Genomic DNA, 144,179 nt, shown 5'->3' with positions numbered 1-144,179 from the left:
ACGCGCGCGCTCGCTCTCTTTCCTCACCGGGCCCGCTGGTCGGTGGCACATTGGATTCACACTCTCGCCCGCCTGCCACGTCGCCGATGCCGCCGGCCATTTTTTCAGATAAAAATGGATACATAGATAATTCTAGCGTACATAGGTAAAAAGAAAAGACCACTACTCGTCGATTTCTGACTCCGACTCGGTAATGTCCTCCTCCGATGTCTGAATGTAGGCATCAGCATACGCCTCGTCTTCAAAGTCTCAACCCGCCGTTTCTCGTAGCTTCAATTTCAATTGAGCTGCCTGCTTCCGCGAACGCTTGTCCTCCCGATAGGCGGCTCACTCCCTCCTCCTCGCGTCCCTCTTCGATCTCAATTGCTTGTAGAACTGGCACTCGTCGACGATGTCCTGTGGGTAGCCTCCACGCCACAGCACCAAGGCTTCCGTGTCCTTCTCTGCGATGGCGAGGCGACGCTGTCGCCTCCGGTGGACACGACGATCCTCATCGGTGAAAAGCCGCGGGAGAGGCGCCAGATCATGCGCCCGCTGGCTCGACACGTTGGGAAAATTCATATCCCGACGAGGCCTCAGGAGACGCCATGCCGCCGCGTCTTGCACGCGGGCCGCCTCCTCTGCGGTGTTGAAGGTGCCGAGGGCGAGACGTTTCTCGTGAAACCAGATCTCGGCGGAGAAGGCGCCGGAGCGGCGCTCGCGGACTCCGCGAAAATCCGAAGCACGTAGACGGCGGATCGACATGGTGGCGCAGAGGCGGCGAGAGTGGGCGGCCGACAGAGTGTGGAGAGAGCGCCTTCTTTTATAGCGAGCGCCGGCCGTGGCGCGTGCGAACCTTTCCCGCGCGCTGGAGCGCCAAAACCAGCGTGCGCGAACCTTTCCCGCGTGCTGGAGCATCAAAATCAGGGCGACGGCACGATGTTAAACGCGCGCGGTCATGAAAATGGGTCGGTCCGTTGGGCGCACTGTCGACCCAAAATTAAAAGAGGGCGGACGGCGGGGACAAAAAGTGGACAAAAACATCGTTCGTTTGGGTCAGCCCATTAGAGTTGCTCTAAGCGGCGAGGGAGGGAGGGTCGAAAAAGAAGACTTGGCGCCCATGAGTTTGAAATTTGAATCCATCAAATTTGGGATCTCTGTGTACATGGGCGGGGCGGGGCGTAGTGTAGTCGTAGCCAGCCAGCCAGCCAGCCGGTCGTGTTGCTTTTGCTTGCGTAGCCTGCCTGCTGTTGCGCAGAGAGAGGAGAGTTTGCATTGGCTCGCAGGGCCGTGCACCCGGATGAAAAGACAGAGACCGAGACCGACCGATGACCGCTCCCTCCCTCCCTCCTTTTTCCCAGCCAGAGCCAGTGCACGCCCGGCCCCGGTGGAATTAGCAGAGATAAATCGTCTCCCCAGTTGAGCTAATTGCTACCCCGAATCCGGGTACGTACAGTGCACACAGACAGGGGACAGAGCGGTAGAAGCAGCAGATAGCAGCACCCTGAATTGGCCATCTTTTACCCTCCCAAAAGCAAAGAAGCAAGGAAAGATGACTAGGCTTTCAACAACGAACGCAGCTCGCTACACTGCTGCACCCGCCTCAAGACTCCCTCCATCCTTTGGCTGGGTAGTGATCCATATCTTCCCAAAACCCCAATCCAGGATCCAAAACCTTGCAAACTCCACTTGCTAGCACGCCCCGTCCATGTGGCGGCCGCCGCTCTGGCAGGCCAGCTCCATGCCGCCGCCGCGCCAGCCACACCTCCCGTATGATAATCCTCCTCCCGGCTTCCCGGCCCCGGGCTTCCAGCACGCTCAGGACCCTGGCCTCGCGCCGCTTCCCCAACCGCCCATCCTCCAGCACGCTCAGGACCGTGGCCTCGCGCCGGCGCCGCCGCTTCCCCAACCGCCCATCCTCCAGCACTATCAGGACCGTGGCCTCGCGCCGGCGCCGCCGCTTCCCCAACCGCCCATCCTCCAGCACTATCAGGACCATGGCCTCGCGCCGGCACCGCCGCTTCCCCAACCGCCCATCCTCCAGCACTATCAGGACCGTGGCCTCGCGCCGGCGCCGCCGCTTCCCCAACCGCCCATCCTCCAACACTATCAGGACCGTGGCCTCGCGCCGGCGCCGCCGCTTCCCCAACCGCCCATCCTCCAACACTATCAGTACGCCCCGCCGCCGCAGATTCGCTACCATCCTCATGCCCAGCCGCATCGTCCACCCAACTATCCGCTGCTTTCCACCAATTTCCTCCAGCATCTCCACCATGACCATGGCCAGATGGGCCAACCGTGGCAGCCTCAACACCATGGTCAGACGGTCCCAGCTCCTCTGCATGGCCATCATGAGCCTCGCTACGGCATGCCGTCGCCGTCGGCCTACAGCACGCCGCCGCACAATCCAAACCATCCTGCACCGCTCCTGCGCGCCCTGGGCCCTCCTCCGCCCGTCCAGCCGCCGCCACCTTCGCCTGTTGAGCTTGAGCCGCCACCCCCTCCGCCCGTTGAGCCGCCGCCACCTCCGCCCGTTGAGCCGCCGCCACCTCCGCCTGGTCAGCTGCAGCCACCCCCTCCCGCATCAACTTCGCCGCTGCTTGCGGGAGCTGGACAGGCGCGCGCTCTGGGCCTCCCGCTGACTCCGCGACTCGCCCCAATCCCGTCCTTGAACCGGGCCGGCGCATCCCTCGCCGCTGGAGCCACTCCACAGGTGCCACACGGGAGTGCTGTGCCGACAGTCTCGGCGCCACCTCCATTGCTCTCGGGGGAATATCTTGGGTTTGCCTCGCCGCTACTCAAGGATTTGTCACAGAAAAAAACCTTCATTGAGTTTGCGTCTGGCACGAAGATGGGCAATGTTGGAGAGGGGTCTACGAACAAGGAGGTGGTGGAAGCCCAAGCCTGGAATGAATTGGTTAGCTAGCGCATCTCCTCTTGGTCCTATTGCAACACCAACACCGATGTATAATCGAGTACTACAAGAAGAAATTGACATGCTTTCTTTGGCATCAACTCTTTTGTTTGCAGATAGATATTGCACGGCAGTCCGTGGAGATCCTGGAAGCACTGAACCCGCTACCATTTCCAGATTATGTGGAGACGATCAGGCCACTCCAAATCCCATGTGATTTCGTAGGTGCCATCCTGGCAGACATCCCTCCAGGCACCCAGTCCACAAAGATGACAGAAACCTTCCGTGCTCTGCTCGATTCCCTGGTCTTCAAGATGATCACTACCTTGGAGGAGGGCAAGTCATGGGGCGGGAAATTGTCGTTTCACGACATTCTGGTGTTGGAAGGCAGATGTGTCATCAAGATGAGTGCTAACCTCCAGGGCATCCGGAAGAATGCCCAGGAGGACCTCCGCCTCCTTCATTCGCTCATCACACAGTGCATCAACGCACCCTACCCTCCGCACCTGGAGCGTTTGCTAAAGCTGCTGCTATACGTGCCTCTTGATTTCGACACCAACAACATGGCCAAGCAAGAGTACCTCACGTCCATCAAGGAGCACGCAAGCCTGGCATCGATGGCAAGGATAGTGACGCTGTTGCTCAATTTTGGACAATCAAAAAACTGCTTGCCCAAGAATGTTTCAAAAGATTTCAGACAAATCCTTCGACAGGTTGCCCACTGGGACATGAGCAAAAAGAGAAAGAGAGGAGAGGAGGAAGAGGTGAGGAAGGATTGGCGCAAGACGGTGGGGAGGTACACGCTGTTGCAGAAGGTGCGCAAGCCGCCGCCAAAGAAGAAAGACAGGAAGAAGAAGAAGAAGAAGAAGAAGAAGCGAGCGCGGGGGAAGAACCAGGACAAGGATGATCTATACGACCTCGCCTACTTCATGAGGAAATTCGCGGTTCACGCGCCGGACCACATGCTGGACAGGAACGACGAGGTCCGGCTTGAGGACTACTCCGAGCTGTACCATATCATGGTGTATCACTTCGGGGATGCGGTGGCGGACCTCGTCGACGGCGTGTTCAAGGCGGCGGAGCAGCAGCTTTCACCCTCTGTAAGTGCATCTCCTCCTAGCTAGGTTGTAGGTTCATCTATCTATACATCCATGTATGCTGTGTTGTGTTCACTGCTGTATGTTACGTTGCAATGTACGTACGTACGTATTATTATACCTGATCTGACTCTGGCCTTGTGACCAACATACCATAGGCTCGAGAGCACCTGGAGGACGTACACCACCCGGTGATGGATGGATGGCCTAATCGATGCAAGAAGCAACACACAGCAGCTAACAGCCAATCATCGTCTTGCTCTGTTCTCTTGTTTTGTCTCTTCTGCAACCATCTTCTCTCTCTCTCTCCCTCTCTCTCTCTGGGAGGAACAAGGGAGAATCCACCCGTCCATTGTGCTCTGCTCTCTGCGAGGAAGGGAGCGAGAACCATTTTTGTTCCTGTGCCTTTGAGCTTAATTTGTGCTCTTCTTTTCTCTCGAGATGAGAATTACCATCGATGCAGACAAACCATTTCTTGGATGACTGTAATTGTGTTCAGCTACTCCTACCTTTGATCAACAGCTGCTCTTTCTGTCTGTCTAGAATGGAAGAGATATTACGCCTACTTCTCTATCGATCTACTAGTGCATGTAGAGGCATACTGCTCTATCTCTCTATCTGTGTAGCACAGTCAAAAATTAGGACGATATGCGTATCCATCTATGCAGCAACCAGCAGGCAGGCAGGCAAAAATTACGACATCACGACGATATGCATGCAAACATCTACACGTGTAACTTAATTAAAACCGTTGTAAACCATACGTACATACATACATACATACATACATACATGAAGTGGTGGTGGCAGTTGCCAGTAACATAGTTTGTATAACTAATCAAACACGGAATGATTCAACATGAAAGACAAAAACTCCACACAGACAATATCTTAGATTGACTTTTTCTTTTGTTTTTACAGGAACCATAGATGAAACTTGTGTGCAACCAAAATTATCCAGCATTTGCCACTTGGGCAGAAGAGATTCATCTAATTCTAACCTACTCTAGTCTAGTTAACAATAACAAGTATATTCTTCATGCACTAAACTGTTGCAACTCTCACATCACTCTTCATTGTAAAAATCACCAAAACTCGACCACCTTCCAGCATCCTATCCTGCAATTTCAACACCAAACTCATTCAGAATTTACTCAATACAAAGAAACAAGAAAGGGCAAAAAAAACCCAACTATAGTTTGCCTTGGAACAAAACACTGCATGTCATCCCTCTCCTTGTATATCCACCTACTGTTTGTACATGCTCCATCTCTCCCCTCCTTCTGCTCTACATATCTTCCATGTACTTCGCTGTCTTATTTATTTATTTTTAATAAATTCACCAAGACATGCATATGTTTTTGCTCTCACAAAGAAAAGCATGCTAAAAGCCTACAACTAAAGGTGATGCACAAATGCAGGTGCCAGGCACATGACAAGAACTCAAGTTAGTATGATATGCTTCCCTGATTATCCAAACAGATGGTCATGGCCAAATCCAGGTCTACCACTTACCCGAAAGCGACAAGTGTGAGGATAGTTTCAGAAATTAACTATCGGACAAAATCCAGATGTACTGACGCTCTGTTTACTTGTACACATTATACATCAATTAAGTGTGAGACGGACCAAAACAAACCACCAAGCAAGTACCAAGAAAATTGTTCAAGATTAGTAGGGCAATGCGTCATGTACTCATAACTAGTTCAAAAAGAAAAAGGAGCAATAGAAGTATAACTACTGATCGATGATCTCACTGGATACAATGGAAAGCTTATAATTCAACTAAAAATTCAGTTCACAAGGAGAACATGTGTGCATCCCTCATATCCATTGTTTTCTTTTGGATAACTACAGAGCTTGGATGGTCAAACAAGTGCAAGCCACACAAGCAAAGATTCTTGAGTTTATCATCTTAATTTACATTAACCACTGTCATTAACAGACATGCAGAAATGTCAGGGAAACCGGGCAGCAAGGTATCATGCATACCAACACACTAAAACTACACCTATGTTAGACCAAATGAGGCAAAAGACGGAACAACACACTAACACTGCACCTACTTCAGAACTTTCCCAAATTAACATGATTTTATGAAAAAAGTTATATCCAAGCTAATACAAAGCATCTGGCCCGTCTCTTGGGAAGCAGTTATCCAAGCTAAAGCACATAAACTTGTGCCCACCAACAACAATACATAGATAGCATCTCAGTGTGTACATAGATAGCTACGTCGAAACCGGGAGAAAGGGAAAATGTTAGGAAAGAACATAACATCTTCTTACTGCAATCGTCAAGGGGAAACGATTGACAGCAGATAAAAATATCATTTATCTACTACAGTTATTCCATACCAATCAGTCAGTCAACTAAAAATGGTTTTTTTGGGAGCAATGTAAGTAAAAGCACTCATAAGCTATTCCAAAAAACATTGCACTATGAAAATTTCATTACCAACAAAAGCAAAATAGACACCACATGTTCATCACCTCTGTAACACATGCTTCGGCCCTATGAGGCAAATGTGCAACACAAACTGAAGGCCGAGGTAACCCCAGCAGTTAAAATCGTCCAACAGTAAAATCATCAAACGGCCAAGCTGCATTAGCAATCGCAGGTGCTCTGGTTAGCCGAGTAACACAGCCTCTTCTATAAGAGTAATGATGAATCATATCCATTGTTAACTAGCATGGATATCCATGGAGAGTAGCAAACACTAGTAAAGATCTAATCCCTGTCCTCAACCTTCTCTCCCTCTCATCCCCAGCACCATGGCTGGCCAACCTTTTTCGCTCCTCGGAGCTGTACGGCTGTACCCCAACCGTGTCATGTTCATCGGTCTTAGAACTGGTACCAATCCTAGCACGTGACAGTATGCAGTGTATCAGAAAGGGGAATGCAGCTGAAACGACTTGCCATCCAATTTTTCCAAATGGGATAATCCGAATACCAAAAGAAGATTTCTTATATTAGGCAAGAAAATGTATCTACTAACGCATGTAGGCAGATCATTTACTGGATCGGATTCATGTGAATCTGAAGTTCGATTAACTTGGATTTGGGGAAAAGTATCCATATGCATACATTGTCTGATCTGATGACATAATCTGGCTGTTCAGCATGGTTAAACTTGTTTCAGGGCATTGTTTATATAAGCAACTTAAAAACACATGCTCCACAGATGGTAGTTCTACTCAACTCAAGGACAATATAGTAAAGTCACTCAAGAAACTCCTCAACGTTTATTATTTGCTTTCTGAAATCAATATTCCATTTAATTACAGAATTATGCAAGCCTGTTAATCCATCCATCATCCATGTGTAATTCCTGATTAACTTTGCACACAAAAACATGTCTGATGTGGGGGCATGCATCTAAAAAAAGGAGATAATAACCTACATAGTCCAATATCTCTCCATAGAAAAGCATGAAACTGAGGTGTCATGCGTGCAATGTGTGCTATTGTCACCACCTGCAACACAATCACAATCATAAATTAGTTTTATCACTTGGGCATTTCATCGAGTGCCAATAATGCACATGTAAAAGGCAGTGCATCGGTTGAATTGCCATGCACAGTTGGAAGAGGAGCAGTTAAAGTGTTCTGATTCTAGAGAGCAGTCCAATGTAATTCCAACCCAATTCAATAAAAATGCTTTAACCAAACAAAGAGAACTAAACTGGTCTAGCCAGAGGGGAAGAAAGGCGACATGTCTGGTCCAGCTACAGGGAGAGAGAGCCAACACGGTGTCTGCGATCAAGTTCTGCAGAACTGGTTCCATCTCGAGGGATGCCACTAGGCTCTAGTACTGTAGGCATGGTTACTGCTGCAATGAACTAAAGAGGAGGGCATGCAGAAAAAGAGGAGAAACGGGTAGTAAAGAGAGACGGGTCGCAGTGGTTAGAGCCTAAGAGGAGCTTGGTTTGTGGTGACATACCGAAGATCCCAAGCGAACAGAGCAGCGGCGGAGCTACGTGCATGCCTGCAGGGGCCGTGGCCCCCCCAGCCTGAACAAATTTAGTGAAGAAAATTCATACAGGAAGTTTTATATTAGAAAAAATAGAGCTTTTGCTCCCCTTAGAAACTGTATTTTCTCACTGGTCCCCCCAATCAATCTTGTCTAGCTCCGCCACTGGAACAGAGCCCACCACACTGACCAAGCAAAGGATGAACCTTCAACCCACATGACAGAACAGCAAGCACAACCCACCACTGAATGCCGACAAAAATGGAAACGCATTCTAAAAAAATCCCCCACGCCCAAACACCCCAGATGCATCGAATCCCTTCTCCGCGAGAAAAAACAAATCCATCGAATCCTAGAAACCCCTCCCGGCCCTTACTACAATGGCCTAAGCCCCTAATCAAAATGAAAGCATGAGGGGCAGCACAAGAAAAATCAAGGGAAGAGAAGCACACCAGTGTAGAGAAGCGGAGAGCAGACGTCATCCAAAGCAGCACCACCCCACAACTCAGCCCGATGCCTAAACCCTCAACCGCAGGCAGCGGCACAAGCGAGCGTACAGGACACACCATGCCCGCCGCCCACTGCAGTGAACTTCTCCTCTCCCTCTCTACCCCGATTTGTAACTCAGCAAACCCAACATGCAATCAGGACACCCAAAATAAGCGACATGACATACAGGTGGGCCCAGGTGACAAACAATGTTACGCACTGGATGACATACAGGGCCCAAAGTGAACCCAGATCCCAGAGCTCCCTATTCTAGGGAGCTTATAGGCTGAAGGGATAAATCCGACACATGGCCATATCAAAGGTGAAGTCTCGTCAGAAAGTAACAATGGCACATAAATTATTAAGTTTTCTGCCTAATAATCGTCGTCTTGCTCTGTTCTCTTGTTTTGTCTCTGCTGCAACCATCTTCTTCTCTCTCTCTCTCTCTCTGGGAGGAACAAGGGAGAATCCACCCGTCCGTTGTGCTCTGCTCTCTGCGAGGAAGGGAGCGAGAACCTTTTTTGTTCCTGTGCCTTTGAGCTTAATTTGTGCTCTTCTTTTCTCTCGAGATGAGAATTACCATCGATGCAGACAAACCATTTCTTGGATGACTGTAATTGTGTTCAGCTACTCCTACCTTTGATCAACAGCTGCTCTTTCTGTCTGTCTGGAATGGAAGAGATATTACGCCTACTTCTCTATCGATCTACTAGTGCATGTAGGGGCATACTGCTCTATCTCTCTATCTGTGTAGCACAGTCAAAAATTAGGACGATATGCGTATCCATCTATGCAGCAGCCAGCAGGCAGGCAGGCAAAAATTACGACATCACGACGATATGCATGCAAACATCTACACGTGTAACTTAATTAAAACCGTTGTAAACCATACGTACATACATACATACATGAAGTGGTGGTGGCAGTTGCCAGTAACATAGTTTGTATAACTAATCAAACACGGAATGATTCAACATGAAAGACAAAAACTCCACACAGACAATATCTTAGATTGACCTTTTCTTTTGTTTTTACAGGAACCATAGATGAAACTTGTGTGCAACCAAAATTATCCAGCATTTTCCACTTGGGCAGAAGAGATTCATCTAATTCTAACCTACTCTAGTCTAGTTAACAATAACAAGTATATTCTTCATGCGCCAAACTGTTGCAACTCTCACATCACATCACTCCCGGCCCTTACTACAATGGCCTAAGCCCCTAATCAAAATGAAAGCATGAGGGGCAGCACAAGAAAACTCAAGGGAAGAGAAGAACACCAGTGTAGAGAAGCGGAGAGCGGACGTCATCCAAAGCAGCACCACCCCACAACTCAGCCCGATGCCTAAACCCTCAACCACAGGCAGCGGCACAAGCGAGCGTACAGGACACACCATGCCCGCCGCCCACTGCAGTGAACTTCTCCTCTCTCTCTCTCTACCCCGATTTGTAACTCAGCAAACCCAACATGCAATCAGGACACCCAGAATAAGCGACATGACATACAGGTGGGCTCAGGTGACAAACAATGTTACGCACTGGATGACATACAGAGCCCAAAGTGAACCCAGATCCCAGAGCTCCCTATTCTAGGGAGCTTATAGGCTGAAGGGATAAATCCGACACATGGCCATATCAAAGGTGAAGTCTCGTCAGAAAGTAACAATGGCACATAAATTATTAAGTTTTCTGCCTAATATCCTCGAAAAGAAATGAGAACCACCCAGACAAAATGAATTGAAATGTCGCAGAGCCACGTGTATTAAAACACATACGCATACAGATTATTAAAGCAAGACAAGAAAAAACAATCCTCAAGATCATCATATGATATAAAGAGTGATAGTATTTACCTGATTTAGTGTCAAGATGTGGGTTGGATCATACAGTGAAGACCTCTCTGCAAAAAAAAGGCATAGGCTCTGCCCCTGACTTGCTCTTGGTGTCAACATCGGCAATCCATGTAGTTTGGTCATGCTTATCCAGCGTGGACATGAGGCAAAGACCATTGTTACTAGTTACCACGCCAAGTAGGAGAAGATGTTTTCAGTTCCTTCAATGACAAATTTACAGCACAAAGCACAAAGAAGGGGACAGGTCCAAGGCCATTGGAACTAACCGTGTTTCCCCCTTAAAAGGTCAAATGAGACACTCCCATGTCAACGCCCTAAATCATGTGACGAGCCGCCAACCAATGAGTTAATATTCATCCTCCTCCTCCCGGGGTGGAACCATGGTTGATTCTGAATCGTAGAGTAGACCCATGCCAAAGTGATCATGCCGAACTAGTGAGAGGTTTCAGGTCTGAGTCTTACTGATTACTCCAACTTGACACACTTGATGTAATGTAACCATGAGTCCATGACTGAAGGCGGCATCGTGCAGCGGGTGTGCCAACCGTTTCTGGGAAGTAGAGCTCTTGGTTGCTGCACAACGGCTTCGACATCAGGATGAAACGTGCCACCATCAGGCATGCCTTTGACCATGGCGAGCACATCGCAGATCACAATTCACTCACGGAGATCCACACATCCTAGCAATCCATCTGAGACTGGGAGCTGTCACCTTTGACATTGTGGGATCAATAAGTTCCAGCTTCTTGGCCCATGATCCACCTGTAGCAGCTTCATGGTCCAAGTGGACAACTAGATATGGAGATCATATTGCCCTGCCGTGTAACTTAAGAGGGAGCGGCGAGACTTGGTGCTTGCCGTCGCCATGGGACATGAGATGCTCCTTCTGAGAATACGGACGGGATGTCCGGGAGAAGCTCAAGCGTCGGCCGACCCCGGTGCCCTCTGCCCCTCTGAGCGACTCTGAACCTAGACGAACAAGTGCCGGCCGTGAAGTGGACTTGGATGAGGGCGAGGCCCTCCACCGAGGAAAGGATTATGGGCATGCAGGCGAAGAGGTTCCCGTCGCGGTTGAAGGACTGGACGGAGGAGTAGGAGAGGCGCAGTGGGTCGGCGAAGACGAACCGATTTGGTGAAGTTTCCGGCGGTTGTCTCGTTGTGGAGATCTGGCCAGCGAGTTGAGGATGACGAAGCCGGGGAGGACGGAGCGGCGGAAGCCGGCGGACGGTGGTGGGCCGGGAGGGAGAGCTAAGGAGGCGGAAGATTCTGGATCTGGGGGCCGCGGGTTGGAGGAATTTCTCGTCGGTGGGGTGGTAGCTCTCTGGGAGTCTTGATCGGCTCGGGTTCGTCGCCTCCGACCCACCACCGCTCCTCCGCTGCAGCCTGGCGGCGGGGGGCGGGCCGCACCTCGCCGAGAAGATGCTGGCCGGTGGGGCCTCGTCAGGGAACGATCGGGGGACGAGTTTCCACGTTTTTTTTCTTTTTATGAAAATTTTTGTTTTTGCCACTCTAGATTTTGATTATTTTGCTTTTGCCACTATAATTTTACATTTCACTTTTGTCACTCTTAGTTTTGACAATACATCATGGCAAAAGTGAAATAAAAAATTATTGCTTTTGTCATGAAATGGCATTTGTAATGTATTGTCAAAAACTAAACATAACAAAAGTGATATGTCAAATTCTAGAGTGGCATAAGCAAAGTGGGCAAAAGTTAGAGTGGTAAAAACAACGTTTCCCTTTTTTTTCATTTCGAGGCAAGGGTGAGTTTTCACGCAAAATGAACAAAACTGACCCAAGTTGAAACAAATTCAAACAATAAACTCTCGGCAAATGTATTTCGCAGAAATAACCCTTTCGGGTAGCGTCCAACACCTAGGTGCTATGCTACATGAGGTAGCGCCGTTCTGACAGACGCTACACTTCCTGCTAACATGGCTTGATGCGGCCACGTCAGGGGCCACCCTTGGTTGTGTGAAGCCTTTCGTCTATGCGCTATGCTCGCCTTTGTCTTGGGCGCTACATGCTAACTTAGAGAATTTTCAGCTCGCCCCAGCCCTCATATGCTCTTTGTTGCTATCTGGCACCGGCAACGGGGCAAACACTAAGTGCTAGAGCAGTGCATGTGCATTAGGTGCTATCCAACACATTATAGGGTCTTCCCCTTAGGCGCTATGATAACACATGCACACGCTGATTCGACTTTATTAAATACCAGGGATCAATCGGTCTACGATTTATAACCACAACAAGATTTTGGCTAACTTGTGTCTTTATTTTTTTTGTCTTTCTCCTCGTCTCCTTTCACGACGGCGCCAACTCCCTAGTATGCCCGATCTAGGAGTGCTCCTCCATGCCGTCCCTGGCCACAAGCAAAGCTTCAGCGCGGCGGCCGAGCACCTACAAAGGAACAACTCACCTACATTATAAATAACCATGGCCACCGGTCGACCATCACCAATTCCAATGATTCGTTGTGTCTCTGACCACACCATCATGCCAGTAGAAGAAGGAAGAGGCAAAGAACCCATTCAAACAAAGAAGTTTCAAACCGTGGCTCATGGAGGACAAATTTCGTCTACATTTTTTACTCTTTCGTTGCACGTGTATATCGCACTCAGTAAGCCTCTATCAAATTATTTTTGTGGATCATGGACATCATGTAGTGTCGAGCAACCCGCGTTCGCCATGTGGAAGGAAGAAAAAATAAGAAAGAAGGGAGAAGGGAGATGAAGAAGATGAGTGACTTCCATGTGGGGGCGAGTTGGTTTGAAGGATTAAGTTTACCGGATGTGCTAGGCTGAGAAAAAGTTTAATCTCTTTTTTTTTGCCTTTTTGGGATAGGGAGAAGCTTTTGGACTTTTAGGATGGGGGGTTTGCTAGAGATATTTTCTTACTGTTTTAACAGTGCCATGATGTCTATTGGAACCCACTAAACCATCGGGTTGTATACAATGGCTCTATCTTAACGATCTCACATAGCATAACTGGTGAAGCTGTTGGCTAAGAGATGATCTATTGGAAAGAAAGACAAAATACTTACCTCATTGTATAACATGTCTTCTCCTATTCATGTGTTTTCTACTTTTTATTTTAACCACCCTAGAATTTTAGAGTTATGTAACATTAAATGCTATCGATAACACCAAGAGATAATTTATTATATAACAAGTTTCATTGTTTTCTCTAAATGATGTCGAATACATATAAAAAGACCGCTTATCAATCCTATACATGTCTTCATACACCATTCGGACCAAGTGGATATCTGGCCTTATGTCAACACAAATGATGAAATGGGTGCACATAGTTGACGTAAATGAATACTAGCAAATATGCACGTGTGTTGTAATGGGAGAAAAACTATTAGATTATTCATGTGTGATAGATATAAAAGAAGTCTAAATCAAATGCCAGGATGAGATAAGGACTTTTAAAATGTCATTTCAGAAACTACGCCCGAGTGATGTCATGACGAGATAAGGGACTATTAAAAAGTTATTTCAAAAACAAAAAATGTGATGATCTCATCACGACTTGATTTTCTAAAGCATCGCAACGGAAAAAATGTCGCTGAGCAGACTACATTGATGGACCCTGCCTGAGCTAGACTGATGAATGAGTGTCTCGCATTAACATAGCATAGCTGGGTTTATCATAATCAATAATGTGGCACCAGAATAAACGTAACTGTGTATGGAGGCAAAATAGAAATTTAGTCATTTTTATATAGCTTACAAAAATCAACCCATAGAAAGTTGTCTCGACTTTTTGGGGCTCAGCGTTGTACAAGACATGAAAACCTTTTTTTATCCAAAGCGAGGGACTAAATGAAATCATAAAAAAAACGACCTCTACAGATCCCCTAGTAAAACATGTACGTAAGCGACGATTCATTATGTTAATTATTTACGGATATATTTTAACTTTTTGTGAAAAATATTCTAAAATTTCATGGACATTTTTATAAAATTCCCAAATATTTTTTGAATACTGGATCTTTTTAAGAAAATCATGAACATTTATTTGAAATTGTGATATATTTTTTATAATATGTGAACAATTTTTCGAAATCATGATCATTTTATGATTTTTCTAATGTGTTTTGAATTCACAAAAAATTTATGATTTCTCAATATTTTTTTTTAGAAAACTCACAACCTTTTGAAGTTTGGTTCTTCTGGAAATCATGAATTAATTTAAAGAAGAAGAAACTAAAACATAATTTTTTTTTGAGGGGTAAAGCAAATTTTATTGCTCAAAACCACAGATAGTGGGATACAAGACCGGTCATGGGGATCGCCTAGCCATACATGGTGCCCCGGACCCCTTCTAATGGAGTATTTTGCTAGACTGTGTGCTTCATAATTTACAGCACGACTCTCGAAAGAAAAAGAACATTGAAAAAGAGTAGACCTAAGGTTGATTTCAGCCACAATAGCTCTGTACTTTCCTCTGCTACCTGAATTGATGTCAGCAACAACTTGCTTACAATCAGATGCAACTATGAAGTTGTTTATGAGTAAATCCTCTACAAGACATATTGCTTCTCTGCAGGCCACCGCTTCCAATGACTAAAACATAAATAAGAACGTAAAAAGCAAAAAATGAAATAGAAAACAGGGGCGCTGCAACCTGCAAATGGGTTGGCCTATTGCCATGTGCGGGAGGAGTAGGCACGCTTGCGAGAGAGAAAAGGAGAGAAAAGAAGTGTCGTAATGTTTTTGGTCCCTCAAGTTTACTAGAAGTCTATATCTGTTCCCTCAAAAAAAATTGGGTGACATTTAGTCCCTCATCTCTCAAGACCGGGTGCCTTTAGTCCAAAACCAGAAATGTGAGAAAAAATGTTCACGTGTCATCAGTTTTCTCTCTCCTTCTTCCACTGCTCTCTCATATAGAAACAACCATTTTATCGAACACCTTATGTGCATTCACCCTACACACCAACTGAAAGATCGTGGATGTCGCCTAGAGGGGGGGGGGTGAATAGGGGTGAATAGGCGTCTCAACCCGCCGTTTCTCGTAGCTTCAATTTCAATTGAGTTGCCTGCTTCCGCGAACGCTTGTCCTCCCGATAGGCGGCTCGCTCCCTCCTCCTCGCGTCCCTCTTCGATCTCAATTGCTTGTAGAACTGACACTCGTCGACGATGTCCTGTGGGTAGCCTCCACGCCACAGCACCAAGACTTCCGTGTCCTTCTCTGCGATGGCGAGGCGACGGTGCCGCCTCCGGTGGACATGACGATCCTCGTCGGTGAAAATCCGCGGGAGAGGCGCCAGATCATGCGCCCGCTGGCTCGACACGTTGGGAAAATTCATATCCCGACGAGGCCTCAGGAGGCGCCACGCCGCCGCTCTTGCACGCGGGCCGCCTCCTCTGCGGTGTCGAAGGTGCCGAGGGCGAGACGTTTCTCCGCGTGCCTCCACCACTCTCTCATATAGAAACAACCATTTTATCGAACACCTTATGTGCATTCACCCTACACACCAACTGAAAGATCATGGATGTCACCTAGAGGGGGGGGTGAATAGGCGTTTCAAAATAATTACGGTTTAGGCTTGAACAAATACGGAATAAACCTAGCGGTTAATTTGTCAAGCACAAAACCTAAAACAATTAGGCTCACCTATGTGCACCAACAATTTAAGCTAAGCAAGATAAGCAACTATGTGATAGCAAGATATATGACAAGAAACAATATGGTTATCACAAAGTAAAGTGCATAAGTAAAAGGCCTCGGGTAAGAGATAACCGAGGCACGCGGAGACGATGATGTATCCCGAAGTTCACACCCTTGCGGATGCTAATCTCCGTTTGGAGCGGTGTGAAGGCACAATGCTCCCCAAGAAGCCACTAGGGCCACTATAATCTCCTCACGCCCTCGCACAATGCAAGATGCCGTGATTCCACTAAGGGACCCTTGAGGACGGTCACCGAACCCGTACAAATGGCAACCATTGGGGGCAGTCACCGAACCCGTACACTTTGGCAACCCTTGGGGGCGGTCACCGGAACTCGTCAAATTGCTCGGGGCGATCTCCACAACCTAATTGGAGACCCCGACGCTTGCTTGGAGCTTTACACCATAATGATTGAGCTCCGAACACCACCAGCCGTCTAGGGCGCCCAAGCACCCAAGAGGAACAAGCTCAAGGGTACCAAGCACCCAAGAGTAATAAGCATCTCAACTTGTAACTTCCACGTATCACTGTGGAGAACTCAAATCGATGTACCAAATGCAATGGCAAGCGCACACGGAGTGCCCAAGTCCTTCTCTCTCAAATCCCACCGAAGCAACTAATGCTAGGGAGGAAAATGAGAGGAAGAACAAGAAAGAGAACACCAAGAACTCCAAGATCTAGATCCAAGGGGTAACCTCACATAGAGGAGAAAGTGATTGGTGGAAATGTGGATCTAGATCTCCTCTCTCTTTTCCCTCAAAAACTAGCAAGAATCCATGGAGGGATTGAGAGTTAGCAAGCTCGAAGAAGATCAACAATGGGGAAGAACACGAGCTCAAAGGATAAGGTTCATTGGGGAAGAAGACCCCCTTTTATAGGAGGGGAAAATCCAACCGTTAAGTGCTCAGCCCGCACAGGAGCGGTACTACCGCTCGGGCGGAAGAAGCAGGGAAAAGGAGCAACAAAACATGAACCTTGGGGCGGTAGTACCGCTTATAAGCGGTACTACCGCTGGAGGAGCAAAACACGGGACCAAAAGAGGCAGGGCAGAGCAGAGTACGGCGGCAGTAATGCAGTAGCGGTACTACCGCCCGACCGGAGCGGTACTACCGCTTATAGGCGGTAGGCGGAGCTACCGTGCCTTACTGCCGTGCAACTACTGCTAAACCCGACACAAAAAGTGCAGGACCCAAAATCGAGGCGGTAGTAGAGCGGTACTGGAGCGGTACTACTGCTTGACGCTACAAGCGGTACTACCGCTGCCGACCGCGGTACTACCGCAAGGAGAAAACCAGAACTGCCATAACTTCTTCATAAGAGCTCTGAATTGAGCAAACTCAAGCTTGTTGGATACAAGACGACGAGTAGCATCAAAACAGCGACTAGTTATAGTAAGAAGAGGTAGGGGAGGTATGCCTAACAAATAAAGGAGTGAAACCTCCAACCGAGAAGAACCGGCAAAACCTCCAACATCGAAAACATCATAGAAAATGCATGTGAACTCCGTTTTCGATGAACTCAAGCTTGTCATCAAGATGACCATAAGCTCTAAGACTCACAAAGCGAACCAAACAAGAACCAATAAGGATGTGCATACAATGTGCATACAATGTGCTCTCGAGTGTGCATACAATGTGCTCTTGCTGCTTGTAATTCTCTTATGTCAGACGAATAACATAGCAAATGCATGAATCCAATTCCCACTGAGCCCTTTGTGGTTCCACTTAGGTAACTCTCTTTCTCCCTCTCTTATGTGTACAGTTGTGAGATGGTGCCAACAACGAGCTGTCCTAAGGGTCGATGAGGAGATCCTAAATGCCTTTGAGGGCTCCTAAGGAGATTAGGGTAGGACGAAAGGAGAGGACAGGATATATGTGTACCCATGCCTGTATGTTTTCACACATTGGAAAATAATCGCAATCATATTGCATATAATTTAGATGTGTGCGTCACCATGGCTGAAGGAAGTGTTAGTAAAAGGGGATAAATTAGAATGGAAACAGGCAAATCGATAAATAATATCTTCAGATCACATATTAGGATGTGGTTTATATGTGTCTTCCATGCGAATCGGCCTCTGAATGCTATACATCATCAATAACAGCAAGTGGCGAGGAAATTATAAACGATAATGTAATAATGACAAACAACGATATCTAGGATATTGAAGTTGTAAGATAATTGACGCATGGTAAGAATATGGACATAAGTGACGTCATAAGCACAATAAAGCATCTGTATTGGTATAGCAGTCCTTCATTCAACCTCCATCAGAATGAGCTTCCAAAAAGCCTGCTTCCTCTACACCATTCTGCAATCAGGACCCAAAGACAAACCGAGGGCAAAATGGTGAATGCCAGAACTAGCTAGGAAGATGACGATTTCCTTCTTAGAACATGCATTCATTTCTTATTTGCAAAGCATACATTGTGTTACCATCCTACATGTTCGAGGATAAGCATGGATTAGCTAATATATCCTAAACGTGTGACATTCCCAGATTAGTAGTAGTAATTAGGAATTGATTGTGCACCATAAGCATCTCATTACATTTGTCTATTTGTGAATTGAGGATAAAACTAAACCGTTGTCCTTTTTAAAGGGATAAAACCCTAAATCTTGCCAACGGTCCAACACACCCTTTAAAGCACTAACAATTTGGCAACAGGCTCTCCCCAAAGCTTTTAAGGATCAAAAGGGAATTAAACTCTGGATTTTGGTTTAAACCCTAAACCATAGCTAGTTGAGTATATATATTTGAAATAGAAATATACACCCGAAAATGGTGAAATAATTTATGTGGCTTTGACTTGGACCAGTGAGGCTACATAAAAAAGTTTCAGGATTTTTTGATGCGTTTTGAACCCTCCTGTAAATCAATAAAGGAGTTTTTAAATAAGAAAACAGTTGAGAGAGAGAGAGAGAGAAAGGGCCATGTTCCCATGGGCCGGCAAATCGCCTCCTACCTCCGACCTCTCTCTTGCATGGAGGTTAAATCTTGTAGGATCGGGGAAGATAGGTCTAGAGGGGGGAGGGTGTGAATAGACTCTTAACCAACCAAAGGTGCAGTTTTTAGTTCTCTTGAAAATTAGCCAGATTTTGGCACTAGTTAAGATATCACCGAGACTTCCTACACATGCATATCTAGAGATAGGGAAGCAAAAATAGTAAAGCATGCAATTGTGCGGAAAGTAAAGGGTAGAAATGGAAGATCAAACGCAATGAAGACACGGTGATTTTTGTCGTGTTTCCGATAGGTGGTGCTATTGTACATCCATGTTGATGAAGACTTCAACCCACGGGGAGTAATGGCTGCGCGAGTCCACGAAGGATCCATGAAGAAGCGACCTTGTCTATTCCATCATGGCTTACGTCCATGAAGGACTAGCCTCACTCGGGTAGATCTTCACAAAGTAGGTGATCTCCTTGCCCTTATAAACTCTTCGGTTCAACTCCACAATCTCTTGGAGGCTCCCAAGTGACCCCTAACCAAATCTAGAAGACATCACTCTCCAAAAGGTAATAGATGCATAGTTGATGATGAACTCCTTGCTCTTGTGCTTCAAATGATAGTCTCCCCAATACTCAATCACTCTCTCACAGATTTGGCTATGGTAGGAGAAGGATTTGAGTGAAAAGGAACTTGGGGAAGGCTAGAAATCAAGGTTCAAATGGTAGGATTGGAATCTCTTGATCTCAACACATGAGTAGGTGGTTTTCTCTCAGAAAATGAATGATGGAAATTATGTTTCGTCCTGATGGCTCCCTTAGAGAGTAAGTGGGGGTGGAGGTGTATATATAGGCTTCAACCAAAAATCCAGCTGTTACAACCTTTTGACCCAACTCGGTGACACCGGACCAAAATATCGGTGAGATCGGTCTGTGCAAAAGATTCAAATGTTGGAGGCCTCAGTGAGACCGAAGCGGAACACCTCGGAGCGACCGAAGTGCAATTGCTAGGGCAAGACCTCATTTCGGTAGTTCCGATCGTTTCATCTCGGTAATTCCAAAATGAAGCAACTTCTTCACAGAAACTTGGTCACACCATCTTGGTGATACCGAGATCCATATTGGTAGAACCGAAATGTTAGGGTTTGGCTCTTGCAGTGTATGTGATCAACTCGGTGAGTCCGAGATAGAGATTTTTGGTGGGACCGAGATGATACTTTAGAGGTTGGACAGATGTGATGTGGAGAATGTGGTGGAGGGTTTTGGAGCAATACCACTAAGCACTTGAGCAACAAAATCATCAACAGTACCTCATCCCCTTTTAATAGTATTGGCTTCCCTATAGGACTCAATGTGATCTGGATCACTTAACCAAAAATAAAGAGTCTTGGAGCTTTGCCGATTTCATGTCCTTGGTATTTTGAAGGGGTCCACATCCTCATGTCCTTGCAATGCCATTGTTGAACTTATTTGAAATATACTAGGTAGAAGTGTTAGTCCAACAATATGTATGTTGACATGAATTACCAAACCCACCAAGGGAGCAAGTGTGCTTTCAAATCTTTAACGATTTGTAGATTGTTGCTTGATCATAGACAAAGTTAGCGATTACTTTAAAATTGCCAAGATAAGTGAGAGTTTCATGGATTGCTTCCTCCTGGGTGAGTTGAGGTGGGGATTCATGGTGTGTATTGTTGTTGTTGTCCCGGATAGATGGTACTCAAAGTCACGCCCCCTCATCTACTTCTGCTTAGTGTATTGTATTTGAGTATATCTGGCTTTATGGGGTGATTGTCCTATGGAGTGTGGTTTGGACGATATGGGTTTCATTGGCCGGCGATCCTTTTACATGGAGAAGAGGCGAGATCGAGGAACGGCTTGACCGGGTGGGGTTGTGGCGATGAGTTGGCCTTCTACTTGTGCGATGCCGGACGCCGACGCTGCGATCCTCAGATGGTGGAGGTGATTTAGATCTGGTTATTAGCCGGATGGTGGTGTCTGTAGATCGTTCTGCAGCGACTTCCTATGGATCCACGATAGCGGGGGCCATTGAAATTATCTCTTGATTCGATGGATGACTTTAGTGGTGTGTTACAAATTATGAATGATGACTTGATGCGGAGGGACGTTTGTGGAGTAGCAGTGGTCCAATTGTAGCTGTAGCTGCTAGGATGGCGGGAAAGCGGTGGTGACATGTTGCGTGCACCCGGTCTCGAGCTCCGGGTCGAAAGCCTATGACAAACCCGAGTGGTTTTTCCTGGAAATGGCGATGTTTTTTACGTCGTCACCTTGTTAGAGGCATTTCTCGGTCATGTTGGGACTGATTCTTTAGGGTGAAGACTTTGATACTCGCCTTTGTGGTTGGACCAGGTGACGGCGTACGTGAAAGTGCAACTATCCCTAGGTGGTTTTGGTAATTCATAACAACATATAGCTCATTGAGCTAATACTATTCCAAGATGATTATTTCAGGAAAGCTCAATGACTGGCATGGCGTGGATGTGAAAGTGGAACCCTCAAAATGTTAAGGACAAAGGATTGGCTCAAGCTCAAAAGCTCAAGACTCTTCATTTTATATTTTAGTGATCCAAGATCACATTGAGTCCATAGGAAAAGCCAATACTATCAAGGAGGGATGAGGTGTTGCTTAATGAGCCTCTTGCTCCATGTGCTTAATGATATGCTCCAGAACCCTCAACTACTTTCCCATATCCACATTTGACCTAAACTCTAAGCCAAACTCGGTCCTACCGATTTTTCCTATCCGGCGCCACCGAGTTTCAATTGTCTTTTAGCCACTGCCAAACCCTAGCAATTCGGTCCTACCGATAAGGATCTCGGTCCCACCGAGATGGGGTTGCAAACTCTCTGTTTCCCTTTCGTAACTTTTCGGTCCCACCGAAAGAGCGAATCGGTCCCACCGAGATTGCAATGTAAACCCAGTGTTTCCCCTTTGTAACTTTTCGGTCTCACCGAGTTCCACTTGGTCCCACCGAAAGAGCAAATCGGTCCCACCGAGTTTGCATGACCAACTCTCTGGTTAGCTAATTACCAAACTCGGTCTCACCGAGTTTGTGTAATCGGTCTCACCGAGATTACGTTATGCCCAAACCCTAACCGAATTGGTCCTACCGAGTTGCATGTCAGTCCCACCGAAATTCCTAACGGTCACTAGGTTTACTACTTCGGTCAGACCGAGTTTATTTATTCGGTCCCACCGAGATTGGAAAACTGTGTAACGGTTGGATTTTGAGTGGAGGCTATATATACCCCTCCACCTCCTTCTCATTCGATGAGAGAGCAATCAGAACACACACATCATTCCTACTCATTTGTTCTGAGAGAGAACCACCTACTCATGTGTTGAGACCAAGACATTCCATTCCTACCATATGAATCTTGATCTCTAGCCTTCCCAAGTTGCTTTCCACTCAATCTTCTTTCTACCAAATCCAAATCCTATGAGAGAGAGTTGAGTGTTGGGGAGACTATCATTTGAAGCACAAGAGCAAGGAGTTCATTACCTACACACCATTTGTTACTTCTTGGAGAGTGGTGTCTCCTAGATTGGCTAGGTGTCACTTGGGAGCCTCCGACAAGATTGTGGAGTTGAACCAAGGAGTTTGTAAGGGCAAGGAGATCGCCTACTTCGTGAAGATCTACCGCTAGTGAGGCAAGTCCTTTGTGGGCGTTGGCCATGGTGGGATAGACAAGGTTGCTTCTTCGTGGACCCTTTGTGGGTGGTTGCTTCTTCGTGGACCCTTCGTGGGTGGAGCCCTCCGTGGACTCGCGCAACCGTTGCCCTTGGGTGGAGTCCTGTGTGGACTCGCGCAACCGTTACCCTTCGTGGGTTGAAGTCTCCATCAACGTGGATGTAGGATAGCACCACCTATCCGAACCACGGGAAAAACATCCGTGTCTCCAATAGCGTTTGAATTCTCCAAACCCTTCCCTTTATATTCTTGCAAGTTGCATGCTTTACTTTCCACTGCCAATATACTCTTTGCATGCCTGCTTGAATTGTGTGATGATTGCTTGACTTGTTCCAAAATAGCTAAAATCTGCCAAGAACTAAAATTGGGAAAAGGTTAAATTTTTCTTTGGTCAAGTAGTCTAATCACCCCACCTCTAGACATACTTTCGATCCTACAAGTGGTATCAGAGCCTTGGTGTCCATTTGCTTGATCTCCATAGCTTTTGGTGGTCATAGCCTTGGTTTCACAACCTAGGAGAGTATGGCGTCTAGCGAGGGAAATTATCACCGTAGAGGTCCTTACTTTGATGGTACTAATTTTTCTAGTTGGAAGCATAAAATGAAAATGCATATTCTTGGACATAACCCCGCCGTTTGGGCTATTGTGTGTGTTGGTTTGCAAGGTGACTTCTTTGATGGGAAAGAACCAAACCGTGAAGCTACCGCGGATGAGTTGAAGATGTTGCAATACAACGCTCAAGCTTGTGATATTCTCTTCAATGGATTGTGCCCCGAAGAATTCAACAAAATCAGCCGCCTTGAGAATGCAAAGGAAATTTGGGACACTTTGATTGATATGCACGAAGGTACCGACTCTGTCAAGGAATCCAAGTTGGATGTGCTTCAAAGCCAACTTGACAAGTTCAAGATGAAGGATGGTGAAGGTGTCGCCGAAATGTACTCTAGGCTTGCTCTCATCACAAATGAGATTGCCGGCTTAGGAAGTGAAGAGATGACCGATAAATTCATCATCAAGAAGATCCTAAGAGCCTTGGATGGAAAATATGATACCGTGTGCACATTGATCCAAATGATGCCCAATTACAAAGATCTCAAGCTAACGGAGGTGATTGGAAGGATTGTTGCTCATGAGATGTCACTTAAGGATAAAGAGGAACTTCACAACAAATCAAGTGGTGCCTACAAAGCCTCATGTGAAGCCCCTACATCATCAAGTGAGAAACAAGACTTCAATGAAGAATTGAGCTTAATGGTGAAGAACTTCAACAAGTTCTACAAGAGTAGAAGCAAAGATAGAAGCTCCAAGTCAAGGTCCTACAATGACAAAAGATCTTCTAGTCGAGAGCGAAACTGTTACAATTGTGGAAGACCCGACACTATTCCAATGAGTGTACGGCTCCCTACAAGAGAAGAGAAGATTCTCCAAAAAGAAGAAGCAAAGGATCACCACCAAGAGAGAGAAGGAGTGGAGATGATCGTTATGAACGAAGATACTCACGGAGAAGCAAGGATTCGGAAAGGAAGGAAAAATCATCAAGGAGCTATACAAGACGAAGACATCAAGCTCATGTTGGCGAATGGGTATCCGGCTCCGACTCCGACAGCCACTCCGAAAGAAGTTATCACTCCGACTCCGAAGATACTCAAGATGAAGGTGTTGCCGGTCTAGCACTTGTGTCATCCAACTCCTACGACATATTTGACTCACCAAATGAAGGAATTGGAAGATGCTTCATGGCCAAAGGTCCTAAGGTAACACACCCCGAGTATGTTGATTTCAATAATGATGAAGATGACTTGTTAGGTGATGATTTGATTGGTGACAACTCTAGTGATGAATACTATGATGAAAGACCAATTAATCATGCTAATCAAGATAAAACGAATGACAATGATAAGGAGAAAATTGAGGCTCTAACTAAAGAACTAAAAACTCTTAAGTTAGCTCATGACACTATCTTCGAAGATCACCGAGAACTTTTAAGAGCTCATGAGAAACTACGCTTTGAAAAGCTCAATCTTGAGCAAGAGCATGAGTTCTTAAAAGCAATCAATGATGATCTCCGCAAGAAGAGTTCTTCTTACATTGCCAAGCGTTTACTCTTATCCACTTACATGCCTCAAGTCAAGTCTAGCAACAAGAAAGATTCTTCCTCTAGTAGCAACAATGGTCATGCTAAATCCAATATTGTTGCTTCTAGTAGTTCTCTTGATTCCACTAATGATTCTCTTAGCCAAGTTACACTTGAGCAAGAAAATAGCTTATTGAAGGGAATTATAGAGAAAGGAGTGTACAAGAGCCTTGCCGGGAGTAAGTAATTCGAGGAAATTGTGCGCAAGCAAGGAATGCACCGGAAGAATCAAGGTGTTGGTTTTGAACGGAAGTTCAATGCCAATGGAGTTGAATGGGAAGAAGATCAATACCCCAAGACGAAGTTTGTCCCTCAACAAGAGAAGTATACTTCTTTCAAGGGGACACAAGCTCAAGATGATCTTCCACCACAAGACTACGAGCAAAAAGGCAAGGACAAGCTTCAAGAGGAAATTGATGCATTTGAAGAAGCTCCAAAGACCTTAGTCAAGTGGATTCCCAAGACTACTTCAAATTCCACTTCATCAAGTACGACTACAACTCCAAGGATTCCCATCAAGATGATGTGGATCCAAAAGAAGAAGAACTAGAGAGTTCTTGAGGGTGACTTCGCCAACATACTTCACTCTTATCATTTTGGCAAGAACAAGTGCAATCAACTTCCACATCTTGCACTAGTTCAAGGAGTCACAAACCCTCTTGTTGGTAAGACAAGGGACAAGGTAACCTAAAAGTTTTCATGGACATCATCTTTTGTGTGCATCACTCTATGTCTATGGATATCCTTGTTTGTTCCTTGTGGGACTAACCCATGTAGGTATTGAAAGTGCAATTCACTCAAAAGGATAGCTCCAAGAGATCTACATCAACATTGAGCATCCACATCTTCAATATCTACATGAAGTCATCATCGACAAAACCCAAGGTTAGTTCATCCCTCTTAGGGGGGATATCACATCTAGGGGGAGCTTTACTCTAAGACTTGAGCTAAAGCAACTCTAAAGATGTGAACAAAACAATGCTTCATGTAAAAGTGGTAACCCCACTTGAGCTTAAACGATGAGTATGACCTACGATCAAGTGTTCTCACTTGACTCCTAAGTCAATATACTCATATATAGATGACCTAGTCATCGCAAATTGCTTGATAGTTGCTAGAATTGGTTGTGCATGCTTTGCCACATATTTCATTTGCTATCTTATTGTGTGAGCATGCTGATTGCATATTTTACTCATTCGAGGACATCCACTTGTTGTTTTGATTGTTTGGCTTTTTCTTCTTTTGCCAAGTGGATGGACAAGAATGCCTAAGAACCTCCTCTAGCTATCTATGCTTTTCTCGTCTCAAACTCTATTCATGTTGCATCACAAAATTTGATCAAGTCAGATTCGAACCACTCTGTGTGAGGAGCGCTCGGAGTCCCCGATTCGTCATAGACTTAAACTTCCAAAACCTCTTTATGAATCTCGGTCTGACCGATACTCCATTTTCGGTCCTACCGAGTTCATTAAGTTGATCTAGGTTTTTGATCTCGGTGCAACCGATTTGAACTTTTCGGTCACACCGAGTTGCAATAACTACACACAGTTTTGCATCTCGGTGCCACCGAGTTGTTCCACTCGGTCACACCGACAGGGTCGGGCTATATATAGTGACGGGCAGAATTTTGGAAATTTCTCCGAAACCTCCTTGCCCGCGCGATAGCCTGCTCTGCCCCCGAGGTCTCCGGATCGTCTCCTCGCCGCCAGCAGCCTCCAGTCGCTGGTCTTCGCCGCCGTCAACGGATTTCTGCCCCGCCATTGCCGCCGTAGCAAGTCCACGCCGAACTAGGGTATGGACTTGATCATTGTGCTATTCCTCAATCTGATTCCTAGCACATTGTGATCATCATGTATCTTGCCACGATTGATAAACTTCTATCCAGTCAAAACGCTCGTAGATTAGGTTTAATTCGAAAATTTTAGGGTTAGGTTTCTGCCGAAACCATCTCGGACCCACCGAGTTGAAAAACTCGGTCCCACCGATCTGGCTTTTGCCATTGCACAAGTTAAACTCGGTCTGACCGAGAATAACTTATCGGTGTGACCGATTTTGGAATTCTGTGAAACCCTAGCAGTCTCGGTGCCACCGAACTATGACTCGGTCTGACCGAGTTCACCAGTTCTGGTGCCAAAACTGCTTCGGTGTCACCGAGTTTGAAAATCGGTAGATCCGAGATGCTTTCTGTGGAAAACTAAACTAAGTTTTTGAATTAATCTTTTGCAAAAATCTCTACTTTTTGTGATGCTCATCCACTCTATCTCTTCTATAATCTATTCACAGGGTCAGCAGTCAGCTTGCAGCATGTCTGACCAAAGTGACAGCCAAAACCTCTCAGAGCAGCAAGTTGTGATGAGTGAGGGCACTAGCCCCTCAAGCTCTTCTGATGATGGCAGTAGGAGCACACCCAGCAATCTGCCTAAGGCTGCCACATGTCAAAGGAAGAAGAGAACGTCTGATTCTGAGGATGAAGACTATGTGGCAGAGGAAGAGGCCACTTCCAAGAGGGTTGAGCCAGCTCAAGGCTCAAAGCCAGGTTTGAAAATCAAGAGGCTAGCAGGCAGGCAGCCAATGTCAAAGGCTAGAGCCTCAACTGAGAAGCCTGCACCTGCCCCCATTGAGCCCATTGCTGCTGAGGGCAAAAAGAGGAAAGAGAGAGTGAAGAAGACTATAGCCAAAGTGCTTGGGAGAGCCTCCATCATGGTAGAAGAGGAGGAGGAAGAAGAGGTCGCTGCACCAGCACCCAAGGCAGCAAAACTTATGGGTGATGCCATAAGGTCAGGGAGAGCTGCATCCAAGCCCAAGGAAGCTCCTAAGGCTGCATCTAAGCCTAAGACAGCTCCAAAGAGAAACACAAGGAGTATACCTGCTGCAGAAAAGAACAAGGCCCCAGTGCCTGAGGCTGTTGAAGAAGAGGAAGAGAGTGTCCTTCGGAAGCTCAAGCCCAAGATCCCAGACCACAACGACGCTCATCCTGTGGCTGAGGACATGAAGCTCAGGAGAGACTCAGGGCTCAGGAAATGGAGGGAAGCAGATCCATATGCTTCTAGGAGAAGGACTGCCGTGGACTACAGATTTCACACAAAGGAGCAACAAGATTTTTATGAGACTGTTTTGCTTGACAAGAAGCCAATCGTTTGCGACATGAGATGGGTCGACTGGACCTATATCAAGGAGAATGAAGAGCACTATCCAGGAGTTCAGGACAGCTTCAGAGCGTGTGGAGTAGAGGACTTTGTTGGGCAGAAGCTCACAAAGTGGAACGAGGAACTCATCATGCAGTTCTACTCCACAGCTCACTTTTACCCGGATGGAAGGATTATTTGGATGTCAGAGGGTACAAGGTACCAATCTACAGTGGCTGAGTGGGCACAGATCATCAATGCCCCAGAAGAGCAAGATGAGGACTTGGATATCTATGCCAAGAAGAAGATGGACCATAACTCCATGTCCAACATGTACAAGGAGATCCCTAATGAAGCTCTTGACTCGTTCAAGTTTGGCTCAGTGCACTATCTGCTCTCAGGATTGCCTACTATCAATTGGATACTAAGGCACACTCTGTTGCCCATGTCTGGAGATCACAAGATGGTCAGAGGCCACGCGATCAACCTGCTTCATGTTTTTGACGTGCCCCAGAAGTTCAAGGTGATGAGCCTCATAGTTGAAACCATTAAGAGGACAGCTGCAGATCAAAAGAGGAGTTGTGGATATGCCCCTCAGATTCAGGAGCTCATCAACTCCAAGATGGGCACGGGCATATATCTTTTGGATAAGGAACACCTGCCCATCCGTCCAGATTTTGAGGACAATGAAGTTGTGATGACAGAGAATGAGCCATCATCTGCACAAGCATTTGCAAAGAAGGAGAAGGCGAAGAAGGAGAAAGCTGCCAGGATGCCTACTCAAGAGGAGGCATCTGAGTACTTCTTGAAGACGAAACAAGAGCAGCTCAGTTACTTGATTGCATCCTCGCTGAGAATTGAGCAAAGTCTAGCCAACCTCACCAAAAATCAGCAGAGCCTAGAGAGGATCATGGAACAGAAGTTCTATGACTTGGATGTCAAGGTAACAGAAGTCCAGTCTGTAGTGGAGCAGCTCCAGGAGGACATGAATGAGAGGAGAGGCAGGACCACAACTCATGCTTTTTCTAGAGTGCCACGAGGCCTGAGGTCGTCTGCACTGCCAGTTGCTAACACCAGAGCTACAACGTCTGCACCAGCCACAGCCTCAGCTCCAGCGTCTACCTCAGCTCCAACTCCAGCGACTACTTCAGCATCTACAGAAGCCTTCGTCCTTGGAGTGATTCGGACTCCACCACCACCTGAAGATCAAGCCTGAGCAACGACTTAGCATTATGCATTTTCTAGGAACTTTTTGGTAACTTGTTGCCAAAGGGGGAGAAGATGTATAGATCATAGGCTTCGAGAGAGAGAGAGTGTTGCTTTTCTCTCTTGCTTTATTTGGTGGTCTTTCGAACTTTTTCTGCTTTTGAGTGCTTGATACTATGTCATTATTTGTGAGACATCGATGATCATGTGTTTGATCATAAGCTACACTTAATGTTTGCTTAATGCTTGCTTAAATATTATCATACTATCTATCGCTTGTGATCATTCACTATTCTTGGTGATGAGTGCATGTATTTCATTCTTATCATTTTGAGCGCTCCACCAAGATGTATGTGACACGGAAGAGTAACCCATGACTCTAACTCTTTGTGCATTTGCAGTCCAAAGCAAATTTTATATATGCACAAATTTAGGGGGAGCTCTTACTTATCACATACTTCTCAAAGCGACGATATACTTCATGCTTATTATCATTTGTCGAAGGTTTGATCTACATGTTGTCATCAATTACCAAAAAGGGGGAGATTGAAAGTGCAACTATCCCTAGGTGGTTTTGGTAATTCATAACAACATATAGCTCATTGAGCTAATACTATTCCAAGATGATTATTTCAGGAAAGCTCAATGATTGGCATGGCGTGGATGTGAAAGTGGAACCCTCAAAATGTTAAGGACAAAGGATTGGCTCATGCTCAAAAGCTCAAGACTCTTCATTTTATATTTTAGTGATCCAAGATCACATTGAGTCTTTAGGAAAAGCCAATACTATCAAGGAGGGATGAGGTGTTGCTTAATGAGCCTCTTGCTTCATGTGCTTAGTGATATGCTCCAAAACCCTCAACTACTTTCCCATATCCACAAATGACCTAAACCCTAAGCCAAACTCGGTCCTACCGATTCATCCTATCCGGCGCCACCGAGTTTTACTTGTCATAAGCCACTGCCAAACCCTAGCAATTCGGTTCTACCGATAGGGATCTCGGTCTCACCGAGATGGGGTTGCAAACTCTCTGTTTCCCTTTCGTAACTTTTCGGTCCCACCGAAAGAGCGAATCGGTCCCACCGAGATTGCAATGTAAACTCAGTGTTTCCCCTTTGTAACTTTTCGGTCTCACCGAGTTCCACTCGGTCCCACCGAAAGAGCAAATCGGTCCCACCGAGTTTGCCTGACCAACTCTCTGGTTAGCTAATTACCAAACTTGTGTAATCGGTCTCACCGAGATTACGTTATGCCCAAACCCTAACCGAATTGGTCCTACCGAGTTGCATGTCAGTCCCACCGAAATTCCTAACGGTCACTAGGTTTACTACTTCGGTCAGACCGAGTTTATTTATTCGGTCCCACCGAGATTGGAAAACTGTGTAACAGTTGGATTTTGAGTGGAGGCTATATATACCCCTCCACCTCCTTCTCATTCGATGAGAGAGCAATCAGAACACACACATCATTCCTACTCATTTGTTCTGAGAGAGAACCACCTACTCATGTGTTGAGACCAAGACATTCCATTCCTACCATATGAATCTTGATCTCTAGCCTTCCCAAGTTGCTTTCCACTCAAATATTCTTTCTACCAAATCCAAATCCTATGAGAGAGAGTTGAGTGTTGGGGAGACTATCATTTGAAGCACAAGAGCAAGGAGTTCATTACCTACACACCATTTGTTACTTCTTGGAGAGTGGTGTCTCCTAGATTGGCTAGGTGTCACTTGGGAGCCTCCGACAAGATTGTGGAGTTGAACCAAGGAGTTTGTAAGGGCAAGGAGATCGCCTACTTCGTGAAGATCTACCGCTAGTGAGGCAAGTCCTTCGTGGGCGTTGGCCATGGTGGGATAGACAAGGTTGCTTCTTCGTGGACCCTTTGTGGGTGGTTGCTTCTTCGTGGACCCTTCGTGGGTGGAGCCCTCCGTGGACTCACGCAACCGTTGCCCTTGGGTGGAGCCCTGTGTGGACTCGCGCAACCGTTACCCTTCTTGGGTTGAAGTCTCCATCAACATGGATGTAGGATAGCACCACCTATCTGAACCACGGGAAAAACATCCGTGTCTCCAATAGCGTTTGAATTCTCCAAACCCTTCCCTTTATATTCTTGCAAGTTGCATGCTTTACTTTCCGCTGCCAATATACTCTTTGCATGCCTGCTTGAATTGTGTGATGATTGCTTGACTTGTTCCAAAATAGCTAAAATCTGCCAAGAACTAAAATTGGGAAAAGGTTAAATTTTTATTTGGTCAAGTAGTCTAATCACCCCCCTCTAGACATACTTTCGATCCTACAGTACGTCGCTTCCTTACTGAAGGCGTTGCTTTTGAAGATTCTTGTCATCCATGTGGTGTCAATGGTTGCTGCTAATATGGTCTCAGTTGCAGTTTGTCGATCGTTCATCCGATCGTTTGGGTATTTTTTTCTTCTTGTTTTCACGCTTGCGCATGTCTTTTGATCTATATGACTTTGCTAGTTGTCGGTGTGTTTCCGCGTGTGTTTAGTTGGGTGTGTGCATCGTAATTATGCAGAGATCGGGTGCGTGGTCATTGTGATGTATCCTTTTGAGGAAGCAATAAAATTCAACCTTTGTCGAAAATATACACAATGTAGTGCGAATATCCCTGACGTCCCGGCAATGGAGAGGAAGGGCTGGTCATGCGTACGAAATCGAAGAAGGAAGGAACGTTGCTCCGTGTTGTCGTTGTGTGCAATCCATCAAGTGAGACGATGGATTTGGGCAAAGTAAAAGCGGTGGCAAGTAGGGAGGGAGTAGTTGCCGCCCGGCGTGGTAATTTGGGAGGGTGGACTTACGGTAGTTGATAAGTACTACATTCGATTCGACTTGCTTGTATATGGGAAGGGAAGAAAAAACAGAAAAGACAAGAGAAACAAAACCCTAAGAGCAACTTCAATGGGACGACCCATTTCGTCCGCCCGCATTCGTTTGGATCGGCGCGGACAAAAGTGGCGGCCCAATGCGCCGACCCAAACGGACGCGCGTCCATTTTTCGTCCGCGGGCGACCCATTTCAGGCCCATTTTTGAGCCGGATTTGCGTCGGCGCGAACACGAGACGGACGCGCGCACTCGCTCTCTTTCCTCACCGGGCCCGCTGGTCGGTGGCACATTGGATTCACACTCTCGCCCGCCTGCCACGTCGCCGACGCCGCCGGCCATTTTTTCAGATAAAAATGGATACATAGATAATTCTAGCATACATAGGTAAAAAGAAAAGACCACCACTCGTCGATTTCTGACTCCGACTCGGTAATGTCCTCCTCCGATGTCTGAATGTAGGCGTCAGCATACGCCTCGTCTTCAAAGTCTCAACCCGCCGTTTCTCGTAGCTTCAATTTCAATTGAGCTGCCTGCTTCCGCGAACGCTTGTCCTCCCGATAGGCGGCTCGCTCCCTCCTCCTCGCGTCCCTCTTCGATCTCAATTGCTTGTAGAACTGGCACTCGTCGACGATGTCCTGTGGGTAGCCTCCACGCCACAGCACCAAGGCTTCCGCGTCCTTCTCTGCGATGGCGAGGCGACGCTGCCGCCTCCGGTGGACACGACGATCCTCGTCGGTGAAAAGCCGCGGGAGAGGCGCCAGATCATGCGCCCGCTGGCTCGACACGTTGGGAAAATTCATATCCCGACGAGGCCTCAGGAGGTGCCACGCCACCGCGTCTTGCACGCGGGCCGCCTCCTCTGCGGTGTCGAAGGTGCCGAGGGCGAGACGTTTCTCCGCGTGCCTCCACCACTCTCTCATATAGAAACAACCATTTTATCGAACACCTTATGTGCATTCACCCTACACACCAACTGAAAGATCGTGGATGTCGCCTAGAGGGGGAGTGAATAGGCGTTTCAAAATAATTACGGTTTAGGCTTGAACAAATACGGAATAAACCTAGCGGTTAATTTGTCAAGCACAAAACCTAAAACAATTAGGCTCACCTATGTGCACCAACAATTTAAGCTAAGCAAGATAAGCAACTATGTGATAGCAAGATATATGACAAGAAACAATATGGTTATCACAAAGTAAAGTGCATAAGTAAAAGGCCTCGGGTAAGAGATAACCGAGGCACGCGGAGACGACGATGTATCCCGAAGTTCACACCCTTGCGGATGCTAATCTCCGTTTGGAGCGGTGTGGAGGCACAATGCTCCCCAAGAAGCCACTAGGGCCACCGTAATCTCCTCACGCCCTCGCACAATGCAAGATGCCGTGATTCCACTAAGGGACCCTTGAGGACGGTCACCGAACCCGTACAAATGGCAACCATTGGGGGCAGTCACCGAACCCGTACACTTTGGCAACCCTTGGGGGCGGTCACCGGAACCCGTCAAATTGCTCGGGGCGATCTCCACAACCTAATTGGAGACCCCGACGCTTGCTTGGAGCTTTACACCATAATGATTGAGCTCCGAACACCACCAACCGTCTAGGGCGCCCAAGCACCCAAGAGGAACAAGCTCAAGGGTACCAAGCACCCAAGAGTAATAAGCATCTCAACTTGTAACTTCCACGTATCACCGTGGAGAACTCAAATCGATGCACCAAATGCAATGGCAAGCGCACACGGAGTGCCCAAGTCCTTCACTCTCAAATCCCACCGAAGCAACTAATGCTAGGGAGGAAAATGAGAGGAAGAACAAGAAAGAGAACACCAAGAACTCCAAGATCTAGATCCAAGGGGTTCCCTCACATAGAGGAGAAAGTGATTGGTGGAAATGTGGATCTAGATCTCCTCTCTCTTTTCCCTCAAAAACTAGCAAGAATCCATGGAGGGATTGAGAGTTAGCAAGCTCGAAGAAGATCAACAATGGGGAAGAACACGAGCTCAAAGGATAAGGTTCATTGGGGAAGAAGACCCCCTTTTATAGGAGGGGAAAAATCCAACCGTTAAGCGCTCAGCCCGCACACGAGCGGTACTACCGCTCGGGCGGAAGAAGCAGGGAAAAGGAGCAACAAAACGAACCTTGGGGCGGTAGTACCGCTTATAAGCGGTACTACCGCTGGAGGAGCAAAACACGGGACCAAAAGAGGCAGGGCAGAGCAGAGTACGGCGGCAGTAATGCAGTAGCGGTACTACCGCCCGACCGGAGCGGTACTACCGCTTATAGGCGGTAGGCGGAGCTACCGTGCCTTACTACCGTGCAACTACTGCTAAACCCGACACAAAAAGTGCAGGACCCAAAATCGAGGCGGTAGTAGAGCGGTACTGGAGCGGTACTACTGCTTGACGCTACAAGCGGTACTACCGCTGCCGACCGCGGTACTACCGCAAGGAGAAAACCAGAACTGCCATAACTTCTTCATAAGAGCTCTGAATTGAGCAAACTCAAGCTTGTTGGATACAAAACGACGAGTAGCATCAAAACAGCAACTAGTTATAGTAAGAAGAGGCAGGGGAGGTATGCCTAACAAATAAAGGAGTGAAACCTCCAACCGAGAAGAACCGGCAAAACCTCCAACATCGAAAACATCATAGAAAATGCATGTGAACTCCGTTTTCGATGAACTCAAGCTTGTCATCAAGATGACCATAAGCTCTAAGACTCACAAAGCGAAACAAACAAGAACCAATAAGGATGATGCAAGGATGCAAAGGTTTGAGCTCTCTATGAACGATACGGTCAAGCTACTCATCGAGAGCCCCCCTTGATAGTACGACAATCGATCCTATAACCCAGTCTCCCAACTACCACTATGAGACCGGTAAAATAGAAAACCTATCAAGGGCAAACCTTTGTCTTGCACATAGTCCACTTGAGCTAGATGATGACGATCTTGACTCCCTCAAGTTGGACCACCTTTCTTGATTGTGTTGGCTCGATGAAGACTAGTTGATTGCTCCCCCATACTCCACTATGGGTGAGCCACTCTTCCGCACATCTTCACTAGTCCATTGTCACCACAATGGATGGCAAGCTTCAAGCATTTGATCTCTTTGTGATGCTCCACTTGAACTTGCACACTGCAACCTTGAATCTTTCCAACTTTCTCCATTAAGATGATGTCTTGAAGGTAAACATGAATGTTCACACAATCTTCTTCTTCAAGACATGCTTGCAATAAGCTCAACACTCACATGACCAATCTTTGAATAATTCCTTAAAAGCACCATGGTCAACTCATAAACTCCTTGAAACCAACAAATGGACTTCAAGAAAAATCTATGGACAAATCCTTCAAATATAACTCAATGCAAACATTAGTCCATAGAGATTGTCATCAATTACCAAAACCAAACATGAGGGCACCGCATGTTCTTTCACCAACAATGATAAAGGACATCTTCGCGCTCTTGCCTGTGCAACTGTACATGTCGCCTTGCCTCCACTTTGTACTGTTGTCGCGCATAGACGGGCTGTCGGATGGCGCCGAGTCCACGCCGACGTGCCGCCCGTGAAGATCGAGCTCGTCAAGAAGGCCATGGACCGCTCGCCATGTTCCTTGCAGCTGAAGTGAGGTTCTTCTCCTGATCACCGCTAATAAAGAGGTGCTTCACCTGCTCCCCTTCCATGAAGATCGAGCTTGTCAAGAAGGCATTGGACGAGCTCGCAGCCCCGCTCGCCGCGTTCCTCGCAGTTGTTGTCGCCGCTAACTGGAGGTGCTTCTCATGCTCTCCACCTCCACCACCATGGCAGAAAGCTTCCATTGCTCACCAACACCCCTTCTTCTTCACCCATCATGGTATCCGTGATGGATTATAACAACTCTTGAACCCCTTTTATATGTATTGTTATTTGAGTAATTGTTGGCTATGAGTTGGTCAACTAATGAGTGGTTATTTGATATGGGTCGTCTACTCATGTGTGTCTTCTTCGTGTTGATTATTTACCTTTGCGGTAATTTAGTGATTGGACATATCTAGTCCATCGGTGTAGTTGGATGCATTCAACTCCCTAGTCCACACATGAAGTTGATAGGTAGTTGTGCAATCCAATAGACATCCTGGTGACATTCGTTGATATCTTGAGGGGAACACACCTTATATAGGAGTAATGGTTGCCCATAGAACTATTGCCTTCAGTACGGTCCTCGTGACATTAATGTCCTTCTGTTACCGCCGCTGGTATGGAACGGGAAGTGGGACGATTGAGTTGTCTCAATATGGCACTACTTAAGAGACAATGTTATGTGAGAGACCGCCCACCATTGATCGATTTTCATATCCTATAATGCAAGGTACTGACTCAGCTTAACTCCATTCGACACCAAAGCAGAACGAAGCCATACCTAGGCACCAGGGTACTCGTCTAAAACATCACATCAATTCTCCCTAGTTAATTTCCTTAGCTTAGTTTAGTATTTATTTTTGGTTCGCTCTAGTACTTAGTTTAATTCCCACCTTTTGTCGTTTCCCCTAGCACCCGACTTTACTGAACTATTTCCAAAATCCGGTTTGGATGAGCGTAGTTGCGTAAATGACGATGCAACTGTAGGGATTGATAAACCTTACTTATCACAATATTGTTGCAAAGCCATGTACATTTGCAGGACACCATCCACTCACAGTATCTATGAACTTGTTTAGTACCATCTATACTTATCCCTTTATATTCTACTCTTTAGAGTCTGAATATTTGGAGGAGATGCCCAAAGATTCCAACAGAACTAGAGAGTACTTTTACGAGAAGCAAGACTTGTTAGGTGGAGTTGAAGGAGTCAACTATGTTGTTGCTTATGGCGAAGGCTATGGATAAGAAGGATTGAAACAACAAACTTAGACTAGGGTAGTAATGAGAGCGGTTACTGTATCAGTAGCCGAGACTGATTAAGAATCGTAATATCATAGTGGTACTATGTCTTTCGGTACCATTAGTTTGAATCTTGTTGAACATGGTTTGTAATAATATAAGCTGTATTTAAACGCGCTATGTCTATGTTGTACAACTCCAAGGGATATAAGGTTCATGAGACGTTATATCAAAGACCGGCACGCTATACCATGCAGTGGTGTGCAACATCACCGTAGTTTCCAATCCCGTCTGATCAGAATTGAGGGGTTTTACATGCCTTCTCCCGCGTTTTGTTCTCTAGACGACAAATTCTTACCCAGATCACAACTGTCGACATTTTTTGGTCTACATTGGGTTTCTATAGATTCGAAGCACATTGCATCAAATCTCGTCGTTGTGTTGCACGACAATAAACCTAACCTAGCCGCTCCAAGGAGCCGACATGAATTTACACCGCAGCTTTGTCTAATCCATCTCGATAGACAAACTTAGGAGGATCGGAGCCGGGAAGGCCCACTTTGAAGATGAAGCATCGTCATTCGCCTGGGCGTTGTCACTACAAGGACTAAAACCCTAACATATCTAGTAGCCGGAGCCGAGACACCCGGATTCCTCTCCCCAACACCGACCCCCAAAGCAGCAGATGAATCCACAGGTTTAAATCAGATCAAGGGTATAGCCCCGGCAAAAAACTGGGCCGGGCAAGGTCGGGCTTGCTTTGGGTTAGGCTCGGGCTTCATTTTGCAGCCTGAAAGAAGATTCTCGCCTGGTTCAGGCTTCCGTTTACAGCTTTCTAGGTCGGGCTTAAGGTTTACGTGAGTTCATAATCTTGCCAAACACTTGGACTTCGATATGCTTATCAGGGTCGTCATTTGTGACTTATCTATCCTCATGACCCAATATTCTTTTGAACATTCACATAGATCAATAAAGTGTTGGCAAATTTAGAAAAAAAAAGTTATAGGTGAGCTCGCCGACGGAGATAAGGGGCCGGGAGAAGAATACGTGTCTCGACCAAGTCATGCGTGCAGCTGATAGGGTATCGTGTGTCTCAACCAAGGCGTATATGTGTCACGCCCCAAAGAAGTCACCCGCTGGTGGCTACTTACCGCTGTTGCTGCCCGTTCCCTGCCTTTCTCGTTAATTCCGATACCCCTTCTCTCTCTATCATCTCGTCTCCCGGCTGCCCCGTTCGTCCTTCCCGGCGGCGACGCCTCCCCGTCCCCGGCAGCTCGATCAGATCTCGGCCCCCTGCTCGGGTAAGTCAGCTCGATCGTACCCTTTACCGTCTCAGATTTTGTAAAATCTGGTGTGCCCATTTCTGCGGTTGCGTCACGTTCAATATAGGGTTTCTTTTTCAAGTTCCAAGCATCTCAGAATTAGTATACTTGTTATGTCGAGCTATTATCTACTCCCTACTCTACACGTTTCTTCACGTAGTAATTTGAATTGACAGACAAATATGTTGCAATTTCATTCCACACTTTTTAGGGGCTCTGCTATGAAGGTATATATGGACGTTACTGGCGCTAGACCACCTAAGTTTCGCAGGCTTACTGTCCAGGACAGCCTGAACAATGCAGCCTACCGTTTTGAGGGTCCTCTCCCTCAGGCTCAGGGCATCACCTTCAGTATCACGCTTGCTTCGGCGCCCCCTCAAACAATGGGCATGGCGCCCACAGTTCAGATTGAAGGCGGAGCGGCTGATCGTGTCCTTGGTAACGCCGCAGCCTGTTCTTTACATACCACCCCACCTGCATCTGCAGATGAACCACCTTCTGCCTCAGCTGGTTCTTCAAAGTCGAAACCTCGGGTGCGCAAGAGGAAGGCTCCCGCTCCTTTGGAGCCCATGCCCACGGGAGACCGAAATGGCGATGGTGTTTCTATAGACCCGACAGTTTCCCGCGTTGCACAACAGACTACTCGCTCCAAGAGGAATAGCCATAAAGCAAAAGTTGCCAAGGTAATTTATGTTAATCCCATGCAGTGCAGTGTATTGATAGCATAAATACCTCTCACTAATAGTTCCTTGCTGATAGTATCCTTCTGATGCTAGTTGTTATCTAGACAATGCTGCCAAAGTGCCAATCAGTGTCTCTCTTTTGGTCATATATACTTCGAATTACATTACTATTCTTAATTATCCGATAGTATGCTGCATTTATATAATTATAATTTTTGCAGCCTAAGAAGGTCTCCAAGAGGTCTCCCACCATAAGGTGCACTCCAAAGTCCAAACTTAATTGTTTCAGCTGTTAAGATTTTAACAGATGGCCAGAAGAATATAATCAAGCAGCTGGGTTTCGGGGAGGTGCTCAAATTGAGTATTAATGCGCTCGAGACAAGGAACCTACCAATATTTCTGCTGGATAATACAAGCGCATTTTCCCTTCTGATCGAAGTTGGCATGCAAGGCGGTCTTAAGATCACACCCCATGCTGTGCATTGTGTCCTTGGCATACCGATTGGTGGCGGAGACCCACCTATTTTCTCCTATGCACAAAGAAGAGAAGAACTTTTGAAGCTTAAGGAGCTACTCGGTGTCCCTAAGAAAAAGAAAATTACTTACGATGTCTTGTACGAACGCATCAAACTCAAGGGTGAGGACGAATTGACGATAAGATGCTTCATTCTAATTGTGTTCAATCGTCTCTTATTCCCCACGACAGCAACATATATCACAGGGAGGGATGCCGCCTGGACTTCTGACTTGGGTAATCTCCCAAATGTTGATTGGTGCAAGGTCCTTGTTGACGACCATCGTGATGCTATTGTTGCCTGGAAGTCCAAGAAATTGGCTGGAGGAACCCTGTCCATCAGTAGTTGTACCCTCTTTTATATTGTACGTCATCGCCCTGTTTTGTCACTTTTTTTCTGTTTTAATCAAAGGACGTGATCTGCATTTCAGTTCTTTATAATGTTGACATGCTATTTTTGTAGGTTTTTTATTTGGACAATCTATTCAGTTTGAATCGCCTTGATGCTATTGAAATCCCACGCATTGCACACTTCACCACTGGCACTATACTGGGGATATTGAATGAGGATAGGTGGAAGGGTCTGAACGGCCTCGAAACATATGGTAAACTTGCGGTGCGTCCTCTCTTCGAACCATACAATAATCGATATATTGTTCATTATAATCTCAGATTTCAAATGACATCACTATGTTTTTACTGTTATCAGCTTAGGTCGAGGGAGGGTACCTGCTATTTCGAGGATACTCAGTCTCATATAAATTTTGTGCCTAGCTTGCGTCAACAACTGGCTGACTCTTTTGACTGCTTGACTGGCTTGACTCAATCTAGAAAGTATGCTGTGATTGCTGCTGTCCAAAGATGTGATGATGATGTGTGTAAGGTAATCCAACTTGCACACACCAGGGTGGTGCATGAGCTTCGAGAGATCATGCAACCTGCAGCCCCACATACTCCCTCTCCTATTCGACCATCGAGCATACCAACTCCATCAGCTTCTGTACCTGCACCATCTACTCAAATGGAGAATGATGAGCCAACCGAGGAAGTCTTGCCGCTGACCGAAGACCGGGTGCAACACGATTTTACGTCTCTGGAGATGGGTACATCAGAAACTGTTTGCAACAGTCGTCAGGCTGCTGCATTTGACCCAATGTGTCCTCAGGGTCAGCATGATGCCAACGTTAATATTTCTCTCACGCAAATTGTGCAAGGTGATAACGATAGTCGTCTGGCGTCACAGCTAGGTACCGTTATATTTAATTATTAAGCAATTTTTGTCCTCTATGCTGCGATTAACACATTACTACAATTATATATTTTTTTTCTGTCATTGATGAGTCAATCATACGCACCTGACAAGAATCAAGATTATTGTATATTTCTTGCCTACGTTTCTATTTAACCGTTTCTTATTTCTTTAGCCCCATCGCCTACAGTTCCTGTCCTGACAGATGATCTTGTCGACTGTGCTTCAGTTCATGATGAATCATCTGGTGATGTCAATCTTAGTAAGAAGGTACCTGCAAATTTTGAGCATCTATCTCCGCCCCGACAACCCTGCCGGACTGTTGAGACATTAGAGGCAGGAGGTACTACACTTACCCTAGTTATCTGAATGTTCTGAATTTGATGGAACTGGACGTAGATGTTGGAATTGTATCTGTACGATACATCATTTCATTACTCTAGTTTATGTTTTAATGTTTTTAACGACTCATTTTGCATTGCCTATTATCTTTTTCAAGCTGAGGTGATGGAAGAAGCAAATGTTGATGATAGGCGCAAAGCTAAAGAGGCTAGAGAGATAGCTGCACGGGAGGCTGGTATCTAAGATTTTGCTCACTGCTCTCATATTTGTTTTACATTTCTAATTTTAGCTGCTGGGAGCATTACTGTCCGTGCATCAGTATTTAAGTAACTGCTCCGTTTGTGTTGAAGCTATGCCTGCAGATCAGCATGTACTTTCAGCTGTCATAACATCTACACAAATAGAGGGTTCTGGTCCAACCGAGGAAGTGTTGCCGCTGACCAAAGACCAAGTGCAAGGCAGTTTTATGTCCCTGGAGATGGGTACATCAGAAACTGTTGCCGGCGGTCTTCAGGCTGCTGCATTTGACCCATGAGTGCTCTGGGTCAGCAGGATGCCACTGCTAATATTTCTCTCACGCATATTTTGCAAGGAGATTACGATCGTCTTGCGTCACAGCTAGGTACCATTAGATTAATAATTAAGCTTTTTTGTTCTGTATGCTATGTTAGCACATTACTATAGTTACATTTGTATTTGTATTTTAGAGCATGTTGATGAGCTATGGGGTTTCAGAGCAGACAAAGTGGATGATGCCACAATCCTACCTGACAGGAATCAAGGTGATTGGATGTTCATCTTATTCTTTTTATGTTAATTTTGATCACGTTTCTATTAACTTTTGTTCTGTAGCTAATCCACCTTCCGCGCTGCCTACTGTTGCCACCTGCATGGATGATCTTGACAACCATGCTTCAGTTCATAGTGGATCATCTGGTGACGCCAATGTTAGTAAGGAGGTACCTGCAAATCTCAAGCATTTACCTCTGTCGGGACAATTCTGCCAGACTGTTGAGACATTGGAGACAGGAGGTGGAGGTACTACTATTTACCCAGTGTTATCTGAAAGTGTTGAATTTGATGTCCAGTTAGTTGCAACGAGATCTGTATAGTACATACCTTTATTAATCTTGTCAGTGTTTTTATGCTTTTTAACGTCTCGTATTTCATTGTATATTAATTTTTGAAGCTGCGATGACGAGGCATGAAGCAAATATTGATGATGATAGGTGCGAAGAAGAAGAGGCTAGAGACATATCTGCGCGCGAAGTTGGTATCTAAGATTTACTCATCTCGTGTTTGTTTTGTCTTTGATGCAGCTTTTGTATAGCACTTCTAATTTTACTACACATGTTTTTCATTGTTTAGCCGCTGCTTGCGGTGTTGTCCTTCCCAGTATTTAAGTAACTGCTCTGTTCTGTGTTGAAGCTATGCCTGCAGATCAGCATGTAGTTTCAGGTGCATGTATCCCTTTTGATGACTTGATGCTTAGACTTCAGAATGATCCAAGAGTAGCTCTATATGATGGTGTAGAAATGGATTATGATGATATAGACTGGGACCTGGATCTAGGACAATATGGTGCTGAAGTTATTCGACCATTGAGCCAAGGATCTGTGGCATTTCATTTGGAAGAAACTACAGGGGAGGCCGACAATCAGACCCGGGAGGTCTGGGGGAGCACGTTTGCCTCTCGCCTACTGAGCGATGCCTGGTTCTCTCCTGCTGGTGAAATTCAAACCCAGGTATCTGTGTAAGATGTATTATTTTCACTACACTAATCTAATTGTCATTGAGTCCAATATGTCGAATCAATTGATCTCCAAGAGTATGTGTTCACTGAATCCATATTACAGTCAGATGAGGGTGCACTGGCTGTAATATGGGTCATTGTACTGGGCCGGCTGGCTGAATCATTAACTGAATCCACGTTCATCGGGAGATCCTACACGACATTGGCTGGCTGGTCAGCAGCTTAGAGGTGCAGGACTAGCACCTCACTGTCCTAATATCAGGTTTGTTATACCTGTAGTATAATGAACCTTGCTGTGAGTGGTGACCATGCGGCTCCAGGCGAAAGCCCTGCCCGACCTTATCGATGCCTTGTGGTCCAGTCCTCTCTGGGTGAAACCCAGATCCAGCTTGCCGATTCGGAGCTGGATCTGAGGACCACGGCGCCATCGATGATGTCGCTACCTCCTTAGAGGTGTGGTTCTTGGAGGCTTGACCCTCAGTATGCATGTGGGTCAGTGGCGCACGCCTTGGCCTCTTCTTGCAGCTCTTACTTGCACCATTGTATACGTAGTTGCTACTCTAAACCATGATGTATCCTCTCAACGTGCAGCCTGGAGTATATATTTTGCTCAATGTGTAAATTCATCTGTTAGTAATTTATGGTAATGTCGGGTATGCCAGGAACATCAAACATCGGCGCAAAGCTCAAAAACAGTTGCCGCTAGGGCTAGGGCTCTACATTGTCATCGCCAAACCAGCAAGTCAAAATTTTCAGAGCCTGCTGCTACCGAGGTAATTTTGTCCTGACCATTCATGCTTTATAATTTTTTGCTTGCGACTTCAGTTTCTATTTGGAATGTCATTCTTTCAGCCTGCCAAAGCTTCTTCCTATCAGACACGCGGCCGAGCTCGGAAGAGCAAAACCTCTTCGCTATCCTGTCACAAATCAACCGACGCAGTACATGTTGCTGTGTTACATAATGATAAACCATGTGTAACTCGCAAGCAGTCGGGAAAGAGGCCCTCGAAGCTAGTGTTGCCCTTCCAGAGTAAAAGTCAAAAAAGGTGCAAAAAAGACAGCTGCAGAGACACTTGATAGGAAGGAAGAAGCTGCAAAAATGAAGGCCGCAGACGCTGAAGCAAGGAAGAAGGCAGCTGCCGCGAAGAAAGAAGGAAGGAAGCTAGCAGCTGCGATGAAGAGGGCAGATGGTAAAGAGGCCAAGAAGAAAGCATCTGCAGAGAAGAAAACCCCATCTACTGCTAAAACAATAAAAGAGAACTTCGGTTTTGACATTTCAGGGCTTAGATCACAAGTGTAATCCAAAGGGACAAAATTCGGTGTTTTGACATTTGCAGATCTTTAGTCTCCGAGTGAGCAATCTGCTATTTTCGCTTGCACAATCTATCTACAACCTGCTGTGTCTTTTGTACAATTGCACAATCTGTGTTTCTGCATTTCAGATAAGCATTGATCTCACAGCTTGGATTTTCTTTTTTGAACTGACAGCTTGAAATTTTTAAGTAGATGCGTAGGGTATTTACCTGTGAAGAAACTCGTAACGGGAAGTACAGCTCTTGAAATAATCAGGATAGATCATAGATGGTGTGTGTAGCTGTTAGTTTTAAACGTGCATGGGTGTTTGAAACTGGTAAACCTTTATTGGAAGTCTAGCCTGGAGTCCATGATGTGTTTTTACACATAAAACACAGAGCACTCCTCTCCACTCCTGGTATACCGCGAATGATTATCTTGATTCCGACGATCTCCAGATCGGGCTTCTCGGTTTGTCTGTTCCTTGTCCAATCAAATACGGTGTTAGAAATAAATTAAGCATTCAGTGGATGCTAAGGTTATTGATTGGCATAAGCAGTATGCATCTCAAGGTTCCAATCTTCCAGAATGATTCTGACTTTTGCTATGCTGGTCGGACTTCAAACTTTCACTAGACATAGTGCGAGGGTGATAATAAAGATCTTACCAAGTTTGCAACACGGTCTTTTATAATTACCAAATTGTAGAGCAGAGTTAAGGCCTAGTTGACGCTTATGTGATGATTCCTTACCTGACTTAAGAAATGAGTTTTTGCAATGTTGCCCGAGTACGTTTAAAACTTTCACTGGCTAGACATAATGGTAGAGTGATGATAAAGATCCTACTGTGATTGTAATACAACGTTCTCTGCATTTGTTGAAATGTAGAGCAGAGTTAAGGCTTAGTTGGCACTTGTTTGATGGTTCCTACCTGACTTCAGTCTTCAGCCTGCAAAGAGTCTTGTGAGCTGTGATCGCCATCCACAGCCCAACTGCTAAACCATGGCATGGCATGGCATGGAACTCTTTTCCTCCACAATCCCTAGTCATGAGAGGAAATTCGTATTAACAATAAAGGAAAAAAAATCTCTTAAAAGCAATTCAAACAGCTTACAGTGAACAAAGTACTGCCAAAGAACCCACCTATCAACTGCCCCCTCATCCATCTGTGGCGAGATACGACTCGAGCATTTCCACGGCCGCCGCCGCGTCCGTCGACCGGATCTTCTCAGCCAAGGCCCAGAACTCCTCCTTGGAGAGCTTGTGCACGGAAGCACGCTTCGCGGCGGAGGCGATGGCGGTCCCCCTGACTCGGCGTTGGCCGACGGCGGCGGTGGCGGAGCCGGAGGGGGGGGGGGGGGGGGGGGGGAGAAAGGGTGGACAGGGCCTAATGAAAAGATCGGCAGGCGTACGCGGGCCAGGCAGCCCGGAACAGAAAAGTGCGCGCGCAGGTGTTGGACTGGCCCATTTTTCTCCTTCTCCTTTTTTTCGCTCGACTCGTTCGCTGTGATAACTTTCCCACTGGTTTTAAAAATATATTTCTTTCACACTATTTCTTTTCTTTCCATGCCTGATTCTTCATTTCTCTACTCATTTGACCGTTTTATAGTTTTTTAAAAGTATTCACCAATTTAGGGAAATATTTGAAAATTTAAAATTTCCACAAATCTGAAAAAAATCATGAATTCATTTTTTTTGCAATTTCAAACAAATCAGAAATTTAAAATTATCACGAATTCAATAAATGTTCATGAATTCAAAAACATATTCACGAATTGAAAAAAATTGCGCGTTTAAAAAATACGCATGAATTTTAAAAATGTTCCGAATTCAAAAAATATTGACGAATCCAGAAAATATTTGTGAATTTGAGAAAATGCTTTCTATTTCAAAAAAAATTTGTCAATTAAAAAATGCGGCATTGCAAAACCCTGATTTCAAAAAATGTCTGCAATTTCAAAAACTATTTGTGAATTTGAGAAATGTTGCCAAGTATAAACAATGTTCCTGAATTCCAAATATATTCATGTGTTCAAAAAATATTAATGCATTCAAAACATGTTCATGGATTTGAAAATGTTCATAATTTTTTAGAACTGCATGGACATTCAAAACTTGTTTGTGAATTCCAAAAATGATCATAAACTTGAAAAATGTTCACAATTTCAAAATAAATTCACGGTGGCTAATTTTTTTGCAAATTCAGGTAATGAATTTGAAAAAATGTTCATGATCCAAAAAATATTCACAAATTTGAAAAAGTTCACTAATTCAAAACTGTTTAGGAATTTAAAAAATGTCATGGTTTGAAAAAATTCTTTGCAAATTCAAAATAATGTTCATGAACTCAAAAAAAATGTTTCTGAACATGATTTTTATATGAATTTAAATTATGTTCCAAATTGGAACAGTTTCAATATTTAAATAGGTATTTTTGAGTTAATTTTTTCACAAATTTAAAAATAGAAAATAAATTAGAAGTCATCTATGCTCCTAAAGGGGGAGTCCGTAGGTCGTTTCGCTCGTTTGCATGCAGTCATTGATGCCCAAAAATCATGTTAATTATCTTTTGTGCAATTTTTGCCTTGCCCATGGCTGGATGCAATTAATTAGCCATACCAGTTAATTTATAAAGTATAATCGAGCACTTGAACGAGAGGATCACATTAATTATGAAGAGTATCATTCTTTGGACGGAAGGATCACATTAATTATGAAGAGTATCATTACTTGGCGGTAGGATCATGTTAATTATGCAAAGTACTATTGAGCGTTTAACAGTATGATCACTTTAATTATGGAGAGTATTACTTTTTGGACATGAGTATCATGTTAATAATGAAAAGTATAATCTGGTGTGTAATGAAATGATCACGTTAATTATTAGAATATCATTATTTGGACATAAGGATCACGTTAATCACGAAAATTATCAATGAATTAATTTGTATATCAGTTATTAATGTAAAACAATTTGAAAACCAAGCATCAAATCAATTTGGAAATCAAGTCATTAATGCAATTAATTAGCTAGATAATTAATTACACATGTAATTAGTTAAGTCCGTATAAGTAGGGATTTTATCTGTGCCAAATCAATTATGAAAATCAAGTCATTAATGCAACAATTGATTAGTTAGTCACCTAATTAGGGATGTGGATAATTAATATAGTAGAAAGTTTTTCCAACCGTATCTCTACTATTAAAGTGGTGTTGTGGATTAGACGTGGTACGTCCAACTCGATCTCCTCCCGTTGACCCCCTACAAAGAAACCCATCCGCTCTCATCTTCCCACACGCATAAGAAAACCCACCTCCCTTGTCTCACATGAAAAAAAGTACAAAAGAAGATTTGGAAACAAGCAACGAATCAATTTGAAAATCAAGTCATTAATGTAATTAATTAGCCAGACAATTAATTATGCATGCAGTTAATTAAGTCTATTTAAGTAGGGATTTTTGTGCGACAAATCAATTATGAAATCGAGTCATTAATGCAATTAATTAATTAGGGATGCAAATAATTAACACTAGAAAGTTTCTTCAACCTGTATCTCTGCTATTCTCTACTTCTAAAGGGGGAGTTGGTAGGCTGGCATACACGATTTTTTTTCATCTCACCTCCCACCACCCTCTTTCATAGGTTTATTTTCGCCTCACCTCTCACTGGTTTATTTTTGCCTCACCTCCCATCACCCCTCTCACTGGATTATAAGGAAACAAATAACGTACAAATCAACTCTTTCCTTTTAAACAAGCAATTTCCAAACGTAAAAAATATATCATGGATCTAACTTTTCTAATTTACCCAAATCAACCGACCCCTCCCATCAATGCAATTAAATAACATATAAATGCACACTTCCTTTGCAAAACAACACTTTTCTAACATACAAAAGACCATGGATCTAACTTTCCTAACTCACACAAATCAACCGATCCCTCTCATCAATGCAATTAAATAACTTAAAAATACTCTCTTTCCTTGCAACCCAACACTTTCCTAACGCAAAAAGATCACGTATCTAACTTTTCTAACTTACTCAAATCAAACGATACCTCTCATTAGCGCAATTTGCTTTAGGAAACAAATGACGAATTTCAAGGAAACTAACATGTAAATCATGACACACCTACACCATAGAAACAAATACCGTTATGAAATCAATATGTAGCTACTTAATTTGTTATGGAATATTATCAAAATACGGAGCACAAAGGACATTTATTCTTTATTGAAAAATATTCTAAAATTATCTCAACTATTGAAGGAAAGTTGGTCGATTGCTTCCTCGCTTCCAGATTTCTCACCTCCAACGATCACTATCATCGCACGAACCACCTCATCCCTAAGATTATTTTTCAGCCACACCTCTTGCTGGTTTTTTGGTATTTTTTAATGCAAAAATTTGATTGACCGATTGATAGATATATGTAATGCCTTCCTACTCTTGTATCTGAACCTTCCTTCTACGTTATGACCAGAATCATAACTTTCCTTTTTTTTCTTCAATCCCTTCACATCCCTGCTACTTGTGAGCTACGTTGGGATTTTACCCGAAGAGGAAGGATGAAGCAGTATAATAGAGATAAGTATTTCCATGAGTGAGAACCAAGGTTTACCGAAAAAATTGGAGAATCATGCAAAGCATCGTGAACAACACTTGCACACACAAAAGCAAATACTTGCACCCAACGTGGGCAAGAGGGTTGTCAATCCCTTTGAACTCGTTACTTGAAAGGATCAAATCTTGTATAGGTAGATAGATAAATTGCAAAACAAAATAAAAGTAAATAAATTGTAGCAAAGTATTTTTGGTTTTTATAATATGATAAAAGTAGAGACGGGGCCATAGTTTTCACTAAATGCTTTTCTCTCAAACACATACCATACGATGGGTAGACAAATTACTGTTGAACTGACTCCTGCCTACATCTACACTATTAAACCACCAATCAACCGCTATCAAGCATGTATCTATGGTATTAAGTTCATGACAAACGGAGTAACACCTTAAGCTAGATGACATGATGTGGACAAAGTAAACCCACCCAATATGAATAAACCCAGTCATTTTACCCTTACTCACAACAATACAATATGTGCCTCATTACCCCTTCTGTCACTGGGTGAGGACACCACAAGATTAAACCCATTATAAAGCACCTATCGCACTGCTGCACTCGTTTTTGCAGGGAAGTCTGTAGCACAACTCCAGCTACATCCTTGTTGATCCTGCCCCCAGATCCTTCTTCCTCACTCAACTTTCCCCTTCTCCCTCCTGAATCCCCCTACTCCCACATTCAGCCTATTGCGATCCACACAACTCGGCTCCGGGAGTAGCGCCCAGCGCTACAATTCGACTGAGTGGAAAGGGTGGAGGAGCAGAGAGCCGACTGTAGTTCAATCTAGCCGAGTCGCTGAAACCGAGCTTCGTGCCGCACTTTGCTGGCCGACCAGTGTTAAGCCGGCCAGCTCCATGTAGTCCGTCGTGGGGAGCCAGTAATCTAGAGGACAAAGTGGAGTTAGCTGACGAGCAAGTTTGTCAGCTCCGGATTTGTCGCGAGGAGCCAGCAATCTAGCTAGGAGCGGGAGGTGAAGCCAAGGATTTCGCCTAGTGGAGGGCATCGTCCCAACAGGTATACTCTGTCTCTTCCCCTCGCTTCCTACGACTCCTTCGTCGCCTCCAATTTGTTTGCACATTGCTGAGTGCTGACCAACACACATCATTTTTGCAGAACCATCCATCCACAGAGAAGCCCGGACCAACCTTCGTTTGTCAGGCTCGCACTAACAAACATTGCACACCATCCATCCACCAGTCCAAGCTGTGCTCATTTTTGTAGAACCATCCATCCATAGAGAAGCTCGGACCAGCCTTCGTTAGTTAGTCTCACACCAACATACATTGTAGAAGGCAGAGCCATCCATCCATCCACCAGTCCCAGCTGAGCTCATTTTGCAGACCCAACCATCCACAGAGAAGCCCGGACAAGCCTTCGTTTGTCAGTCTCACACCAATACACATTGCACAAGGCAAAACCATCCATCCACAGAGATGCCAGTCCCAGCCGCACTCGTTTTCGCACGAAAGTCTGTAGCAACTCCGGCCATATCCTTCTTGGTCAATAAATCTTTCACCTATGTCAGCAAATACTTCAAGTCTCCACACATGGATGAGGTCAAAAATAAACTCGTGCTCGCCATGCCCAAGATCCAAGCAGTGTTCAATGCTGTCAACCCCGAATATGTCAGAGAACAGAGCAGCACCCTGGATGTGTGGCTGTGGCAGCTGAGGGACGCTGTCGAGGCGGCTAAGGATGCCATCGACGAGCTTGAATACTATGAGCTCGAGGAGAAGGCCAATGATCAAAATATTGCTGAATGGGGTTCTTTGTTTGACAAGATGAAGCACAAGTTTGTGAAATCTGTTCAAACTTCGGAGTGTCAAAACTCTCAAAAAAGTTGTTGATGGTGACATTGTCAGAAAGCTGATGAAACCGGTGGATGCTTTAGATAAGGTTGTTGGTGGTGTTGACAGTTTCCTCAGCCTCACAGACCATCTCAATGGAGCTTTTTCCAGCAGTGAGCAGCAAGTGCAAGTGGACAATGTTTGCCAAACTGCTTCCACGTTGAGTGCAACTATTTTCCTTGAACGAGAAAAGGAAAAAGAGAAGATCATTGGATGTCTAGAAAATACATCAAGCCAGACCAATATTGTTTCTATTCTTTCAGTTGTTGGCCATGGTGGCATGGGGAAGAAAAGTTTGGCTCAAACCATATGCGAACAGAAAGAGGTGTTGGATCATTTTAAGCTCATATGGGTCACCGCGTCAACTAGCTTTGACGCAACATCACTGACGAGAAAAATATTGGAATGCGCTACGGGCGCAAAACCAAAGGCTGATCAGCTGGAACCACTACAGCGAGATCTGAAAGAAAAGCTCATGTCTGATAAATTTTTGCTAGTTCTGGATGATGTTTGGGAAGATAAGAAAACGGATGAATGGGAAAATTTATTTGCTCCATTGAAGAAACTGAACAATGCTGGAAGTAAAGTTTTGTTGACAACCCGTATGCAATCTGTAGCGGACATGGCTGCCAGAGTAATGGGGGTCAAAATAGATCAACGCTTGGCATTGCAAGGACTACAGGAAGATGAAACTTTTGAGCTCTTCACTCATCATGCCTTTTCCGGGTTGAAGAATCTAGCAGACTACGGAAATTTGAGGTTAATTGGAGAACAGATTGCAAAGAAACTGCTAGGATTTCCCTTGGTATGTAAGGTTGTTGGTGAGCATTTGCAAGATAAGGCAACGGTTGAGTACTGGAGCAGATTTTTGCACAAAGGATTGGAGCATTTTAAAGGAACAGAGGAGGATATTATGAGGGTTCTCAGATTAAGCTACTACCACCTACCAACAGAGTTACAGATTTGTTTTTGCTATTGTTGCATAATTCCTCGCGATGACTATGGATTTCTGAAGAAAAAATTGGTACAACTATGGATTGGCTCAGGATTGATCTCACAAGCTCTAAGCGACACTCACACTTTGGAGGAAACTGCAGAAGAGTACTTGGCTCAGCTAACTAGAAAGTCATTCTTGAATATGAAGTCAAGAGATGGTCAATTGGAAGAAGAATGGTATGTAATGCATGATTTGATTGGCGAGGAACATGTCCATTGGTGAATGTGCAAGAATAGATAATCCCGTCCAGCTTAAAGATGAAAAGGATACACTCCGGTACCTCTGTATTGCCAATATTGACAGTTTCTCTGCTGATGATGTCAAGAAATTCTCCCGTTTCAAGAACTTGCGCACTATTATCATTCACACTGACCCCTGGGTTGAAAATGATGTAGTTTGTGCACTTGAAATGGTTGTTGAGAGCTCCAAATCGTTGCGTCTATTTGACTCACAAGGATGGGACAAATTCTGCTTTGCTGACAAGTTTAAGTTTGGTAACTTAAAACATCTTTGATATATCTATGTGCCTCGAATATCACGAGGCATGATACGTGGGGTTGCCAAACTTCATCAGTTGATGGTACTTTGCTATGTTAATGGTGGCTTGGAGACCGAAACATATGATCCAGATACTTAGGGTACCTTGAGCGCTTGCGATATGTATCCTTTGGAGTGAGTGGATTTGGTAATTTCTGCATAAGAAAGCTCACTTCTCTTCAGGAACTACATGACTACCGGGTAGGAGGAACAAAATGCAACGAAATAAGTGCAGTTGGGAACTTAAGAGATCTCGGTGAATTGGGTTTGGAGGATCTTGAGAATGTTCAGAGTTATGAAGAAGCTAAGAATGCCAAGTTGAAGGAAAAATAGCGTCTCAACAAGTTATCTCTAAAGTGGTCTAGAGCTGGTCAAATGACAGATGATTTGGTTCTTGACAACCTTGAGCCAAACGTTAATATTAGCGCATTGGAAATTAATGGTTATGCAGGTCCCAAAATTCCATTTTGGATTGAGAATTGCTCTCTCAAAAACATGGTGACACTACAGTTCAAAGGATGTATGAACTGGGAATATCTTCCCTATCTTGGTGAGTTAGTAATGCTGAACGAACTAATGTTGTACAACCTTCCTAAGCTAGGACAGATTGGTCGATCATCTGACATGTCTAGCAGCAGTAGCTCAATGGAGTTGTTGTTACCTCAAAGCCTTCAAAGTTTGGATGTAATTGAATGCCAAAAACTGAGGGAATTACCTATTCTACCTCCAAGCCTAGAATCATTGCTAGTAAAAGATGTTGGTTTGACCAAACTTGCTTCGATTAGCAAGATATCCAGTGAGAGCATCGAGCCCAGATCATCTAAGCTAGATTTCATAACTGTCACCAAATGTCCATGCTTAACTTCTCTAGAAGGGAGTCTTTTGGAGCAAAAACTGTACATGAGAACTCTCAATGTCCTATGTTTGGTTGATTGTGTACATCTGGAGTCCGCGTCCATACCATTTGAAGAAATGAGAGAGCTTAAGGAGCTCAAAATAATGGAATACCCAAAGTTGAGGATGATAAGAGATGCCAAAGATATGCTCTTGCCATTGTCACTAAGGAACCTGGCTATCTCATGTGACTACTTGGAACCTGCTCGGATCATTGCAACTGCTCACCAACTTATGTGCGCTCAATCTGCGCAACTGCTCGAGCTTGGTGTCTCTCCCCTCCAGGGTGTTAGGAAACGTGAGGAAGAGAGAATGACTGAATAGTTTTTTGTATTGAGGAGGAGAGATATATATACAAGGTTACATGGGCCTGGGCCTCACTCTAGACTATGGCCCTGGGCCTGTACAAGACAAACACAACATATATACTTAACACCCCCCTTCAAACTTAAGGTGGGTCAGGAGCATCTGATACACCAAGTTTGAGAGTGTGAAACCTATGTTGTTCCCTAGTTTGTGCCTTGGTGAAGAAATCTACGACTTGAAGCTCTGATGGGAGATATTGTAGCTTGACAATGGATTGTTGATAATGAGATAGAGTGAAAAAGGCATCCACACCAATGTGTTTGGTCAACTCATGCTTGACTGGATCATTAGCAATCTAAATAGCAGTAGTGCTGTCACAAAGAAGAGGTGTTGGTGTATGACATAAGAGACCAAGATCATCCAATAGCCAGCGAAGCCATACAATCTCTGCTGTAGTAGTAGAGAGAGCCCTAAGCTCTTCCTCGGCGCTGGAGCGAGACACGGCAGTTTGCTTCTTTGATTTCCATGCAATGAGTGATGTACCAAGAAATATGCAATAGCCAGTGACTGAGCGACGATCAATAGGATCACTCGCCCAAGTGGAATCATAGTAAGCATGAAGATGGAGCTGACTGGAATTAGCATAGAACAAGCGGCGAGATGTAGTTCCCCTTAAATACCTAAGGACTCGGAATAGGTGACCATGATGAACTGAGGTGGGAGCACAGACAAATTGACTGAGAATATGGACTGCATGTGCGATGTCAGGTCTGGTCACTGTGAGGTACACTAGACTGCTGACAATGTGACGATAGCGAGAGGGATCCTCAAGAGGAGTGCCATCAGTAGGACGCAACTGCAGATGAAGCTCCATAGGTGTAGCAGCAATGTGCGTGTCAGTGAGACCTGAGGGAAGAATCAAATCCTGAGTGTACTTTTGCTGGGAGATATAGTAACCATCATCGGTGTGCTCGACCTCAATCCTGAGAAAATAGCTGAGAGACCCCAAATCTGACATCTTGAATTGTTCACTCAATTTTTTCTTAACAAAATCAATATACCCAACATCATCTCCAGTGATCATCATGTCATCTACATAAAGTAGAAGCAATGTATGACCATGCTCAGATGTATGAATGAAGAGTGCAGGGTCATGTTCACTAGGAGAAAAACCGGCAGCTGAATCACAGAACTGAACTGCTCAAACCAGGCACGAGGGGCTTGCTTAAGCCCATAAAGAGCCTTTCAAAGATGGCAAACATGAACTGATGGAACCTTCATACTTGGAGGTGGCTGCATATAAACTTCCTCATGTAAATCACCATGAAGGAAGGCATTCTTCACATCCATGTGGGAAATTTTCCATGACCGAGTAGCAGCCACAACAATTAGAGTTCGAACTGAAGTCATGTGAGCAATAGGAGCAAACGTCTCATCATAATCTTTCCCATGAGACTGCTGAACACCTCTTGCAACAAGGCGAGCCTTATAGCGTTCCACAGAACTATTTGACTTGGTTTTAACCTTATACACCCATTTGCAAGTGATAGGGACTGAACGAGGAGGTAATTATACCAAATCCCATGTACCAGTATGCTCTAAGGTTGCAAGCTCCTCAGACATAGACAGTTGCCACTCAGGTGACACAACTGCCTCCTGATAGGTACTAGGCTCAGAAGCAGCCCTTGCATATAAGTCCTTTTTGTATCGCGTTTCTAGAGAAGAGTCGTCAGTGCAAGGATCAGTAGTACTGGCTAGAGGAGTAGAAGACAAAGGCATAGATGACTGCGTGTCACATGGAACTTTAGAACGACGAGTATAATGGAAAGTACTGGCTGGAGGAGTAGAATAACGATGAGTGTAATGGAAAGGAAGACTATCTAGAGGTGGAGCTAGTGGAAGAGAGAAATGAGCTGGTGAGGAAGGAGATGAAACATGTGGTGGAGATGGTTCTGATGTTAGGACAGAGGAATGTTGTTCAGCTATGGACTCATCTAAAAAGATAGGTGGAAGTGAAAGAAACGAGGTAGACTCTAAAGAAGTTGAGGATGATGGTTTAGTGGAAGGGGAATAGAAGAAGGGTTGATCCTCAACAAAAGTGACATCGTGAGAAAAGCGAATGCAACAAGCAGAAGAATCATAGCAACGGTAGCTCTTATGTTCAAGACTATATCCAAGGAAGACACACTGAGCAGACAGAGCAGTCAACTTGGTACGCTCACGAGGTGCTAAAAGAACATAACAAGTACAAGCAAAGAAACGAAGGTGGTCATATGTGGGAGAACCAAATAAAACCTCAGCAGGACACTTGCCCTCAAGGTGAGTAGAAGGTTGGAGATTGATAAGATAAACAACAGTTGAGATAGCTTCACCCCAAAAATGAGTGGGGACAAAGGAAGAAATCAAAAGGGTACGAGCTGTCTCAACAATATGGCGATGCTTACGCTCAACAACACCATTTTGAGCATGGGCACCAGGGCATGAAAGCTGAGGGAGAGTACCCTCAGATGAGAGAAACTCGCGAAAAGCAGTAGATAGATAATCCCCCCCCCCCCCGAGTCAGAACGAAAAACACGAACATCACTAGAAAACTGAGTATGGACCATATGTACAAAAGCCTTATATATAGAAAACAACTCAGAATGATGCTTCATAAAATAGACCCAAGTATGTCGAGAGTGATCATCAACAAATATGAGATAATGTTTGTGGCCACCTTTCAAAACAAAGGGGAGAATGACCCCATACATTAGAGTGCACTAAATCAAAAGGATGACTAGAATGAGTAGTGTTGGAAGAGTATGGAAGATGTATTTGTTTCCCTAGCTTACAACCCTTACAGTGAAAACCAGCATCTATGGAAACATGACCCAAAACACCTTGTCGAACAAGGGTAGATAAACGAGAACCACACAAGTGACCTAAGCGATGGTGCCACTGGGCAAAAGAAAATGACGAAGTGGATCTTGATGTTGATGCAGCCATCCGGAACGCGGATGTGGTGGAAGCCGAAGGAAGGTGTAAGGTGTCAAGGATGTAGAGGGATGTGGATCCTCTATGGCGATGGCCAGTTCTAATGACCCTCTTGCTCTGACGGTCCTGCACATAACAAAATGAGTCATCAAAACCAACAAAGTAGTTCATATCAGCAAGCTGGCCAACAGACATAAGATTCATGGACAACTCTGGAGCAAAGGATATGGCAGGAACATAAAACTTGGGTGTGCAAAGAGAACCCTAATGAGTAATAGAACAAGGTGTACCATCAGCAGTCTGAACAGAGGCATCATCCCGCACTGGCTGGCAAGACACAAGCGGAGAGTGATCAGAGGTCACATGGAAAGAAGCTCCAGAGTCCAGAACCCAAGGCTGGGTTGCAGCAACAACAGGCTGAGAGAGAACAGATGTAGAAGCACCCCTCGCTTGCTGCTGATAAGGAGCCTGGGGTGCACGACACTACTGATTGAGGGCCCGTCTAGCCTGAAACTCAGCTAACAGCTCTGGATGAAGCTTGAAACAACCATCTCTGTGGTGTCCTGCCTTCTTACAGAATGAGCAGACGACAGCTAAAGGTGTGTCCTTGGAGGCACCTGGCCGCTGAGGAAAAGCCAGAACACTAGTGTGTAGAGTCTGCGCAGAAGTAGCCTCAAGAGAATGGAGACGAGTATCCTCAGCGATCAAGCTAGCAAGTGCCTCTTTCAAGGTGGGATGAGTCATACGACCAAGCAATTGAGTGCGAATGTTCTCAAAGTCTTGCTTGAGACCCATCACAAACTAAAACATGAGAGTCTGATGGTCATAGTTTTCCTTTGCTGCACATGACTCACAACCAGAATTACCCTTTGGAACCATGGAACCTAGCTGCCCAGTGATGCGAGTGAAAGCTCCATAGTACTCTTCTATGGACATGTCTTCTGGCTGCCGAGTGTTGTGTAAATTCTGAAACTAGGAGAAATGAAGTGCACTGTTGGGCTGAAGGTAGCGCTGTGATGTCTACTACACAACCTTCTTCTTGTAGACGTTGTTGGGCCTCCAAGTGCAGAGGTTTGTAGGACAGTAGCAAATTTCCCTCAAGTGGATGACTTAAGGTTTATCAGTCTATAGGAGGCGTAGGATGAAGATGGTCTCTCTCAAGCAACCCTGCAACCAAATAACAAAGAGTCTCTTGTGTCCCCAACACACCCAATACAATGGTAAATTGTATAGGTGCACTAGTTCGACGAAGATATGGTGATACAAGTGGTATATGGATGGTAGATAAAGGTTTTGTAATCTGAAAATATAAAAACAGCAAGGTAACTAATGATAAATGTGAGCACAAACTATATTGCAATGCGTTGAAACAAGGCCTAGGGTTCATACTTTCACTAGTGCAAGTTCCCTCAACAATAATAACATAATTGGATCACATAACTATCCCTCAACATGCAACAAAGAGTCACTCCAAAGTCACTAATAGCGGAGAACGAACGAAGAGATTATGGTAGGGTATGAAACTGAAGGAAATATGCCCTAGAGGCAATAATAAAGTTATTATTTATTTCCTTATTTCATGATAAATGTTTATTATTTATGCTATAATTGTATTAACCGGAAACATAATACATGTGTGAATACATAGACAAACAGAGTGTCACTAGTATGCCTCTACTTGACAAGCTCGTTGAATCAAAGATGGTTAAGTTCCCTAGCCATAGACATGAGTTGTCATTTGATTAACGGGGTCACATCATTAGAGAATGATGTGATTGACTTGACCCATTCCGTTAGCATAGCACTTGATCGTTTAGTTAGTTGCTATTGCTTTCTTCATGACTTATACATGTTCCTATGACTATGAGATTATGCAGCTCCCGTTTATTGGAGGAACACTTTGTGTGCTACCAAACATCACAACGTAACTGGGTGATTATAAAGGTGCTTTACAGGTGTCTCCGAAGGTACTTGTTGGGTTGGCGTATTTCGAGATTAGGATTTGTCACTCCGATTGTCGGAGAGGTATCTCTGGGCCCTCTTGGTAATGCACATCACTTAAGCCTTGCAAGCACTGCAACTAATGAGTTAGTTGTGGGATGATGTGTTACGGAACGAGTAAAGAGACTTTCCGATAACGAGATTGAACTAGGTATTGAGATACTGATGATCGAATCTCGGGAAAGTAACATACCGATGACAAAGGGAACAACATATGTTGTTATGCTGTTTGACCGATAAAGATCTTCATAGAATATGTAGGAACCAATATGAGCATCCAGGTTCCGCTATTGGTTATTGACCGGAGACATGTCTCGGTCATGTCTACATAGTTCTCGAACCCATAGGGTCCGCACGCTTAAAGTTTCGGTGATGATTTGTATTATGAGTTATGTGATTTGATGTACCGAAGGTAGTTCCGAGTCCCGGATGAGATCAGGGACATGACAAGGAGTCTCGAAATGGTTGAGACGTAAAGATCGATATATTGGATGACTATATTCGGACATCGGAAAGGTTCCGAGTGATTCGGGTATTTTTCGGAGTACCGGGGAGTTACGAGAATACGGGGAAGTAGTATTGGGCCTTAATGGGCCTTAGTGGGAAGGAGAGGCAGCAGCCAGGAGGTGGCGCGCGCCCCTCCCAAGCCCAGTCCGATTTGGACAAGGGGTTTGGGGTGCGGCCCCCCTCTCCCTTCCTTCTCCACTCCCCTCCTTCCCCCCTTCTCCTAGTTGGACTAGGAAAGGAGGAAACCTACTCCTACTAGGAGTAGGAATCCTACTCCCTTGGCGCGCCCCTCCTAGGGCTGGCCTCCTCCTCCCTTGCTCCTTTATATACAGGGGCAGGGGGCACCCCAATACACACAAGTTGATCTGTTGATCTCTCCCAGCCATGTGCGGTGCCCCCCTCCACCATATTCCACCTCGATCATATCGTAGCGGTGCTTAGGCGAAGCCCTGCGTCAGTAGCAACATCATCACCGTCATCACACCGTCGTGCTGACATAACTCTCCCGTGAAGCTCTGCTGGATCGGAGTTCGCGGGATGTCATCGAGCTGAACGTGTGCTGAACTCGGAGGTGCCGTGCGTTCGGTACTTGGATCGGTCGGATCATGAAGACGTACGACTACATCAACCGTGTTGTGCTTCCGCTTTCGGTCTATGAGGGTACGTGGACACACTCTCCCCCTCGTTGCTATGCATCACCATGATCTTGCGTGTGCGTAGGAAATTTTGAAATTGCTACGTTCCCCAACAGTGGCATCCGAGCCAGGTTTTATGCGTAGATGTCATACGCACGAGTAGAACACAAGTGAGTTGTGGGCGATTTAAGTCATACTGCTTACCAGCATGTCATACTTTGGTTCGGCGGCATTGTTGGATGAAGCGGCCTGGACCGACATTACGCGTACGCTTACGCGAGACTGGTTCTACCGACGTGCTTTGCACACAGGTGGCTGGCGGGTGTCAATTTCTCCAACTTTAGTTGAACCGAGTGTGGCTACGCCCGGTCCTTGCGAAGGTTAAAACAACACCAACTTGACAAACTATCGTTGTGGTTTTGATGCGTAGGTAAGAACGGTTCTTGCTAAGCCCGTAGTAGCCACGTAAAATTTGCAACAACAAAGTAGAGGACGTCTAACTTGTTTTTCCAGGGAATGTTGTGATGTGATATGGTTAATACATGATGCTAAATTTTATTGTATGAGATGATCATGTTTTGTAACCGAGTTATCGGCAACTGGCAGGAGCCATATGGTTGTCGCTTTATTGTATGCAATGCAATCGCCCTGTAATGCTTTACTTTATCACTAAGCGGTAGCGATAGTCATAGAAGCATAAGGTTGACGAAATGACAACGATGCTACGATGGAGATCAAGGTGTCGCGCCGGTGACGACGGTGATCATGACGATGCTTCGGAGATGGAGGTCACAAGCACAAGATGATGATGGCCATATCATATCACTTATATTGATTGCATGTGATGTTTATATTTTATGCATCTTATCTTGCTTTGATTGACGGTAGCATTATAAGATGACCCCTCACTAAATTATCAAAGTATAAGTGTTCTCCTTGAGTATGCACCGTTGCGAAAGTTCTTCGTGCTGAGACACCACATGATGATCGGGTGTGATAGGCTCTATGTTCAAATACAACGGGTGCAAAACAGTTGCACACGCGGAGTACTCAGGTTAAACTTGACGAGCCTAGCATATAACAGATATGTCCTCGGAACATGGAGACCGAAAGGTCGAGCGTGAATCATATAGTAGATATGATCAACATAGTGATGTTCACCATTGAAACTACTCCATCTCACGTGATGATCGGACATGGTTTAGTTGATATGGATCACGTGATCACTTAGAGGATTAGAGGGATGTCTATCTAAGTGGGAGTTCTTAAGTAATATGATTAATTGAACTTAAATTTATCATGAACTTAGTCCTGGTAGTATTAGCATATCTATGTTGTAGATCAAAAGCTCGCGTTTAGCTCCCCTGTTTTATTTTTGATATGTTCCTAGAGAAAACTAAGTTAAAAGATGTTAGTAGCAAGGATGCGGATTGGATCCATGATCTGAGGTTTAACCTCATTGCTGCACAGAAGAATTATGTCCTTGATGCACCGCTAGGTGACAAACCTATTGCAGGAGTAGATACAGATGTTATGAACGTTTGGCTAGCTCAATATGATGACTACTTGATAGTTTAGTGCACCATGCTTAAACGACTTAGAATCGGGACTTCAAAGACGTTTAGAACGTCATGGACCATATGAGATGTTCCAGGAGTTTAAGTTAATATTTCAAGTAAATACCCGAGTTGAGAGATATGAAGTCTCTAACAAGTTCTATAGCTAAAAGATGGAGGAGAATAGCTCAAGCAGTGAGCATGTGCTCAGATTGTCTGGGTACTACAACCGCTCGAATCAAGTGGGAGTTAATCTTCTAGAAAAAACAGTGATAGACAAAATTCTCTAGTCACCATCACCAAGACAGTAGAACTTCGTGATGAACTATAATATGCAAGGGATAACGGAAACAATTCCCAAGCTCTTCGTGATGCTGAAATCGACGAAGGTAGAAATCAAGAAAAGCATCAAGTGTTGATGGTAAACAAAACCACTAGTTTCAAATAAAGGGACAAAGGGAAGAAAGGGGAACTTCAAGAAGAACGGCAAACAAGTTGCTGCTCAAGTGAAAAAACCCAAGTTTGGACCTAAGCCTGAAACTGAGTGCTTCTACTACAAAGGGACTAGTCATTGGAAGCGGAACTACCCCAAGTAATTGACGGATAAGAAGGATGGCAAAGTGAACATAGGTACATTTGATATACATGTTATTGATGTGTACTTTACTAATGTTTATAGCAACCCCTCAGTATTTGATACTAGTTCAGTTGCTAAGAATAGTAACTCGAAACGGGAGTTGCAGAATGAACAGAGACTAGTTAAGGGTGAAGTGACAATGTGTATTGGAAATGGTTCCAAGATTGATATGATCATCATCGCACACTCCCTATACTTTCGGGATTAGTGTTAAACCTAAAATGAATGTTATTTAGTGTTTGCGTTGAGCATAAATGTGATTGATCATGTTTATTGCAATACGGTTATTCATGTAAGTTAGAGAATAATTGTTGTTCTGTTTACATGAATAAAACCTTCTATGGTCATACACCCAATGAAAATGGTTTGTTGGATCTCGATCGTGGTGATACACATTTTCATAATATTGAAGCCAAAAGATGCAAAATTAATAATGATAGTGCAACTTATTTGTGGCACTGCCATTTAGGTCATATTGGTGTAAAGCGCATGAAGAAAATCCATGCTGATGGGCTTTTGGAATCACGTGATTATGAATCAGTTGATGCTTGCGAACCATGCCTCATGGGTAAGATGACTAAGACTCCGTTCTCCGGAACAATGGAGTGAGCAACAGATTTGTTGGAAATCATACATACTGATGTATGTGGTCCGATGAATATTGAGGCTCGCGGCAGGTATCATTATTTTCTGATCTTCACAGATGATTTGAGCAGATATGAGTATATCTACTTGATGAAACACAAGTCTGAAACATTTGAAAAGTTCAAAGAATTTCAGAGTGAAGTGGAGAATCATCGTAAGAAAAATAGAAGTTTCTATGATATGATCGCAGAAGTAAAATATTTGAGTTACGAGTTTGGCCTTCAGTTAAAACAATGTGAAATAGTTTCACTACTCACGCCACCTGGAACACCACAGTGTAATGGTGTGTCCGAACGTCGTAACCGTACTTTATTAGATATGGTGCGATCTATGATGTCTCTTACCGATTTACCACTATCGTTTTGGGGTTATGCATTAGAGACAACTACATTCACGTTAAATAGGGCACCATCTAAATCCGTTGAGACGACACCGTATGAACTATGGTTTGGCAAGAAACCTAAGCTGTCGTTTCTTAAAGTTTGAGGTTGCAATGCTTATGTGAAAAAGTTTCAACCTGATAATCTCAAACCCAGATCGGAGAAGTGCGTCTTCATAGGATACCCAAAAGAAAATGTTGGGTACACCTTCTATCACAGATCCAAAGGCAAGATATTCATTGCTGAGAATGGATCCTTTCTGGAGAAGGAGTTTCTCTCGAAAGAAGTGAGTGGGGGGAAAGTAGAACTTGATGAGGTAACTGTACCTGCTCCCGTATTGGAAAGTAGTTCATCACAGAAATCTGTTCCTGTGACTACTACACCAATTAGTGAGGAAGCTAATGATGATGATCATGTAACCCCAGATCAAGTTACTACGAAAACCTCGTAGGTAAACCAGAGTGAGATCCGCACCAGAGTGGTACGGTAATCCTGTTCTGGAGGTCATGTTACTTGACCATGACGAGCCTACGAACTATGAGGAAGTGATGATGAGCCCAGATTCCGCGAAATGGCTTGAGGCTATGAAATCTGAGATGAGATCCATGTATGAGAACAAAGTATGGACTTTGATTGACTTGCCCAATGATCGGCGAGCCATTGAGATTAAATGGATCTTCAAGAGGAAGACGGACGCTGATAGTAGTGTTACTATCTACAAAGCTAGAATTGTCGCAAAAAGGTTTTCGACAAGTTCAAGGTGTTGACTACGATGGGATTTTCTCACTCGTATCTATGCTTAAGTCTGTCCGAATCATGTTAGCAATTACCGCATTTTATGAAATCTGGAAAATCGATAAACAAAACTGCATTCCTTAATGGATTTATTAAAGAAGAGTTGTATATGATGCAACCAGAAGGTTTTGTCAATCCTAAAGGTACTAACAAGATATGCAAGCTCCAGCGATCCATCTATGGACTGGTGCAAGCATCTCGGAGTTGGAATATACGCTTTGATAAGTTGATCAAAGCATATAGTTTTATACAGACTTGCAGTGAAGCCTGTATTTACAAAAAAGTGAGTGGGAGCACTACAACATTTCTGATAAGTATATGTGAATGACATATTGTTGATCGGAGATAATGTAGAATTATTCTGCAAAGCATAAAGGAATGTTTGAAAGGAGTTTTTCAAAGAAAGACCTCGGTGAAGCTGCTTACATATTAAGCATCAAGATCTATAGAGATAGATCAAGACGCTTGATAAGTTTTTTAATGAGTACATACCTTGACAAGATTTTGAAGTAGTTCAAAATGGAACAGTCAAAGAAGGAGTTCTTGCCTGTGTTACAAGGTGTGAAGTTGAGTAAGACTCAAAACCCGACCACGACAGAAGATAGAGAGAGAATGAAAGTCATTCCCTATGCCTCAGCCATAGGTTCTATAAAGTATGCCATGCTGTGCACCGGACCTATTGTATACCCTGCCCTGAGTTTGGCAAGGGAGTACAATAGTGATCTAGGAGTAGATCATTGGACATTGGTCAAAATTATCCTTAGTGGAATAAGGATATGTTTCTCAATTATGGAGGTGACAAAAGGTTCGTCGTAAAGGGTTACGTCGATGCAAGTTTTGACACGGATCCAGATGACTCAAAGTCTCAATCTGGATACATATTGAAAGTGGGAGCAATTAGCTAGAGTAGCTCCGTGCAGAGCATTATTGACATAGAAATTTGCAAAATACATACGGATCTGAATGTGGCAGACCCGTTGACTAAACTTCCCTCACATGCAAAACATGATCACACCTTAGTACTCTTTGGGTATTAATCACATAGCGATGTGAACTAGATTATTGACTCTAGTAAACCCTTTGGGTGTTGGTCACATGAAGATGTGAACTATGGGTGTTAATCACATGGTGATGTGAACTATTGATGTTAAATCACATAGCGATGTGAACTAGATTATTGACTCTAGTGCAAGTGGGAGACTGAAGGAAATATGCCCTAGAGGCAATAATAAAGTTATTATTTATTTCCTTATTTCATGATAAATGTTTATTATTTATGCTATAATTGTATTAACCGGAAACATAATACATGTGTGAATACATAGACAAACAGAGTGTCACTAGTATGCCTCTACTTGACAAACTCGTTGAATCAAAGATGGTTAAGTTCCCTAGCCATAGACATGAGTTGTCATTTGATTAACGGGGTCACATCATTAGAGAATGATGTGATTGACTTGACCCATTCCGTTAGCATAGCACTTGATCGTTTAGTTAGTTGCTATTGCTTTCTTCATGACTTATACATGTTCCTATGACTATGAGATTATGCAACTCCCGTTTATTGGAGGAACACTTTGTGTGCTACCAAACATCACAACGTAACTGGGTGATTATAAAGGTGCTTTAAAGGTGTCTCCGAAGGTACTTGTTGGGTTGGCGTATTTCGAGATTAGGATTTGTCACTCCGATTGTCGGAGAGGTATCTCTGGGCCCTCTTGGTAATGCACATCACTTAAGCCTTGCAAGCATTGCAACTAATGAGTTAGTTGTGGGATGATGTGTTACGGAACGAGTAAAGAGACTTTCCGATAACGAGATTGAACTAGGTATTGAGATACTGATGATCGAATCTCGGGAAAGTAACATACCGATGACAAAGGGAACAACATATGTTGTTATGCTGTTTGACCGATAAAGATCTTCATATAATATGTAGGAACCAATATGAGCATCCAGGTTCCGCTATTGGTTATTGACCGGAGACATGTCTCGGTCATGTCTACATAGTTCTCGAACCCGTAGGGTCCGCACGCTTAAAGTTTCGGTGACGATTTGTATTATGAGTTATGTGATTTGATGTACCGAAGGTAGTTCCGAGTCCCGGATGAGATCAGGGACATGACGAGGAGTCTCGAAATGGTCGAGACGTGGCGCGCACCCCTCCCAAGCCCAGTCCGATTTGGACAAGGGGTTTGGGGCGCGGCCCCCCTCTCCCTTCCTTCTCCACTCCCCTCCTTTCCCCCCTTCTCCTAGTTGGACTAGGAAAGGAGGAAACCTACTGCTACTAGGAGTAGGAATCCTACTCCCTTGGCGCGCCCCTCCTAGGGCCGGCCTCCTCCTCCCTTCCTCCTTTATATACGGGGGCAGGGGCACCCCAAGACACACAAGTTGATCTGTTGATCTCTCCCAGCCGTGTGCGGTGCTCCCTCCACCATATTCCACCTCGGTCATATCATAGCGATGCTTAGGCGAAGCCCTGCGTCGGCAGCAACATCATCACCGTCATCACGCCGTCGTGTTGACGAAACTCTCCCATGAAGCTCTACTGGATCGGAGTTCGCGGGACGTCATCGAGCTGAACGTGTGCTGAACTCGGAGGTTCCATGCGTTCGGTACTTGGATCGGTCGGATCGTGAAGACGTACGACTACATCAACCGCGTTGTGCTAACGCTTCCGCTTTCGGTCTACGAGGGTACGTGGACACACTCTCCCCCCTCGTTGCTATGCATCACCATGATCTTGCATGTGCGTAGGAAATTTTGAAATTACTACGTTCCCCAACAGAAACCACCTCAAAGTTATTCTTTCCAATCAATCCGTTGAGCTATTCCTATAAGTGTCACAAACAGCCCTAGAGTTCGTACTAGAATAACACCTTAAGACACAAATCAACCAAAACCCTAATGTCACCTAGATACTCCAATGTCACCTCAAGTATCCGTGGGTATGATTATACAATATGCATCACACAATCTCAGATTCATCTATTCAACCAACACATAGAACCTCAAAGAGTTCCCCAAAGTTTCTACCAGAGAGTCAAGACGAAAACGTGTGCGAACCCCTATGCATAGGTTCATGGGCGGAACCCGCAAGTTGATCACCAAAACATACATGAAGTGGATCAATAGAATACCCCACTGTCACCACGGGTATCCCACGCAAGACATACATCAAGTGTTCTCAAATCCTTAAAAACTCAATCCGATAAGATAACTTCAAAGGGAAAACTCAATCCATTACAAGAGAGTAGAGGGGGAGAAACATCATAAGATCCAACTATAATAGCAAAGCTCGCGATACATCAAGATCGAACCACCTCAAGAACATGAGAGAGAGAGAGAGAGAGAGATCAAACACATAGCTACTGATACATACCCTCAGCCCCGAGGGAGAAATACTCCCTCCTCGTCATGGAGAGCACCGGGATGATGAAGATGGCCACCGGAGAGGGATACCCCCCTCCAGCAGGGTGCCGGAACGGGTCTAGATTGGTTTTCGGTGGCTACGGAGGCTTCTGGCGGCGGAACTCCCGATCTATTGTCCTCCCCAAAGGTTTTAGGGTATATGGGTATATATGAGAGGAAGAAGTACGTCGGTAGACCTCTGGGCTGTCCACGAGGTAGGGGGTGCGCCCAGGGGGGTGGTCGCGCCCCCACCCTCGTGGGTAGCCCAGGACTCTCCTGGTCCATCTTCGACACTCCGTGGGCTTCTTCTAGTCCAAAAATAAGTTCTGTGAAGTTTCAGGTCAATTGGACTCCGTTTGATTTTCCTTTTCTGCGATACTATATAACAAGGAAAAAACAGAAACTGGCACTGGGCTCTAGGTTAATAGGTTATTCCCAAAAATCATATAAAATAGCATATAAATGCATATAAAACATCCAAGGTTGATAATATAATAGCATGGAACAATCAAAAATTATAGATACGTTGGAGACGTATCAGCATCCCCAAGCTTAATTCCTGCTCGTCCTCGAGTAGGTAAATGATAAAAACAGAATTTTTGATGTGGAATGCTACGTAACATATTTATCCATGTAATTCTCTTTATTGTGGCAAGAATATTCAGATCCATAAGATTCAAGACAAAATTTTAATATTGACATAAAAATAATAATAGTTCAAGCATACTAACAAAGCAATTATGTCTTCTCAAAATAACATGGCCAAAGAAAGTTATCCCTACAAAATCATATAGTCTGGCTATGCTCCATATTCACCACACAAAGTATTTAAATCATGCACAACCCCGATGACAAGCCAAGCAATTGTTTCATACTTTTGATGTTCTCAAACCTTTTCAATCTTCACGCAATACATGAGCGTGAGCCATGGATATCGCACTATATGTGGAATAGAATGGTAGTTGTGGAGAAGAAAAAACGAGAAGATAGTCTCACATCAACTAGGTGTATCAACGGGCTATGGAGATGCCCATCGATAGATATCAATGTGAGTGAGTTGGGATTGCCATGCAATGGATGCACTAGAGCTATAAGTGTATGAAAGCTCAACAAAAGAAACTAGTGGGTGTGCATCCAACTTGCTTGCTCATGAAGACCTAGGGCATTTTGAGGAAGCCCATCATTGGAATATACAAGCCAAGTTCTATAATGAAAGATTCCCACTAGTATATGAAAGTGAAAACATAGGAGACTCTCTATCATGAAGATCATGGTGCTACTTTGAAGCACAAGTGTGGTAAAAGGATAGTAGCACTGCCCCTTCTCTCATTTTCTCTCATTTTTTATATTTTTATTTTTTGGGCCTTTTCTCTTTTTTATGGCCTCTTTTTTCTCTCTTTTTTTATTTTTCGTCTGGAGTCTCATCCTGACTTATGGGGGAATCATAGTCTCCATCATCCTTTCCTCACATGGGAAAATGCTCTAATAATGATGATCATCACACTTTTATTTTCTTACAACTCAAGAATTACAACTCGATACTTAGAACAAAATATGACTCTATATGAATGCCTCCGCCGGTGTACCGGGATGTGCAATGACTCATGAGTGACATGTATGACAGAATTATGCATGGTGGCTTTGCCACAAATACGATGTCAACTACATGATCATGCATAGCAATATGACAATGATGGAGCGTGTCATAATAAACAGAACGGTGGAGAGTTGCATGGCAATATATCTCGGAATGGCTATGGAAATGCCATGATAGGTAGGTATGGTGCCTGTTTTGAGGAAGGTATATGGTGGGTTTAAGGTACCGGCGAAAGTTGCGCGGTACTAGAGAGGCTAGCAATGGTGGAAGGGTGAGAGTGCGTATAATCCATGGACTCAACATTAGTCATAAAGAACTCACGTACTTATTGAAAAAATCTATTAGTTGTCAAAACAAAGTACTACACGCATGCTCCTAGGGGGATAGATTGGTAGGAAAATACCATCGCTCGTCCCCGACCGCCGCTCATAAGGAAGACAATCAATAAATAAATCATGCTCCGACTTCATCACATAACGGTTCACCATACGTGCATGCTACGGGAATCACAAACTTTAACACAAGTATCTCTCAAATTCACAACTACTCACTAGCATGACTCTAATATTACCATCCTCATATCTCAAAACAATCATCAAGTATCAAACTTCTCACAGTATTCAAAGCACTTTATATGAAAGTTTTTATTATATCCCTCTTGGACGCCCATCATATTAGTACTAAATTCATAACCAAAGCAAATTACCATGCTGTTTAGAGACTCTCAAAATGATATAAGTGAAGCACTAGAGCAACAACAAACTACTCCGAAAGATAAAAGTGAAGATCAATGAGTAGTTGAATAATTATGCCACTATGTGAAGACTCTCTAACATTTAAGAATTTCAGATCTTGGTATTTTATTCAAACAGCAAACAAAACTAAATAAAATAAAATGACGCTCCAAGCAAAACACATATCATGTGGCGAATAAAAATATAGCTCCAAGTAAAGTTACCGATGAACGAAGACGAAAGAGGGGATGCCATCCGGGGCATCCCCAAGCTTAGGATTTTTGTTGTCCTTGAATATTACCTTGGGGTGCCTTGGGTATCCTCAATCTTAGGCTCTTGCCACTCCTTATTCCATAGTCCATCAAATCTTTACCCAAAACTTGAAAACTTCACAACACAAAACTTAACAGAAAACTCGTGAGCTCCGCCAGCGAAAGAAAACAAAACACCACTTCAAGGTACTGTAATGAACTCATTCTTTATTTATATTGGTGTTAAACCTACTTTATTCCAACTTCTCTATGGTTTATAAACTATTTTACTAGCCATAGATTCATCAAAATAAGCAAACAACACACGAAAAACAGAATCTGTCAAAAACAGAACAGTCTGTAGTAATCTGTAACTAACGCAAACTTATGGAACCCCAAAAATTCTAAAATAAATTGCTGGACGTGCGGAATTTATATATTAATAACCTGAAAAAATAATTAACTAAATATCACTCTCCAATAAAAAATGGCAGCAATTCGCGTGAGCGCTAAAGTTTCTGTTTTTTTTACAGCAAGATCAACAAGACTTTCCCCAAGTCTTCCCAACGGTTCTACTTGGCACAAACACTAATTAAAACATAAAAACTCAATCGTAACAGAGGCTAGATAAATTATTTATTACTAAACATGAGCGAAAATCAAGGAACAAAAATAAAGTTGGGTTGCCTCCCAACAAGCGCTATCGTTTAACGCCCCTAGCTAGGCATGATGATTTCAATGATGCTCACATAAAAGATAAGAATTGTAACATAAAGAGAGCATCATGAAGAATATGACTAGCACATTTAAGTCTAACCCACTTCCTATGCATAGGGATTTTGTGATCAAACAACTTGTGGGAACAAGAATCAACTTGCATAGAAAAGCAAAACAAGCATAACTTCAAGATTTTAAGCACATAGAGAGGAAACTTGGTATTATTGCAATTACTACAAGCATATATTCCTCCCTCATAATAATTTTAAGTAGCATCATGAATGAATTCCACAATATAACCATCACATAAATTATTCTTTTCATGATCTACAAGCATAGAATTTTTATTACTCTCCACATAAGCAAATTTCTTCTCATGAATAGTAGTGGGAGCAAACTCAACGAAATAGCTATCATGTGAGGCATAATCCAATTGAAAACTAAAATCATGATGAAAAGTTTCATGGTTATCATAATTCTTAATAGCATACAAGTCATCACAATAATCATCATAAATAGGGGGCATGCTCTCATCATAATAAATTTGCTCATCAAAACTTGGGGGACAAAAAATATCATCTCCATCAAACATAGCATCCCCAAGCTTGTGGCTTTGCATATCATTAGCATCATGGATATTCAAGGAATTCATACTAACAACATTGCAATCATGCTCATCATTCAAATATTTTAATGCATTCTTCTTCTAACACTTTGGCACAATTTTCCTTTCCATCATACTCACGAAAGATATTAAAAAGATGAAGCGTATGAGGCAAACTCAATTCCATATTTTTTAATTTTCTTTTATAAACTAAACTAGTGATAAAACAAGAAACAAAAAGACTCGATTGCAAGATCTAAAGATATACCTTCAAGCGCTAACCTCTCCGGCAACGGCGCCAGAAAAGAGCTTGATGTCTACTACACAACCTTCTTCTTGTAGACGTTGTTGGGACTCTAAGTGCAGTGGTTTGTAGGACAGTAGCAAATTTCCCTCAAGTGGATGACCTAAGGTTTATCAATCCGTAGGAGGCGTAGGATGAAGATGGTCTCTCTCAAGCAACCCTGCAACCAAATAACAAAGAGTCTCTTGTGTCCCCAACACACCCAATACAATGGTAAATTGTATAGGTGCACTAGTTCGGCGAAGAGATGGTGATACAAGTGGTATATGGATGGTAGATAAAGGTTTTTGTAATATGAAAATATAAAAACAGCAAGGTAACTAATGATAAAAGTGAGCACAAACGGTATAGCAATGCGTTGAAACAAGGCCTAGGGTTCATACTTTCACTAGTGCAAGTTCCCTCAACAATAATAACATAATTAGATCACATAACTATCCCTCAACATGCAACAAAGAGTCACTCCAAATTCACTAATAGCGGAGAACGAACGAAGAGATTATGGTAGGGTATGAAACCTCCTCAAAGTTATTGTTTCCAATCAATCCGTTTGGATATTCCTATAAGTGTCACAAACAGCCCTGGAGTTCGTACTAGAATAACACCTTAAGACACAAATCAACCAAAACCCTAACGTCACGTAGATACTCCAATGTCACCTCAAGTATCCATGGGTATGATTATACGATATGCATCACACAATCTCAGATTCATCTATTCAACCAACACATAGAACCTCAAAGAGTGCCCCAAAGTTTCTACCGGAGAGTCAAGATGAAAACGTGTGCCACCCCTATGCATAGGTTCATGGGCAGAACCCGCAAGTTGATCACCGAAATATACATGAAGTGGATCAATAGAATACCCCACTGTCACCACGGGTATCCCACGCAAGACATACATCAAGTGTTCTCAAATCCTTAAAGACTCAATCCGATAAGATAACTTCAAAGGGAAAACTCAATCCATTACAAGAGAGTAGAGGGGGAGAAACATCATAAGATCCAACTATAATAGCAAAGCTCGCGATACATCAAGATCGTACCACCTCAAGAACACGAGAGAGAGAGAGAGAGAGATCAAACACATAGCTACTGGTACATACCCTCAGCCCCGAGGGAGAACTACTCCCTCCTCGTCATGGAGAGCACCGGGATGATGAAGATGGCCACCGGAGAGGGATTCCCCCCTCCGGAAGGGTGCCGGAACGGGTATAGATTGGTTTTCGGTGGCTACAGAGGCTTCTGGCGGCGGAACTCCCAATCTATTGTCCCCCCCGAAGTTTTTAGGGTATATGGGTATATGTGGGAGGAAGAAGTACGTCGGTAGACCTCCAGGCTGTCCATGAGGCAGGGGGCGCACCCCCACCCTTGTGGGCAGCCCGGGACTCTCCTGGTCCATCTCCGATACTCCGTGGGCTTCTTCTGGTCCAAAAATAAGTTCCATGAAGTTTCAGGTCAATTGGACTCCGTTTGATTTTCCTTTTCTGCGATACTCTAAAACAAGGAAAAAAACAGAAACTGGCACTGGGCTCTAGGTTAATAGGTTAGTCCCAAAAATAATATAAAATAGCATATAAATGCATATAAAACGTCCAAGGTTGATAATATAATAGCATGGAACAATCAAAAATTATAGATACGTTGCAGACGTATGAGCATCCCCAAGCTCAATTCCTGCTCGTCCTCGAGTTGGTAAATGATAAAAACAGAATTTTTGATGTGGAATGCTACCGAACATATTTATCCATGTAATTCTCTTTATCGTGGCAAGAATATTCAGATCCATAAGATTCTAGACAAAAGTTTAATATTGACATAAAAATAATAATACTTCAAGCATACTAACAAAGCAATTATGTCTTCTCAAAATAACATGGCCAAAGAAAGTTATCCCTACAAAATCATATAGTCTGGCTATGCTCCATCTTCACCACACAAAGTATTTAAATCATGCACAACCCCGATGACAAGCCAAGCAATTGTTTCATACTTTTGATGTTCTCAAACCTTTTCAATCTTCACGCAATACATGAGCGTGAGCCATGGATATAGCACTATAGGTGGAATAGAATGGTGGTTGTGGAGAAGACAAAAACGAGAAGATAGTCTCACATCAACTAGGTGTATCAACGGGCTATGGAGATGCCCATCAATAGATATCAATGTGAGTGAGTAGGGATTGCCATGCAACGGATGCACTAGAGCTATAAGTGTATGAAAGCTCAACAAAAGAAACTAGTGGGTGTGCATCCAACTTGCTTGCTCATGAAGACCTAGGGCATTTTGAGGAAGCCCATCATTGGAATACAGAAGACAAGTTCTATAATGAAAGATTACCACTAGTATATGAAAGTAACAACATAGGAGACTCTCTATCATGAAGATCATGGTGCTACTTTGAAGCACAAGTGTGGTAAAAGGATAGTAGCACTGCCCCATCTCTCTTTTTTCTCTCATTTTTTTTATTTTTTTGGGCCTTTCCTCTCTTTTTTATGGCCTCTTTTTTCTCTCTTTTTTTATTTTTCGTCCAAAGTCTCATCCCGACTTATAGGGGAATCATAGTCTCCATCATCCTGTCCTCACATGGGACAATGCTCTAATAATGATGATCATCACACTTTTATTTTCTTACAACTCAAGAATTACAACTCGATACTTAGAACAAAATATGACTCTATATGAATGCCTCCGGCGGTGTACCGGGATGTGCAATGACTCATGAGTGACATGTATGAAAGAATTATGAATGGTGGCTTTGCCACAAATACGATGTCAACTACATGATCATGCATAGCAATATGACAATGATGGAGCGTGTCATAATAAACGGAATGGTGGAAAGTTGCATGGCAATATATCTCGGAATGGCTATGGAAATGCCATGATAGGTAGGTATGGTGGCTGTTTTGAGGAAGGTATATGGTGGGTTTAAGGTACCGGCGAAAGTTGCGCGGTACTAGAGAGGCTAGCAATGGTGGAAGGGTGAGAGTGCGTATAATCCATGGACTCAACATTAGTCATAAAGAACTCATATAATTATTGCAAAAATTTAGAAGCTATCAAAGCAAATTACTACACGCATGCTCCTAGGGGGATAGATTGGTAGGAAAAGACCATCGCTCGTCCCCGACCGCCGCTCATAAGGAAGACAATCAATAAATAAATCATGCTCCGACTTCATCACATAACGGTTCACCATACGTGCATGCTACGGGAATCACAAACTTTAACACAAGTATCTCTCAAATTCACAACTACTCACTAGCATGACTCTAATATTACCATCCTCATATCTCAAAACAATCATCAAGTATCAAACTTCTCACAGTATTCAAAGCACTTTATATGAAAGTTTTTATTATATCCCTCTTGGACGCCCATCATATTAGGACTAAATTCATAACCAAAGCAAATTACCATGCTGTTTAGAGACTCTCAAAATGATATAAGTGAAGCACTAGAGCAACAACAAACTACTCCGAAAAATAAAAGTGAAGATCAATGAGTAGTTGAATAATTATGCCACTATGTGAAGAATCTCTAACATTTAAGAATTTCAGATCTTGGTATTTTATTCAAACAGAAAACAAAACTAAATAAAATAAAATGACGCTCCAAGCAAAACACATATCATGTGGCGAATAAAAATATAGCTCCAAGTAAAGTTACCGATGAACGAAGACGAAAGAGGGGATGCCATCCGGGGCATCCCCAAGCTTAGGGTTTTTGTTGTCCTTGAATATTACCTTGGGGTGCCTTGGGTATCCTCAATCTTAGGCTCTTGCCACTCCTTATTCCATAGTCCATCAAATCTTTACCCAAAACTTGAAAACTTCACAACACAAAACTTAACAGAAAACTCGTGAGCTCCGCCAGCGAAAGAAAACAAAACACCACTTCAAGGTACTGTAATGAACTCATTCTTTATTTATATTGGTGTTAAACCTACTTTATTCCAACTTCTCTATGGTTTATAAACTATTTTACTAGCCATAGATTCATCAAAATAAGCAAACAACACACGAAAAACAGAATCTGTCAAAAACAGAACAGTCTGTAGTAATCTGTAACTAACGCAAACTTATGGAACCCCAAAAATTCTAAAATAAATTGCTGGACGTGCGGAATTTATATATTAATCATCTGAAAAAATAATTAACTAAATATCACTCTCCAATAAAAAATGGCAGCAATTCGCGTGAGCGCTAAAGTTTCTGTTTTTTTTACAGCAAGATCAACAAGACTTTCCCCAAGTCTTCCCAACGGTTCTACTTGGCACAAACACTAATTAAAACATAAAAACTCAATCGTAACAGAGGCTAGATAAATTATTTATTACTAAACATGAGCGAAAATCAAGGAACAAAAATAAAGTTGGGTTGCCTCCCAACAAGCGCTATCGTTTAACGCCCCTAGCTAGGCATGATGATTTCAATGATGCTCACATAAAAGATAAGAATTGTAACATAAAGAGAGCATCATGAAGAATATGACTAGCACATTTAAGTCTAACCCACTTCCTATGCATAGGGATTTTGTGATCAAACAACTTGTGGGAACAAGAATCAACTTGCATAGGAAAGCAAAACAAGCATAACTTCAAGATTTTAAGCACATAGAGAGGAAACTTGGTATTATTGCAATTACTACAAGCATATATTCCTCCCTCATAATAATTTTAAGTAGCATCATGAATGAATTCCACAATATAACCATCACATAAATTATTCTTTTCATGATCTACAAGCATAGAATTTTTATTACTCTCCACATAAGCAAATTTCTTCTCATGAATAGTAGTGGGAGCAAACTCAACGAAATAGCTATCATGTGAGGCATAATCCAATTGAAAACTAAAATCATGATGAAAAGTTTCATGGTTATCATAATTCTTAATAGCATACAAGTCATCACAATAATCATCATAAATAGGGGGCATGCTCTCATCATAATAAATTTGCTCATCAAAACTTGGGGGACAAAAAATATCATCTCCATCAAACATAGCATCCCCAAGCTTGTGGCTTTGCATATCATTAGCATCATGGATATTCAAGGAATTCATACTAACAACATTGCAATCATGCTCATCATTCAAATATTTTAATGCATTCTTCTTCTAACACTTTGGCACAATTTTCCTTTCCATCATACTCACGAAAGATATTAAAAAGATGAAGCGTATGAGGCAAACTCAATTCCATATTTTTTAATTTTCTTTTATAAACTAAACTAGTGATAAAACAAGAAACAAAAAGACTCGATTGCAAGATCTAAAGATATACCTTCAAGCGCTAACCTCTCCGGCAACGGCGCCAGAAAAGAGCTTGATGTCTACTACACAACCTTCTTCTTGTAGACGTTGTTGGGACTCTAAGTGCAGTGGTTTGTAGGACAGTAGCAAATTTCCCTCAAGTGGATGACCTAAGGTTTATCAATCCGTAGGAGGCGTAGGATGAAGATGGTCTCTCTCAAGCAACCCTGCAACCAAATAACAAAGAGTCTCTTGTGTCCCCAACACACCCAATACAATGGTAAATTGTATAGGTGCACTAGTTCGGCGAAGAGATGGTGATACAAGTGGTATATGGATGGTAGATAAAGGTTTTTGTAATATGAAAATATAAAAACAGCAAGGTAACTAATGATAAAAGTGAGCACAAACGGTATAGCAATGCGTTGAAACAAGGCCTAGGGTTCATACTTTCACTAGTGCAAGTTCCCTCAACAATAATAACATAATTAGATCACATAACTATCCCTCAACATGCAACAAAGAGTCACTCCAAATTCACTAATAGCGGAGAACGAACGAAGAGATTATGGTAGGGTATGAAACCTCCTCAAAGTTATTGTTTCCAATCAATCCGTTTGGATATTCCTATAAGTGTCACAAACAGCCCTGGAGTTCGTACTAGAATAACACCTTAAGACACAAATCAACCAAAACCCTAACGTCACGTAGATACTCCAATGTCACCTCAAGTATCCATGGGTATGATTATACGATATGCATCACACAATCTCAGATTCATCTATTCAACCAACACATAGAACCTCAAAGAGTGCCCCAAAGTTTCTACCGGAGAGTCAAGATGAAAACGTGTGCCACCCCTATGCATAGGTTCATGGGAAGAACCCGCAAGTTGATCACCGAAATATACATCAAGTGGATCAATAGAATACCCCACTGTCACCACGGGTATCCCACGCAAGACATACATCAAGTGTTCTCAAATCCTTAAAGACTCAATCCGATAAGATAACTTCAAAGGGAAAACTCAATCCATTACAAGAGAGTAGAGGGGGAGAAACATCATAAGATCCAACTATAATAGCAAAGCTCGCGATACATCAAGATCGTACCACCTCAAGAACACGAGAGAGAGAGAGAGAGAGATCAAACACATAGCTACTGGTACATACCCTCAGCCCCGAGGGAGAACTACTCCCTCCTCGTCATGGAGAGCACCGGGATGATGAAGATGGCCACCGGAGAGGGATTCCCCCCTCCGGAAGGGTGCCGGAACGGGTATAGATTGGTTTTCGGTGGCTACAGAGGCTTCTGGCGGCGGAACTCCCAATCTATTGTCCCCCCCGAAGTTTTTAGGGTATATGGGTATATGTGGGAGGAAGAAGTACGTCGGTAGACCTCCAGGCTGTCCATGAGGCAGGGGGCGCACCCCCACCCTTGTGGGCAGCCCGGGACTCTCCTGGTCCATCTCCGATACTCCGTGGGCTTCTTCTGGTCCAAAAATAAGTTCCATGAAGTTTCAGGTCAATTGGACTCCGTTTGATTTTCCTTTTCTGCGATACTCTAAAACAAGGAAAAAAACAGAAACTGGCACTGGGCTCTAGGTTAATAGGTTAGTCCCAAAAATAATATAAAATAGCATATAAATGCATATAAAACGTCCAAGGTTGATAATATAATAGCATGGAACAATCAAAAATTATAGATACGTTGCAGACGTATGAGCATCCCCAAGCTCAATTCCTGCTCGTCCTCGAGTTGGTAAATGATAAAAACAGAATTTTTGATGTGGAATGCTACCGAACATATTTATCCATGTAATTCTCTTTATCGTGGCAAGAATATTCAGATCCATAAGATTCTAGACAAAAGTTTAATATTGACATAAAAATAATAATACTTCAAGCATACTAACAAAGCAATTATGTCTTCTCAAAATAACATGGCCAAAGAAAGTTATCCCTACAAAATCATATAGTCTGGCTATGCTCCATCTTCACCACACAAAGTATTTAAATCATGCACAACCCCGATGACAAGCCAAGCAATTGTTTCATACTTTTGATGTTCTCAAACCTTTTCAATCTTCACGCAATACATGAGCGTGAGCCATGGATATAGCACTATAGGTGGAATAGAATGGTGGTTGTGGAGAAGACAAAAACGAGAAGATAGTCTCACATCAACTAGGTGTATCAACGGGCTATGGAGATGCCCATCAATAGATATCAATGTGAGTGAGTAGGGATTGCCATGCAACGGATGCACTAGAGCTATAAGTGTATGAAAGCTCAACAAAAGAAACTAGTGGGTGTGCATCCAACTTGCTTGCTCATGAAGACCTAGGGCATTTTGAGGAAGCCCATCATTGGAATACAGAAGACAAGTTCTATAATGAAAGATTACCACTAGTATATGAAAGTAACAACATAGGAGACTCTCTATCATGAAGATCATGGTGCTACTTTGAAGCACAAGTGTGGTAAAAGGATAGTAGCACTGCCCCATCTCTCTTTTTTCTCTCATTTTTTTTATTTTTTTGGGCCTTTCCTCTCTTTTTTATGGCCTCTTTTTTCTCTCTTTTTTTATTTTTCGTCCAAAGTCTCATCCCGACTTATAGGGGAATCATAGTCTCCATCATCCTGTCCTCACATGGGACAATGCTCTAATAATGATGATCATCACACTTTTATTTTCTTACAACTCAAGAATTACAACTCGATACTTAGAACAAAATATGACTCTATATGAATGCCTCCGGCGGTGTACCGGGATGTGCAATGACTCATGAGTGACATGTATGAAAGAATTATGAATGGTGGCTTTGCCACAAATACGATGTCAACTACATGATCATGCATAGCAATATGACAATGATGGAGCGTGTCATAATAAACGGAATGGTGGAAAGTTGCATGGCAATATATCTCGGAATGGCTATGGAAATGCCATGATAGGTAGGTATGGTGGCTGTTTTGAGGAAGGTATATGGTGGGTTTAAGGTACCGGCGAAAGTTGCGCGGTACTAGAGAGGCTAGCAATGGTGGAAGGGTGAGAGTGCGTATAATCCATGGACTCAACATTAGTCATAAAGAACTCATATAATTATTGCAAAAATTTAGAAGCTATCAAAGCAAATTACTACACGCATGCTCCTAGGGGGATAGATTGGTAGGAAAAGACCATCGCTCGTCCCCGACCGCCGCTCATAAGGAAGACAATCAATAAATAAATCATGCTCCGACTTCATCACATAACGGTTCACCATACGTGCATGCTACGGGAATCACAAACTTTAACACAAGTATCTCTCAAATTCACAACTACTCACTAGCATGACTCTAATATTACCATCCTCATATCTCAAAACAATCATCAAGTATCAAACTTCTCACAGTATTCAAAGCACTTTATATGAAAGTTTTTATTATATCCCTCTTGGATGCCCATCATATTAGGACTAAATTCATAACCAAAGCAAATTACCATGCTGTTTAGAGACTCTCAAAATGATATAAGTGAAGCACTAGAGCAACAACAAACTACTCCGAAAAATAAAAGTGAAGATCAATGAGTAGTTGAATAATTATGCCACCATGTGAAGACTCTCTAACATTTAAGAATTTCAGATCTTGGTATTTTATTCAAACAGAAAACAAAACTAAATAAAATAAAATGACGCTCCAAGCAAAACACATATCATGTGGCGAATAAAAATATAGCTCCAAGTAAAGTTACCGATGAACGAAGACGAAAGAGGGGATGCCATCCGGGGCATCCCCAAGCTTAGGGTTTTTTTTGTCCTTGAATATTACCTTGGGGTGCCTTGGGTATCCTCAATCTTAGGCTCTTGCCACTCCTTATTCCATAGTCCATCAAATCTTTACCCAAAACTTGAAAACTTCACAACACAAAACTTAACAGAAAACTCGTGAGCTCCGCCAGCGAAAGAAAACAAAACACCACTTCAAGGTACTGTAATGAACTCATTCTTTATTTATATTGGTGTTAAACCTACTTTATTCCAACCTCTCTATGGTTTATAAACTATTTTACTAGCCATAGATTCATCAAAATAAGCAAACAACACACGAAAAACAGAATCTGTCAAAAACAGAACAGTCTGTAGTAATCTGTAACTAACGCAAACTTATGGAACCCCAAAAATTCTAAAATAAATTGCTGGACGTGCGGAATTTATATATTAATCATCTGAAAAAATAATTAACTAAATATCACTCTCCAATAAAAAATGGCAGCAATTCGCGTGAGCGCTAAAGTTTCTGTTTTTTTTACAGCAAGATCAACAAGACTTTCCCCAAGTCTTCCCAACGGTTCTACTTGGCACAAACACTAATTAAAACATAAAAACTCAATCGTAACAGAGGCTAGATAAATTATTTATTACTAAACATGAGCGAAAATCAAGGAACAAAAATAAAGTTGGGTTGCCTCCCAACAAGCGCTATCGTTTAACGCCCCTAGCTAGGCATGATGATTTCAATGATGCTCACATAAAAGATAAGAATTGTAACATAAAGAGAGCATCATGAAGAATATGACTAGCACATTTAAGTCTAACCCACTTCCTATGCATAGGGATTTTGTGATCAAACAACTTGTGGGAACAAGAATCAACTTGCATAGGAAAGCAAAACAAGCATAACTTCAAGATTTTAAGCACATAGAGAGGAAACTTGGTATTATTGCAATTACTACAAGCATATATTCCTCCCTCATAATAATTTTAAGTAGCATCATGAATGAATTACACAATATAACCATCACATAAATTATTCTTTTCATGATCTACAAGCATAGAATTTTTATTACTCTCCACATAAGCAAATTTCTTCTCATGAATAGTAGTGGGAGCAAACTCAACGAAATAGCTATCATGTGAGGCATAATCCAATTGAAAACTAAAATCATGATGAAAAGTTTCATGGTTATCATAATTCTTAATAGCATACAAGTCATCACAATAATCATCATAAATAGGGGGCATGCTCTCATCATAATAAATTTGCTCATCAAAACTTGGGGGACAAAAAATATCATCTCCATCAAACATAGCATCCCCAAGCTTGTGGCTTTGCATATCATTAGCATCATGGATATTCAAGGAATTCATACTAACAACATTGCAATCATGCTCATCATTCAAATATTTTAATGCATTCTTCTTCTAACACTTTGGCACAATTTTCCTTTCCATCATACTCACGAAAGATATTAAAAAGATGAAGCGTATGAGGCAAACTCAATTCCATATTTTTTAATTTTCTTTTATAAACTAAACTAGTGATAAAACAAGAAACAAAAAGACTCGATTGCAAGATCTAAAGATATACCTTCAAGCGCTAACCTCTCCGGCAACGGCGCCAGAAAAGAGCTTGATGTCTACTACACAACCTTCTTCTTGTAGACGTTGTTGGGACTCTAAGTGCAGTGGTTTGTAGGACAGTAGCAAATTTCCCTCAAGTGGATGACCTAAGGTTTATCAATCCGTAGGAGGCCTAGGATGAAGATGGTCTCTCTCAAGCAACCCTGCAACCAAATAACAAAGAGTCTCTTATGTCCCCAACACACCCAATACAATGGTAAATTGTATAGGTGCACTAGTTCGGCGAAGAGATGGTGATACAAGTGGTATATGGATGGTAGATAAAGGTTTTTGTAATATGAAAATATAAAAACAGCAAGGTAACTAATGATAAAAGTGAGCACAAACGGTATTGCAATGCGTTGTTACAAGGCCTAGGGTTCATACTTTCACTAGTGCAAGTTCCCTCAACAATAATAACATAATTAGAACACATATGCATAGGTTCATGGGCGGAACCCGCAAGTTGATCACCAAAACATACATCAAGTGGATCAATAGAATACCCCACTGTCACCACGGGTATCCCACGCAAGACATACATCAAGTGCTCTCGAATCCTTAAAGACTCAATCCGTTAAGATAACTTCAAAGGGAAAACTCAATCCATTACAAGAGAGTAGAGGGGGAGAAACATCATAAGATCCAACTATAATAGCAAAGCTCGCGATACATCAAGATCGTACCACCTCAAGAACACGAGAGAGAGAGAGAGAGATCAAACACATAGCTACTGGTACATACCCTCAGCCCCGAGGGAGAACTACTCCCTCCTCATCATGGAGAGCACCGGGATGATGAAGATGGCCACCGTAGAGGGATTCCCCCCTCCGGTAGGGTGCTGGAACGGGTCTAGATTGGTTTTCGGTGGCTACGGAGGCTTCTGGCGGCGGAACTCCCCATCTATTGTCCTCCCCGAAGTTTTTAGGGTATATGGGTATATATGGGAGGAAGAAGTACGTCGGTAGACCTCCGGGCTGTCCACGAGGCAGGGGGCGCGCCTAGGGGGGTGGGCGCGCCCCCACCCTTGTGGGCAGCCCGGGACTCTCCTGGCCCATCTCCGATACTCTGTGGGCTTCTTCTGGTCCAAAAATAAGTTCCGTGAAGTTTTAGGTCAATTGGACTCCGTTTGATTTTCCTTTTCTGCGATACTCTAAAACAAGGAAAAAACAAAAACTGGCACTGGGCTCTAGGTTAATAGATTAGTCCCAAAAATCATATAAAATAGCATATAAATGCATATAAAACGTCCAAGGTTGATAATATAATAGCATGGGACAATAAAAAATTATAGATACGTTGGAGACGTATCACGCTGCTCAAAGTACTTCCATATCTCTTTAGCTGAAATGTGATGCTCAAGACTCATTCAGAATGAGGGTTCAGCACCCAGAATTAAAATTCCCATCACACGATCATCGATCTTTTGCCAAGACTTCCTTGCTGCATCATCATTTGGACTAGGTCGATCATCTGTCAGATGAGAAACAAAACCAGTTGTCCTCAAGACAGTCCGGGCAGAAAATGCCCATTCCTTGTAGTTTGAACCATCAAGCTTGATATCTATGATCAAAGAACCAAATCCGAAATCATTTCTTGCCATAGTGGTGAGCAGCCAGCAGCTGGAAACACCCAATCTGATAGCAGCTGCAGGCAGCAACAAGAGAAGAGCAGCAGACAACCACAAACATGAGCTAGATCTCACTGGATAGAAGGAGGAGCTTGCTAGATCTTGCTGGATAGAAGGGGGAACGCTTGGAGCTTGCTGTAGAGTAGGGAAGGCACCAAGAGCTTGCTGGAGAGCAGGGGAAGTATTCTCACAGAGTAGCTGTGAAGACACACAGAGGAGTTGCTGGAGGGCAGCTCCTAAAGGTTGATGACGAAGATGGGATGGGGCAGCAATGTGGATGTCTCCTTACCATATAGATCTGCTTGAATCACCTCACCGGCGGTGATTTCATGGGTGGCAGCTGGAAGAGGGACTAGGGTTTGGTCGTGCTCTGATACTATGTTAGGAAACGTGAGGAAGAGAGAATGACCGAACAGTTTTCTGTATTGAGGAGGAGAGAGATATATACAAGGTTACATGGGCCTGGGCCTCACTCTAGACTATGGGCCTGGGCCTGTACAAGACAAACACAACATATATACTTAACACAGGGACGTGTTCAAGAATTTTAGAGCACTGACTTATGTGCACATAGAGGGATGTGAGAATCCCTCGTCCTTGGGAGGGCTCGGATCACTTCCATCACTCTTCAGGTTAAAAATCAGCAGGTGCAGTACACTTGCAAACGCTGGGTCCTCCTCGCTAAATAGAGTTTCATATGGTTCTGGTGGCATGGATCCCGGCAGCTCACTGCAGATACCTACTATTCAGATTGATCTGCCGTCCTAGCTGCTTCTTGAGCCGCTAAAGAGTCTTTGCCACACCAAAAAGCTAGATATTATGAATGGGTCTGAGATGGAGAGCTTACCTGAACAATGGCTGCTACAGAACCTCCAATCCCTGCATTGTCTGTATATATCTGGTGCATGTGACTTGAAATCGTTCCCACCAAGAATGAAAAACCTGTGCTTTCTCGAGAACTTTGCCCTACTTGGTGCTGGGCAAATCCAGTCACTGCCATCTCTTCCCTCCTTGAAGTGCTTCGATCTTCTAGAATGTCATCCAGAGCTGGAGAAGAAGATTACAAAACATGGAAGCCCTGAATGGAAAAAAAATTCCCACATCCCTGAGGCAGCAATAGGTATATCCACCCTTCGACTCTCATCCTCACTTAATTTATTGCTTGGATCTCTGCATTGTTGGATATCTGTTCTGACCGTGAACCAATGACAGGAGATTGGTGTTTCATCTTCGGCAAGAAATTCACCATGGAGGCTTTCAGAAAACTAAGTTAATTAACAATCTCTGGATAAATATATCAATTTTATCCTCATTTTTATTCTGAAATTCACCAAACAGGCCTTCCTCATGGTGGATATGGTCTAGCTTTTTTCCTTGTTCTTCTTGATATCATCTCTATGTCTTGCCTTGCTATATATGAAGGCTGATGTGAAGTCCATTTCGCTTGAATGCATTCGTGAACAATGTAAAAGCTTATTGGTATTTTCTTCTTGTTTCATTTCTCTTTTTGAAACATTGCTTCTGAAGTGCAACTATCCTTATTTCTATCTTTGGATGTGTTTTCGCAGTTTTTACCGTGTAACACTCCAACTGCATGCTACTATTGAAATTATTTTTAATTACCTCAAATTAATATCTTCCCGTTCTTGAAAACTAAAACATTTTTTTGGTTATCAGCTATGGTGACCATATGAAACTTTCTTCCAACTCGTTGCTGCGCTAGTGGAAGAAACAGTTCAACAGAATGCTGACAAGAAGGTTCAATCGATGCCATCTATGTTGGGGATATTACTGCTGGGCGTAAACCGGCCTATCTGGGCCGGGTCAACTTCATCAGTAGTTCCAGAGTGATAAAGCCCAAGAAGGCAGATGAGGGCCTAAGGCCCGTAGCCGGTTCAAGACTTGTAGCTGTAAATCGGAAATTGTATATAAGCTTGTATTGTAAGTTAGGAATAAGGAGAGACCAACCCGGATATGAATATCGACCGGTGTTGGGACTCTGTGAACCGACGGGTGTCACCCGTGTATATAAGGGGACGACCCGGCGGCGGTTTAAGGACACAGACAACAACTCAAGACATAGGCGAAGCTTGTTTGCTCCCTAGTCATCGAAACCCCATCAATTCCATCACAACTAGACGTAGGCTTTTACCTTCATCAAAGGGGCCGAACTAGCATAAACTCTCTTGCGTCCCTGTGTCCGCTTTAACCCCTTCAAGCTAACCCGTTGCGATGGCTCCACGACTAAGTCCTTTCTCTAGGACATCTGCCGTGACAAAACCACGACAGTTGGCGCCCACCGTGGGGCTATCGCACGATGGTTTCCAGTTCTTGGAGGGCCGCTTTGAAGGACTCGAGGGCTACGCTGTAGGCTGGATGATGAAGAGTCGTTGCGGCAAGCTCTACATCGACGACGTAGGCTGGGGCCCCGAGGCCGGCTCAATTGAGTACGGGTACCGGGTACCCTTTGGTGGCATTCACGTTTTCATTGGCAAGATCGGTGAACCGGGCCCTGAGCCGGACATCTGCACCGACCTTGTCGAGATGGCTCAGCGTGCGCGATCCGCCCGGGTTAAATCGGCCATGAAGCGTGCCTTCGTGGGAGTCATCCATGGCGGAAGATATGAGGACGGATCGGAATTTCGCGGCGCAACCGTTGTTTGTTCCGATGACGAGTCTTCGAACGGAGAAACCGAATCTCTTTATCAACTACAAGACGGCCGGATTGGGGGCTGTTCCGATGGTGACAGTATTTCGGACCCCTCTGATCTGCCCAACCGGGTCGGAATATTCATGACTGGCACGCAAGCAGCGCTTCATTCTTCGACCGCTGCGGCAACAACCTCCGGTTCAGCAGCGGCGACGGCTGCCGGGGCAGGAGGCCCTGTGCGCCCGCCGGCTCAAGTCCTATCAGAGTTATTTGATGCATTCGCTGTGCTTATGGCGGAAGCTAATCCGCCGGATCAGGACGTTCACAACGCGGAGATTGCAAAGGTAAAAGAACAGATCACCCAGGCCAAGGCGGATCTGGCAGCTGAGGACACCAGGATGGCTGCAGAGCGGGCCGCTTTAGACGCACAAGCCTACAAACTTATGTTGGACCAGAGCGCGTCGCATGAAGTCATGAGGAGGAAGCACCGATCCCGTTTACCTCCAGTTTTCGAGGCCAGAGACCTTTTCAACACTCCAGGACCAAGAACCGGCAATCCGCTGGAGGGAAACCGGGCAGAAGCCCCTAGGACCGGTGCACCGGTTCAGCCTCGTCAGATGGACCCGCCTCGTCAAGACACCGTTATGCCTCAGGCTGCTTTAACACCTCCGGGTCACTACTCCAACCCAATGGACAATCTGGTGGCCGCTGCTGCACGGCTGGAAGCCATTCCAATTGAAGGTGACTCACCGTAGGCAGTAGAGACGCGACGGGTCAAGGAACTTCTGAGGACAGCTTTGGTCCAACAGGAAGCGTACTCGTACAGCCGCGACCGGATCCATTCGACCCCCCATCCAAGCCGGAGCTATAGCAGACATATGGATGAACCAGCAGTGTCGAGTAATGAACGATGTGGAGCACCCCGTGACAACAACCCGGTGGGTGGTGCTGATAACACTCAGGGAGTGGTGGACCGGGCCCGCGCGCGCAGGGAGGCCGAGTTAGCCACACAGCATCAGGCTCGGCAGCTCACGCCGGTTCGTCCAACCACCTTGACTGAACCTGGTGTTACTTCTAGTTCTTTGGGGGTACCTTGCCTTATCCCCGCTTTACGCAACGTGCACCTGCCAAGGATTTCAAAGGCCCGTGCAAGGTACCAAATTACACGGCGGATCAACCTCCAGAGACATGGGTGGAGAGCTATGAGATGGCCATGGAGATGCTTGATGTGGATGACGCGGCGTGTGCGAAATACTTCACCATGATGCTTGAAGGAACGGCCCATACTTGGTTAAAAAGCTTGCCGGCTAATTCTATCAGTTCATGGGCCCAATTACGAGCCTGGTTTATCAGCAATTTCAAGGATACCTGTAAACAGCCTATGTCGATAGTGGACTTAGCTGCATGCGTCCAGGAGGAAGGAGAATCAACGACTCATTGGGTGCGCCGGGTTTCACAAGTGTTGCATTCCTCAGACCGCATCAACGCTGACACCGCAGTATTGACCCTAGAAGGCAACTGCCGGTTTGGGCCCCTGAAGCTGAAGTTGGGACGGATGAAGCATCATTGCACAGACATGGGGACCCTCATGGCCGCTTTGGTGAAATATGTTGATTCTGATAGTACCAAGGACCCCGAGTCTGATGATGACAAGACAGGGAAGGGAAAGAGGAACAGCAATTCCAAAGGTCAGCAGCATCACTGGGCAGGCAATGGTGGCGGAGGCAAGCGTAAAGCGGATGGTAACATGGACTTTGTGGCTAATACCAACGCACAGGACAATGGCCAGCGATGCAAGGGTAGACCGAAAAATCGTAATGGAGCAACCAACCCTAACCCAGACCGCCTAAACTATCTACTAAGCCAGCCCTGTCCAAGACATGGGACGAAGGAGGCGCCAGCAAACCACCTTTGGAAGGATTGCTTTATTATGCAGGAGTTCAAGAATTCTAATAATTTCCGGTATGATCACGAATCTGGCGGTGGCTCAGGATCCGGGCCGGGTTACGGTGGAGGAAGTTCCGGTTCAGGATTCAATGGTAATCCGGGCGGACGTAATGGTCAAAATAGTCAGATCAACCAGGGTGGTTACAACCAACAGCAGCAACAGTCAGGTTACCAGAGCAACCCAAAGCAGTTGAGTAGTGGGCAGTACCATGTCTTCACCACTAGCCTGGACAAGCGAGAACGGAAGGTTCAGAGGCGGGCAGTCAACTCTGTTGAACCGGCCATACCCCGTTATCTACGTTGGTCTGAACAGCCAATCATATGGAGCAGAGAGGATCACCCTCCCCAGGTCGATAATCCGGGTCAGTTGGCTCTGGTGGTGGCGCCTCAGGTGGGAGGTTACAAGTTCACCATGGTGCTCATCGATGGAGGGAGCAGCATTAACATCCTATACTATGAGATCTTCCATCGTATGGGACTAACAGATAAGAATCTCAAACCGTCTAATACAGTATTCGACGGTGTAGTGCCTGGCAGATCAGCATATCCCGTCGGTAAGATAGCTCTGGAAGTGGCCTTTGGGGATGATCATGATTCCAGGTCGGAGACATTGATGTTTGAAGTGGTGAAAATCCAAAGTCCATATCACGCCCTGTTTGGGCGACCGGCCTACGCCAAGTTTATGGCTCGACCCTGTTATGTGTATTTGTAGCTCAAGATGCCGGGTCACAAGGGGACAATAATGGTTCACGGAAGCCGCAAAATCACTTTGGAGTGTGAGGAAGGAGATGCGGCCTATGCAGAGTCGGTCTGTGCCACCGAGGATTTGAAGTATTATAAAGACAATGTTGATCCGACGGACATGACTCCGTTGAAGAAGCCAACTACGGAGCATGATCCGGCCCTGAAGTTCAAATCGGCAGCAAAAACTAAGCTTGTTGACTTCGTACCTGGCGATTCGTCCAAGCAGTTCAGCATCAGTGCCAACTTGGATCCGAAATAGGAAAGTGCGCTCATCGAGTTCATCCGTGAGAATCGGGACATTTTTGCATGGAAGCCCTCTGACATGCCAGGTGTACCGAGGCAACTCGCTAAGCACACACTTAATGTGGATCCTAAATATAAACCGGTGAAACAGTTCCTCCGCCGGTTTAACGAAGAAAGACGCAAGGCGATTGGAGAAGAGGTAGCCAGGCTCTTAGCAGCTGGCTTTATTGTTGAAGTTTTTCACCCTGAGTGGCTTGCCAATCCGGTGCTGGTCCTCAAGAAAAACGGCACCTGGCGCATGTGTGTGGATTACACAGATCTTAATAAAGCTTGTCCAGCAGATCCTTTTGCCCTCCCCCGTATTGATCAAATTATTGATGCTACGGCGGGTTGTGAGCGTTTAAGTTTTTTGGATGCATATTCTGGCTATCATCAGATCAAAATGGCAGTTAAGGACCAGGAGAAGACGGCATTTATAACTCCCTTTGGAGCCTTCTGCTATGTGTCTATGCCCTTCGGGCTCAAGAGTGCCCAGGCAACTTATCAACGGTGTGTACAAAATTGTCTTCACAAGCAGATTGGCCGTAATGTACATGCTTACGTGGATGATATCATGGTTAAGTCTAGGGAGAAGGATACTTTGATTGATGATTTGAAGGAAACCTTTGATAACCCAAGGACATACAAGATGATGCTTAATCCGGACAAGTGTGTCTTTGGTGTACCGGCGGGCAAGCTATTGGGTTTTCTGGTGTCCAACAGGGGAATTGAGGCTAATCCGGAGAAGATCACGGCCATCACCTCCCTGGCTAAGCCAAAGTGTATCAATGATGTTCAACGGCTGGCCGGCCGGATTGCAGCATTAAGCCGGTTTATCAGTCGTCTTGGTGAGAAGGCAATCCCTTTGTATCAGATGTTGAAGAAGACGAATCAGTTTGTCTGGAGTTCCGCCGCTGATGAAGTGTTTGAGGACTTAAAGCGGCAATTGGCCAATCCGCCGGTGCTCACCGCTCCCATTGACAAGGAGCCGTTGCTGCTATATGTTGCTGCCAATGCTCGGGCGGTCAGCGTGGCTATTGTGGTGGAGCGAAAGGAGGCAGGTAAGGAGCATCCGGTTCAACGTCCGGTCTATTATATCAGCGAGGTACTAATTGAGTCCAAGCAAAGGTATCCGCATTGGCAGAAGCTGGTGTATGGAGTTTTTATGGCAAGCCGGAAGCTTAAACAATACTTCCAAGGGCACCCAATTACGGTGGTTAGTTCTGCTCCTTTGGGAGATATCATCCAGAACTGGGAAGCAACTGCCCGGATTGCCAAGTGGGCTATAGAGCTTGGGCCGCACGGTTTGAAGTATGTGCCTTGGACGGCGGTTAAGTCTCAAGTGCTTGTTGATTTCATCAATGATTGGACGGAGATGCAAGCACCTGAAGAAAAGCCGGATCACACATATTGGACCATCCATTTTGACGGATCCAGACAATTGGAAGGCTCGGGGGCTGGAGTCGTGTTAACTTCCCCATGAGGTGATAAGTTTTGTTATGTTCTCCGCTTAATGTTCCCTTGTACTAACAATGCAGCTGAGTATGAAGCCTTGTTCCATGATCTCCGGATGGCTAAGGAGATGAATCTAAGTCGAGTTAAGTGCTTTGATGACTCGGACCTTGTGGCTCAGCAAGTGTCTGGCACTTGGGACTCCAAGGACCCACTCATGGCAGCATATTGTCATGAGGTGGATATTGTTGCAGGTTATTTCAAAGGCTATCAGGTGGACCACGTGGACCGGCGGAAAAATGAAGCGGCGGACGCTTTAAGCCGGCTGGGCTCTCAGCGCAAACCGGTCCCGCCCAATGTTTTTCTGGATGTGCTGCACAACCCGTCGGTTAAGATCCTTGGTGAAGAGGATTTGGCTATTCCTGATCCGGAGGCTCAATTGGTGGCAGCTCTTCATGTTATTCCGGATTGGACGCTTCCTTATCTGGCGTACAAGAACCAGGGCGAGTTGCCAGAGGATGAGATTCTGGCCCGGCAGATAATCCGGCGATCCAAGTCCATGGCTATCATCAACGGCGAGTTGCATCATTGCAGTGTGTCAGGAGCTTTTCAATGTTGCGTGTCTCCTGAAGAAGGCCGTGAAATTTTGCGTGAGATCCACGAAGGAGATTGTGGTCACCACGCCGGTTCAAAGTCTCTGGTGGCTAAAGCATTTCGCCATGGCTTCTATTGGTTAACTGCTCATGCTGATGCAGAGGATCTGGTCAGACGATGTGATGGTTGCCAAAGGTTTTCAAGACGTGCTCATGTACCGGCTCAAGAATTGAGAATGATTCCAATTACTTGGCCGTTTGCGACTTGGGGGCTGGATATGGTTGGGCCTTTCAAAAGGTCCAAAGATAAGAAGACCCACCTCCTGGTGGCGGTTGACAAGTTTACAAAGTGGGTGGAGGCAGAACCTGTTAGCAAGTGTGATGCGGCCACAGCGGTTCAGTTCATCAAAAAGGTGATTTTCCGGTTTGGCTTTCCGCACAGTATTATCACAGATAATGGTACCAATTTGTCCAAAGGTGCTATGAAGGAGTTCTGTGAACGGGAGCACATCCGGCTCGACATTTCATCAGTGGCACATCCACAGTCCAATGGTCAAGCAGAAAGAGCTAATCAAGAGATCTTGAGAGGCATCAAGCCCCGGCTCATGGTTCCTTTGCAGAGAACGCCGGGTTGTTGGGTAGAAGAATTACCATCTGTGTTATGGAGCATCAATACAACACCCAACAGATCAACAAGGTACACACCGTTCTTCATGGTTTATGGAGCGGAGGCGGTTCTCCCCAGTGATATCCGTCATGATTCACCTCGTGTGACGGCTTATATTGAAGCGGACAACGAGACGGCACGGCAAGATGCTTTGGACCGGTTGGATGAAGAGCGTGACATCGCAGCCGCCCGATCGGCGATTTACCAGCAAGATCTTCGTTGTTATCACAGTTGCCGAGTCAGAACCAGGACCTTTCAGGAAGGAGATTTGGTGCTTCGGCTCATCCAAGATCAGACTGATATGCATAAGCTATCCCCACCCTGGGAGGGGCCTTTCGTGGTCAGCAAGAATCTGCACCACGGGTCGTACTATCTGATCGATATTCGAGAGCATAAAGACTCACGCACATCAGAGGAGGAGACCAACAGGCCGTGGAACATAGCTCATCTTCGGCCTTACTATGCGTGAGCCATTGGCTATACTTATGTACATATTACGACACTGTATATATTATGATTAAATATAATAAACTGGAACCTCAGCTAAAGCGGGGTATCTGTTCTTTACATCATGTGAGGTTACACGGAGTTGCTCTAAAGCAGCCTCCGGTTTACCCCTTGAGTTCACTTTTTAAAAGCATCATGTTATATCACTTGGGGGTTTGGTCGTGTCCGAACCAATACCATACCTCTTGATAGGCGAGAGCCACCAGATCACTTGGGGACTTGGTCATGTCTGAACCAGTCATGCCTTTTGACCGGCCTAAGGCCACAGAATCACTTGGGAGCTTGGTCGAACCCGAACCATGACCATGCTGTTGGAAATATGCCCTAGAGGCAATAATAAAAGCATTATCATTATATTTCCTTGTTCATGATAATTGTCTTTTATTCATGCTATAATTGTGTTATCCAGAAATCGTAATACATGTGTGAATTCATAGACACCAACATGTCCCTAGTAACCCTCTAGTTGACTAGCTCGTTGATCAACAGATAGTCATGGTTTCCTGACTATGGACATTGGATGTCATTGATAACGAGATCACATCATTAGGAGAATGATGTGATGGACAAGACCCAATCCTAAACATAGCACAAGATCGTATAGTTCGTTTGCTAGAGTTTTTCCAATGTCAAGTATCTTTTCCTTGGACCATGAGATCGTGTAACTCTCGGATACCGTAGGAGTGCTTTGGGTGTGCCAAACATCACAACATAACTGGGTGACTATAAAGGTACATTACAGGTATCTCCGAAAGTGTCTGTTGGGTTGACACGGATCAAGACTGGGATTTGTCACTCCGTATGACGGAGAGGTATCTCTGGGCCCACTCGGTAATGCATCATCATAATGAGCTCAAAGTGACCAAGTGTCTGGTCACGGGATCATGCATTACGGTACGAGTAAAGTGACTTGCCGGTAACGAGATTGAACGAGGTATTGGGATACCGACGATCGAATCTCGGGCAAGTAACGTACCGATTGACAAAGGGAATTGTATACGGGGTTGCTTGAATCCTCGACATCGTGGTTCATCTGATGAGATCATCGAGGAGCATGTGGGAGCCAACATGGGTATCCAGATCCCGCTGTTGGTTATTGACCGGAGAGCCATCTCGGTCATGTCTACATGTCTCCCGAACCCGTAGGGTCTACACACTTAAGGTTCGGTGATGCTAGGGTTGTAGAGATATGAATATGTAGTAACCCGAAAGTTGTTCGGAGTCCCAGATGAGATCTCGGACGTCACGAGGAGTTCCGGAATGGTCCGTAGGTGAAGAATTATATATAGGAAGTGCAGTTTCGGCCATCGGGAGAGTTTCGGGGTCACCGGTATTGTACCGGGACCACCAGAAGTGTCCCGGGGGTCCATCGGGTGGGGCCACCCATCTCGGAGGGCCCCATGGGCTTAAGTGGGGAGGGGAACCAGCCCATAGTGGGCTGGTGCGCCCCCCTTGGCCCACCCCATACGCCTAGGGTTGGGAACCCTAGGGTGGGGGGGGGGCCCACCTGGCTTGGGGGGCACTCCACCCCTTGGCCGCCGCCCCCTAGGAGATCCCATCTCCTAGGGCCGGAGCACCCCCCTAGGGGCCTATATAAAGGGGGGGGAGGGAGGGGCAGCCGCACCCTTGACTCTTGGCACCTCCCTCTCCCCTGCTACACCTCTCCCTCTCGCAGAAGAACGGCGAAGCCCTGCTGTGGTGACTGCTGCATCCACCACCACGCCGTCGTGCTGCTGGATCTTCATCAACCTCTCCTCCCCCCTAGCTGGATCAAGAAGGAGGAGACGTCACGCTGACCGTACATGTGTTGAACGCGGAGGTGCCGTCCGTTCGGCGCTAGGATCTCCGGTGATTTGGATCACGTCGAGTATGATTCCCTCATCCCCGTTCTTTGAACGCTTCCGCTCGCGATCTACAAAGGTATGTAGATGCAATCCGATCACTCGTTGCTAGATGAACTCATAGATGGATCTTGGTGAAACCGTAGGAAATTTTTTGTTTTCTGCAACGTTCCCCAACAGTGGCATCATGAGCTAGATCTATGCGTAGTTCTCTTTGCACGAGTAGAACACAATTTGTTGTGGGCGTAGATGTTGTCAACTTTCTTGCCGCTACTAGTCTTATTTTGCTTCAACGGTATTGTGGGATGAAGCGGCCCGAACCAACCTTACACGTACGCTTACGTGAGACCGGTTCCACCGACTGACATGCACTAGTTGCATAAGGTGGCTGGCGGGTGTCTATCTCTCCCACTTTAGTTGGAGCGGATTCGATGAAAAGGGTCCTTATGAAGGGTAAATAGAAGTTGACAAATCACGTTGTGGCTTTCACGTACGTAAGAAAACGTTCTTGCTAGAACCCTATTGCAGCCACGTAAAACTTGCAACAACAATTAGAGGACGTCTAACTTGTTTTTGCAGCAAGTGTTTTGTGATGTGATATGGCCAAAGTTGTGATGAATGATATATATGTGATGTATGAGATGTTCATGCTATTGTAATAGGAATCACGACTTGCATGTCGATGAGTATGACAACCGGCAGGAGCCATAGGAGTTGTCTTTATTTTTTGTATGACCTGCGTGTCATTGAGAAACGCCATGTAAATTACTTTACTTTATTGCTAAACGTGTTAGCCATAGTAGTAGAAGTAATAGTTGGCGAGCAACTTCATGGAGACACGATGATGGAGATCATGATGATGGAGATCATGGTGTCATGCCGGTGACAAGATGATCATGGAGCCCCAAGATGGAGATCAAATGAGCTATGTGATATTGGCCATATCATGTCACTATTATTATTTGATTGCATGTGATGTTTATCATGTTTTACATCTTGTTTACTTAGAATGATGGTAGTAAATAAGATGATCCCTCATAATAATTTCAAGAAAGTGTTCCCCCTAACTGTGCACCGTTGCGACAGTTCGTTGTTTCGAAGCACCACGTGATGATCAGGTGTGATAGATTCCAACGTTTACATACAACGGGTGTAAGACAGATTTACACATGCAAACACTTAGGTTGACTTGACGAGCCTAGCATGTACAGACATGGCCTCGGAACACAGAAGACCGAAAGGTCGAGCATGAGTCGTATAGAAGATACGATCAACATGAAGATGTTCACCGACGTTGACTAGTCCGTCTCACGTGATGATCGGACACGACCTAGTTAACTCGGATCATGTTATACTTAGATGACTGGAGGGATGTCTATCTGAGTGGGAGTTCATTGAATAATTTGATTAGATGAACTTAATTATCATGAACTTAGTCTAAAATCTTTACAACATGTCTTGTAGATCAAATGGCCAACGTTATCCTCAACTTCAACGCGTTCCTAGAGAAAACCAAGCTGAAAGACGATGGCAGCAACTATACGGACTGGGTCCGGAACCTGAGGATCATCCTCATAGCTGCCAAGAAAGATTATGTCCTACAAGCACCGCTAGGTGAAGCACCTGTTCTCCCTGCAGAACAAGACGTTATGAACTCTTGGCAGACACGTTCCGATGATTACTCGCTCGTTCAGTGTGGCATGCTTTACAGCTTAGAACCGGGGCTCCAAAAGCGTTTTGAGAGACACGGAGCATATGAGATGTTCGAAGAGCTGAAAATGGTTTTTCAAGCTCATGCCCGGGTCGAGAGATATGAAGTCTCCGACAAGTTCATCAGCTGTAAGATGGAGGAAAATAGTTCTTTCAGTGAGCACATACTCACTATGTCTGGGTTACATAACCGCTTGACTCAGCTGGGAGTTAATCTCCCGGATGACGTGGTCATTGACAGAATCCTTCAGTCGCTTCCACCGAGCTACAAGAGCTTTGTGATGAACTTCAATATGCAGGGGATGGAAAAGACCATTCCTGAAGTATTTACAATGCTGAAATCAGCAGAGGTAGAAGTCAAAAATGAACATCAAGTGTTGATGGTGAATAAAAACACTAAGTTCAAGAAAGGCAAGGGTAAGAAGAACTTCAAGAAGGACGGCAAGGGAGTTGCCGCGCCCGGCAACCAAGCTGCCGGGAAGAAGCCAAAGAATGGACCCAAGCCCGAGACTGAGTGCTTTTATTGCAAGGGAAGTGGTCACCGGAAGTGGAACTACCCCAAATACTTAGCGGACAAGAAGGCCGGCATCACGAAAGGTATATGTGATATACATGTAATTGATGTGTACCTTCCAGTACTCGTAGTAGCTCCTGGGTATTTGATACTGGTGCGGTTGATCACATTTGTAACTCAAAGCAGGAGCTGCGGAATAAGCGGAGACTGGCGAAGGACGAGGTGACGATGCGCGTCGGGAATGGCTCCAAGGTCGATGTGATCGCCGTCGACACACTACCTCTACATTTACCTACGGGATTAGTTTGAACCTCAATAATTGTTATTTAGTGCCAAGTTTGAGCATGAACATTGTATCAGGATCTCGTTTAATACGAGATGGCTACTCATTTAAATCCGAGAATAATGGTTGTTCTATTTATATGAGAGATATGTTTTATGGTCATGCTCCGATGGTGAATGGTTTATTCTTAATGAATCTCGAGCGTAATGCTACACATATTCATAGTGTGAATACCAAAAGATGTAAGGTTGATAATGATAGTCCCACATACTTGTGGCACTGCCGCCTTGGTCACATAGGTGTCAAACGCATGAAGAAGCTCCATGCAGATGGACTTTTAGAGTCTCTTGATTACGAATCATTTGACACGTGCGAACCATGCCTCATGGGTAAAATGAACAAGACTCCATTCTCAGGAACAATGGAGCGAGCAACCAACTTGTTGGAAATCATACATACTGATGTGTGCCGTCCAATGAGTGTTGAGTCTCGCGGTGGCTATCGTTATGTTCTCACCCTCACTGATGACTTGAGTAGATATGGATATGTCTACTTAATGAAACACAAGTCTGAGACCTTTGAAAAGTTCAAGGAATTTCAGAATGAGGTTGAGAATCAACGTGACCGAAAGATAAAATTCTTACGATCAGATCGTGGGGGAGAATATTTAAGTCACGAATTTGGTACGCACTTAAGGAAATGTGGAATAGTTAAAGGAGGTGGTTTTGGGGTTTTGGGGGTTAATTTAGGTTCGTATAGGTAGCTAATAGAGATATGTGTCCTCTTTTATCTCCATGCTACTGCTACTGCTATGCCTAAACATGACTTAGATTGAAGTGAGGCAACATGTGGTGCATGTCGAAAGTAATACTAATCCTAACTTGATCAAGTTTGGATTGTACTACTTTCGACATGCACCACATGCATGTTGCCTTCACTTCAATCCAATCCATGTTCATTTCACCCACAGATATATGATAACTCTTCATGCTCGCATCATGCATCATCATAATAACAAGTCCTACTAATCATCATCATACAACTTCTACTCCTTATTAATAACAAGTCATACGATCATCATCCTCATAGTCATCGAACCAACCCTACTTAATTGTTCTTAGCACATGATCATCAGTATTAGGTAGGACCTAAATACCCTCTTTAAGGTAAAATAGCATAAAACAAAATAGACCTTGACTCTCCATTATGGAGAATGGAGATCATCCTGTCTCCAATTCTTGCGCTTCGCTTCCTTTTGCTTCCAAGAACCTCCTTACGACTGTCCATACATTTTTTCCATCCTTTGATTTGCATGTCTCCACTTATTTTAGAAATCTGGTATGGACAGTTGAGATTCGTAGGATGACCTAGCTGTATGTTCAAAATATTAAGGCTACCTTTCTGATACATCAAATGAGGCACACAATTCTCTGGGATTATCTGTTGAAAAACATAGTAATAACTTCATAGTTAGCAATGAAGTACTAGTTTTAGAAGTATGCAAAAGATGCACGGATGTCGTAATAGTAAATTTTTTTACCAGGGTATATCCATGCTAGTTACCGTAGTTGAACACATGCACTAGTGGCACGTATTGAACATAATGTTGAGGAGTTTGATTGTAGATATTGTAATTCTCAATGTCAGTACAAAATCCGACCAGATGATTTTTCTCCTTGTAAGTTAATTCGGAGCCATCGGTGTAGTGGGTTTTGTCTACCATCTCCCGCACATTTTTTGAAGAATGAAAATAAGCTGTCAATGGAAATAAGCTGTCAACTATTTTGAAATAAACAATATAAATTAGCTAATAACTATGTTTGAGAAACTCACATAGCCGTAGAATTGGAGGCGTATCAACAAGGACCCAAATGTCCATATTGTCTTGCTCGATTTCAGGATCACCAAGATCCATGGTGACAAGCATACCCTCATCAAAACCACACATCTTGCAAAGTGCTCCCATTTTTTGCAACCAAAATGGGTTACGCTCTCAGAATTGTACAACTTTACTTCAATCCACATCATGATGAGTCCTTAGGTGAATTTTCTTTGTTTCGAAACTTTCATGGTCTTCAGAACCCATCCTCTCCAAGACATAGCGCCTTGCATGGCATGGGATAAGCTACTCGAATTGTAAAAGATGAAAATTACACGTTGAAATAGTTGTAGTCATGCTTAATTACGAAAAAACACTTGTCGTCATTGCGTACCATTTCAACATCGAAGGTCTCCTTGAGCTTAATGCTGAAGCGCCGATCATCGTCCAGGTGAGGCATGTTGCACAGACCTCGATCGTCGTGGCACCAGCTGCACTCCCCCGAGAGACTTTTGTCGTCCGATGACGACATTTCCTACGTTCATAATTCAAAGATTAAACTTGTACAATTAAATATATGTACTACAAAAACTAAATTAGATCATTATTATTCATCACGGGTTGACTATCGGTCTGTCGAGTCTTTTCTTGAAAACTCTCAGCTCACGTGGTGTATATATTCGACTCTCGGTGATGGTCGCTCCTCACTTTGTCCCCGAGTGCATTACACCAAAATGTCTAGCACACGGGAACGAAGGAGAAGCGACTCCCACGACAACAGTCGGGATTCTTCGTCCTCTTATATATATATGGTGGAACTCTCCCTCACTGATTCCTCTCTGACATTTGCGACCGTCGGTGATGGTCATTACTCCTTCTTCCCCTAGTGCATAACAAAGGTCTAGCACCCGAAGAAGAAGGAGAAACGACCCCCACGACAACAGTCGGGCTTCTTCGTCCTCTCATATATGGTGGAGACTCGACAGACTTAAAGTCAACCTGAAATATCGTTTAATTATCTTTCTAAAAAAGGATTTGGCTGGTCTCACCTCGAGGTCGGAGGGGGTCGGTGACGGGGATGACGGCGGGGATGATGGAGGGGGTCTCCTAGATTTCTGTGAAAACAAAAACCCTATAAGCTATCAACTAATCATATGCATACGCCTTGCATAGTGCTCTCCAATTTTAGCATTCAAAGTAGGAGTAGTTTTCCAATTTGAGCATTCAATAAGCAAAATCAAATCGCAAAATAAAGTAGTATTCAAATTAGGATGCATTCAATTATAAGCAAAACTACATCATCTCTTGCGTCCGTACATCGTCGAATATTATCACTAATACACCTCGAATACTATCATACATATAACATCGCTAGTACAACTAGAACCGTAGCGCCCGACAGGTATCGGCACGGGCGGTGGACACCCAAAGAGAAGGAACCATCACAGGATCGCTCCAGTGAGATCCCTGAAGAACCTGCCAGGTATTGTCGAACCTGCCCTCCAACGCAACCATGTAGAGACGGACGTGCTCGTCCTCCTCGCTGACACGGTGATGTACCACCTCCGCGGTGTCCGGAAGCCTAGGCACCGTCACTGGCCCATGCGACCGCCACCAAACAAGGATTGGGTCAACGACAGGCTGGCTCCTCACCAACCTACGCCCCCCAGAAGGTAGCACCTTCCAATACCAGCCCGACGGAGCCCAGTCCCGGACATCATCGATGTCAATGCGGGAATAATTGCTTGAACTAAAAAAAATAAACTAGTTCTATTAATTTTCTTTCTAAAAATAAACTACTTCTATAGTAAAATAAACTAGTTTTATTGAATCAACTAGTTCAACTACTAATTAAGCACTTACTATAAATAAAATAAAGTAGTACTTACTAAAAATAAACGACTTCTATATATAGTAAAATAAAGTAGTTTTATTAAATCAACTAGTTCAACTACTAAACACTTACTATAAATAAAATAAAGTAGTACTTACTAAAAATAAACTACTTCTATATATAGTAACATAAAGTAGTTTTATTAATTAATCAACTAGTTCAACTAAAAATAAACTAACTTTAAATGCACTAACAGTAGAACTGATAACCTAAAATGCACTAAATCAACTAACCTTAAATGTAACTTTTGCAACACAATTTTTTCCGCTCCTCTTCTAACCATAAACATTGAACAAAAATAAAACTATACAGCCTATAAAAATGCTATGAACAAAAAACTATGAACAAAAACAAAACTATGAACAAAAAAAACTATGAACACATACACATACATCCATCCATATACATGCATATCCATCCATCCATACATACATACATACATCCATATACATACATACTGATACGTCTCCAATGTATCTATAATTTTTGATTTCTCCATGCTATATTATCTATTGTTTTGGACTATATTGGGCTTTATTTTCCACTTTTATATTATTTTTGGGACTAACCTATTAACCGGAGGCCCAGCCCAGAATTGCTGTTTTTTACCTATTTCAGTGTTTCGAAGAAACGGAATATCAAACGGAGTCCAAACGGAATAAAATCTTCGGGAACGTGATTTTCTCACCGAACGTGATCCAAGAGACTTGGACCCTGCTCCAAGGAACAAAAGAGGCGGTCACGAGGGTGGGGGGCGCGCCCCCCCTGCCTCGTGGGCCCCTCATTGCTCCTCCGGCGTACTTCTTCCTCCTATATATACACACGTACCCCCAAACAATCAGAACAGGAGCCAAAAACCTAATTCCACCGCCGCAACTTTCTGTATCCACGAGATCCCATCTTGGGTCCTATTCCGGAGCTCCGCCGGAAGAGGGCCGTTATCACGGAGGGCTTCTACATCATCCTAGCCCCTCCGATGAAGTGTGAGTAGTTTACCTCAGACCTTCGGGTCCATAGTTAGTAGCTAGATGGCTTCTTCTCTCTCTTTGAATCTCAATACAAAGTTCTCCCCCTCTCTTGTGGAGATCTATTCGATGTAATCTTCTTTTTGCGGTGTGTTTGTTGAGACCGATGAATTGTGGGTTTATGATCAAGTCTATCTATGAATAATATTTGAATCTTCTCTGAATTCTTTTATGTATGATTGGTTATCTTTGCAAGTCTCTTCGAATTATCCGTTTGGTTTGGCCAACTAGATTGGTAGTTCTTGCCATGGGAGAAGTGCTTAGCTTTGGGTTCAATCTTGCGGTGTCCTTACCCAGTGACAGAAGGGGCAGCAAGGCACGTATTGCATCGTTGCCATCGAGGATAACAAGATGGGGTTTATTTCATATTGCATGAATTTATCTCTCTACATCATGTCATCTTGATTAAGGCGTTACTCTGTTTTTAACTTAATACTCTAGAAGCATGCTGGATAGCGGTCGATGAGTGGAGTAATAGTAGTAGATGCAGAATCGTTTCGGTCTACTTGTCATGGACGTGATGCCTATATACATGATCATGCCTAGATATTCTCATAACTATGCTCAATTCTTTCAATTGCTCAACAGTAATTTGTTCACCCACCGTAGAATACTTATGCTCTTGAGAGAAGCCACTAGTGAATCCTATGGCCCCCCGGGTCTATTCTCATCATATCAATCTCCATCACTTTAATCTTGCTTTGCTTTTTTACTTTGCTTTTACTTTTTACTTTGCATCTTTATACCAAAAATACCAAAAATATTATATCTATCAGATCTCACTCTCGTAAGTGACCGTGAAGGGCTTGACAACCCCTAATCGCGTTGGTTGCGAGTAGCTATCGTTTTGTGCAGGTACGAGGGACTTGAGCATGGCCTCCTACTGGATTGATACCTTGGTTCTCAAAAACTGAGGGAAATACTTACGCTACTCTGCTGCATCATCCCTTCCTCTTCAGGGAAAACCAACGCAAGCTCAAGACGTAGCAAGAAGGATTTCTGGCACCGTTGCCGGGGAGTGTACGCAAAAAGTAAACATACCAAGTACCCATCGCAATCCCTATCTCTCGCATTACATTATTTGCCATTTGCCTCTCATTTTCCTCTCCCCCACTTCACCCTTGCCATTTTATTCGCCCTCTCTCTCTCTCTCTATCCTCCCTCTCTATTTGCCTCTTTTGCCCGTTTGCTTTTTGTTTGCTCGTGTGCTAATTTGCTTGTTTGTCGCGATGGTTCAAGATAATACTAAATTGTGTGACTTCACCAATACCAATAATAATGATTTCCTTAGCACTCCGATTGCTCCTCTTACCGATGCTGAATCTTGTGAAATTAATACTGCTTTGTTGAATCTTGTTTTGAAAGATCAATTCACTGGCCTTCCTAGTGAAGATGCCGCTACTCATCTGAATAGCTTCGTTGATTTATGTGATATGCAAAAGAAAAAAATGTCGATAATGATGTCGTTAAATTGAAGCTATTTCCTTTTTCGCTTAGAGATCGTGCTAAAGCTTGGTTTTCGTCTTTGCCTAAGAATAGTATTGATTCATGGAACAAGTGCAAAGATGCTTTTATCTCTAAGTATTTTCCTCCCGCTAAGATCATCTCTCTTAGAAACGATATTATGAACTTTAAACAACTTGATCATGAACATGTTGCACAAGCTTAGGAGAGAATGAAATTAATGATACGTAATTGCCCTACTCATGGTTTGAATTTGTGGATGATTATACAAAATTTTTATGCCGGATTGAATTTTGCTTCTAGAAATCTTTTAAATTCGGCCGCGGGAGGCACTTTTATGGAAATCACTTTAGGAGATGCTACTAAACTCCTAGATAATATTATGGTTAATTATTCTCAATGGCATACTGAAAGAACTTCTAATAAAAAAGTGCATGCGATAGAAGAAATCAATGTGTTTAGTGGAAAGATGGATGAACTTATGAAATTATTTGCTACTAAGAGTGTTTCTTCTGATCCTAATGATATGCCTTTGTCTACTTTGATTGAGAATAACAATGAATCTATGGATGTGAATTTTGTTGGTAGGAATAATTTTGGTAACAACGCTTATAGAGGGAATTTTAATCCTAGGCCATATCCTAGTAATCCTTCTAATAATTATGGGAATTCCTACAACAACTCTTATGGAAATTATACTAAGATGCCCTCTGATTTTGAATCTAATATTAAAGAATTTATTTCTTCGCAAAAGAATTTTAATGCTATGATTGAAGAAAAAATGCTTAAGATTGATGATTTGGCTAGGAACGTTGATAGAATTGCTCTTGATGTTGATTCTTTGAAACTTATATCTATTCCACCTAAGCATGATATCAATGAGTCTCTAAAAGCCATGAGATTTCAATTGATGAGTGTAAGGAAAGAACCGCTAGGATGCGTGCTTCCAAAGATGCCTTTATTAAAGCGTGTTCTTCCAATTCCTATGAAAATCAAGATGAAGATCTAAAAGTTATTGATGTGTCTCCTATTAAATCTTTATTTTGCAATATGAATCTTGATGAAACTGAATATGATCTTCCTTTACCTAGAAGGCGTTCTAAAAATTCGGAGTATTTAGATCTTAATGATGAAATTGATGAAAGTGGGATTGAAAGAAATAAAAATGTAGATGTTGCTAAACCCACTATATTGGATTTCAAGGAATTTAATTATGAAAGTTGCTCTTTAATTGATTGTATTTCCTTGTTGCAATCCGTGCTAAATTCTCCACATGCTTATAGTCAAAATAAAGCCTTCACCGAACATATTGTTGATGCCTTGATGCAATCTTATGAAGAAAGACTTGAGTTGAAAGTTTCTATCCCTAGAAAACTCTATGATGAATGGGAACCAACTATTAAAATTAAAATTAAATATCATGAGTTTTATGCTTTGTGTGATTTGGGTGCTAGTGTCTCTACTATTCCCAAGACTTTGTGTGATTTGCTAGATTTCCGTAATTTTGATGATTGCTCTCTAAACTTGCATCTTGCGGATTCCACTATTAAGAAACCTATGGGAAGAATTAATGATTTTCTTATTGTTGCAAATAGGAATTATGTGCCCGTAGATTTCATTGTTCTTGATATAGATTGCAATCCTTCTTGCCCTATCATTCTTGGTAGACCTTTCCTTAGAATGGATGGTGCGATTATTGATATGAAGGAAGGGAATATTAGATTTCAATTTCCATTAAAAAAGGGCATGGAACACTTTCCTAGAAAGAAAATAAAATTTCCATATGAAACTATCATGAGAGCCACTTATGGATTGCCTACTAAAGATGGCAATACTTAGATCTATCCTCGCTTTTATGCCTAGCTAGGGGTGTTAAACGATAGCGCTTGTTGGGACGCAACCCAATTTTGTTTTTATTCCTTGATTTTTGCTCCTGTTTAGTAATAAATAAATTATTTAGCCTCTGCTTTGGTTGTGTTTTTTTGTGTTTAATTAGTGTTTGTGCCAAGTAGAACCGTTGGGAAGACTTGGGGAAAGTCTTGTTGAACTTGCTGTAAAAAACAGAAACTTTAGCGCTCACGAGAACTGCTGTCATTTTTATTTGAAGAGTGATATTTAGTTAATTCTTTTTGCAGAGTATTAATAGATAAATTACTCACGTCCGGAAATTTATTAAAAAAAATTGGGGTTCCAGATCTTGCGCTAGCTACAGATTACTACAGACTGTTCTGTTTTTGACAGATTCTGTTTTTCGTGTGTTGTTTGCTTATTTTGATGAATCTATGGCTAGTAAAATAGTTTATAATCCATAGAGAAGTTGGAATACAGTAGGTTTAACACCAATATAAATAAAGAATGAGTTCATTACAGTACCTTGAAGTGGTCTTTTGTTTTCTTTCGCTAACGGAGCTCACGAGTTTTCTTCTTTGAGTTTTGTGTTGTGAAGTTTTCAAGTTTTGGGTGAATTCTTGTGATGGATTATGGAACAAGGAGTGGCAAGATTCTAAGCTTGGGGATGCCCATGGCACCCCCAAGATAATCCAAGGACACCAAAAAGTCAAAGCTTGGGGATGCCCCGGAAGGCATCCCTCTTTCGTCCACTTCCATCGGTAATTTACTTGGAGCTATATTTTTATTCACCAACATGATATGTGTTTTGCTTGGAGCGTCTTGTATTATTTGTGTCTTTGTGTCTTAGTATGCCACAATCATCCTTGCTGTACACACCTTTTGAGAGAGCCATACATGAATTAAAAGTTGATAGAATACTCTATGTGCTTCACTTATATCTTTTGAGCTAAGTAGTTTTGCTCTATGTGCTTCACTTATATCTTTTGAGCTAAGTAGTTTTGCTCTATGTGCCTCACTTATATATTTTGAGCGTTATAATTTTTCTCTATGTGCTTCACTTAGATCTTTTAGAGCACGGTGGTGGATTTGTTTTAAAGAAACTATTGATCTCTCATGCTTCACTTAAATTATTTTGAGAGTCTCTTAATAGCATGGTAATTTGCTTAATAATAATATGCTTGGTATTCGAGATTTGTGAAACTTTCTTTTGAGTGCGTTGAATACTAAGAAAAGATTGAAGCATGATAATTGCTTTGAGATATGGAGGTGATAATATTAAAGTCATGCTAGTTGATTAGTTGTGAATTTAAAGAATACTTGTGTTTAAGTTTGTGATTCCCGTAGCATGCACGTATGGTGAACCATTATGTGATGAAGTCGGAGCATGATTTATTTATTGATTGTCTTCCTTATGAGTGGCGGTCGGGGACGAGCGATGGTCTTTTCCTACCAATCTATCCCCCTAGGAGCATGCGCGTAATGCTTTGCTTTGATAACTTCTAGATTTTTGCAATAAGTATATTAGTTCTTTATGACTAATGTTGAGTCCATGGATTATACGCACTCTCACCCTTCCACCTTTGCTAGTCTCTCTAATACCGCGCACCTTTCGCCGGTATCATACACCTACCATATACCTTCCTCAAAACAGCCACCATACCTACCTATTATGGCATTTCCATAGCCATTCCGAGATATATTGCCATGCAACTTTCCACCATCTAGTTCATCATGACACATTCATCATTGTCATATTGCATATCCCGGTACACCGCCGGATGCATTCACATAGAGTCATATTTTGTTCTAAATATCGAGTTGTAATTGTTGAGTTGTAAGAAAAATAAAAGTGTGATGATCATCATTATTAGAGCATTGTCCCAGTGAGGAAAGAATGATGGAGACTATGATTCCCCCACAAGTCGGGATGAGACTCCGGACGAAAAATAAATAAATAAAAGAGGCCAAAGAAGCCCAAATAAAAAGAGGCCATAAAAAAAGAGAAAAGTCCCAAATAAAAAAAATATAAAAAATGAGAGAAAAAGAGAGAAGGGACAATGTTACTATCCTCTTACCACACTTGTGCTTCAAAGTAGCACCATGATCTTCATAGTAGAGAGTCTCTCATGTTATCACTTTCATATACTAGTGGGAATTTTACATTATAGAACTTGGCTTGTATATTCCAATGATGGGCTTCCTCAAATTGCCCTAGGTCTTCATGAGCAAGCAAGTTGGATGCACACCCACTTAGTTTCTTTTTGAGCTTTCATATACTTATAGCTCTAGTGCATCCGTTGCATGGCAATCCCAACTCACTCACATTGATATCTATTGATGGGCATCTCTGTAGCCCGTTGATACGCCTAGTTGATGTGAGACTATCTTCTCCTTTTTGTCTTCTCCACAACCACCATTCTATTCCACCTATAGTGCTATATCCATGGCTCACGCTCATGTATTGCGTGAATATTGAAAAAGTTTTGAAAAAGTTAGAGTATGAAACAATTGCTTGGCTTGTCATCGGGGTTGTGCATGATTTAAATATTTTATGTGGTGAAGATAGAGCATAGCCAGACTATATGATTTTGTAGGGATAACTTTCTTTGGCCATGTTATTTTGAGAATTCATAATTGCTTTGTTCGTATGCTTGAAGTATTATTATTTTTATGTCAATATAAGCTTTTGTCTTGAATCTTTCGAATCTGAATATTCATACCAAAATTAAGAAGATTTGCATTGAAATTATGCCAAGTAGCACTCCGCATCAAAAATTCTCTTTTTATCATTTACCTACTCGAGGACGAGCAGGAATTAAGCTTGGGGATGCCTGATACGTCTCCAACGTATCTATAATTTTTGATTGCTCCATGCTATATTATCTATTGTTTTGGACTATATTGGGCTTTATTTTCCACTTTTATATTATTTTTGGGACTAACCTATTAACCGGAGGCCCAGCCCAGAATTGCTGTTTTTTACCTATTTCAGTGTTTCGAAGAAACGGAATATCAAACGGAGTCCAAACGGAATAAAATCTTTGGGAACGTGATTTTCTCACCGAACGTGATCCAGGAGACTTGGACCCTGCTCCAAGGAACAAAAGAGGCGGTCACGAGGGTGGGGGGCGCCCCCCTAGGGCGCGCCCCCTGCCTCGTGGGCCCCTCATTGCTCCTTCGGCGTACTTCTTCCTCCTATATATACACATGTACCCCCAAACGATCAGAACAGGAGCCAAAAACCTAATTCCACCGCCGCAACTTTCTGTATCCACGAGATCCCATCTTGGGGCCTGTTCCAGAGGTCCGCCGGAAGAGGGCCGTCATCACGGAGGGCTTCTACATCATCCTAGCCCCTCCGATGAAGTGTGAGTAGTTTACCTCAGACCTTCGGGCCCATAGTTAGTAGCTAGATGGCTTCTTCTCTCTCTTTGAATCTCAATACAAAGTTCTCCCCCTCTCTTGTGGAGATCTATTCGATGTAATCTTCTTTTTGCGGTGTGTTTATTGAGACCGATGAATTGTGGGTTTATGATCAAGTCTATCTATGAATAATATTTGAATCTTCTCTAAATTATCTTATGTATGATTGGTTATCTTTGCAAGTCTCTTCGAATTATCCGTATGGTTTGGCCAACTAGATTGGTAGTTCTTGCCATGGGAGAAGTGCTTAGCTTTGGGTTCGATCTTGCGGTGTCCTTACCCGGTGATAGAAGGGGCAGCAAGGCACGTATTGCATCGTTGCCATCGAGGATAACAAGATGGGGTTTATTTCATATTGCATGAATTTATCTCTCTACATCATGTCATCTTGCTTAAGGTGTTACTCTGTTTTTAACTTAATACTCTAGATGCATGCTGGATAGCGGTCGATGAGTGGAGTAATAGTAGTAGATGCAGAATCGTTTCGGTCTACTTGTCACGGACGTGATTCCTATATACATGATCATGCCTAGATATTCTCATAACTATGCTCAATTCTGTCAATTGCTCAACAGTAATTTGTTCACCCACCGTAGAATACTTATGCTCTTGAGACAAACCACTAGTGAAACCTATGGCCCCCGGGTCTATTCTCAGCATATCAATCTCCATCACTTTAATTTTGCTTTGCTTTTTTACTTTGCTTTTACTTTTTACTTTGCATCTTTATACCAAAAATACCAAAAAATATTATATCTATCAGATCACACTCTCGTATGTGACCGTGAAGGGCTTGAGAACCCCTAATCGCGTTGGTTGCAAGTAGCTATTGTTTTGTGCAGGTACGAGGGACTTGAGCGTGGCCTCCTACTGGATTGATACCTTGGTTCTCAAAAACTGGGGGAAATACTTACGCTACTCTGCTGCATCATCCCTTCCTCTTCGGGGAAAACCAACGCAAGCTCAAGATACTAGAGGTTTATAAAAGTTTCATGAAAATTCTTTTTGCTTATTATTTTTCTATTAGTGTTTCATAACAGTTTTCCAGGTCATTATTTTTTATATTAGATCATTATTTGAGCTAAATGACCCATAAATTGAAAATGCACCATTCAAAACCACATCATCAATTTTCAACCCTTTCTGACTTCATTTGTTATTTTTCATGCATTTATTGATTTTTTTAGCTATATGACCCTGAAAATGAAAAGCACTACAAATGAACTCTGAAAAGGTTGAAAGTTAGCATGGTATCATCATTTCACCCACATAGCATGTGCGAAAAAGTTGAGAGGGTTACGGCAAAAACTGGATGCACTTCGTGTACAAAACGGACTATCTCTTTCTAAGTATCAGAGTTTCATACAGAAACTCGTCTGTTAGAAAGGGATTTCATTTTTGAACTTATTTGAACTCCAGACTTTTTGTGTGTTCAAAATGCACCATTAAAAGCCACATCATCAATTTTCAACCCTTTCCGACTTCATTTGTTATTTTTCATGCATTTACTGATTTTTTTGAGCTATATGACCCTGAAAATGAAAAGCACTACAAATGAACTCTGAAAAGGTTGAAAGTTGGCATGTTATTATCATTTCACCCACATAGCATGTGCTAAAAAGTTGAGAGGGTTACGTCAAAAACTGGATGCACTTCGTGTACAAAACGGCAGAAACTCGTCTGTTACAACATGCATTTCAAATCAACTAGGAAAAGGTTGAAAGTTGGCATGGTATCATCATAACAGTTGTGGACAGAAAGTCTTCACTTTTTCTTCGCTTGTGTGCTTTGCTTATTGCGCCGTAACCATGGATAATCTTCATCATTTATCAGGATGCTTGGGTCAGCCTTGACTTTGAAGGGAGGAATTTCATGAAACTTTTCATAATCTTCGGACATGTCTGTCTTGCCCTCCACTCCCACGATGTCCCTTTTTCCTGAAATAACTATGTGGCGCTTTGGCTCATTGTATTATGTATTGGCTTCCTTATCTTTTCTTTTTCTTGGTTTGGTAGACATGTCCTTCACATAGATAACCTGTGCCACATCATTGGCTAGGACGAATGGTTCATCAGTGTACCCAAGATTGTTCAGATCCATTGTTGTCATTCCGTACTGTGGGTCTACCTGTACCCCGCCTCCTGACAGATTGACCCATTTGCACTTAAACAAAGGGACCTTAAAATCATGTCTATAGTCAAGTTCCCATATGTCCACTATGTGACCATAATATGTGTCCTTTCCCCTCTCGGTTGCTGCATCAAAGCGAACACCGCTGGTTTGGTTGGTGCTCTTTTGATCTTGGGTGATCGTGTAAAATGTATTCCCATTTATCTCGTATCCTTTGTAAGTCAATACAGTCGAAGATGGTCCCCTGGACAACGAGTACAGCTCATCACAAACAGTGTTGTCACCTCTGAGACGTGTTTCCAACCAACTGCTGAAAGTCATGATGTGTTCACATGTAATCCAGTCGTCACACTACTCCGGGTGTTTGGAGCGCAGACTGTTGTTGTGTTCATCGACATACGGGGTCACCAAGGTAGAGTTCTGTAGAACTGTGTAGTGTACTTGAGACCAAGAATGCCCGTCCCTGCATATTATTGTTCCGCTCCTAGCGTTCCTTTTCCAGTCAGTCTCCCATCATACCGCGATTTAGGGAGACCTATCTTCTTAAGGCCAGGAATGAAGTCAACACAAAACCCAATGACATCCTTTGTCTGATGGCCCATGGAGATGCTTCCTTCTGGCCTAGCACGGTTACAGACATATTTCTTTAGGACTCCCATGAACCTCTCAAAGGGGAACATATTGTGTAGAAATACGGGGCCCAGAATGACAATCTCGTCGACTAGATGAACTAGGACATGCGTCATGATATTGAAGAAGGATGGTGGGAACACCAGCTCGAAACTGACAAGACATTGCGCCACATCACTCCTTAGCCTTGGTATGACTTCTGGATCGATCACCTTCTGAGAGATTGCATTGAGAAATGCACATAGCTTCACAATGGCTAATCGGACGTTTTCCGGTAGAAGCCCCCTCAATGCAACCAGAAGCAGTTACGTCATAATCACGTGGCAGTCATGAGACTTTAGGTTCTGGAACTTTTTCTCTGGAATATTTATTATTCCCTTTATATTCGACGAGAAGCCAGTCGGGACCTTCATACTGAGCAGGCATTCAAAAAAGATTTCCTTCTCTTCTTTGGTAAGAGCGTAGCTGGCAGGACCTTCATACTGCTTTTGAGGCATTCCGTCTTTTTCGTGCAAACGTTGCAGGTCCTCCCGTGCCTCAGGTGTATCTTTTGTCTTCCCATACACGCCCAAGAATCCTAAAAGGTTCACGCAAAGGTTCTTCGTCACGTGCATCACGTCGATTGAAGAGCGTACCTCTAGCTCTTTCCAGTAGGGTAGGTCCCAAAATATAGATTTTTTCTTCCACATGGGTGCGTGTCCCTCAGCGTCATTCGGAACAGCTAGTCTGTCGGGACCCTTTCCAAATATTACGTGTAAATCATAGACCATATCAAGTACGTGATCACCGGTACGCATGGCGGGCTTCTTCCGATGATCTGCCTCGCCTTTGAAATGCTTGCCTTTCTTTCGACATTGATGGTTGGTCAGAGAAATTGACGATGGCCCAGATACACATTCTTCCTGCATCTGTCCAGGTATATACTTTCGGTGTTAGCTAAACAGTGCATGCATGTGTGGTATCCCTTGTTTGTCTGTCTTGAAAGGTTACTGAGAGCAGGCCAATCGTTGATGGTTACAAACAGCAATGCATGCAGGTTAAATTCCACCTGTTTGTGCTCATCCCACGCACGTACACCGTTTCCATTCCACAGCTGTAAAAGTTCTTCAACTAATGGCCTTAGGTACACATCAATGTCGTTGCCGGGTTGCTTAGGGCCTTGGATGAGAATTGGCATCATAATGAACTTCCGCTTCATGCACATCCAAGGAGGAAGGTTATACATATAGAGTCACGGGCCAGGTGCTGTGATTGCTGCTCTGCTCCCCGAAAGGATTAATGCCATCCACGCTTCAACCAAACCATACGTTCCTTGGGTCACCTGCAAACTGAGCCCAGTACTTTCTCTCGATTTTTCTCCACTGCGACCCGTCAGCGGGTGCTCTCAACTTCCCTTCTTTCTTACGGTCCTCACTATGCCATCGCATAAACTTGGCATGCTCTTTGTTTCTGAACAGTCGTTTCAACCGTGGTATTATAGGAGCATACCACATCACCTTCGCAGGAACCCTCTTCCTGCGGGGCTCACCCTCAACATCACCAGGGTCATCTCGTATGATCTTATACCGCAATGCACCGCATATCGGGCATGCGTTCAAATCCTTGTACGCACCGTGGTAGAGGATGTAGTCATTAGGGCATGCATGTATCTTCTCCACCTCCAATCCTAGAGGGCATACGACCTTCTTTGCTGCGTACGTACTGTCGGGAAATTTGTTATCCTTTGGAAGCTTCTTCTTCAATATTTTTAGTAGCTTCTCAAATCCTTTGTCAGGCACAACATTCTCTGCCTTCCACTGCAGCAATTCCAGTACGGTACCGAGCTTTGTGTTGCCATCTTCGCAATTGGGGTACAACCCTTTTTTGTGATCCTCTAACATGTGATCGAACTTCAGCTTCTCCTTTTCACTTTCGCACTTTTCCCTTGCATCAACAATAACCAGACGGAGATCATCACCGGGCACATCGTCTGGTTCCTCTTGATCTTCAGCTTCCCCCGTTGCAGCATCACTGTATTCAGGGGGCACATAGTTTTCATCGTCCTCTTCTTCTTTGCTGTCTTCCATCATAACCCCTATTTCTCCGTGCATCGTCCAAACATTATAGTGTGGCATGAAACCTTTATAAAGCAGGTGGGTGTGAATGATTTTCTTGTCAGAGTAAGACCTCATATTCCCACAATCAGGGCATGGACAACACATAAAACCATTCTGCTTGTTTGCCGTTAATGTACTCGGAGGTGTGTCTGTCACGATACATCCATTGCCGGTTCATCTGCGTGCATTATATATAATTACGTGTGTCAAAAGTAAGAAAATTAGACAAGGATCTATCTAAAGAAAGATTTTTTTCTTTCAGAAAGAAGATAAGAATAAGAGGCTCACCATGGTGGTGCCGGCGACGAGATCGGCGCGGGCGATCGACGACGGTGAAGACGAGGACGGGGCGTGACGGACCGCAAAACCTAGACAAATCTTGGAAAAAATGGAGCTCCGAGGTCGAGCTTCGAGAGGAGAAAGCTTAACTAATGTGGCTCGGGCATTTCATCGAACACCTCACATGCATAAGAGGTGAGCTAGAGCACCCAAATGCCCTTCCTCGCCGGCCAGCAAAAAACAAAGCACTGTGGAGTGCTCTGCTCGCCGGTGATGGGGTATATACAGGAAGCTCATTTGTCCCGGTTCGTGGCTGGAACCGGGACTAAAGCCTAGCCTTCTGTCCCGGTTCGAGCCAAGAACTGGGACCTATGTTTGTGGGCCAGGAGCGAGGCCCATTGGTCCCGGTTCGTCCCTGGAACCGGGACAAATGGGTCCATACGAACCGGGACCAATGCCCACGAGGCCCCGGCCGGCCCCCTGGGCTCACGAACCGGGACGAATGCATCCATTGGTCCCAGTTCGTGGAAGAACTGGGACTAATGAGCTAGCCAGGCCCGAACGAAAGCCCCTTTTTCTACTAGTGTTTGCTGATCTCCATCAAATGCCGGTGCACTCCTTCGCCAAGAAATTATCATATTACCCTACTACCTCTTGAGCACTGCGTTGGTTTTCCCTTGAAGAGGAAAGGGTGATGTAGTAAAGCAGCGTAAGTATTTCCCTCAGTTTTTGAGAACCAAGGTATCAATCCAGTAGGAGACCACGCGCGAGTCACCTCGTACCTACACACACAAATAAGAACCTCGCAACCAACGCAATAAAGGGGTTGTCAATCCCTTCACGACCACTTGCAAGAGTGAGATCTGATAGAGATAATAATAATAAGATAAATATTTTTGGTATTTTTATGATATAGATTGAAAGTAAAGATTGCAAAATAAAATAGATGGAAACCCATATGATGGAGAATAGACCCGGGGGCCATAGGTTTCACTAGTGGCTTCTCTCAAGATAGCATAAGTATTACGGTGGGTGAACGAATTACTGTCAAGCAATTCATAGAAAAGCAAATAATTATGAGAATATCTAGGCATTATCATGTATATAGGCATCACGTCCGAGACAAGTAGACCGAAACGATTCTGCATCTACTACTATTACTCCACACATCGACCGCTATCCAGCATGCATCTAGAGTATTAAGTTCATAAGAACAGATTAACGCCTTAAGCAAGATGACATGATGTAGAGGGATAAACTCATGCAATATGATGTAAACCCCATCTTTTTATCCCCGATGGCAACAATACAATACATGTCGTTTCCCTTTCTGTCACTGGGATCGAGCACCGCAAGATTGAACCCAAAGCTAAGCACTTCTCCCATTGCAAGAAAGATTAATCTAGTAGGCCAAACCAAACTGATAATTCGAAGAGAATTGTAAAGATAAACCAATCATACATAAAAGAATTCAGAGAAGATTCAAATATTGTTCATAGATAGACTTGATCATAAACCCACAATTCATCGGATCTCGACAAACACACCGCAAAATAAGATTACATCGAATATATCTCCAAGAGAATCGAGGAGAACTTTGTATTGAGATCCAAAGAGAGAGAAGAAGCCATCTAGCTACTAGCTATGGACCCGAAGGTCTGAAGTAAACTACTCACACATCATTGGAGGGGCCATGGAGTTGATGTAGAGGCCCTCCGTGATCAATGCCCCCTCTGGCGGAGCTCCGGAAAAGGCCCCAAGATGGGATCTCTTGGCTACAGAAGGTTGCGGCGGTGGAAATAGGGTTTCGTGGTGCTCCTGGATGTTTGCGATATATATATATATATATAAGGAGGAAGAAGTAGGTCGGTGGAGCAATGAGGGGCCCACGATGGTGGAGGGCGCGCCTAGGGGGGTGGGCGCGCCCCCTACCTCGTGGCCTCCTTGATTGTTTCTTGACGTCCACTCCAAGTCTCCAGGATCACGTTTTTTCCAAAAATAACGCTCCCAAAGGTTTCATTCTGTTTGGACTCCGTTTGATATTCCTTTTCGGCGAAACACTAAAATAGGCAAAAAAAACAGCAATTTGGGCTGGGCCTCCGGTTAATAGGTTAGTCCAAAAAATAATATAAAAGTGTAAAAATGAGCCCATTAACATGAAAAATAGATAATATAATAGCATGGAGCAATCAAAAATTATAGATATGTCGGAGACGTATCAAGCATCCCAAAGCTTAATTCCTGCTCGTCCTCGAGTAGGTAAATGATAAAAATAGAATTTTTGATGTGGAATGCTTCCTAACATATTTTTCTCAATGTAATTTTTCTTTATTGTGGCATGAATGTTCAGATCCGAAAGATTCAAGATAAAAGTTTAATATTGACATAGAAATAATAATACTTCAAGCATACTAACTAAGCAATTATGTCTTCTCAAAATAACATGGCCAAAGAAAGTTATCCCTAAAAAATCATGTAGTCTGGTTATGCTCTATCTTCATCACACAAAATATTAAATCATGCACAACCCTGATGACAAGCCAAGCAATTGTTTCATACTTTTGACGTTCTCAAACTTTTTCAATCTTCATGCAATATATGAGCGTGAGCCATGGATATAGCACTATGGTGGAATAGAATGGTGGTTGTGAAGAAGACAAAAAAGGAGAAGATAGTCTCACATCAACTAGGCGTATCAATGGGCTATGGAGATGCCCATTAATAGATATTAATGTGAGTGAGTAGGGATTGCCATGCAACAGATGCACTAGAGCTATAAGTGTATGAAAGCTCAACAAAAGAAACTAAGTGGGTGTGCATCCAACTTGCTTGCTCACGAAGACCTAGGGCAATTTGAGGAAGCCCATAATTGGAATATACAAGCCAAGTTCTATAATGTAAAATCCCCACTAGTTTATGAAAGTGACAACATAGGAGACTCTCTATCATGAAGATCATGGTGCTACTTTGAAGCACAAGTGTGGAAAAAGGATAGTAACATTGTCCCTTCTCTCTTTTTCTCTCATTTTTTTATTTGGGCCTTCTTTCTTTCTTTTTTCTTTTGGCCTCTTTTCTTCTTCTTTTTTCGTCCGGAGTCTCATCCGACTTGTGGGGAAATCATAGTCTCCATCATCCTTCCCTCACTGGGACAATGCTCTAATAATGATGATCATCACACTTCTTTTTTACTTACAACTCAAGAATTACAACTCAATACTTAGAACAAAATATGACTCTATGTGAATGCCTCCAGCGGTTTACCAGGATATGCAATGAATCAAGAGTGACATGTATGAAAGAATTATGAACGGTGGCTTTGCCACAAATACGATGTCAACTACATGATCATGCAAAGCAATATGAAAATGATGAAGCGTGTCATAGCATACAGAACAGTGGAAAGTTGCATGTCAATATATCTCGGAATGGCTATATATGGAAATGCCATAATAGGTAGGTATGGTGGCTGTTTTGAGGAAGGTATATGGTGGGTTTATGGTACCGGCGAAAGTTGCGCGGTACTAGAGAGGCTAGCAATTGTGCAAGGGTGAGGGTGAGTATAATCCATGGACTCAACATTAGTCATAAAGAACTCACATACTTATTGCAAAAATCTATTAGTTATTGAAATAAAGTACTGCGCGCATCCTCCTAGGGGGATAGATTGGTAGGAAAAGACCACTGCTCGTCCCGGACCGCCACTCATAAGGAAGGCAATCAATAAATAAATCATGCTCCGACTTCATCACATAACGGTTCACCATATGTGCATGCTACAGGAATCACAAACTTCATCACAAGTATTTCTCAAATTCACAACTACTCAACTAGCATGAGTCTAATATCACCATCTCCATATCTCAAAACAATCATCAAGTATCAAACTTCTCTTAGTATTCAGTGCACTTATATGAAAGTTTTTATAATGCCTAAAAGCAAATTGCCATGTTGTTCTAAAGGACTCTCAAAATAATATAAGTGAAGCATGAGAGATCAATTATTTCTATAAAATAGAACCACCGCCGTGCTCTAAAAGATATAAGTGAAGCACTAGAGCAAAAACTATATAGCTCAAAAGATATAGGTGAAGCACATAGAGTATTCTAATAAATTCTAATTCATGTGTGTGTCTCTCAAAAGGTGTGTACAGCAAGGATGTTTGTGGTAAACTAAAAAGCAAATACTCAAATCATACAAGACGCTCCAAGCAAAACACATATCATGTGGCGAATAAAAATATAGCTATAAGTAAAGTTACCGATGAACGAAGACAAAAGAGGGGATGCATTCCAGGGAATCCCCAATCTTAGGCTTTTCGGTGTCCTTGTATTTTACCTTGGGGTGCCATGGGCATCCCCAAGCTTAGGATCTTGCCACTCCTTGTTCCATAATCCATCAAATCTTTACCCAAAACTTGAAAACTTCACAACACAAAACTTAACAAGAAAATCTCGTGAGCTCCGTTAGTGAAAGAAAACAAAACATCACTTCAAGGTACTGTAATGAAATCATTCTTTATTTATATTGGTGTTAAACCTACTGTATTTCAACTTCTCTATGGTTTATAAACTCTTTTACTATCCATAGATTCATCAAAATAAGCAAACAACACACGAAAAACAGAATCTGTCAAAAACAGAACAGTCTGTAGTAATCTGTAACTAACGCAAACTTCTGGAACCCCAAAAATTCTAAAACAAATTGCTGGACATGAGTAATTTATCTATTAATCATCTGCAAAAAGAATGAACTAAATAGCACTCTCCAATAAAAATGGCAGCAATTCTCGTGAGCGCTAAAGTTTCTGTTTTTTACAGCAAGATCAAAAAGACTTTCCCCAAGTCTTCCCAACGGTTCTACTTGGCACAAACACTAATTAAACACAAAAAACACAACCAAAACAGAGGCTAGATAAATTATTTATTACTAAACAGGATCAAAAAGCAAGGAATAAAAATAAAATTGGGTTGCCGCCCAACAAGCGCTATCGTTTAATGCCCCTACCTAGGCATATAAGCGAAGATAGATCTAGGTATTGCCATGATAATGATAAGGTAAATCGCGAAAGATCATCTCATACTCCCTATGTTCAGCAGCAAGCTTTATTTGTGGCAAGCAAAAGTAATCAAAAGGGCTAAATTTAATGGGACAAAAGTCCCCAAGATCAAGCTCGGGAGGTGTTGGTTCCTCCTTTGGCCCCTCATATTGCATAATAAATTCATCATTATAAGCATTCTTTTGGCAAAAAGTCATGAGTCTTTGTTCAAGGGGAAAACCTAGCCCATTGTTCTGGATGGAAAAATTATCATTAAGTTCAGAGATCCTATTAACAAGAGCATCGGTAGGAACCTTTTTTCTAAGGTTTTCATTAAAAGCAACATGATCTAAAGATCGTAAACGCATAATGTCTTCTTGATAGAAAAGGATTGCTTCTATGGGAGGAGGACCAGCATCCACCCTACAATGCACAAAAATTTCATTGGCTTCTTTTATTATAAATCTGAACTCATGAGCTAAAAAGATGGTAGCAGCTCGCTTAACAGAAGAATGCTCAATATTAGAAAATTCTAGGAAAATCCTTTGTACGGAAGGATGCATATGTAAAAATTGTCTTTCAAGTTCAACTATGAGCAAAGATATGGCATCTGCGAGACTACTAGTTTTATAAAGGATAGATCCACTCATGGTGGGCAAAGCACAGGCACAAGTAAAGAAATCTTGGATAACTCCCTTCCCAATAATATTACCGCTACCGATGTGAAACTTTTTAGTGTGCAAAATAATAGGATTTCCAAGAGGATCATCAATAGCATCAAAGTTTTCCATATTATTATCCTTATCAATGATAAACTCTCCAGTTTCAGACATGATGGCAACAAATTGCAAAAAGAACGAGCACACAGAAGGCAGGAAGGAAAAATAGGCGAACGGAAAAAGAGGGTGACTAAAACGGAAAGGGTGAAGTGGGGGAGAGGAAAACGAGAGGCAGATGGCAAATAATGTAATGCGAAGGATAAGATTTGTGATGGGTACATGGTATGTCTTGACTTGGTGTAGATCTCCCCGGTAGCGGTGCCAGAAATCCTTCTTGCTACCTCTTGAGCACTGCGTTGGTTTTCCCTTGAAGAGGAAAGGGTGATGTATTAAAGCAGCGTAAGTATTTCCCTCATTTTTTGAGAACCAAGGTATCAATCCAGTAGGAGACCACACTCGAGTCACCTCGTACCTACACACACAAATAAGAACCTTGCAACCAATGCGATAAAGGGGTTGTCAATCCCTTCACGGCCACTTGCAAGAGTGAGATCTGATAGAGATAGTAATAATAAGATAAATATTTTTGGTATTTTTATGATATAGATTGAAATTAAAGATTGCAAAATAAAATATATGGAAACTTATATGATGGAGAATAGACCCAGGGGCCATAGGTTTCACTAGTAGCTTCTCTCAAGATAGCATAAGTATTACGGTTGGTGAACGAATTAATGTCGAGCAATTGATAGAAAAGCGAATAATTATGAGAATATCTAGGCATGATCATGTAGATAGGCATCACGTCCGAGACAAGTAGACCGAAACGATTCTACATCTACTACTATTACTCCACACATTGACCGCTATCCAGCATGCATCTAGAGTATTAAGTTCATAAGAACAGAGTAACACCTTAAGCAAGATGACATGATGTAGAGGGATAAACTCATGCAATATGATGTAAACCCCATCTTTTTATCCTCGATGGCAACAATACAATACGTTTTGTTTCCCTTTCTGTCACTGGGATCGAGCACCGCAAGATTGAACCCAAAGCTAAGCACTTATCCCATTGCAAGAAAGATCAATCTAGTAGGCCAAACCAAACTGATAATTCGAAGAGACTTGCAAAGATAAACCAATCATACATAAAAGAATTCAGAGAAGATTCAAGTATTGTTCATAGATAGACTTGATCATAAACCCACAATTCATCGGATCTCGACAAACACACCGCAAAAGACGATTACATCGAATAGATATCCAAGAGAATTGAGGAGAACTTTGTATTGAGATCCAAAGAGAGATAAGAAGCCATCTAGCTACTAGCTATGGACCCGAAGGTCTAAAGTAAACTACTCACACATCATCGGAGGGGCCATGGAGTTGATGTAGAGGCCCTCCGTGATCAATGCCCCCTCCGGCGGAGCTCCGAAAAAGACCCCAAGATGGGTTCTCTTGGGTATAGAAGGTTGCGGCGGTGGAAATAGGGTTTCGTGGTGCTCATGGATGTTTGCGGGGTATATGGATATATATATATATATAGGAGGAAGAAGTAGGTCGGTGGAGCAACGAGGGGCCCACGAGGGTGGTGGGCGCGCCCCCCTGCCTCGTGGCCTCCTCGATTGTTTCTTGACATCCACTCCAAGTCCTCCTGGATCATGTTTGTTCCAAAAATAACGCTCCCGGAGGTTTCATTCCATTTGGACTCCGTTTGATATTCCTTTTTGGTGAAACACTAAAATAGGCAAAAAAAACAACAATTTGGGTTGGGCCTCCGGTTAATAGGTTAGTCCCAAAAATAATATAAAAGTGTAAAAATAAGCCCATTAACATCCAAAATAGATAATATAATAGCATGGAGCAATCAAAAATTATAGATACGTCGGAGACGTATCATAGCCTCACATCTCACCGGTCTTGATCAAGGGGGAAACAATATTGATGATCAACTATTGACTAATCCTACTGAGAGTGTGCATGAGCATTGTGATGATACATGAGCAAACAACGAAGAAAATGCAGCTGAGAATGGTGAAAATGGTGCAAAGTTTGGGTCTCATTTTATGTGTCCCGAATCAGGAGGCAGATCCTCCTCGGGGTCAGTTCCGGGGCAGAGAATCCGATCCCCTCGGGACCTGTTGCCGCAGACGGACCAGGCGCACGCACCGCTACCTCCGATCCCGCTGGGGACACATGCTTGCCTCTCACTAGCCGCGATGCGCCCCCAGCCTCGCGCCAATCATCGTCTACCATGTGACAGCATGCAGGTGGTGCAGGCGACGCCCGATTCAGCAGTCAGCCCGTCAACTACAGGAAGCAAGGTCCAGGCCGCTCCACCGATGTGGGCCACGTCACAGATGCGGAATCCTGTGTCAATCCGACTGTGCGCCCGACAGGCACGGACTCCCGTGTCGATCCGCCTGTGCGCCCGACAGGCGCGGACTTCGGATCAGATTCGCCATCATTGGAGAATGATGGGCCAGCCCACGGGATGGGATCTTCTATGGATCAGGTTAGTACTGAGGCGTGGCCGTTGGCCATAGAAAATCCCCATGCGGCAGCTGCAGAGGATCTCTCCTCGGGATCTGCTGCGGCTGATACTTTTGTGCTGCCCACGGGATCCTCTGTGGCCACAGAATTGCTCACTTCGTCACCTCGACGTACACGTGTACAGAAAGGGGTAAAGAAACCTGTAAATTACAAGCACATAACCAAGTATGGAATGAATTGCTCTACAGGTGAACCAGGTGAACCTACTACAGTTCAAGAGGCCCTTGGTGATGAAAAATGGAAGGAAGCCATGACTGAAGGTTACATAGCACTTAAGAAAAATAACACATGGCACTTGGTTCCTCCACAGCAAGGTAAAAATTTAATTGACTGCAAGTGGGTATTTAGGATTAAAATAAAATCCGATGGAACCATTGATTGTTACAAGGCTAGGCTAGTTGCAAAAGGCTTCAAACAACGATATGGTATAGACTATGAAGACACCTTTAGTCCAGTAGTAAAAGCTGCTACTATTCATCTTGTCTTGTCCATTGCTATTTCCAAGGGTTGGAGTCTCAGACAGCCTTATGTACAGAACGCGTTCCTCCATGGTGTTCTGGAAGACGAGGTGTATATGAAACAACCTCCTGGGTTTGAAAATAAAAGTGCTCCCACTCATGTATGCAAACTTGATAAAACATTGTATGGGTTGAAGCAAGCCCCAAGAGCATGGTATTCCCATCTCTGTCATAAAATACAAGCGCTTGGTTTTGTTCCTTCTAAATCTGACACCTCATTGTTCATTTACAACAAGTCCAACACATGCATGTTTGTTCTCATTTATGTTGATGATATCATTGTGACAAGCTCATCTAATGAAGCAATTCAAGGACTCTTGAGAGACTTGGGTGCAGAGTTTGCTTTGAAGGATCTTGGAGACTTGCATTTCTTTCTTGGAATTGAGGTGAAGAGACATAAGGATGGACTACATCTCTCTTAGGAAAAGTATGCAACTGATCTAGTAAAAAAGGCTGGCTTGCAAGGTTGTAAACCCTCACCCACTCCTTTATCTAGTTCAGAAATATTGTCTCTTACAGAAGGAACACTACTAAGTCAAGAGGACAGCACAAAATATAGGAGTCTGGTAGGAGCTTTGCAGTATCTCACTCTTACTAGGCCTGACATTTCCTTTGCTGTCAACAAAGTATGTCAATTCCTTCATGCACCCACTACTGTTCACTTGACTGCTTGAAAGAGCAATCATGCCCTTACATCATGTTTTGATGTTGATGACAATATACATGTATGGGACTAACAATGTTTGTCAAGTAAATCTCAGGTGTTAGTCCCCGGTTCATCGAAGTGTGTGGATCAAGAGCATACAAAGTGATTTTACTCAAGGATGAAGCATAAAAATTAATTTCATATTCGTTTTCTTGAGTATAGGATCCCGCACTATTAGGACGGGACCGATAGGGTTAGTTAAAGGCTTGCTCTTGCCACAAACCTCCTTGACATACATGCACATGCTAAAACCTTCATGTTTCTGCCTCTTGGCTGCCGGATGTCCGGGCCTCACGCCGGATATCCGACCTACTTGCCGGATATCCGAGACTAGCCATCCAGAGAGTACTTTTGTGCTGTGCTGCACGCCGGATGTCCGGGTTACACCCCGGATGTCCGGGCCTTCCTGATACGCCGGATGTCCGGGCCCCATCCCGGATGTCCGGCCTCTACTACCCATGGAACAGCTGAGGTTCTGTAACCTTTTAGTGATCGCGTCAGATGTCCGGCCATCTGCCGGATATCCGGGCCCTCCTAATATGACGGATGTCCGGGCTTGGCCCCCGGATGTTCGGGCCCTCTGTTTTCTGTTCTGTTTCTGTTTCCCGTGCCATTGCCAAGCCGAATGTCCGGCCCCTAGCCCGGATGTCCGGCCTGCTCATTCACTTACACTACAATGGCCATATTTGTGCTCACACTATATATAGACCTCCCCCCATGGGATAAGGTGGATCATTCACTTTGAACAAACCCTAGAACACATTTCGCTCTCTCTCTCTCACTCCTCTACACCAAATCTTAGATCCCCAAGGGATTTGAGAGCATTTGAGAGGAGTTGTCCGGTCAAGTGATAGATCCACTCCTTCCCCTTCTTTGCACCAAAGGAATTCGTGATTTGAGCAAGTCTTGAGCTTTTCCCCATCGTTCTTGTTACTCTTGGAGGTTGGAGACTCCTAGGCGGTAGGAGTCTTTCGGAGAGGAATCGACCCTTGTGATTACCCCCGGAAAAGTTTGTGAGGGTTTGGAAACCACCCCAAGGTCTACCACTAGTGGTTGAGAAACGCCTCCGTGGTGTTGTCTCAAAGGGAGAATAGGGTGAGCCTTCGTGGCGTTGGTGTGCCTTCATGGTAACATCCACCTCTCTAACGGTGACGTAGCTTCCCTCCAAGGAAGTGAACATTGGCATACATCCTCGTCTCCTGGAGTTGCGGTTATCCCTAACCCTAACTCTCTAATTGTGGTTACTTGTCTCTTAGCTCTTACTCATTTCATATTGTGCTTGCTTACTTACATACTTGTGATACTTGTTATCTTGCTTAGCCCTTAGCATCACACTTGCAATTGTTAGGCTCACTTTCATATTCCGCATTATTGCCTAAAATTGCTAAGTAATAATTAAAATTTGTTATTGTACCTATTCACCCCCCTCTAGGTCCATCTCGATCCTTTCAATTGGTATTAGAGCCTCGTGCTCTATTCTTGTGGCTTAACCGCCCTAGAGCGAGATGAACCCCGATGGGACTCCCCTCGTTGCTGATCTGAAGAATACGGGTGCGGCTTCCACGGAAGCCAAGTCCTTCACTTCAGAGGATCTGGAAAGAGCTCTTGCTAAGAAAAAGGAGGAGCATGATGCCTCTCTTGAGGCCTTGGTCTAAATGAGGCTAGCCACACTAACCACGATGCTTGCACCACTTTCTGGTGGTGCGGCCTCGAGGCCAGCTGTGCCTACTCCTTTAATTGGCCAACAACCTCCTAGCAATGAAAACTCCGGTGTTCCTTGGCTTTATGCAAGACCTCAAATAGAGAAACCTAAGTATAACCCTCAAGGCAAACCTCCTTTACTTGATGAATCTACCGATTTTTCTTTGTGGAGAGTTGCTATGCAGGATCATCTTCGATATGGAAATGATGAAATGTTGGAGATCTTGGAGTATGGCTACCAAGCTGTTGACCCAAAGAATCTTACACCAAGAGAGATATACGAAAAGAATCTGAACGACACAGCAACCATGTGCATAAGAAGAGGTGTGACCGACAAGCAAAGGAGACCATACATACATATCACAAGTGCCAAGGAATTATGGGATACCATTGTGAGAACCAAGACTGGTACCTCCACTCTCCGGCTTTCTCAATATGAAATTGCCAAGGGGCAATTGCAAAACATTTGTATGGAGAAAGGTGAAACTCCCAAGCAACTTCTTGAGCGTCTCATGACTCTCACCACCGACATCGAGTCATGTGAATGTGACAAGGCACAAGATAGATTCAACTTGACTAAGAGATTTCTCGTGGATAAGTTGCTTCACGATCTTGCTTTGTATCATCATCAAATGGTGTGGGACGTAAGACAACACCATGGATTCAAGGAAATGACTCCGGATGACATCATATCCACCTTCCAACTATTTGACTAGTCAAAGGCAAATGCTAGAAAACACCTTGCCATGCATGGTACCTCAACATCAAAAATCAATCTTGCATTGAAGGCCAAGCATGTATGTGAAGAAGAGCAAAGTGAAGAAGAAGATGAGGAGGAGGAAGATGGTGATGAGATTGAATCTGATGAGGGCCCTTCATATGAAGACATGGCTCTCTTTGTCAAGAAGTTTAGCGCAGGAAAATTCAAAGGAAGATTCCAGAAGAAGAAAGTGAGAAAATGTTATAACTATGAAGAAACCAATCACTTCTCCAACGAGTGTCCTTATGAGAAGAGAGAAGATAAACCAAGGTTTCCCAAGACCTTTCCCAAGAAGAAGTTGCCAAATCCTTTGAACTCCAAGCTCAAGAAGAGAGATGAGAAAGCAATGGTTTCTCAAGAAGAATACGATCCGGATGATGTTAGTGGTGTTGCCGGAGTTGCTCAAGATTCTCAAAACACATTGAGTCTAGTCAACAAGAGTGGTGATGTTGTCACCTACAACTATATGAAGGACTACAAGGGCAACGCTCACAAGTGCAAATGGCAAAGGACGTGGTAGAAGATGGAGAGGACCAAAGCTCTCGCGACAAGGTCAAGGTAACTCCACGATCAAATCCTCCTCTTTTCACTCCTCCTACTCCTAGTGATGAGTATCTTGATGCAGAGGATAGTCATGAGGATGATGATATAGATGATCCCATGCTTGCTAAACTAAATAAGTTCATGTGCTCCCTTAAATGAAAGAAGCTCACTATGTTTCGTATGCTTATGGAGATGGTGAGTAAGCACACCATCACCATTAAAGAACTCGAAACCCTCGTCACCGAGGAAAAGGAAAATATGAAATCCTTGAGCGGAAAGTCCAATATGAGGAAGCACTAAATGATGAACTATGCTTGAAAATTGGTACAAACACTGATGATCATACTAAAGATCTTGCCTCCTTGAAAAAGGCTATTGACTCTTGCGAAGAGTTGATGAATGATAAAAGTAAGCTTGTGAAGTCTAATGCTTCTCTCTCTAAGGATTGTGAGCTCCTATCCATGTCCTTCAAGACTAAGGAAGAATATCTCACCCTTCTTACAAAGAGTTTTGAGACTCTCAAGCTTACTTATCTTGAAACTCTAGCCAAGGCTTACTCTTCTCCTATTATCAATGTTCATGCTTGTACTACTAACTCTAGTAGTGTTTTAGCATTTATTCTTGAGGAGAATTGCTTTCTTAGGGCTCAAATCAAGAAAGGTCTCATGACATGTGCTCAAGGGAAAAAGAACCTTAATGAGGTATTGAGCCAACACAATGAGGTGTTTGCCAAAGAGGGACTCGGGTTTGACCCAAGCACAAGCAAGAAGAAGATGTCCTCTCAAAAGTGCACCACTCCTCTAAAAGAAACATTTTTTCGAGAAGGGCACAAGGAGAAAGGTAAGGTTATTAGTGGGAAGGCCACAAGGGGCATGCCCACTCTCAACAAGCCAAAATAATGCATGCCTCCATCCTATGTACTTCGTAAGACTAAGGATGGAGAAGTTTATGCTAAGTTTGTTGCTCCTCGAAATGCATTTCGATTTTATGCTATTTGGGTCCCTAAGACCCTTGTGACTAACTTGAGAGGTCCCAATGCAAAATGGGTGCCTCTAACCAAGTCATAATTGTGTGTAGGTTGCTTTCTCCAGTGGAGTAAAATGGATGATTGACAGTGGATGTACCAATCATATGACCGGAGATAGCAAATTGCTCTATGATTTCATGGAAGCAACATTAATCAAAGCACCCACCCAAGAATATTTTGTCTACTTCAAGGCCTTTGGAGCTCCTTCATGTGGATGTTTTTGGGCCTCCTTCATGGGATAGTCTTGGTGGGAAAAAGTATGGGCTTGTCATCATTGATGATTACTCAAGATATACATGGGTCTTCTTCCTCAAGTCCAAAGACGAGACGAAGATCACCTTCATTGATTTTTCCAAGCAAGCACAACGCAAGTTTGACAAAGAAATCTGGGCAATAAGAAGTGATAATGGGTCTGAGTTCAAGAACTACACCTTGGAAGAATTTCTTAGTGATGAAGGGATTGAACATCAATATTCAGCTCCAAACACTCACCAACAAAATGGTGTAGCAGAAAGGAAGAACCACACACTTGTGGAGATGGCAAGGTCCATGTTGGATGAATACAAGTCGCCACATAGTTTTTGGGCCGAGGCTATCAACACCGCTTGCCATGCATCAAACCAGCTCTTCCTCCGCACTATATTGGAAAAGACTCCATATGAGCTCCGAACTGGGAACAAGCCGAATGTCAAGTACTTTCATGTATTTGGGTGCAAATGTTTCATCCTCAACAAAAGAGAACGGTTAGGAAAATTTCAATCCAAAACCATTGAGGGCATATTTGTTGGCTATGGATCAAACTCTCACACCTATAGAGTCTACAACAAATCAAATGGATGTGTTGTAGAAACTTGTGACGTGGTGTTTGATGAATTTAAGGGCTCCCATGGGGAGCAAGTTGATCTAAGTGATGTAGGTGAAGAAGATTCTTCTCAAGATATCTTGACCATGGGTGTTCGTGCACTTCTTCCAATGGAACAAGAACCTCATGATGATGAATAAGAAGATGGAAGCTTCACGCATCCTCAAACTACCTCAACACCCATACCACCACAAGCTCCTATTGCTCAACCAATGCCCGTAGACCAAGTACAAGATGATGATCAAGTTCCTCTTCATAATAATCATCAAGAACAATATCATCCTCAAGGGCAAGAACAAGAAAGTGCAATCATTGACGATGAACCTCAACAAATGCAAAATGAAGAAGAAGATCTTCCACCACACATTAATGATCCATATGTTGAGGACGTGGATGATGGACACGAAGTTGAACCTCGTGAAACTCTTACCTCCATCATGCCTCGAGTGGCCGGTCGTGTTGATGTTGAAAAAATTCTCACCGGCATATCGGAAGGTAGAGTCACTCATAAACATTTGACAAACTTTTGTGCTCACTTCTCGTTTGTGTCTAGTGTTGAGCCTCTCAAGGTACAAGATGCATTGATGGACAACGATTTGCTCATTGCTATGCAAGAAGAGTTAAACAGTTTTGAACACAACCAAGTGTGGTCCTTAGTCAAGAGGCCAACTACCGACCACAACATCATTGGAACAAAATGGATTTTCAAGAACAAGCAAGATGAGAATGGTGTCATCATCCGTAACAAGGCAAGGTTAGTGGCACAAGGGTACTCACAAGTTGAAGGTTTGGACTTTGGTGAGACCTTTGCCCCCGTTTCCCATCTTGAATCCATTCGTATCTTACTTGCTTATGCTACTTTCAATGGTTTTACATTACATCAAATGGATGTGAAGAGTGCTTTCCTTAACGGTCCTCTACAAGAAGAAGTATATGTATCACAACCACCTGGGTTCTTTGATCCTAATCACAGATACTATGTGTATAAACTTCATAAGGCTTTTTATGGCCTCAAACAAGCACCTGGTTCTTGGTATGATCATCTTAAGAAGTTTTTACTCGATGATGGTTTTGTGAGAGGGGTGATCGATCCCACCCTTTTTACTAAGAGGGACAAGGGTGATTTGATCTTATGCCAAATCTATGTAGATGATATCATTTTTGGTTCTCCTAACATTCATTTGTGCAAGAAGTTTGCGGCTTCCATGACCAATAATTTTGAAATGTCACTCAATGCGGATTTGAAGTTCTTCCTCGGATTTCAAATTCAACAATTTCAAGAAGGAATTTTCTTGTCTCAAGCAAAATATCTCAAGGATATCCTAGAGAAATTTGGCATGTCTGTGCTAGTCCATGTAAGACACCCATGCCAACCACAATTGTACTCACTGAAGACACAAACGGTATCCCTTTCGACCCATCTAAAAATTGCTCTATGATTGGTTCATTGCTTTATCTTTGTGCATCTAGACCAGACGTCATGTTTAGTGTATGCATGTGTGCTAGATTTCAAGCTTCCCCTAGGGAAAGTCATCATAAGGCGGTTAAGCACATTCTTAGATACCTTGTTTGTTGGAAATATGCCCTAGAGGCAATAATAAATTGGTTATTATTATATTTCCTTGTTCATGATAATCGTTTATTATCCATGCTAGAATTGTATTGATAGGAAACTCAGATACATGTGTGGATACATAGACAACACCATGTCCCTAGTAAGCCTCTAGTTGACTAGCTCGTTGATCAATAGATGGTTACGGTTTCCTGACCATGGACATTGGATGTCATTGATAACGGGATCACATCATTAGGAGAATTATGTGATGGACAAGACCCAATCCTAAGCCTAGCACAAAGATCGTGTAGTTCGTATGCTGAAGCTTTTCTAATGTCAAGTATCATTTCCTTAGACCATGAGATTGTGCAACTCCCGGATACCGTAGGAATGCTTTGGGTGTGCCAAATGTCACAACGTAACTGGGTGGCTATAAAGGTGCACTACGGGTATCTCTGAAAGTGTCTGTTGGGTTGGCACGAATCGAGACTGGGATTTGTCACTCCGTGTGACGGAGAGGTATCTCTGGGCCCACTCGGTAGGAAATCATCATAATGTGCACAATGTGATCAAGGAGTTGATCATGGGATGATGTGTTACGGAACGAGTAAAGAGACTTGCCGGTAACGAGATTGAACAAGGTATCGGGATACCGACGATCGAATCTCGGGAAAGTATCGTACCGATAGACAAAGGGAATTGTATACGGGATTGATTAAGTCCTTGACATCGTGGTTCATCCGATGAGATAATCGTGGAGCATGTGGGAGCCAACATGGGTATCCATATCCCGCGGTTGGTTATTGACTGGAGAACGTCTCGGTCATGTCTGCATGGTTCCCGAACCCGTACGGTCTACACACTTAAGGTTCGATGACGCTAGGGTTATAAAGGAAGTTTGTATGTGGTTACCGAATGTTGTTCGGAGTCCCGGATGAGATCCCGGACGTCACGAGGAGTTCCGGAATGGTCCGGAGGTAAAGATTTATATATAGGAAGTCCTATTTTGGTCACCGGAAAAGTTTCGGGTTTTATCGGTAACGTACCGGGACCACTGGGAGGGTCCCGGGGGTCCACCAAGTGGGGCCACAAGCCCCGGAGGGCTGCATGGGCCAAGTGTGGGAGGGGACCAACCCCAGGTGGGCTGGTGCGCCCCCCCACCAAGGCCCAAGGCGCAAGGAAGAGGGGAAGGGGGCAAACCCTAGGGAAGATGGGCCCTAAGGCCCACCCTGGTGCGCCTCCCCCTCTCCCCTCCCCTTGGCCGCCCCTAGATGGGATCTAGGGGGCTGCCGCCACCCCTAGGGAGGGAACCCTAGGTGGGGGCGCAGCCCCTCCCCTCCCCCTATATATAGTTGAGGTTTGGGCTGCCCAATACACATGAGTTCCTCTCCTTCTTGGCGCAACCCTACCCCTCTCCCTCCTCGTCTCTTGCGGTGCTTGGCGTAGCACTGCTGGAGTACCACGCTCCTCCACCACCACCACACCGTTGTGCTGCTGCTGGATGGAGTCTTCCTCAACCTCTCCCTCTCTCCTTGCTGGATCAAGGCATGGGAGACGTCACCGGGCTGTACGTGTGTTGAACGCGGAGGTGCCATCCGTTCGGCGCTAGGATCTCCGGTGATTTGGATCACGACGAGTATGACTCCATCAACCCCGTTCTCTTGAATGCTTCCGCTTAGCGATCTACAAGGGTATGTAGATGCACTCTCCTTCCCCTCGTTGCTGGTTTCTCCATAGATAGATCTTGGTGACACGTAGGAAAATTTTGAATTTCTGCTACGTTCACCAACAGTGGCATCATGAGCTAGGTCTATGCGTAGTTACTATGCACGAGTAGAACACAAAGTAGTTGTGGGCGTTGATTTTGTTCAATATGCTTACCGTTACTAGTCCAATCTTGATTCGGCGGCATTGTGGGATGAAGCGGCCCGGACCAACCTTACACGTACGCTTACGTGAGACCGGTTCCACCGACTGACATGCACTAGTTGCATAAGGTGGCTGGCGGGTGTCTGTCTCTCCCACTTTAGTCGGATCGGATTCGATGAAAAGGGTCCTTATGAAGGGTAAATAGCAATTGGCATATCACGTTGTGGTCTTTGCGTAGGTAAGAAACGTTCTTGCTAGAAACCCATAGCAGCCACGTAAAACATGCAAACAACAATTAGAGGACGTCTAACTTGTTTTTGCAGGGTATGCTATGTGATGTTATATGGCCAAAGGATGTGATGAATGATATATGTGATGTATGAGATGATCATGTTCTTGTAATAGGAATCACGACTTGCATGTCGATGAGTATGACAACCGGCAGGAGCCATAGGAGTTGTCTTAATTTATTTATGACCTGCGTGTCAACATAAACGTCATGTAATTACTTTACTTTATTGCTAACCGTTAGCTGTAGTACTAGAAGTAATAGTTGGCGAGACAACTTCATGAAGACACGATGATGGAGATCATGATGATGGAGATCATGGTGTCATGCCGGTGACGATGATGATCATGGAGCCCGAAAGATGGAGATCAAAAGGAGCAATATGATATTGGCCATATCATGTCACTATTTGATTGCATGTGATGTTTATCATGTTTATACATCTTATTTGCTTAGAACGACGGTAGTAAATAAGATGATCCCTCATTAAAATTTCAAGAAAGTGTTCCCCCTAACTGTGCACCGTTGCGAAAGTTCGTCGTTTCGAAGCACCACGTGATGATCGGGTGTGATAGATTCTTACGTTCGAATACAACGGGTGTTGACGAGCCTAGCATGTACAGACATGGCCTCGGAACACATGCAAAACACTTAGGTTGACTTGACGAGCCTAGCATGTACAGACATGGCCTCGGAACACAAGAGACCGAAAGGTCGAGCATGAGTCGTATGGTAGATACGATCAACATGAAGATGTTCACCGATGTTGACTAGTCCGCCTCACGTGATGATCGGACACGGCCTAGTTGACTCGGATCATGTAATCACTTAGATGACTAGAGGGATGTCTATCTGAGTGGGAGTTCATAAGATGAACTTAATTATCCTGAACATAGTCAAAAGATCTTCGCAAATTATGTCGTAGCTCGCGCTTCAGTTCTACTGTTTAGTTATGTTCCTAGAGAAAAAAAATTAGTTGAAAGTTGATAGTAGCAATTATGCGGACTAGGTCCGTAAACTGAGGATTGTCCTCATTGCTTCATAGAAGGCTTATGTCCTTAATGCACCGCTCAGTGTGCTGAACCTCGAACGTTGTCTGTGGATGTTGCGAACGTCTGACATACACATTTTGATAACTATGTGATAGTTCAGTTAAACGGTTTAGAGTTGAGGCACTGAAGACGTTTTGAAATGTCGCGAAACATATGAGATGTTTCGAGGGCTGAAATTGGGATCTCAGGCTCATGCCCACGTCAAGAGGTATAAGACCTCCGACGATTTTCTTAGCCTACAAACTAAGGGAGAAAAGCTCAATTGTTGAGCTTGTGCTCAGATTGTCTGAGTGCAACAATCATTTGAATTGAGTGGGAGTTGATCTTCCAGATGAGATAATGATGTTTCTCCGAAGTCATTACCACCAAGCTGCTAGAGCTTCGTGATGAACTATAACATATCGAGGACATATATGATGATCTTTGAGATATTCGTGATGTTTGACACCACAAAAGTGTTGGGGAATGTAGCAATAATTCAAAATTTTCCTACGTGTCACCAAGATCAATCTATGGAGTCATCTAGCAATGAGGGAGGAGTGGATCTACATACCCTTGTAGATCGCGCGCGGAAGCGTTCAAGAGAACGGGGTTGATGGAGCCGTACTCGTCGTGATCCAAATCACCGATGATCCTAGCGCTGAACGGACGGCACCTCCGCGTTCAACACACGTACGGAGCAGCAACGTCTCCTCCTTCTTGATCCAGCAAGGGGGGAGGAGAGGTTGATGGAGATCCAGCAGCACGACGGCGTGGTGGTGGAAGTAGCGGGATTCCAACAGGGCTTCGCCAAGCGCTGCGGGAGGAGGAAGATGTGTCATGGGAGGGAGAGGGAGGCGCCAGGGCTTGGGTATCGTTGCCCTCCCTTCCCCCCACTATATATAGGGCCAAGGGAGAGGGGGGGCGCAGCCTTGGCCCTTCCTCCAAGGAAGGGTGCGGCCAGGGAGGAGTCCCTCCTCCCCAAGGCACCTAGGAGGTGCCTTCCCCCTTTAGGACTCTTCCTTCTTCTTATCTCTTGGCGCATGGGTCTCTTGGGGCTGGTGCCCTTGGCCCATATAGGCCAAGGCGCACACCCCTACAGCCCATGTGGCCCCCGGGGCAGGTGGCCCCACTTGGTGGGCCCCCGGGACCCTCCCGGTGGTCCCGGTACGTTACCGATAAAACCCAAAACTTTTCCGGTGACCAAAACAGGACTTCCCATATATAAATCTTTACCTCCGGACCATTCCGGAACTCCTCGTGACGTCCAGGATCTCATCCGGGACTCCGAACAACTTTCGGGTTACCGCATACTAATATCTCTATAACCCTAGCGTCACCGAACCTTAAGTGTGTAGACCCTACGGGTTCGGGAGACATGCAGACATGACCGAGATGACTCTCCGGTCAATAACCAACAGCGGGATCTGGATACCCATGTTGGCTCCCACATGTTCCATGATGATCTCATCGGATAAACCACGATGTCAAGGACTTAATCAATCCCGTATACAATTCCCTTTGTCTAGCGGTACGATACTTGCCCGAGATTCGATCGTCGGTATCCCGATACCTTGTTCAATCTCGTTACCGGCAAGTCTCTTTACTCGTTTCGTAACACATCATCTCGTGATCAACTCCTTGATCACATTGTGCACATTATGATGATGTCCTACCGAGTGGGCCCAGAGATACCTCTCCGTTTACACGGAGTGACAAATCCCAGTCTCGATTCGTGCCAACCCAACAGACACTTTCGGAGATACCTGCAGTGTACCTTTATAGCCACCCAGTTACGTTGTGACGTTTGGCACACCCAAAGCACTCCTACGGTATCCGGGAGTTGCACAATCTCATGGTCTAAGGAAATGATACTTGACATTAGAAAAGCTTTAGCATACGAACTACATGATCTTGTGCTAGGCTTAGGATTGGGTCTTTGTCCATCACATCATTCTCCTAATGATGTGATCCCGTTATCAATGACATCCAATGTCCATGGTCAGGAAACCGTAACCATCTATTGATCAACGAGCTAGTCAACTAGAGGCTTACTAGGGACATGGTGTTGTCTATGTATCCACACATGTATCTGAGTTTCCTATCAATACAATTCTAGCATGGATAATAAACGGTTATCATGAACAAGGAAATATAATAATAACTATTTATTATTGCCTCTAGGGCATATTTCCAACAAAAAGTAGAAATCAAGAAGGAGCATCAATTGTTGATGGTTGGCGAAACCACTAGTTTCAAGAAGGGCAAGGGCAAGAAGGGATACTTCATGAAACGGCAATTCAGTTGCTGCTCTAGTGAAGAAACCCAAGGTTGAACCCAAACCCGAGACTAAGTGCTTCTGTAATAAGGGGAACAGCCACTGAAGCAGAACCACCCTAGATACTTGGTAGATGAGAAGGCTGGCAAGGTCGACAGAAGTATATTGGATATGCATTATAATGTGTACTTTACTAGTACTCCTAGTAGCACCAGGTATTAGATACCGGTTCGGTTGCTAAGTGTTAGTAACTCGAAATAAAAGCTACGGAATAAACGGAGACTAGCTAAAGGTGAGCTGACGATATGTGTTGGAAGTGTTTCCAATGTTGATATGATCAAGCATCGCACGCTCCCTCTACCATCGAGATTGGTGTTTGCGTTGAGCATAGACATGATTGGATTATGTCTATCGCAATACGGTTATTCATTTAAGGAGAATAATGGTTACTTTGTTTATTTGAATAATACCTTCAATGGTCTTGCACCTAAAATGAATGGTTTATTGAATCTCGATCGTGGTGATACACATGTTCATGCCAAAAGACATAAGATAGTAATGATAGTACCACCTACTTGTGGCACTGCCACGTAAGTCATATCGGTATAAAACGCGTGAAGAAGCTCCATGTTGATGGATCTTTGGGCTCACTCATTTTTGAAAAGTTTGAGACATGCGAACCATGTCTATTGGTGTATATGCATGAAGAAACTCCATGCAAATGGACCGTTTGAACTCACTTGATTTTGAATCACTTGAGACATACAAGTCATACCACATGGGCAAGATGACTGAAAGCCTCGGTTTCAGTAAAATGGAACTAGAAAGCAACTTGTTGGAAGTAATACATTTTGATGTGTGCAGTCCAATGAGTGCTGAGGCGTGTAGTGGATATCGTTATGTTCTTACTTCACAGATGATTTGAGTAGATGTTGAGTATATTTACTTGATGAATCACGAGTCTGAATTATTGAAAGGTTCAAGTGATTTCAGGGTGAAGTTGAAAGATCGTCGTGACAAAAGGATAAAATATCTATGATATGATCATAGAGATGAATATCTGAATTACGAGTTTGGCACAGAATTAAGACATTGTGGAAATTGTTTCACAACTAATACAGCCTGGAACACCATAGTGTGATGGTGTGTCCGAACATCATAACTGCACCCTATTGGATATGATGCATACCATGATGTCTCGTATCGAATTACCACGATAGTTTATGGGTTAGGCATTAGAGACAACCACATTCACTTTAAATAGGGCACCACGTAATTCCGATGAGATGACACCGTATGAACTATGGTTTAGAGAAACCTAAGCTGTCATTTCTTAAAAGTTTGGGGCTGCGACGCTTATGTGAAAAAGTTTCAGGCTGATATGCTCGAACCCAAAGCGGATAAATGCATCTTCATAGGACACCCAAAACAGTTGGGTATACCTCCTGTCTCAGATCCGAGAGCAATAAGGGATTGTTTCTGGAATCAGGTCCTTTCTTGAGGAAAAGTTTCTCTCGAAAGAATTGAGTGGGAGGATGGTGGAGACTTGATGAGGTTATTGAACAGTCACTTCAACTAGTGTATAGCAGGGCACAAAGAGTTGTTCCTGTGGCACCTACACCAATTGAAGTGGAAGCTTATGATATTGATCATGAGATTTCGGATCAAGTCACTCCCAAACCTCGTAGGACGACAAGGATGTGTACTACTTCAGAGTGGTACATAATCCTGTCTTGGAAGTCATGTTGCTAGACAACAATGAACCTACGAGCTATGGAGAAGCGATGGTGGGCCTGGATTCCAAAATGGCTCGAGGCCATATAATCCGAGACAGGATCCATATTTGAAAAACAAAGTGTAGACTTTGGAAGTACTACTTGATGGTTGTAAGGCTGTTAGGCACATATGGATTTTAAAAGGAAGACGGACAATGATGGTAAGTATCACCATTAATAAAGCTTGACTTGTCGTTAAGATGTTTTCCGACAAGTTCAAGGAGTTGACTACGATGAGACTTTCTCACTCGTAGCGATGCTAAGAGTCTGTTGGAATTATATTAGCGATTACTACATCATTTATGAAATCTTTCAGATAGGATGTCAAAACATTGTTTCCTCGATGATTTTTTTGAGGAAAGTTTGTATGTGATACAACCGGAAGGTTTTGTCAATCCTGAAAGATGCTAATAAGTATGCAAAGCTCCAGCAATCCTTCTAGGGACTGGGGTAAGCATCTCGGAGTTGGAATGTATGCTTTGATGATGATCAAAGATTTTGGGTTTATACAAAGGTTATGAGAAACTTGTATTTCCAAAGAAGTGAGTGGGAACACTATAGAATTTCTGATGAATATATGTTGTTGACATATTGTTGATCAGAAATGACGTAGAATTTCTGGAAAGCATATAGGGTTATTTGGAAAGTGTTTTTCAATGGAAAGCCTGGATTAAGCTACTTGAACATTGAGCATCAAGATCTATAAGGATAGATCAAAACGCTTAATGGTACTTTCAAATGAGCACATACCTTGACATGATCTTGAAGGTGTTCAAGATGGATCAGTCAAAGAAGGAGTTCTTGCCTGAGTTGTAAGGTATGAAGTTAAGACTTAAAGCTCGACCACGGCAGAATAGAGAGAAAGGACGAAGGACGTCCCCTATGCTTAAGACATAGGCCCTATAGTATGCTATGCTGTGTACCGCACCTGAAATGTGCCTTGCCATGAGTCAGTCAAGGGTACAAGAGTGATCCAAGAATGGATCACAAGACAGCGGTCAAAGTTATCCTTAGTAACTAGTGGACTAAGGAATTTTCTCGATTATGGAGGTGGCAAAAGAGTTCATCGTAAAGGGTTACGCCGATGCAAACTTTGACACTAATCCAGATTATTCTGAGTAGTAAACTGGATTCGTATAGTAGAACAGTTATTTGGAATAGCTCCAAATAGAACGTGGTAGCTGCATCTAGGAGATGACATAGAGATTTGTAAAGCACACACGGATCTGAAAGATTCAGACCCGTTGACTATAACATCTCTCACAAGCATAACATGATCAAACCCAGAACTCATCAAGTGTTAATCACATGGTAATGTGAACTAGATTATTGACTCTAGTAAACTCTTTGGGTGTTAGTCACATGGGGATGTGACCTTGAGTGTTAATCACATATCGATGTGAACTGGATTATTGACTCTAGTGCAAGTGGGAGACTGTTGGAAATATACCCTAGAGGCAATAATAAATTGGTTATTATTATATTTCCTTGTTCATGATAATCGTTTATTATCCATGCTAGAATTGTATTGATAGGAAACTCAGATACATGTGTGGATACATAGACAACACCATGCCCTAGTAAGCCTCTAGTTGACTAGCTCGTTGATCAATAGATGGTTACGGTTTCCTGACCATGGACATTGGATGTCATTGATAACGGGATCACATCATTAGGAGAATGATGTGATGGACAAGACCCAATCCTAAGCCTAGCACAAAGATCGTGTAGTTCGTATGCTGAAGCTTTTCAAATGTCAAGTATCATTTCCTTAGACCATGAGATTGTGCAACTCCCGGATACCGTAGGAATGCTTTGGGTGTGCCAAACTTCACAACGTAACTGGGTGGCTATAAAGGTGCACTACGGGTATCTCCGAAAGTGTCTGTTGGGTTGGCACGAATCGAGACTAGGATTTGTCACTCCGTGTGACGGAGAGGTATCTCTGGGCCCACTCGGTAGGACATCATCATAATGTGCACAATGTGATCAAGTAGTTGATCACGGGATGATGTGTTACGGAACGAGTAAAGAGACTTGCCGGTAACGAGATTGAACAAGGTATCGGGATACCGACGATCGAATCTCGGGCAAGTATTGTACCGATAGACAAAGGGAATTGTATACGGGATTGATTAAGTCCTTGACATCGTGGTTCATCCGATGAGATCATCATGGAGCATGTGGGAGCCAACATGGGTATCCAGATCCCGCTGTTGGTTATTGACTGGAGAACGTCTCGGTCATGTCTGCATGGTTCCCGAACTCGTAGGGTCTACACACTTAAGGTTCGATGACGCTAGGGTTATAAAGGAAGTTTGTATGTGGTTACCGAATGTTGTTCGGAGTCCCGGATGAGATCCCGGATGTCACGAGGAGTTCCGGAATGGTCCGGAGGTAAAGATTTATATATAGGAAGTCCTGTTTTGGTCACCAGAAAAGTTTCGGGTTTTATCGGTAACGTACCGGGACCACCGGGAGGGTCCCGGGGGTCCACCAAGTGGGGCCACAAGCCCCGGAGGGCTGCATGGGCCAAGTGTGGGAGGGGACCAGCCCCAGGTGGGCTGGTGCGCCCCCCCACCAAGGCCCAAGGTGCAAGGAAGAGGGGAAGGGGGCAAACCCTAGGGAAGATGGGCCCTAAGGCCCACCCTGGTGCGCCTCCCCCTCTCCCCTCCCCTTGGCCGCCCCTAGATGGGATCTAGGGGGCTGCCGCCACCCCTAGGGAGGGAACCCTAGGTGGGGGCGCAGCCCCTCCCCTCCCCCTATATATATTTGAGGTTTGGGCTGCCCAATACACATGAGTTCCTCTCCTTCTTGGCGCAGCCCTACCCCTCTCCCTCCTCGTCTCTTGCGGTGCTTGGCATAGCACTGCTGGAGTACCACACTCCTCCACCACCACCACGCCGTTGTGCTGCTGCTGGATGGAGTCTTCCTCAACCTCTCCCTCTCTCCTTGCTGGATCAAGGCATGGGAGACGTCACCGGGCTGTACGTGTGTTGAACGCGGAGGTGCCGTCCGTTCGGCGCTAGGATCTCCGGTGATTTGGATCACGACGAGTACGACTCCATCAACCCCGTTCTCTTGAACGCTTCCGCTTAGCGATCTACAAGGGTATGTAGATGCACTCTCCTTCCCCTCGTTGCTGGTTTCTCCATAGATGGATCTTGGTGACACGTAGGAAAATTTTGAATTTCTGCTACGTTCACCAACATTGTTCACACCCCAAAGTTGGGTCTATGGTACCCCAAGGATGCTAAGTTTGATCTCATTGGGTACACGGATGCGGATTGGGCTGGCGACAAAGTGGATCTTAAGTCCACCTCCGGCGCATGTCAGTTTCTTGGACGCTCCTTGGTAAGTTGGTCCTCGAAGAAACAAAATTGTGTTGCCGTCTCCACCGCAGAAGCTAAATACACTGCAACCGCCAGTTGTGCCACTCAATTACTATGGATGAGGCAAACTTTGAAGGATTACGGTATCACCTATAGACATGTGCCTCTTCTATGTGATAATGAAAGTGCCATCAATATTGCCGAGAATCCCAAAGATCATACCCGCACCAAGCATATTGATATTAGGTATCACTTCTTGAGAGATCATGTGGAAAAGGGTGATATTGACATTGCTCATGTTGGGACAGATATGCAACTTGCAGATATTTTCACCAAACCATTGGACGAAGCAAGGTTTTGTCAACTTAGGCATGAACTTGGTATCTTGGAGCTTGACAATATTATGTGAAATCTAGTACCCATTCATGCATGAACTTAATGTCTTGTCTTGATGTAGGCATATATTTAGGGGGAGACATTCAATTCATTAGTATTCTCACCGTACATAATGCATAAATAGAACAAACACTCTCAAAGTTAACATGGCTCGAACTATGGTGCTTTAACATGATGGAGTCGAGAATATATGCCCAAAGTCTACATCTTTGCGGTACTATATTCCATATGCTCAAACATGGTGACCTCGGTCACCGCTTGTGCATTGCTTATGTGGACCTTTCATTACTTATTTTGGTTGGGTTGTTATTACATCTTAGTATGGCCTTATATTACTCAGGTTCCCCCCCCCCCATAATTCTCTAAAAACTCCTTGGCGGAGTCTATATCAAATCATATTTGTTGGCTCCTTTCAAATATCTACCCTGCTGGTCTTGTTGTCCAGTGGCCGGACATCCGGCTCCTAAGCCGGACATCCGGACCCTAGAGCAAATCCTTCTCAGCTCAAACTACAATCGTGCACTTTCAGTGGCCGGACATCCGGGCTCTAGCCGGACATCCGGGCCTTGAACATATTGCTATTTGAATATCTAGTGTCTTGGTATTTCTTACCTAAGCCTATACATCTCTCTCTATGAACTCTTTGGCTCCCTCTCATCGGGACCTATTATTATCCATTTCAGTCGCTCACCGGCAAGGCTCAACCGACTCCGATGAACATGCTCGGCCTAAGAAGAAGAAGACCACTACCAAGAAGAAGAAGCGGGCACCGTTCACAAGTCCGTCGGCCTCGGATCCGGATGATGCGGACTATGTTGGGGAGGAAGAGGATGACATTGCGCCGAGATATTCTATTGGGCAGTCCAAGCCTGGTACTAGGAGGGCGTTGGTGCCTCAAGTACGTGGTGCTGCCATGCCCGTTGTCCATGGTCGTCGCATCTCCATGGAGCTTCCTGACAGTGGGGATCCCCCCACTCACGACTTCACAACTGTGGGGGCGGGTCAATATCTCTTGTGTTCCATCGGGATGTCAATCAATATGAGATGGTGGCTAATGCCGAGGATCCTCGGTTCCGTACTCGTATGCAGCAGGATCTCTATTCCAGTTTCTTCCATGGGCGAGGACTTGCTCCTCACAAATTCGTGGATCTCAAATTCCTGCATGACCATCCTGCCATGTTCCCTAACAACCCGGTCAAGATCATTGATGATATGACTCTAGGTCCTGCAATGACCTTCACGTGTGATTGGAATGAAGCTGCCATTCTTCAGTTCTACGCCACCTGTTTCTTTGGTCCCGACAACACTCTCACATGGAGGACCGATGACACTACACTGAGTATCACCTATGATCGGTTTGTTCAGATTTTGGGCCTCTCTGGAGTTGTACATTGCATTCACAGTATGGATCCAGAGTATAAGCCCAAAGGGTTTGATGCTTGCTTGCCTCTTGTGAAGCCTCCCGTTCAGCTCACTGACAAGGAACATGGATATCCACTCAATGAGGTCTCCATCTTTCGTGCTCCTTACTACATCCTCTATCAGTGTGTGCTTCGCACCCTCTATCCTAAGAAGGGAGATCGGTCAAGAGCTCGTAACTACTATATTGATCTGATGGTACGTATGCATGATTCACCTACTGAGCCTCTTGACACCGCTCACTATATCTGGCATGAGATTCGTCTCGCCAGCTTCATTCAGACGCGTCAATTCCCATATGCTCCATTCATTCAGGCCATCATTGATCACACTGCTCCGTTTGAGGTTGTGAAGACCGTTGGGCATTCCATTTGGACGTCGCCCGTTCACATGCGTGTGGCTGCTACTGTACCGGCTGATGCTCTCGACCACTTAGGAAGCCTACTGGTGGGTCTAGGCCCGCTGCTTCCTCTGTGCCTTCTTCCTCGTTTGCTCCTCGGGGACGTCTTGCCTCTTTCTTCGGCAAGGCTCAGTCTGCTATCATGAAGGCAATCACTTTTAGCTGTCAGCAGAATCATGATGTTCAGAAGCGCGTTATCATCTCCAAGAATCAGCTCAAGCAGCGCCTCCGTGACCGTGGGAGTCCTGTGAGCGATGATGATCCTCTTCCCGGGGCTCCATCCTTGTCCACTTTCGGATTTCCATCTCGTGATGAGTACCCTGAGTTCTTTGATGATGATGATGATGACATCCGCCAGGAGTGATAGAGTCTGTTTAGTTCTTCACCCCTTTTTACTTGTTGCTGTCAAAGGGGGAGAAGTAGTATCTTAGTATCTTAGGTCATGCTATGTTATGTTGTCTAATTGTGTTAACTACTACTTGTTATGTTGCTACCTATGGTACTTATTCGTGTGAGACTATGATCTTATCTTGTGGTTGTGAAATGTTGGTTTCATATGTGCATGTCTCTCACATTTATATCTCTGACTATGATCTTATCTTGTGGCTATTAGATGTTGGTTTCATATGTGCATGTCTCTCACATTTATATATCTTTGAGGTACATATGGTACCATACGAAGATTGTGTTGTACATCCTAACATATTCATCCCATGCACACATTGAGGGGGGGCTAAAACCAAATAGAAACATATACTTATTTTGTACTTTTGCTCTCATGATTGTCAATGCTAAGATTATTTATTGCATCTATGATACTACATGTATGGTTGTCATCAACAAACAAAAAGGGGGAGATTGAAAGAGCAATCATGCCCTTACATCATGTTTTGATGTTGATGACAATATACATGTAGGGGACTAACAATGGTTGTCAAGTAAATCTCACGTGTTAGTCCCCGGTTCATCGAAGTGTGTGGATCAATAGCATACAAAGTGATTTTACTCAAGGATGAAGCATAAAAATTAATTTCATATTTGTTTTCTTGAGTATAGGATCCTGCACTATTAAGAGGGGATCGATAGGGTTAGTTAAAGGCTTGCTCTTGCCACAAACCTCCTTAACATACATGCACATGCTAAAACCTTCATGTTTCTGCCTCTTGGCTGCCGGATGTCCGGGCTTCAAGCCGTATGTCCGGGCCTCACGCCGGATATCCGGCCTACTTGTCGGATATCCGGGCCTAGCCATCCAGAGAGCACTTTTGTGCTGTGCTGCACGCCGGATGTCCGGGTTACACCCCGGATGTCCGGGCCTTCCTGATACGTCGGATGTCCGGGCCCCATCCCGGATGTCCGGCCTCTACTACCCATGGAAAAGCTGAGGTTTTGTAACCTTTTAGTGATCGCTCCGGATGTCCAGCCATCTGCCGGATATCCGGGCCCTCCTGATATGCCGGATCTCCGGGCTTGGCCACCGGATGTCTGGGCCCTCTGTTTTCTGTTATGTTTCTGTTTCTCGTACCATTGCCAGGCCGGATGTCCGGCCCCTAGCCCGGATGTCCGGCCTGCTCATCCACTTACACTACAACGGCCATATTTGTGCTCACACTATATATAGCCCTCCCCCACGGGATAAGGTGGACCATTCACTTTGAACAAACCCTAGAACACATTTCACTCTCTCTCTCTCACTCCTCTACACCAAATCTTAGATCCCCAAGGGATTTGAGAGCATTTGAGAGGAGTTGTTCGATCAAGTGATAGATCCACTCCTTCCCCTTCTTTGCACCAAAGGAATTCGTGATTTGAGCAAGTCTTGAGCTTTTCCCCATCGTTCTTGTTACTCTTGAAGGTTGGAGACTCCTTAGGCGGTAGGAGTCTTTCGGAGAGGAATCGGCCCTTGTGATTACCCCTGGAAAAGTTTTTGAGGGTTTGGAGACCACTCCAAGGTCTACCACTAGTGGTTGAGAAACGCCTTCGTGGTGTTGTCTCAAAGGGAGAATAGGCTGAGCCTTCGTGGCGTTGGTGTGCCTTCGTGGTAACATCCACCTCTCTAACGGTGACATAGCTTCCCTCCAAGGAAGTGAACATCGGCATACATCCTCGTCTCCTGGAGTTACGGTTATCCCTAACCCTAACTCTCTACTTGTGGTTACTTGTCTCTTAGCTCTTACTCATTTCATATTATGCTTGCTTACTTACATACTTGTGATACTTGTTATCTTGCTTAGCCCTTAGCATCACACTTGCAATTGTTAGGCTCACTTTCATATTCCGCATTATTGCCTAAAATTGCTAAGTAATTAAAATTTGTTATTGTACCTATTCACCCCCCTCTAGGTCCATCTGGCCCTTTCACTGCTGCTAAACGTATAGTAAGATATGTCAAGAACACTTTGGGTGTTG

General features: G+C 43.8%; 2 protein-coding genes, 1 long non-coding RNA gene and 1 pseudogene across 3 annotated transcripts; 1 reads left to right on the top strand and 3 right to left on the bottom strand.

The window, feature by feature from the left end:
• Nucleotides 1–327: 327 nt before the first annotated feature.
• LOC147976927 (ethylene-responsive transcription factor ERF071-like) lies at nt 328–744 on the bottom strand. Its single transcript, XM_087521027.1, has one exon. It carries the CDS (start codon nt 742–744, stop codon nt 328–330), a length of 417 nt encoding a protein of 138 aa, XP_087377153.1.
• A 31,699-nt stretch (nt 745–32,443) lies between these two features.
• On the bottom strand, nt 32,444–32,875 carry LOC147976926 (uncharacterized). Its single transcript, XM_087521026.1, has one exon. The coding sequence runs from the start codon at nt 32,873–32,875 to the stop codon at nt 32,444–32,446; it is 432 nt and encodes a 143-aa protein (XP_087377152.1).
• Nucleotides 32,876–43,781: 10,906 nt separating this feature from the next.
• Nucleotides 43,782–45,319, bottom strand: LOC125554346 (uncharacterized). Its single transcript, XR_007304374.2, has 3 exons — nt 45,115–45,319; nt 44,903–45,013; nt 43,782–44,449 (listed from the first exon to the last, which is right to left on the bottom strand). It is a non-coding gene; the product is annotated as an uncharacterized LOC125554346 (long non-coding RNA).
• Nucleotides 45,320–50,031: 4,712 nt separating this feature from the next.
• Nucleotides 50,032–124,950, top strand: LOC125554935 (putative disease resistance RPP13-like protein 1; annotated as a pseudogene).
• Nucleotides 124,951–144,179: the final 19,229 nt, after the last annotated feature.

The sequence above is a fragment of the Triticum urartu genome, chromosome 4A (genome assembly GCF_056163025.1).
Source record: "Triticum urartu cultivar PI428250 chromosome 4A, HENAU_Tu73, whole genome shotgun sequence".
Lineage (NCBI taxonomy): Eukaryota > Viridiplantae > Streptophyta > Magnoliopsida > Poales > Poaceae > Triticum > Triticum urartu.
Note: the sequence above shows the minus strand (reverse complement) of the source record. Positions and strands in the feature narration are given on the sequence as shown.

What these genes read in the sequence shown, in the direction of transcription:
- LOC147976927 (XM_087521027.1), bottom strand. Translation starts at nt 744, where the DNA reads ATGTCGATCCGCCGTCTACGTGCTTCGGATTTTCGCGGAGTCCGCGAG.
- LOC147976926 (XM_087521026.1), bottom strand. Translation starts at nt 32,875, where the DNA reads ATGAGAGAGTGGTGGAGGCACGCGGAGAAACGTCTCGCCCTCGGCACC.